Consider the following 112,371-nt stretch of genomic DNA (forward strand, 5'->3'; position numbering starts at 1 on the left):
TTTTTGATGTCATGTTAGTTCATAATAGTATATTTTTAAAGTGTAAAATACAATTTTATTTTATTGAAGCAGTAATTCCCATCTGAAAGATCAATTAAATTTTGTTAATATTCTCCAAAACTTTAGATTCGCAGATTTCCATATAGTTTTGAGCAATCAAATCCCCTTGACATTCATCTATGTGCCCTCCTCAGTCCTGTCATTTAACTTCTGGATGACATGCTCCTTAAGTCTTGTTAGCTCAGCTATTGGTTTCACTACTTTCTAAGGTTTTCTTTCTTTCTTTCTTTTGTAAAATTACTAGGACACCTGTGCTTAATGATTTACATTCCAGAGCCAACCATATTCTTTAATTCCTGGTTGGAGCAGAGGTCTTTGTCAAGCCACAGAACTCTCCTCTGAAACCTCACAAATGTAAGCAGGCCAAAGCATGATATTTGGGCACTAACAGATCCCAGTACAGGATTACATTTGCTGGGGCTTTGCACCTGAACTACTTGCCCACATTCAGCCTGTCAGCTCATACCGGTGTGTACTTTATTCACAATAACCTGGCCTCAGCTGCTGGCTAGATGCCTTGGAGCCAATTAAATGACAAGAAAGATTATTTAAAGGACTGAGATGTAGCTTATTAGGTCACTCCTTTATTCTGTAAAGACCATTTGATCACAATATTCTGGAGTTCTCAGAACCTGCTTTGGGTTTGGAGGCAATTCTATTTGCAAATCATGGTGTTAAATTATTGTTGTTGCTCTGTGTGTGTGTGTGTGTGTGTGTGTGTGTGTGTGTGTGTGTTGGGGGAGATACTGAGGCAGAATTTCATACCAAAACTGTCCTTGAATTCCTGATCTCCTGTCTCTACGTCCCAAATGCTGAGATCACAGGTGTTTTGTCCAAGGGAGTAAAGGCTAAGACAGGATCTTCTGGAGTCTGTGCTAGCCTGCCTGGAACTGTGCCTCTTTGTACTGGATGACAAGCGATGTTTTGTGTGCTCGCATAAACTCTGCTTTACTCCAATGATATCAATAATCATTTATTTATTTCTTATTAAAGCTTTAATATGAAGAACTTGCAAAAAAAAAAAAAAAAAAAAACCACAAGTGAAATTAACCAGATCCAAAGTCTACACATGCCAACAAACTTCTGTATAGTTAGAATAGCCATTTTGAAATTATGGACCTTCATATTGGATTTTATCCTTTTAAATACATTTTTATGCATTTACATTTTGTGATAGAGTCAAAACTAGAAAAACAACTAGCTTTATGTCCTCTTTCATGACTCACATGCCCATAATTTTTAGTCTTTTCTTATCACCTGCCATTCATCCTTTCTTGTTTTCCTGTCTACATGTTATAGTATACCCACATGGCCATGTTTACATGGATACATATATGCATATACTGTATGCTATGAGCCACATGGGGAATACAGTTTTTTCTGAGATTTTATGATTTTGCTTAAATTATATATTCTAACCCCTTCCGTTTTCTCTTTTTGTTTTGTTTATTGTTTTTAGAGACAGGGTTTCTTTGTTACACAGAGCCCTGACTGTTCTGAGCTCTCTTTGTAGACCAGGCTGGCCTTGACATCATAGAGATCCACCTGCCTCTACCTCCTGAGTGCTGGGATTAAGCCCTTCCATTTCCTTAAAATTTTTCATTTAATTTTCATTTTCTTTCTTTTTTGTTTTTTTTGAGACAGGGTTTCTTTGCGTAGCCTTGGCTGTCCTGGACTGGCTTTGTATACTAGGCTGGCCTCAAACTTAAAGATCCACCTACCTCTGCTTCCCTGAATGCTGGAATTAAAAGGCATGCACCACTGTGCTTGGCTTTATTTCATTTTTAGAGCTGTATAGTATTCCATTCTATATGTGTCAGCTTTTCATTATTCATTCGCCTGTTGATAAACAACTTGGTTTCCTTGCTTAGTGAGTAAAGCAGCAATAAACATGTGGGTGCAAATGTCTGTTGGTAGGGTATAGAGGTCTCCAGGTGTATTTCCAGGAGTGAAATTGTGGGGTCACTTTCAGTTTTTTGGAAGAATCTCCAAGCTGATTTCCACAATGGCCTTATTAATTTGCAGTTTGCACCACACCAGCACTGAGGAAAAGTTCCTCTCCTCTCATCCTTGCCAACATTTGTTGTCAGATGTTTGGATGATATTCTGACTGGGGTAAGATGGTATCATAATGTAATTTTAATTGGCTTTTCTCTGATGTTGAACACTTTCTTTTCTAACATTTATTTTTTTTAGTGCTTTGTTTTCGTGCACACCAGAAGAGGGAATCAGATTCCATTACAGATGGTTATGAGGCACCATGTTGTTGCTGGGAATTGAACTCAGAACCCCCCCTCCTTTTTAAAAAAGATTTATTTATTATGTATACAGTGTTTTGCGTGCATGTATGACTGCAAACCAGAAGAGGGCACCAGATCTTTATCACTATAGCTCCATAGTATAATTTGAGGCCAAGTATTATAATTCTCCTGCCAGTGTTCTTATTCCTTAGGATTGCTTTGCCTATTCATTTTTCCCCCCTGGGTTTTCAAGACAGAGTTTCTCTGTGTAACTGTGGCTGTTTTGGACTCACTTTGTAGACCAGGCTGGCCTTGAACTCACAGAGATCCGCCTGCCTCTGCCTCCTGAGTGCTGGGATCATAGGCGTGTTCCACCATGCCCCACTGTACATTAAATCTTGAACTCAAGACATCAAAACTCGTGTTGAATCTGTATGTTAATTTTGGTAGTACAGCCATTTTCACAATACTAATTTTAACCAACCTAGGAGCATGGAAGGTCTCTCTATAACTTTCTCTAATAAAGATCAGGGAAATTGATGAAATAGAGATGAAGGATTTTAAACAATCACACTTCCTCTGTTATAATTTTAAAAATACCGACATATAACAGCAGCTGGTACTTCCTTGGAGGTAATGGGGTGGGGCGCTTCCAGAAATAACAGAACAATAAATAAAGCACAGGGTTCTGAAACAGTTTACTAATTTCTTTCACGTTTTAGATACTAATTACTGGTACATTAAAACGAGTATGAGCCAAAGTAAAATGTAGCACACGGGGTATAGGACGAGATGAAACTTTCTCACTTTGTTCCAAGCTAAAGGGACTTATTCCAACTTCAGTGCTTCTCTGGAGGAAAAGATTAAGTTTAAATAACATGCTCAGGAAAACTAGCAATAACTGAAGATACATAATTAGCACAAGGGTTTCTACCCGACTGCGGGCTTTTGAGTGGAATAGCCCAAAACAGAGAGTACAGGCTTTCCCACAACTTAAAGATCATCAGAACATCCGAAGTGAAAGTGTTTGCCCATACACAAACAAAGCGGACTAACTATGTAGACAATTTGTAGCCTCAGAGAACAAGTGTTTGGAAACAAAGTCTAAGCACTTACGGATGCTCTTTTGAGAAGCTCGGAAAACTCATTCCCGACCCTGCCTAAAACCCATGGAAACCTCAATACATATGGACGTTACTGCTTTCATTAGTTTTTACTCCTTGCCGCTTAACACAAGTGGAGGAGTCTTCCACTTCGAATTTTACGGTCCTCCTCCCTCAAGACATTTTATCTAGTACCCCAGCTTGTACCCTAAAGGGGGCCCGTCTGATTAGCAAGAAGGGCTGAAGCGCGGGATGGCCCGGCCTGAGGGCGGACACAGACTGGCAGGACCAGGGTCTCAGTCCAGCGAGAGGACACTGCCAGACTCCGCGAGCCCCGACCGCCCCCGGGCCGATCCGACAGAAAGGTCTTTAAACTGCTTTACGAAACTGCATTACACTTCGCTTGTAATGGGAGCCATCGGGAAGCTGCGGGAGGAAAACGGGTGCAAGGAGGCGGCCGGTCTGGGCGAAGTAGCGAGACTCTGCCTCGAAATAGTGAGAAAATCACAAACGGGAGGGAGAAACTTAACTCCTGAAACCAAAATCACGCCAGCAATTGCTGGAGGAAGCTCAACTACTGCGGGCCACCGAAGTCGGAAGTGGGTCCTCCCCTTTCTTAGACGCACCGGAAATTGGGGCTTGCGCGGAGTATTTCCCGCCCACTTCCCAAGGCCGGCCTAGCTCACAGCTTCCCAGAATTTGCCTGCTTGCCACAACTACTTTCTATCTGCTCTGAGAACCTGCTCCTGCGGCGTCATTCCTCAAGCTTCACGTTGAAGGGCCGCGTGACCTCCGAGAGCGTACTTCGACGCTACAGATGCAGGCGCCTAAAAGGTGCCCCTGAGAGATGACGTATAATCTGCGCGCCTACTAGGGGAGGGCCTGCCTCCGCTTCCATTGGGTTTCCAGGCCGGTCTGTCCTGCACGCACGTGTGTTGCTGAATGGAGCTGGTCGCTGGCAGCTACGAGCAGGTCCTGTTTGGGTTCAGAGTGCACCGTGAGCCCGCGACGAGTGGCGACCGGGAGGTGAGATACCGCGAGCCTCGGGATGTGGAGGACGGGCCCCGGAGGTGGGCTGGTCCCTCCCGGGCAGACACTGATGCTCCTCCTGTTTATTGCTGGGTCTTCGTGGATAATTAGTGGAGGGCGTCCGAGGGAAACGGAAGGGCTCATGCCGGTATTCCTTGCCCTGTAGAGGCTGAGGCAGGAGGATAGTGAGCTCAAAGTTTGTGTAGAAATATCCTGCTTTTTTTCAGAATGAGATAATAACCACTTGTCTCACAGTAGATAAAATTATAAACGGAAACCTAAAAAAAAAAAGTTGATCTCAATGGGGAGGGTAGATGAATGGTTGTCAGAGATTGAGGCCAGGGAAGGGAAGTGGATGGTTAATGCTTGTAGAAGTGCAGTTGGGTGGGAGGAATGACTGCTCATATATATATATTTGCCTAGTAAAGTAACTATAATTTACAACAGTTAATTGTATATTTTAAAGTAATTACTAGAGAATATTCGGAATATTGTTAACTCTCAAATATGGAACATGGTTGAGGGAATAGGTCCTTTTTTCAGATCTGATCTATGTATACATTGAACTGTCACATTGTGCTCCATAAATTATGCAATTATATGCTAATTAAGAAGGAAAAACACTAAAGCATTCTCAAGTCTTGAAAAAGCTGACATTTTTAACTCACACAAAAACGAGGTGCATTCATTTAAGCTGACAGTTACTGAAGCTGTTCAAGGTGTGATGTGAAAATAGCTTTGCCTTTTACAGAGTTTCTGCCCAGAGTAACAAACTGCAACAGCTGGATTGGGATCAAGGTAGTGATACAAATTCACTATTTATGGTGAATTTACTGTGGGCAAGTTGAAAAGGTGCCACAGGTGTGGCTCCTGCTGTTGTAACCTTCTTGGTTGAAGGGCTGGTGGACAAGAGAGAGAAAAATACATGGAGGTAAAGTGTAGTGCAGTATTACATTTATTTTTGTTAGGTGTGAAAATAAGATACAGATAATTGGCAACATGGTAGTCAAACAGTAAAACAGAGCCAGACACAGGACTAGAGATGTGATCTCCCAGTAGGGCGGTGGTGGACCCTGCCCTTAATCCCAGCACTAGGGAAGTAGAGGCAGGAGGATCTGTGAGTTCAAGGCCAGCCAGGACTACACAGAGAAATGCTGTCTCGTAAAACAAAAAACAAAACAAAACAAAAAAAGAGACCTCCTAATACTCAAATGATTATTTCTGGAAAAGTTTTACTTCCCACCTACAAACTTGTTTTGTTGAGCTTCCTTAGTGTGTGTGTGTGTGTGTGTGTGTGTGTGTCTGTGGTTGTTGTTACTTGTTTGTTTTTTGTTTTGTAGTATACTCATTCCAAATTCAAGCAACCTTGAGACACAAATAGCCATTCTCACTTATAGACAAACAATTGGGAGGTTTCTGGTAGGGCAAGAGACTGCTCAAGGCCACCTGGTTTACTGATACAACTATCTGGGCCCCTAGGGTGTTTCCTGGGCTTCTGTTGTTAACATTACCAGGGGTTGCTTCAAAATCCAGCCAGTAGCCAACAGAACCAATCACAAGTAATGCTTTGACACAAAGCTGTATATCAGGCGGCTCACATCTGTACTCAGTACACTGAGGCAGGAGGATTGAGGGTTTAAAATTTAAGCCAGCTATGGTGGCACATGCTTTTAATTCCAGCACTTGGGAGCAGAGGGTGGCAGATCTTAGTGAGTCCCATGACAGCCATAGCTACAAAGTGTGACCCTGTCTCAGAAATAAAAGAAAAGAAAAGGTGTATGTAAAATTTGTGTAGGTTACACAGTGACTTTAAGACCAGCCTGGGATACTTAGGGAGAACTTGTCCAAAACAAAGAAACTTAGAAAGAGAAATAAAGCCACATGCCTCAGGTACATTGTGTCTTGACTCAAAGGAAGCCTGTTGCCCCTGACTGATGGATGGACCGTCTGCTGCTGCAGTTCTTTAGGACGTGACACGTAGTGATTGACTTTAGGCATCTGTAAAGAACCTTGTTTTAAGTTTTGTTTTTCTCTCTTCCTTAGCTTGTTTGGCTAACATTCCCCACATAGCTCCTTTAATTTGAAGAGTACTGTTAGTGTGTGTGTGTGTGTGTGTGTGTGTGTGTGTGTGTGTGTGTGTGTGTGTGCTTTGCTGTTCTATGTGCTCATTCAATCACATTACTCAATAAAAAGTGATATAGCAATGAGCATCTGGTCCTCGAGACTCGTTGTTAGCAGCTCTCAGATCTTGTAGGACTAATGAGGATGTACCCATACGGCTCTGTTTCTTCCTTATAGGGCTTATCATATGTTTATCTCGTTAACTTGTTCTGTATCTCTTTCCTTGGAGTGGACGTTCTGTTTTAATACAGACCTCTTCGTTTATTGTCATTTCTACTCGTACTGGTATCAAGCATATATATTAGAATAGTTATGTAGATATAGATGAGAGAAAGTGGGCAGTTATTGGACTAATTCACATACAAAGTCGAACGTTTGAATGAATTACTGATTTGGCCGTCTGTATGTAAGCCAGCATGGCTGGGATCTGGAGGCATGCTACTGACGTTCCTTCTCCTTCCTACACTCTTTATCTGCGTTTCGGTCGCTTTTTGTCTTAATCTGTGTTACTACATAGATTTTCTCCATTTGCGGGATCCACTGGTTGATTTTTATGGCCTGTGGGACTATATTTTAAGAGAACTGTGGTGTGACTGGTGTTGATCATATGCTACATTCTTCCTCAGACATGGACTCCTGTGGCTGACTTCACTCACCATGCCCACACTGCCTCCTTGTCTGCGGTGGCAGCAAACAGTCGCTTTGTAGTCACTGGGAGCAAAGATGAAACGATTCACATTTATGACATGAAAAAGAAGATAGAGCACGGGGCTCTGGTGCACCACAGTGGTAAGTCTGTCTGCTCTGTTGCTGTGAAGAGACACCATGATCAAAGCAGCTCTTATAGAAGACAGCATTTAGTTGGGGCTGGCTTAGAGTTACAGAGGCTTAGTCAATTGTCATCACGGCAAAAGGGAGAGAGAGAGTATGTATGTATGTATGTATGTATGTATGCATGCATGTATGTATGTGGGTGGGGGCAGAGGCGGTCCCTGTCCCTGCAGGCTTTCTGACTGGCAAGAAACAGTCCATGAAGAGACAAGAATGAAATTCAGTTTAGCATGTAGGTAACTGGTGCTGGGCCAAAACACTCTGAAAGAAGTTTTTTGATAACAGTTTACTCAGCCCAATGAGCACAACAAAGCCTAACACATATTTACATTGGAGCTGCCTACAAAGTACACATGGCTTCTTCCATAAGGCGGGTTCTGTTGACCTAGAAACAGTGCTCAAGGTAAGGGTCTAGGGAGAGTGACTGAAGTAAACTTAATGCGCGGTTGGGGGGTGGGAGGGGGCGGCGGGGGGCGGGTCAGGATTGGCCTGGTCCTGAGAACATAGAAGGCATTTAGGCTGCTGTAAAGTACAAGGGTTGCCTCTCACAAGGATAAATTTTATGGCTAGAAACAATACTCCAGGTTTTGGGTTGGAGGGAAGTCTGGGATAAACAAACAGTATTCTGGAGGATACACCAGAGCCTGGCTCAGCAGGTAGCAAAGGATTACCATGTTGTAAGCTGCATTTCCTCAGCATTCCAGAAGAACAACCAGCTATTTTCTCCCTTAGTAGAGAGAAGCCATGTGCTTAGTTTTGCCTGGCTTCTCAGTGCTTGTCTGTGTGCACAAGGACCTTTTGCCCTTTAAATGGAGCAGTAGCGGGAGCTTTTCATCCTGTGCTGCAGGCAGAGAGAGGGAGAGAGAGAGACAGACAGACAGACAGACACACCAGGCCTTGTGTGGGCTTTGAAACTTCTAACTCCTGGTGACACACATCTTCCAACCAGGCCACACCTCCTAATCCTGATTCTTGCCAAACAGCTCTACTCTCTGTTGACTACGCATTCAAATATATGAAGGGGTGGGGGAGCGTTCTTACTTAAACCACTCCAGAGTTGTAGCCATTAAGATGCTGGGCGGTGTTAACCCTTTATAGTTGACTTCACATAGTTAGACTGTTTGGTGCAGGGCTCTACTGTGTGCAGGATCGGATGGGAGACAGAGAGCTTGTCTCAGTGAGGGTGTTATCACTGTAAAGAGACACCATGACTACCACAGCTCTTACAAACATTTAATTGGGGCTGGCTTACAGTTCAGAGGTTTAGTCCATTATCGTCACGGCAGGAAGCATGGGGCATGCAGGCAACATGGTGCTGGAGAGGGAGCTCCGGAGTTCTACACCCGGATCAGTAGGCAGCAGGAAGAGAGAGTGACTCTCGGCCTGGCTTAAGGACTTGAAACCTCAAAGCCCACCCCCCAGTGACACTTCTTCCAACAAGGCCACACCTCCTAATTATGTCACTCCCTATAAGCCTATGGGGGCCATTTTCATTCAAACCACCACAGAAATGAAGAGGAAGAAGATGTTCCTTGTCCTTAGGTTGCTATCCTGGTCCTATAAGGCAGGGAGGTAGACAGGCTTTGCTGTAGTGAGTCATACACCCACAGCCTGCCGCAGAGGACTGTAGGTGTGCCATTGTAAAATACAGAGAAAGAAAAGTCACTGAATCTGAGGCCAAGGAGGTATAATTGTACACCCCTAGCTGGGTTTTCCGTACCTGTACAAATTTGCCGTGTAGAGGCAGGCCAAGGGGACGGAAAGATGTAACTGATTTTTTAAATTGCATTTTTCATGCAGCAGAGATGAAGGTAAAGGCAGAGGTGGGCTCAGAATTAGTTCAGTTTGTACTTAGCTTGAGGAACTTAACCAGAGCTTCTCCCATAGACAAAGGCAGATGAAAACAGGACCCTGGCTTCCCCTTCAGTGTCAGAGGGGTTACCCTCTGAGTGGTGTTGTTAAGTTGAAATAGTAGGTTCTGTTTCTAGCACAGTCCTCAGCATCCTTGCCAAGCTAGCCTTGAGTAACCAAAACATACAAGGCACCACACATTCAACAGTTAGAAAGGACTGAGGTGGCGTGGATGAGAGCCGAGTTCCTGCTATCTTCCTTGCCTCTGTAAGTCCTGGTCTTTTCAAATAGTGGGTAGTAGATACGGCCTTGCCTAGGGAGCAGGTGGAGTCGTGGGCAGAAGGGCGGGGTGTGAGGAAGCAGAATTGCTGGAGAGAGGATGTTACTGAGCAGGAGGTGGATAGATGGAAGTAGTGACAAAGTGCAAAGGACAAAATGGTGTTTGGCTTGTGTGACAGTCACTCAGCTCTGCAAAAGCAGTGTGTGTTCTAGTGACCGGGTGCTGTTCAGAAGCACCGTGGTTATAAAACCAGACCTCTAGCTGGTTCACACAGATTTGAGAGGCGTCGCAGAGGTGAAGGTCAGGAAGAGGAAATCTTGGAAAGCAAGAATTCAGTTGGTAGCGGGAAGTGAAGGTTCCCAAGTGATCAAAATGATTCAGGAAAATTTGTTAACCAATGAACTGGAAAAGTAACATTCTATAGCATTGTAATACATTCTGATGGCAGTAAATTAGAAAAACGTAGACATAAAGTACAATGTTGCCTCGGTGATGATGGGGGCAGGGGTGGGGTATGTTGCTCAGAACTTAGAAAGTAGGAGCCACGGCTCAGTGTGCTGGACTTAAAGCTGCATTCTCTTTTTCATTGTTGCTTTTTAATTTTGTTTTTTCAAGACATGGTTTCTCTGTGTAGCCCTGGCTGTCCTGGAACTCCCTCCGTAGACCTGAGTGCTGGGATGGAAGCCATGTGCTGCCACCACCTAGCTTAAAGCTGCTGCTTTATTCTGGGATTATAGCTCAGTGGTAAGGCCTTTGCTTATCATGTACAGAGGCTCTGAGCTTAATCTCCCTAAGATAACAAAACAAATGAAAACTGTTAGTTTTCATATGAATATGTTGAATTCTTCACCTAAAACTATGACTCAGTAGTACCATGGTGTTGGGTTTCTCTACTTTTGTGGTACTAGGGCTTGAACATGGATCTTGTGTGTGCTAGGCACAGCCACTTGCAAAATACGTTGATCCTCCTGCTTTTCCAACTAGAAATGGAATTCATGTTGAGAGTGGATATAATTTTGCCTGCCTTGCTTTTTCACAGGCACAGTGACTTGCCTGAAATTCTATGGCAGCCGGCACTTACTCAGTGGAGCAGAAGATGGACTCATCTGTGTCTGGGATGCAAAGAAATGGGAGTGCCTCAAATCCATTAAAGCTCACAAGTGAGTCTGCTTGTCCCTAGTGGCGTTCTTGCTGTGCCACACAAGCCCAGGCCTAACTGTCAGTTTCCTTTTAGAGGACATGTGACCTTCCTTTCTATCCACCCATCTGGCAAGTTGGCTCTGTCTGTTGGCACTGATAAGACGTTAAGGTGAGTTATGACTTCCCAAGGGTATCTTTACTAATGTTTCTGTCACTCAGCAATAGCAAAATAGAAAGTTAGTGAATTATTTCATAATGATCGTGTAAAAATGATCCATATTGGCCAGGCAAGGTGGTGCATGCCTTTAACCCCAGTACTCTGTGAATTTGAGGCCAGCCTGGTCTACATAGCAAGTTCCAGGCTGAGACACTGTCCAGAAGGAGGAGAGTGGTCCTGAAGAGGAATGTCGTAGGATGTGAAAATGTCATGGATAACAACGTGTTTAAAGGTGCAGGAATGGGCTGAGTGTTAATCATGCTTGAAGGAAAACACTTATTGACGAATTGCTACAGAGTAACTCACAGGTGCCTTAAATACACAGTATGTAGTGAGGTTGCCCATTTGGAGGCCTGGTACGCTTGGTTTTGGCTTAGTGACAAGATGATCATGTTGTAAACAAACCTCCTGTTTTACAGAACATGGAATCTTGTAGAGGGAAGATCAGCTTTCATAAAAAATATAAAACAAAGTGAGTATTTTGTACATTATACAATTAACTAGCTAGATTATGAGTGTATGCAGACACAATTTTTATATACTTATTATTTTATGTGTATGGATGTTTTGCTTGCATGTATGTCTGTGTACTGCTTGGATCCGTAGAACCTTGGAGGCCAAAAGATGACATCAGGTCCCCTGGAACTCGAGTTACAGATGTTTGTGAAGCTGCCATGTGGATGCTGGGAACCAGTGCTCTGACCTGCTGAGCCATCTCTCCAGCCCCATTCCCTTTTTTTTTTTTTTTTTTAAGATGTCTATTTTTATTTTATGCTTATGAGTGTTTTGCTTGCATGTAGGTATGTGGATGTGTGTGCATGGTGTTGTTAGAAGCCAGAAGAGGGTGTCAGATCCCCTGAACTGGAGCTAGGAAAGGTTGTGGAAAGCCACCATGTGGGTATTGGGACAAGAACCTGGGTCTCCTGCAGGAGTAGGAAGATCTGCTAACTGCTGAGTCATTTCTCCAGCCCATGCTTACACATTTCTATGTACACGTATGTACATGTTTATTTCCCAGTAGATGGATGGTAGTGGCCTCTGAGAACAAATGTTTCAGGTTACTATTCCCCCCACCCCCCATTAGATCTGGGTTCTGCCACACACCATCTTTATAACCTTCAGTTATCTACAATTTAACATATGAAGTATATATTTGGGATATATTGTGAGGTTGTTGCCTGGTTTTATGATCTCACCTTTAGAGGTCGTTATTAGACAGGGTAGGGCTGTTAAAACAGAGTCTCATATATGTGGCTTCAAACTTGCTATGAAACTGAGGTGGCCTTGAACTCCTGAATTCTCCTTTCTGCACCTCTCAAGTGCTGAGCTTACAGGCAAGCCCCCCATGCCCAGCAAGATGAGAACATTTTTGCCTTACAGATGCTCACATCGTGGAATGGTCCCCCAGTGGAGACAAGTACGTAGTCGTTGTGCTGAATAAAGTGGATGTCTACCAGCTGGACACGGCGTCTGTGAGTGGCACCATCACAAATGGGAAGAGGATCTCTTCCGTTACATTTCTTTCAGTAAGTTCCAGAAAGCAGGGCTGGGAGTTTTGAGGTGTCAGAATCCCTGAGGACATTCTGGGTATTGTTTTTCTCTCTCTTAGGACTCTGTCATTGCAGTGGCTGGAGATGAAGAAGTTGTAAGGTTTTTTGACTGTGATTCCCTAGTGTGCCTCTGTGAATTTAAAGCTCATGAAAACAGGTATTTTCATTTTTAAGCAATCTGTGTATATAGTCTTACTGAATGCTAACAGAATAATTTAATAAATGTGTGTGTGTGTGTGTGTGTGTGTGTGTGTGTGTGTGTGTGTGTGTGAGAGAGAGAGAGAGAGAGAGAGAGAGAGAGAGAGATGTGGAGAACAAGGGTAATCAGATATGTTACAAGTATATGATACCTGGCATCTAAGGAGATGATGCAAATGCTATTTATTCCCTGGACTTCATAATGCAGGAGGAGTGACGTGACTGCTGCCACTAGTTGTTTTGCACTTTACAGTAACTATTACATTTGAATATCAAACATAAGCAAAAGATAAACAGTGCTGAGCTTTGTCCCTAACTACTACAGTTCCTGTTCCTAATTCTGGTGCCCATTCCCCCAGCCCTCCTCCTCCCTGGCCCTCCCCGGCCCTCCCCGGCCCCAGCCAGCTACTTTTCAGCCATAAGAAAAATGAAATCATTATTGAGCGCCATTGCCAAGTGCTTGCTGTGTAGAAGGAAGGGGCAGATAGTGAGTCTCAGATTAAGTTGATCATTCATTTGGATCATTCTGCACTTAAGAGAGCTCTCCCAAATCCAGGCCAGCCAATGCCGAATGTGCCTGAGTTTTTTCAGTATAATTTTCAGAAAGGTAATATACAGCATTTTTCTCCAGTGTGGGCCACCGGCCATGGTTCAAGTAAGTCTTAGTTCTTATTTTCTGGGAGTGATTGTTTTGAGAAACTTGTCTTTGTAAACAATCAGTTCTTTAGCCGGTGTACAGGCAGTGAGATCCTTTCCACTAGTATTAGGAAGTAAACTCATTTTAGGAAAGCTGTTTCAAATGTATTCCTGACAGTGCTACTTGACCATTCTCTTTCAGTGATGAGCAAAGCAGACAGGAGCATGTGCCCCGTGGCTCACACTTTAGTAAGGCAGTGGCAGACAGGAGTCTGTGCCCGTGGCTCACACTTTAATAAGGCAGTGGCAGACAGGAGCCTGTGCCCCGTGGCTCACACTTTAGTAAGGCAGTGGCAGACAGGAGCCTGTGCCCGTGGCTCACACTTTAATAAGGCAGTGGCAGACAGGAGCCTGTGCCCCGTGGCTCACACTTTAGTAAGGCAGTGGCAGACAGGAGCCTGTGCCCCGTGGCTCACACTTTAGTAAGGCAGTGGCAGTTTGGCAGATGTTCTATCTGCGCTTCATTCCCGGCCTGTTTTGTTACTTAGAGAAAACTTGAAAGGCTAACAGGCCAGTTTAAGGAGCCTGTTCACAAAGCCACCACTAGCTTAGCATTTGTCACCTCAGGACCAGTCTGCGCCCCATTTTTATCCCCAGGCATGTCCTCTGTGGTGTTTTAATTACTATTTTCTAATGATTTGTGTATGTGTATGGGGTGGGGTGTTTGGAGGTCTGAAGAAAACTGTGGTATTGACTCTTTCCTTCCACATTCACATGCGTTCTAGAGATTGAACTCAGGCCATCAGGCAGACACTTTCACCCACTGAGCCATTGTGCCAGTCCCATCAGTGTTTTTTAACATAAAATTACAGTTTTGTGGGTTCTTAGGCCTGGAAGTAGCATGGTTTACTTCCATTTGAATCATTTATCCAGCAGAAATGGAGGAGAGTGGTCTGTTGGGCAATGGCCATAATCCAGAAACAAAAAGGCAGCTTAGACTCAGGTGGTGGGTGCCGAGGAGCTGGGGAAGCCCACTCCTCTCTTCCCCTTCTGGAGCCTGTAGTGAGCACCTTCCTTTCTGGGTGTGCAATTGCTTGAGTTCACAGGCTTCGCCTTGCACAGCCTTACCTCCTAGATGCTGGACCTAGGTCACCTGAGCATTTGTAATTGTCGCCTGAGTTTTTCCTTTAGATATGACACTTTTATCCCATAATTTGGCCTGAAAATAACTAACTCACTGTTCATTGGGACTATTCAGCATTTGTTATGTCTTAAGCTACTGTTTTTTGAACACTTGGATAACACTTGAAACATTGATAAAGCAAGAGACTGTCGTAGTTTTATGTTATCAACCCTTTGGAAGAAATGATCTCCAGCATTAATTTCTACCCTAGGGTAAAAGACATGTTCAGTTTTGAAATTCCAGACCACCATGTTCTTGTCACTGCGTCAAACGATGGCTTCATCAAAATGTGGACGCTTAAGCAGGATAAGGTCAGTGTCAACACACTGCAATGCAAGCTTGACTATATTATTTATTGTATAATTATGTCATAATATAATAATACTATTAAAGTATTACTTTAAGGTAACAGTGTTTAAGATCCTTAAGCTTTTAAATTATCTTCCATTTATAATCTGTGTGGGGAGTTTTAACGTTAGGGTTAGCACAGAGCTGCCTGGTGCTTTAAATCTAGTCTTATAGTCTCAGCTCAGTAGTATTTATTCTCAGCTCAGCAGATGTGGTTTGTTGAACGTCTGTTTGACAGTTTGTGTCCTTAGAATGGTATAATTTTGGATACCTTGAAGAAGTTGGCTGTGAGCACCCTAGTCAAATCAACTATAAACCATGGTACCTGTGAGTACCATCATCTTATGCTCAGGAATATACAGGTTTGCATCGCCTGACAGAAGGGCTATGTTCTGAAAGATGCATTGCTGGGTGATCTCATCAGTGCACTCACACAAACTCTGGTGGAACATCTTACTGTGTATGGTGACATGTAGTAGGGTACACTCATTCTTGTACTGACTGAAACATTCTTTTGTGGTAAGTAATGGTATAATAAAATGTCAATTAAGATTATTTGGTTATGGAAAAAGAAGCAGTTATCCAAAAATTCCTCTGGGTTAAGTATACATTTTTCCCCCTTCTGTTTTAGAAAGCTCCCCCATCTTTGCTGTGTGAGGTGAATACTGGTGCCAGGCTGACGTGTCTTGGAGTGTGGTTGGACACAGCAACAAATGAAAAAGCGAGCCTTCCTCCAGCAACAGAGCCCTCCTCTGGTAAATTAAGTCGATCATTTAAAAGACTGAGCAGTCTGTCCCTTCCTGAGTTGTTGAAGAGTCCAGATAACTTAACCTGAGAAAGAGAAACAGTCCTTAACACATTGTCTCTTGTGTTTTAGAACAACCTAAAACGATCAAAAAGGAATCTGGTGGTGTAATTCAGGAAGGAGAAACAACAGAACCTAACTCAAAGAAATCTGATTTAACTGGTGATAGCAAGAAGCCAACAAAAGGAAACAGCCTAGCATCAGCCAGGAAGAGGAAAATGACAAACGTGTCAGAAAAGAAGAGAAAAAGAAAAATGTAACCATGTGGCAAGTCCCAGATGTCCCCTCCCCAGGAGGATGTCTGTTTGACAGAATTCTCCTTTTCAAATATTATACTTAATTTTCCCATGTGAGAACAAAAAAATATTTCTCCTTATGGAGAAAATGTGCAGCTTAAAAAAGAACCACTTTTAGGTGGTGCTGTTTTGTTAAATGGTAAAATTTTTTTGGCAGATGGCATTTTATTATATATTGTAGAATATAGCAATACTAATGTGTACTTTTTACTGTGCAAAGCAAGTAAAGATATGAAAATCTGTATTTAAAATAATACAGTTTTTTAACATTTATTTGGTGATGCTTGGTAAAGCCCAGGGCATTGTATGCTGGCAAACTCTGCCTTTACACCCCCAGCCCCCTGCTCCATGCACAGACTGTTAGCAAGTCTCTACCAGAAGTGGATGAAGGGAATTTTCCAGATAATTCTACTTCTAAGCAGTGAATGACAAGCAAATTTAAGATCAAGAAAACACCACTTGTAGTTTTTTTTATCTTTCAGAGCATCAAAAATACCTACCAAAGCTAGTCTTAACCAATCTCACCTTATTTCCTTGTTACCATGTTGACTCAGTCACCATAACCCTCTGGGCCTTGACTGGTGTAGGATACTGATGTGTCAGAGTGTGACTGTCTTAGAACAAGCATAGCACACTTAATGACAGTGACCTGTTATTACCCCTGTCATAGCAAGGATAAATTTTTGTCAAGTGATAGTGTACACCTTTAAAGAAGCACTTAGGAGGAGAAACACTCAGGAAGCAGAGGCAGGCAGATAGATCTGAGTTCAAAGCTAGCCTGCTCTACAGAGCAAGTCCTAGGACAGCCAGAGCTACAAACATACATAAATAAAAAACAGCAGTTTTAATAAATGTCAACTGCCAGAATGTCTTGAGGTATTAAAGGATGGGAAGCCCCAAGGGTATAGTGTGAGTAGAAATCAAAAGATAAAAATCTAGCTGGGGCTGGAGAGATGTCTCAGAGGTTAAGACCATTGCCTACTTTTCCAAAGGTTTTGAGTTCAATTCCCAGCAACCACATGGTAGATGACAACCATCTATAATGTGATCTGGTGTTCTCTTCTGGTGTGCAGGCATACATGTAGGCAGAATATTGTATAAATAATAAATCTTTTAGAAAAAGTACCTGGGATATGGTGATGCATGCTTGTAATCCCAGCACATGGGGAGGCAGAAGCAGGCAATCTCTGTGTTTGAGGCCAGCCTGGTCTACAAAGCGAGTCTGGGACAACCATAGCTACACTGAAAAACCCTGTCTCAAAAACCAAAAAACTAAAGAAAAAAATCTGGGCCAGCAAGATGGGTTGGTGGTTGGTTGAGTGTACTTGCTACCAAGCCCAAAGACCTGAATTCAACTCCTGAAGTCCACAGTTGGAAGAAAAAACTGACTGCCATAAGTTGTATCCTAACAAGTGAGCTCCCTCTCCCATCCCCACCTACACACAAAGTTAAATCTATGATAGCGCTTGATTTTCCTATAAAAGGTAATCTGGCTTTGAAAGGAGTTATATGTAAACTTAGGTGAGACGGGCAGGGGTAAGGTGGGGGGAACTCGGGGCATCCTAGTAATCCTGGCACTCAGGATGCAGAAAGAGGTCCAGGAATTCAAGGTATTTGGGACGACCTGAGACCTTGTCCAAAGAACCAGAAGTTAAAAACTGGGGCTTTAATAATAATAATAATAATAATAATTAATAATTAATAATAATAGAAGATGCTGTTGGAATCTCCACATTGCCCAAGCGTTTGCAACAATTCTGTGACTTGATTGCACTTGGAGCCATTACCATTTTCCTAGTGCCTACAGAAGTGAGCTGTATCTCCCACCTAGTCCTAGTTTATTTAGGGGATCCTTTTGTTCCAGGTATCTGGGAATCTTGGTGTCCTCAGCCACAGTTGTATCCATAGCGGCAAAGAGCTGTGGACAACTGAGAAAGCACAGGTAAAGGAAGTTTATAAGGCTGTTATAAATAGCAGTCTAGCTGGTATGTGCTTCAGGAGGCTGAGGCTAGGGCATCACTTAAGCCCAGGAGTCCTAGGCCAGTCTGGGCAATACAGACCCCCACCCCCCACCTCAATCTTAGGAGATAGGAAAAATAGTAAATAGAAGGTGTGTTAAGCATAAATAGGAATAAATAGTCCAAGATATGCAATATTCATAGACACAAAATTTATACGAGACATCCAAACACAAAGTATGATACACTACACAGGAGATGAAATACATTATATGATTTCTGGCATCACAAGCCTCCAGTTAGGGCATGCACCTTAACTCCAGGTGTCCTCTCCAAGACCCATGTACTCCAAGGGTCAGGAGGTACAGTGCATCTCTGATGAGTGTGTGTGATTCTGTCTATCTACGGTACTATCTAGTCCAGGCTGCCACCTTCTTCATGAGCTCAGCTGTGCCTGCTTGTAAAAGATTACCCAGTGGGCTTGTTGATTGTTCACCTTCCCTTATAAAAGGAGAGGGTCACGGAACGTCCCTACCAGCTGTTCCATCCAGTTTCATGCGTTCTGCCCTAATGGCATATGACCTGGGGGAGAGTTTATAGATTGAGACAGACTAGGAAGTGAGCTTTATCCTACACAGCCAAGAGGAAGCCATCATTCGTGCCAGTGTGACTACTTTAAGGCCACTCACACTCCAGCCTGTAGCTTATTAAGGTAAGGAACCTTAATAAACTCAGTGGCTCCTCAGGGTGAACTTGGGTTTGCAGTTGAGACCTTATGAGGAGTAAACGTTGCTTAGTGCCCCACCCCCCAGAGCAAAAATTTATTGAACTAGATTGGCTCAGTGTTTAAATGTCTCCACTTAAGATCTATCTTTGGCACAAAGGCTGATGACAGATGTGGGGTTATGGGTCACAACACTGCATAAACGCTGAGTAACTCCGACAAGTGGCTGGCACCCTCTTCTGATGGCTCTTATCACATTTTCCCTGTTTGAAACTGAGTTTATATTAGGCGTCTCAAATCCCAACCGCCCCCCCCCCCCCGCCCTGCTTGTGCTGGGGACCTAACTGAGAGCCTGTACTCTACAAAGCTAAACTTTCAACCCCTTTATTCCAGATCTTTCTTCTACTTGGCTTAGGGAACTTCCCCTTGGATACCACAGTTTGCTACAAGACAGTAGTTTGTGCCAAAATAAGGAATGCTTGTTCAGGTAACTGGGTTGATCTTGCTTTCCAGGCTAGGAATGTAAGTGTTGAAATGTCTGCTTCGATGTTTCCACAGAAGCCGATTTTCACACACAAAGTTGTACTCCTTGGTGCTAGACTTGGCTCCTCCCCTATGCTCTTCCATTAAATCAACAGCCACACATTGTTTACCAGGTGTGCCTGTCATCAGCCCAGATTCTGGGGCTAATAGGAAAAACGTGATCCCTTCCCAAAAGGTAAAGGCTTTGTGATAAATGGATGTTTTCAATGCAATGATGGGGGTGGGGGTGGGGGTGGGGAGTGGGGTGGGTTGTAGATCCATCCATCTAAGAGATGAAGGAGAGTTTTCAGACTATAAGAATGGCATTTCCAGCAGAGAGAGCAGTGATGAAAGACCCTTAGCTAGAAGGAGTAAGATCTAACCTCGAACTCACAAAGGAAATGTGAGCAGGTGGAATTATAAAAAGAAACAGGTTTGTCTGACTAAGGTCAATGCTATCCAGAAGAGAATTTGGAGAGTGGAGGAAGGTGAAAGGTAAGACACACTACATCAACCCACAGCTTAACTACATCTAACCCACAGCCTCAAACTACATTAATAAAGAGAAAAACAAAACAAAGGACCCTCCCCTTAGACTCCACATTCCTGTACGGCGACGGCACTTGTAGAGGACGCATCCTGCTCCGTTTTTGGAACCATCCAGCCAAGGAATAGAGTTGTTGCTGCTGCTGCTGCTCAAGCCTAGGACTTTGCCTGTTTCCTGTTGCTCTTCCTCTTCCCTCCCGTAATCTCTATAGCAATTGTAGGGACAGTGTGAAGGATTTTCTTCCTTCTTTGGTATCCTGGGTATTTTTCCATAACATAGTTGCTGTCTATGCTACTACTGTTGGCTCAAGGAATACATCCCAAGGGCTTTCATCCCGTGGCATTTATGCAAATGAAAACATTAGATGTAAAAGTTTGATTTAATAACAGAGACCATTGTCATCTAGTCCGGGCATCTAGTCTGCTTTTGCGTGTTCTCTTGACATTTTTCTTTGCTAAACCACCCCTCCATCTTATCCACCCAATGGCGGCTTATGTGCCAGGCACTGAGCCTCTCTCGCTCACAGGCTCCAGTATCCTCTGGCCTCAGGCTCACTAGCAGTCACCCGGGAACGCCCCCTTCCCTTGATAACTCCAAACCCCGCCCTTGATGACGCCCAGTCTCTGCCCTTAGACTCCCCCCAACCCCCGCGTCGGTCCAAGCCCCGCCCTTCTCGCAAGGGACGCTGCGCGCGCATTGACGTCTGCAGACCGGGCTCCTGACCTCGGTTCTCCGCCCGGTGCCCTCGTCCTTCCGCGCAGGCTTCCGGACTCCCGTTCTGGTGTTGGGTGTGTTCTTACTTTGCAGATTTTGCCACTCGGGAGTTGTTCTGCGCGCGGCCGCCTTCTGTGCGGTGCTCTCCCGTGCGCTCTCTGCTGAGCTCGCATCACCGGCCCGGCTACCCGCCTCTAAAACGTTCTGAAACTCGGCGGTTCCGGGAGTGGGAACCTAAACGCGCGAGCGCTGCTTCCCCGCTCGGGAGAGCTTTTCTGTGAGAGAGCGGGAGTTACTTTGCAGGGGGGTAGCGTCCAGTGCAACTGTGACTCGGGTTCCCGGGCATTTTCTAATCCGTCCCTCTCAATGTAACAGGAGCTGAGGGTCGGAGTCAAAGGTTTCTAAAAGTTTGCAAGTTGAGTATTGAGGACATTTGAGAAAAAACAGCACTCATCCTGACCGTAGGAGACTGAGACGCGTTGAGGCGTAGGCCATTATGTTTCCGATTTAGCAACGAGCTAACTGGTGAGGCAGCTCTTACTATACACGGAAGGGCTTTGCTTCTTACCCAGACCTTTACCGGACTGCAGAGCTTGGGCGACCAGAGGCTGTGTGTGCAAGGGCCTGTTGTGTCCACACCCAGAGCTGTGTACCTTGAACTCATTTCTGACTGCTAGAGGCCTGCCTGCCTGTTCTTAACTGCCCTGCCGCCTCCTCCACAGGTGCAGGCCTGGTGTGGTCTCCCAAGTGACCGAACAATGCAGAAAGACAGTGGCCAGCTGTAAGTGCCCAATGCATAGGAAAAGAATCACCTGGAGCTTCTAAAGCCAGAGCACGTGACCGGTGCCTTGAGCCTGGCACCGCCTGGGGGGCAGCTTGGGTTGTGTTATGATTCCTGGACTGGGGCCTGGATTTGAATCCAGTTCTGCCCCTGGCTAGTTCTGTGACTAGGGCTGTCACCCCACTGCTGTTTCTTTTCTTTACGGTGATAGGATTTACTGGAAATGACAACCTTTTTGTCCTGGCTAATGATTTTAAAAATTGTATTTTCCTTATTTATGTGGATGCGCTTGTGCCGTGCCTCATGCGTAGGGGTCAGAGGACAATTTTCAGGAGTTGATTTTTCTCCTTCCACTGTGTGGATCCCTTAATGTAATCGAACCCAGGTTGCCAGCCTTGGAGGTACATCGTTACCAGTTCTGAGCATCACACTGGCCTCCATCCAGAGACTTTGTGGTTTGCGTTTTAAACTCGACTGGCACTGGCTTCTTCTCCATGTTGTCATTTCAGGGTACCTCTACATTATTTTGGCTTCGGCTACGCAGCCCTGGTTGCTACCGGTGGGATTATTGGCTATGCAAAAGCAGGTAAACCTTTCTGTTACTTGAAAAATTGTCACCTTAGTCCAGTGAAATGTGGGTTCCCAGGGTCCTCGAAGCTGGATTTTGCTTGGCTCAGGTTTGCTTTAGGCCCCCTGAGTGCAGCCTTCATTGGCAGGCTCCTGGCTCTTCCTGCACTGGCCTCTGGTTATCTGGCTGAGCTAAGCCAGGCATCTTTTTTTTTTTTTTTTCCTCTCCCTCTTTACATACAGATAGGCAGGGGTGATAGTGGCTGGTTATCAACCATTGCCATACAGACCCCAACGTATCATCTGTCAGCGCCTCAAGTAGGAAACCTCTTGTCTCCATTCACTCTGTGTTGTCTGTTTAACACCTCTACCAGGGCCTTGTGGAGGCCTGACGAGCACTGTACCGAGTCACAGCTCCTAAAGGAGGGAGGGCTGGGTGGTAATACCTGGTCTTCTCTGGTAGACTCCCCAGACTCCCCCATGCCAGGAACCCTGTGGCTGTAAGCCTTGTGAAGACAACCTCTCTGCGGGGGAGGGGATTCTTGTGGAGTCCATATGTAATGTCTGGCATGACAACACAGGTGCCACCTCTGTTTGCTTCTCTCCAGGTAGCGTGCCGTCTCTGGCTGCTGGACTCTTCTTCGGGGGCCTGGCAGGCCTGGGTGCTTACCAGCTGTCTCAGGATCCCAGGAATGTGTGGGTTTTCCTCGGTAGGTTTGCATTAGGCTCCACAGCTGTGTTCTGCTTGGCTTTGAGACTGTCGGGCGGGTGTGGCTCCCCCCCTCACCCCCCCTCTCTCTTTGGTTTTTCGAGACAGGGTCTCTGTGTAGCCTTGGCTGTCCTGGACTCGCTTTGTAGACCAAGCTGCCCTCAAACTCACAGCAATCCGCCTGCCTCTGCCTCCCGAGTGCTGGAATTAAAGGTGTGCGTCACCACACCCAGCTGGCTTTCTCTATAGGTGGGTTTCGACATGGCGAACCCTGGGTTGTTTCCCTTGTATATACAGAGTAACGGAAATGTCTCATACAGGGTGGATTCAGTCTTCCCCGTGAGATTTGTTTTAAACTGGATAAGACAGTGTGCATTAACTGTTGAGGCTTCATACTGAAAGACAGCCTACCTGAAACTTAGAGAAATCTCACACATCCCATGAGGCCTCTTGAGTCCATCTAACCTTTTCTCCATTTGGGACAGCTTTCCTCTTTCACAATTAATTGTATAAGACACAGACAGACAGACCTTGCCTTGGGGAACATGCAAGCTCACTGGCAAGTCAGGTAATGTGACTCTGGAGCTTATGGATAAGGGCCCTGGGTGTGGCCTGGGAAGGAAGGAGAAAGAGGAGATGACTTTTTATCATGGTGATTTTTGACACATCTGTCTTGGTCTCCACACCCATGCTAGCCATTGCCAGGGGTGTGGCACCCACAGTGTAAGAACACATGCATGGTGTCCCAAAGAGCATCACAGAGTGGGCTCCACACAGCATCAGTAGGGTAGGGAGGGCAGCCAGCTGCGGGAGATCCGAGGAAGGAGGATGCACTGGGTTCTCAGTTGTTCTGAACAGCATCTTTATCCCTGCTTTGGAGTGGCTCACAGACCACGTCTGCCTCTCTGGTCCCAGCGTTCTGCTCTCCTCAGGTGATCACAGGAGTACTTGAGAAAAACAGCCACCACCAATCAGTGTCTCCCTGACAGCCTTCAGCGGCCAGGCCATCCCTTCTTCCGCTTCCCTCTTCTTCCAAGGCAGCTCCTCTACCAGGCCTTGGACTCCTGAACTGTGAACTGTTCATCATTAATTTATGTCCCCCTGTAGGATCCCTACAGAGAAACTTCACATGTAAACCACTTTTTCTCATTTAGAAGAGGAAGGACCTCTGAGCCCATTCCCTCTTCAGTCCCTGGCTTTTTCCTTCCCTTTCAGAAGCCTCTCTAAAAACCCACGTACACGTCTCCTCATTTCTTCCTCTCTCACACATCGTGGGAGCCACTGACAGTCTCTTATTTTTGTCCTCTGACCATGGAATGCTTCCTTTCGGTCTCTTAGGGACCTCTGTGTATCTGTATAAAACACGCTGCTTTTCAGGCTCTATTTTATGTGGCCAGAGTCTCTTCTCAACACAGGTGACTATGATCCTCCGTGTCTCGCACACCCTCATATACTGGCTCCTCCACTTAGACCGTGCTCTGGCTTCAGAGACTGCCTAAGTCTTTGCTTCCTTAGTTAACTAGTTACGTCATGTGTATAGCATTTATTGTAGCACAAGGTAGACTTTGTGTGTGATTCTTTAAGCTGGCTTGCATCTTGAGGCTCGAAACACTGGAAGCCCAGAGTGTATTTATTCTTGAGTGCAGTCAGCCTCTAGCTTAGAACACACAGTCCACATTTTTCTGTCAAAACACTTGGCATTCGCCATGTAAGATAAAGAAATTGTATGTTATTCTTTGAGAAAGTGAAAACATTTGTGGCTGGAGGGAGCCTGAGTTTTGCAGAAGAGTGAAAATGAGGCCAGAGAGGGACGGTGGCTTGGGGTGATAAGTTACCTCATCATCACTGTGATAAAGTGAAGTACCTGACAGTGTCGCTCCTGGTTCCAGAGAGCTGTGACAATAGAAGGCACAGTGGTGGAAGGGGCCCAGGCCTTTGTGGGAAGGTTTGAGGGGGCCAGGAAACAGATTAGAAACCTGAGGTGACATAGCCTTCGAAGCCTCACTTTAGTGATTTGCTTCTGTCCACTCCAAAGACTCCAAAATAGTGCCCTAAGATGAGAACCAATCACTTGAGACATCAGCCTCTGGGGACAATCCAGAGTCATCCATAGTGAGAGTTGGACGGCCTTACTTGTCCAGCATTTGTCCTTAGACCTGAGTCTTGTGGGAAGCAATGCCGCTTAGCCACGTCCCCTCCCCATTATAGGGTGGAGTGGTACTTCCCTGCTTGCAGGATGTAATGACTGATTCTTAACCTTTTCAGCTACATCTGGGACCTTGGCTGGCATTATGGGGATGAGATTCTACAACTCTGGGAAATTTATGCCCGCAGGCTTGATCGCAGGGGCCAGGTATGTACATTTCTCTTTACTCAGTCTTTAGGTTTTTGCTCAAGACGTTTTTTGTTTTTTTTGGTTTTTTTTTTAAATTTTTATTTATTTATTTAATGTATATGAGTGCTCTTTTTGCTTGTACACCTACATGCCAGAAGAGGGGATCAGATCATATTATAGATGGTTGTGAGCCACCATATGGTTGCTGGGAATCAAACTCAGGGCCTCTGGAAGAGCAGTTAGTGCTCTTAACCTCTGAGCCATCTCTCCAGCTCCTGCTCAAGACGGTTGATACCATCAGAAATGTGCTCCCTTCAGTGTGCGTGGTCCTAGACTTCAACTCCCAGTTTTAGGTTGTGCACAAGTAGCAAAGGCTGCAGAAGCCTCTGCAGTTGATTTAGTGCTTAAGTATGTTCGTTCATTGTACGCAACCTTGAATTTGCTCTGTGGAGTGTCTAGACTCCCCTAGGTTACATTGTCACAGGCTCTTGTGTGTGGCTGTGTGAAACTGTACATGTTGGTTCCCTATTTCTCACTTGAGTACCCTTTATTGAAAGTTTTGCCAAAAGGAATTTTTTTTTTTTTTTTTTTTTTTTTTTTTTTTTACTGAATCCCATTTTCTGATTTTAATTGTAAAACCAAAACCAAACTGTCTTAAACTGACCAGTTCTTAAGTATAATAACCACCTTCTGGAGAAAGGAGAACTAAGAAACAAAACAAAAGTCTCAGAGAAGTAGATGCCTGCTAACCTGTGGCTGCAGTTTGCTCTGGATCAGAGGCTTTTATACTAGAAACAAAACTGTCGAGTAGACTAAGGTCACTACCACTGAACCGGGAGGCAGAGACCTGCCCTCAGTTGGTCCTGTGGCCTCTAAGGTGTTGGTCTCTCTTAATCGCATTTCCTCAGCCCTTCCAAGTTATTGGCATTGGGCTAGGGGTTCCATGTGCCACAGTACGACTTGGCGTGGTTTTTCTGTGCCTTCTGGGGGAGAATGTTTTCTTCTAGACTGTTCTGCTTTAGTACTTCTCCTCACACACAGTTGTGAAGGACCTGCAGGCTTTGTTTCTTTAAAAAAAAAAAAAATTGTTATATCCTTTTTTCCAATGACTTGTTTTTCTCTTTGAACAGTTTGCTGATGGTTGCCAAACTTGGAATCAGCATGCTGAGTTCACGCCATTCGTAGTAGCCTTGTCCCTGCACGGGCTCGTGAGGAGTTGAAACACCAAACCTCCACGTCTCCATGTTGGATGAGTGCTGCATATGTCCACACCCTGACATTTTACAGAAATGTACACTGAGCACGCTAAGGTGAAGATGAGCTGTTCCTGTGGTAACTGTTCTGAGGTGGCAGGTGTCTAACCCAAGAGCTAACCCTGCCTTCGTGCAGTTTCCTTCTTGTATTATGATGTCTCTCCTTTTTGTACTTGTAGATAAGGGGTAAAATGTTGGGCGTCAGCAGTGGGGGCAGAGCCGCACGGCCTGCCCAGAAGTGTGTGAAATCTCTCGCTGACATGTGGGATGTGGGATCCTTTGCATAGGTCTGCTATGACACAGTGAAAATAAAGTTTGCTACTAACGTTTCTCTCGTCCGTTTTTGTCAGAGGGATCTGGGATGTGGCCTGAGTTGTGGTACCAGGACAGTGCAGAGCCGTGAGGAGATTCTGTGAACATCATACCCGGGCATTTCCCATATGCAGTGACTAAGGGGGGCTACTGTTTGGCTGTGCCATGCCTGGAGGCTTGTGTTAAAGGTGATTTGTGAACCACCTAGGTGTAATGAGGCGTGGGCTAGAATGCCAGTTCCTTGATGCAGAAGCAGGAGGATCCACAGCTCAGGGTCCCCTGCAGTTTTGTAAGTTGGAAGCTAACCTGTGCTACATGAAACCCTGTCTCAGAACACTAAAACCAAAATAAAGACGCGCATACAAAACCCTTTGAGAATTTCTAAGATGGGACCGTGTAATAAAGACGGGGACTTAACATCACGTCTCTGCTTAAGTGTCTTGAAAGCGGGCTTAGTGTCTTTAAATACAACTTCTGGTCCAAGTGCTAGGATTATAGATGTGCCTCCATCCAGTTCATCCTTAGATACAAATTTTGAATGTCTACATCATGTTTTTAACATAGGACATATCGTGACATGCATGTCTTTTTTTTTTTTTTTTTTTTTAAGGCAGGATCTTGCTGTATACCCTAGAGTGGTCTCAAACTCAAAACTCCTCATCTTCCTGTGCTGGTATTATACGTATGCACAACTGCCCAGGACGTAGCATTCTTGAATTACAGTGCCCAGAATTCCGTGCAGCTGACCAGGGCACTGTATTCGGGACTGCATGTCTCCATAATGGAGCACTGACTCGTTTTCTCATCTGAGGCCCCAGGTCTTTTTCCGTGTCCTGCTGTGGAGTGTTTGCACACACTTCAATTAGATCTGAAGTGATGCTATAGCTCCTTGTCGTCATGGTTACCTTCCATGTGTAGTTGTACCAAACCCACGGCGTAAATAATAGTACTAATTAAAAAACAAAACAACCATTTGCAGTTGAGTGGGGTCTGTGGTGTGGCTTCATTCTTTAGAGAATCTGACTTTGGTGGTTTATTTATTTTGAGATGTGGTTATGCCATATTGTCCAGGCTGGTCGTGTACAGTTAAGCTCAAGTACTCCTCCTGCCTCAGCCTCCCAAGTACCTGGGACTACAAGTGTGTGCCACCATTCCCAGTTTGAATATCGTTTGTGGGACATGTACGTATGAGACAAACCTTAGCTAGACATGGATGCTCCTTGCTTGCTTACGTTCATCTTGCTTTCTTGCTCTTTTTTTTTTTTTTTTTTAAGCAGTGATGACCATCAAGCCCAGAGCCTCACCCACGTTAGGCAAGTGTTCTACAACTCGTCCATGTCCACCACCCAGCCTAGAGTCACAGAGCAGCGGGTCCATACCTGCAGGACTGTGAGCCAGACCACCCTGCTATGTTGGTCTTGCAAAGAAAAAGAAACGAGGTAGAGAAGACACTATTTTTGATCACTTTCGTGGTGCTGGTGTTGGGTCCAGAGCCTCGTGCATGCCACGCAAACACTGCCACTGAGCTGTACCCAGTCCTGTTTAACTGATTCTGAAGGAGGGCCTTGCTAAGGGCCTGGGCTGGCTTTGCATTTGTTTTATGTCTCAGACAGGACTTGAACTTGTGATTTCCCTTGCTCAAATACGGAATTAATGAAGATGTCCTTTAGTATGTGACAACAAAATACGATTCAGAGATTAAATTTAAAAAAGCTATGGAGCTAAAACAAATGTAGGAACTTTAAATGCATGATTGCTAAGTGTATATAGCCAATCTGAAAAAATGACATATTCTGTGATTCCAGCTATGTGTCATTCTATAAATAGAACTTAAGACATTAAATACAGATCCTAGGGGCTGGGAATGTGGCTTTGTGGGACAGTACTTGCTTAGCATGGGTTCTGCCCAGTGTAGGAGGGGAAAGAGGAAGAGGGGAAGAGGAGGGAGGGAGGAAGAGAGGGAAGGAGAAAGAGGTATTACAGCAGTGCAAGATGCTGGTAATAGGGAAAGTTGGGGGAAATGAAACTGCCACAAAGCAACTAAACAGTATCCCCTGCAAAGGACCCATGCCCTGCCAGAGTCACCTGCATATGTATTTACTGCTGCTATACTTAATGGCAGCGAGGAAATGAAACCAGCTTAGATATCCATCAGCAGATGAATGGATAATGAAAATATGCTGCATCTATAAAATGGAAAATCATCCAGCTATAACAAAAAATGAAATGAAATGTGCAAGAAAATAGATGAATCCAGAAAGTAGAGTATCAAGCAAGGTGGCCCAAACACAGGCTAAAACCGCGTTCTTCCTCTGATGTTGCTCCTAGCCTGTGATGTGGACGTGTGTGTGCAGAAAGGATAAGGATTGTAAAGTCTACAGACCACGAGAGGAGACCAAGAGTTAGTTGATGAGGAAGGAGAGTGGACAGGACACATGGGACATGACAGGGAAAGGGACGGGAAGATCAGCAAAGGGGTATGTGTAGGGATGGGGGAAGAGGAGCGCCATAAAGACACAGTGTTAAAAAATGTCGTCATAGTATCGAAAACATTGGATGCTGAGTAAAGACAGAAAAGAAGGAAAAAGAAAAACCACCACAACAAAATGGACCACAGAATACAAAGTTTAATAATAGAAAAAACACACTAGTTAACCATATATCTATTCAGAGTCCATGTTTCTCAGAAACACCAAGGAATTTTTATTAGCTTTGAGACAATAAAATTGTACAAATACATATAACCAACAAGACTAGGATAAATTACTTTCAAGTTGAACATTTTAAACATGTAGAATATGAACAGCTAGCTATATCTTCTATACAAAAATATATGATTTGATAATGTGCCTCTGGGCAGTGCCCACAAAACGATGCCAACTGTACCAGCATCTATTACACAGCCATAAATACATAAAAATTATCAGCAGGCAATAACATTATTCTTTCAAAAGAATATACAGTACTAACCATGCCCAGCCCAGCAAGCGGCAGATTTAAAGTAGTCCTAACTTCAAAATGTCTATTAAAAAATTTTAGCAATAAAACTAAGAACAGTGAACTACTTGAAACTCTGCCATGGCAACTGTGTTTGCCCTGTGGCTCGAACGTGAAGGTCAGAGCCTAGTCAGTGGCCTGCAGCAGCAAGATTCTGCCTGGGGATCAGCTGGCACACTTCACCTTTGTGTCAGGTAGGAAGACACGGAAACAGGAGTTGGGAGAGTCAGATGGACAAGCATCAGGAACAAGAACAAGAACATTCTTAAGGATGGGATGTCAAGGGAGCCCTGGTGTGGTTAATGTGGAATGCACCAGGCTACGGAGTCTGATGGTCCTTGTGAGTTCACAGTTTGATCAAGATCCGACAACAGTGTTAAAATCAGACTGGCATCCTCTGATAGAGGCTGGAGAGAAGTTTATTTCTAAGAAAGAGACCTCACTAAGATGTGCCTGGCCACTCATCTGTTTCAAATGGAGAAATCTGAAAGGTAGTTACCATTGTTCTGATGTTGCCCAAGTGGGAGAGCAGAGCTTCAGGCAAGCCAGCCCAGAAACTCAGCCCCAGGGGCCTACCTCACCACTGTGAAAAGTGAGCAGAGGCCGGTCGGTCCCTTCAGGGTTCCAGAACCTCAATAGTGTAGACTAATATGCAGCGGGCAGGAGTGAAGCCTCGGGCACTCCCCAGAGTCAGTCTCTACAAGCCTATGCACTCATCTAGTAATTTGTAGATCAAATACTTGATACTTTGGCAAATAGTTTATTCAATACTCTGAAAAGTCCCGCTCAAAAGTCTCTTCATGGTGCTGCAGCGGCACTGCCTGGAGATGCCGCACTGCATTTCCAGGAAAGGAAGGACACGGGAGCTGATGTCTGCTCTGTGAGGGACCCACGGCTCGGTGTTTCTTGTGGAATTCGGTAGAAATAGACTCTGTAGACATCTCCCAGGATCAAGGGGCTTGGTTGTCCTCTGTGGAGCAATGCTTCAGGGCTTCCACGTCTCCTACCGGTGGCCTCCGTACTTAGCCACCCAGTCTGTCCTCCCGTGCACCGAGGGGACTGGCTGTGTGCGGTTCACAATATTGAGATTTTTTGCTGTGGGATGGTATGTTCGTCCTGAAATCTGACCTCGTCCAGCTTTTGTGCTCCAAGTATATTCTGAAAGAAATCAGAATTTCATTTATTTAATGATCAAATTCAAAATAAAGCAATTCATCTTCATTTTGTAGGGAAGTTTGGATTTATCTCTGAAAGCTGTGGAGCAAACTTGAAGGTTTATATTTAGTTCAGATTCGGTGTGTTTCCATCTTTTGAGGCAAGTGGCTCACACTGGTCTGGGACTCACTATGTAGCCCAGGCTGGCCTCAGTCAGGGCCAGTTATTCTTTACTCACCCAGTGCTGGTTACAGGTGCTCACCAGCATGCTGATAGAAGCAAGACCTCTAGTGGAGTGTTATGTGGACATTTACTAGAATTTTCCATGGGGTAAGAGCCAGCATTTCTGATTTGTCATTAAGATGCTGCGGCTCTTAGTTAGATAGCTAACTGGGAATAAAATGACCAAGAGACATCTTTGGTGCCTTAGTCAGTGAGTGGCTCTCTGTGGTGACTAATCTCACATGTGGCCACATCCTGAATAACATTCAAACATGCTATATACTAAAGACATACTTGGAACTGTGTGGGACTCTGGCTTCATGAAGCTGTACATATGAAGATCTATAGTCTCTTTTCACAAGTGAAAATGTGCTTTCTAGAACTTAGATTTCTCTTTAAAATTTTTTTTTTGAGGTACGACTGTATAACTCAGGCTGGCCTGGAACTTGCTATGAAGACCAGGCTATCCTGGAACTCCCAGAGATCTACCTGCCTCTACCTCCTGAGTCCTGGGATCAAAGGTGTGCGTCATCACATCTGGCTCTCTACCTTTCCTTTTCTTCTTTTCGTTTCTCTTCTTTTTTCTCCCTCCCACCCCTTCTCTTTTTTTAGTACTAGGAACAGAAACCAGGTATTGTGCACCTAGACAGGAGCTCTGACAATGAACCTCACAAGCTTCATCTTTTTCTCGGAAAGACCTTGAGTGATAACTCAAACCCTTAAAGAGTAATCTTTTAAATCAAAAGATTTGCTTTTGTTTTATGTGTATGAAGGTTTTGCTTGCTGCATATGTGTGTGTGTACCATGTATGTGCAATGCCCACAGAGGGCAGAAGAGGGCGTCAGAATGCCTGGAACCCAAGTTACTGGTGGCTGTACGCCCTGTGTGGGTGATGGGAACTGAACTTGCGTCGTCTTCAAGAGCAACAAGTTCTCTTAACCAAGTAGCCACTTCTCCAGCTGCACTTGGTATTTTTGAAAGGAGCCCAAACCTTTAATAACAAGGTTTATTTTATTCATGTATTTGACTATATAAAGATTTGTGAGAGAGCCTAGTCCAGTGTTAGTGGGTTATTATCAATGATTTGAGAGAGATCTAAAATCTATTTAACATTTGATATCTGAAAAAGCTGAAATTGCTTAACTATCACCAATGATAAAGGACTAAGTCATTATCAAGGAAACTAGTGTCTTCTATGGTCCCTCCTCACTTCATCCTGAGAGCCAGGCTTCACAGGGAGCCCCTGTGAGGAAGGTACCAGGCTTTGCATTGGGCTCTATCTAGCTTTTCACACTGTACTGCGACTGATGCTCTTGGACTAAAATAAACTCAGCATCAATGCTGAGATGCACCTGGCCATTTTGTGCCATCCACAGTATACAGTGTTCGCTGGTCTGGCTTCCCAGCCTTTCTTATGCTTCACTGTGATGTTGAGAGTGAAGGAGGAAACCACGTGAGCTGTGGTCCACAGGTACTGACACTTATATGAGCAAAGCCTCAGGTAAGATTGGCATCCTGACTGCTATACTGAGAGCATTTGGGGCTAGGGAGAGGGGAGAGCACATGTCTGGCAGGCCATTTCCTACTGCCCTTACTGGCTGCCTAACACAGGGCAGGGCTATCTATATGTCTAGAAGGCACAGTGAAGGCACTGTGTTTTCTAGGAATAGCCAGTTAGCTGTAACTGTTGGAATATGAAAATCTCAGGCAGTGAGCTCACACAGGTGACCTTGGGTCCAAATGGATCCATGAGTGGACTACAAGAGCCTGTGGAGGGACCGTGGGAGAGGAGGCTCGGAGAGGTTGAGGATGCATGTTTTAATTGTCTAAGACCCTGGAGGCTCAGGAAACTGAATCATGCACCCTTCCCAGAGGCCATCTGAGCAAAACATAGTTGCTGGTGCGAGAAACTAGTCCTATAGCTGCCTACAAGCTGTGCAGGAGACCCAGTGGTACAGCTTCTGTGGCTTGTCCCCCATGACTGGGATGGGCCTTTCAACAGTCCAGATGCCAGGCTTACCCCAATTAACTCACCAAGCTCGACTTGGATGTAATCATTTCCTGGATCCGCAGCTGCCCTCTCTATCTAGGGTGAATGAAATAGACTGCTCAGGAAAGTCACCCAGCAGTGGCCCTGTGGTTTCTCTGGGGGGCGGGGGTGCTGTTTACATAAGCCAGGCCCCCTGGTCTTGTTACTTTTGAGGCAGGGGATGAGGAAGTATTAGGGGCTTTGAAATGAGAGGTTAAATGGGAGGGTGCGAAGGCGGTAGGGCAGAGAGAGGCCTGTGAGAGGACAGGAAGAGTCTCCTAGCATAGTAATAGTAAACGGTAGCAACCTGGTTGTCTGTCTTGTGGGACACTGGAAGGCAGTGTTTTCCTAATGGGGTCATGCACCACTTGAGGGTGAGCAATGTTTACTTCTTTTTTTTTTGCCTCTCCTCCTATCACCACGTGAAGGGAAATCTGATAAGCAGAGTAAATGAAGAGATGAAGAGTTAGGAGACAAGTTTACTTAAAAAATGAAAGCAGGACTGCGCATGCTAATCTCACAGAGCTGAGACAAAGACCTTTAGTAGATTTTTATATATAAGCAGGCCTACTCTCAGTTTCTGAAAGTGACAACCCAGATAGCGAAATACTTCTAAATAGCATGTTTTTTTTGTTTTTAATATTAAAAGTGGATGTTTGGTCATGGTCTAAAACTTTTGAGGCTCCCTAAAAACCAGTTGTATACAATTGTGTGTACTTGCTCACATGGGTGTATACTTTTTCAGAAGAAAGACATTGGAACAACCATTTTTTTTTAAATGTACCTTTTAAGCAGCGTACTGTGGTAACAGGTAAAAGTGACATGTTGCCCCTGCATTGTCCCTTTTCAGCTGCCATAGTTGTCCTATAAAAGGCAAGCAAATCTAACCAGGCATCTCATTGTAAGATCCTGGTTGGACAGAGGGAAAGCATTTTGGACTTACAAATAACAAGGAATCCTAAAGCAAACTTTTGGTCATTTGCCTTTCTGTTTGCTTTAGATGCTTCAATAAAGATATATTAAATTAAAATAACTTAGAGAAAGTTCATCATCAACTCTGGGAAGCTCTCTCTGTGTATCTGTCTTACTTCATAGCCCGCCCAGGCCTAGGCTTTCTGTTCCTCCTGCCTCAGCTTCCAACAGACTGGAATTTTAAACAAATACCACTATGCCTGCCTTGCCGCCCATAATTTTGGGAGCACACCTCTGCGTGTGGTTTTCATGCCCTGTGCTGTTAGAGCCCGAGCCGACCCCAGTTCACCGTTACATCAGAGGTGGGGAGAATAGCTGTCCTGCCATCTGACATTGCTTCTTAACAAAAGCCAGGTGGGAGAAACTGCCATGCGTCCCAGCCACCAAGATGGCGCTGCAGGGTAACTCACAAGTAAACCACATTTGTTATGATTTCACTTTATGCTGAAGAATACATCCCACACATCTCACTGTAGAGTAAGGCAGGCTCTTAGAGGAGCAGCGTGGTGTGTGTCTTTCCTGGCTCTCTGGTTGTGTGGCCTCCGGTAACATTGCCAGATGTTGGCTTCCTTATCCAGGAAGGAGAGCCACCATCACTGGGGCAACTGTGAGCACGGGGCAGAAGCCAACCACACTGTTCACTCTAGAAAGTTCTTGAAAGCACTAGATGGACAAACTATATTTTTGTTACAGCCCGTCTCGTGTCACTCTCATGTCACTCAGGCAGCTCCTGCTGTGTCCTGTTGTGACTCGCTGCTGCTCATGTAGTCACTCCCCAGGGTAGTGTGGACACTTCTGGCTTTTCTGCCTCACCAGTGTCCCCTCTCTGCACTTCTGTGCCTCCCTCTTTCATGGTCCACCTCTCTCATAGGGCTGTGCCTTCCTTTCTCAATGTTGATATTCCTTGAGGTCTGCTCTGGGGCCAAGCACCAGGCAGAAACCACTGTGGGAGGGGAGACTGTTAACAATGTGAGACTAACTTATGAGTCTTCATGAAAGGAAACAGACCTTATAGTCTTAAAGGGAAAGCCTCTTCTCGTAAGGAATCTCAGACCATATCAGGAGACTTCTCTTACCCGAAGCCGTCGCACCAAGAGGTGCCAAGTGGATCCTCTGGCCAGCTGATCCCACTTCTTTCTTGAGAAAGGAAGGCACGTATTTCATCTGCTCGTAAGTGTAGCTCCCAAGGTTTCCTGCTGATGCATTGGGAGTTTCGGTCAGAAGGAGGCCTTTAAGGTGCTGTTGAGTGACTTTGAATACTACCCTCTTACTTTGAAATGCTATTCTATGAGCCACTGTGTTCTAGGCACGATGTGTCCCTGGTCACAGACACTCTCACTCGGTTCCCTGGACAGCTCAGCAGCACTGTTTTCATACCTCAGTGGTTCTGGGAGAGGGAATGACTCGCCTGAGTTCCCAAGCCAGGATCTGAACTCTGAACATACTAGGCTTTTTGATGACACCAGTTCTTAGTGTCTGTGTGTGTGTGTGTGTGTGTGTGTGTGTGTGTGTGTGTGTGTGCGCGCGCGTGCGCGCGCGTGTGCTACAAGAGCACGCATTCTGTCCTAGGAGACCTCTGTGCTTTTTCATACTTATCTAGCTGCCATAAGCAAACATTTATATGTAGGAAAGCTCTTTTATAGAATCTGGCAGTCAATAAACGCTCGTCACTGTCAGTTAGCAAAGATCAGTCTGAAGGCAGCACAGGATGGGTTGGTGGGGGTTTAAAGGCAGAACCCAGTCATGAGGTCACTGCTATTTTGGAAATGAGAGATTCGGGTTGGAAGCAAGCAGTCATACGTGTCTGGAGAAGATGGGGTGGAGCCTCTGTTTGTCACCTAGGAGACTGGGTGGCAAGCTTTGGACCGCATAGGAGAAGAATCAGCTTTGGGGAAGGAGGGGTAGGAGATATTCAGGTCAGGATGAGGAAGTTGGTTGGCTTGGATATGAGTGATGTTCAGAATTGCTGATCCTGCAGCCCTGGCTTGGAGGAGACAGTGCAGAAGGACCAAGGTTGGGCCCCACAAGGAACATCAGCACCAAGAAAGGAAGACACAGAGCTCTGTGAGGAGGAAGAGCGTGAAAGAGGTGGGCACAGAAGTGCACCAAAGGAATGGCTAGAGAGAAAGAGAGACTGATGTGCTTATCTCTGCCCTGGGGATGTGGCTACCTAAGCAGCAGCAAGGCAGCAGGAGCTGCAGCAGTGACAGGAGACAGGCTGTGACAAACCACAGGGAACAGGGATGGGAGGGATAAGAAGGGGTGGGAAGGGGGTTCACTCCAAGCCAGCCTCCCTTTTCATGGGTTAGTTAGAGTGCACAGGGCTCTCTGCACATCCTGAGAGATTCAAAGAGTTAGTCAGTGGACAGTTAGGGATGAAGCGTGCTTTCCACAGGTTCCTTCTCTCTCCTGCGACTGAGCACAAATGCTTGCTCCCAAAGCAACGAAGGCCAAAGCAGTTTTCCTCATTGGACCCTGGAGGATCCAGACAAGGAGGCATCTTGGGACTGTTACATCTGTGCAACTTTTACAGTAATGTATATCTGCAAGTACAGTGGTCTATGCTGACTGGACCTCTCATGCCCAGTACTCACTTTGAATCACTAGTCCATCTTGGTATTTCAAAAGGCTGGCCTGAAACTATTTAGCTGAGGATGACCTTGAACTTCTGATCCTCCTGCTTCTACTGCCCTGAGTGCTGGGATGACAGGTGTGCGCCACCACACCTGGCTTACACAGTGCGGGGACTTGAACCTGTAGCTCCATGTACACTAGACAAGCTGAGCTACAGGTCCAGCCTCAAAAGTCTCGGAAGGAAGCACAAAGCCGTGGTCCCATCCAGTAGGCACTTCAGAGTGTGCCCCTTGTTCACTTTCTCTTCTCCATGGCAAATGCAATAACTGCTGTTTGACAGAAGCACTAGGCGTAGCTATGAAATGAGAGCTAAGTAAATAGTATTTCTTCCATCCCATAGATGGAGAAACTGGCTTATAAGTAGCTGAAAATAAAAACAGCTGCAAAATGGAACCATGGCAGATACTAGGAGCCATTGACTAGACAGCTACGTATACAAGGCTGTCTTGTTGCCAAAAGACTTTATACTAAGAATAAAAGAAACTGGCAATTAAGCCAAAATTTTTTGGCTTATCGCTTGAAGTGCTTGTTTGCCACAGAGTTTGCTGGACGTTGGCTGCTGGCTTCAGCTGCGGCAACCACTAACGTCAGTCCCCCAGGGAATCCACCATTGCCGTTAACATTGTCTGTCTTTTCAATGATTATGAGTGTGTAAGAAATAAGCATCAGATTTTTTTTTCAAGATCCTGAAAATATTGATCACAAAGCAAGAAACTATTATTTACTTTCACTAGAATTATCTTTGTGATTTCTAGAAGATTCTGTAGCTAATTTATGGCATGATTAGGAAGATAGACATAAAAGTTTTGAAAGGAGGGAAGGAAGAAAGACGCTCTGGGCAGCATGGAAGGCTGCTTTTCCTGCCAGCCCTGACCTGACTTGGAGGCAGGGCACCCTGGCCTTCTGTGAGAGGATGGGGCTGAGACTGAGAAAAGAACCCGTGAGTCACGAAGTCAACTCCTTCATAGTGCCCAGACGTTACCTTGTGGGTCCTCCAGCTGCTCAGGAGACTTTTCGGAGCATGACAGCTTTTCAATCGGCTTAATTATGCTTTCTTCTAAAAGAAGGTTGGTGAGAGAAAGAGCCGCAAGGAGAGTGTTAAAGGAGAGCAGAGGGAAAATGAGTTAGATGGTTAGCGGAAAGATCCAGAAAGAGCTCTACAATGAGAAATGCCTCCATGTGCTGTTGCAGCATCCCTGTCATGCTGACTGTAGGCTACATCATCAAAGCTATGGCACCGTCAGTTGAACCAGTCTGTATAACTCGCAGCCTCTGGGAATATCATTTTCAAATAGCTGAGATAAAATAAGTGGATTATAGAGGTGTAGTCTGGTGTTCTGGCCTTGCTTAAAAGGCAAGTTGAGTTCTCAGAGGGTCTGAAGAACTTGTAAGAAGTCTATAAACTAAAGTTACCCCCAAACTCAAAACGCAAAACACATCTGTGACTCGATGATGCAGGATGACTGACGAGAACTCACAGATTCTGTAGGGCTAGAATGGTACAATCCAGAGCCAGTGATCTCTGTCTCTTTTTAGTCTATTTAAAAGTCATTTATTGCCGACCTCCAGTGTCTGACCTAACATCCTTTGAATTTAACAAAACCCATAAAATGTAAAATGTGTTATCAGATCATATGTCATGGATAGCATGCAAGGACTATTGCAGAAGTGTCCCCCACCTCCCGACACACACACACACACACACACACACACACACATATACACACACACTGTGGTCCCACCAATGTATTTGGAAAATGCCTTGAATTGTGAATTTCTTCTGTAGTTGATAAAATCTCATGTGCCCACTTTTAGCTTGGAGTGTGTTACGCGGGGCAACCTGAATCCCCAGCATGGCTACTCACATGTTGTTCAAGAATGAACTACCTCTTACGGCCTTTGAAGTAAGAGATGGGTTTTATGTGAACAAGTCCAAGGTGTTGATGTGACATCAGAGAGCTCTGGGTTGCTCATGTGCTGTAACCACCATCAGACGTATCAACCCAATACTACTGATAGTTTTTCGAGGCAGGGTTTCTCTGTGTAGCCCTGGCTGTCCTAGACTCTCTTTGTAGATCAGGCTGGCCTCAAACTCACAGAGATGCCTGCCTCTGCCTCCCGAGTGCTGGAATTACCCGGCCTTACTACTACTTACATTTTAAAGAACTCAATACTCAACACACTTTTAAGTTGATATCTAAAACTTTTCATCATCATCATAACATTATAAAACAAATTTTATATTTCTTTAAGATGGAATCTAAACATCACAATGAGTGAAAGTCTGTCAGCACTGATGGGAGAGCATATAAGCTAGCACCTTCTCACAAGTGATAATTTCACATTCATCCCTTGCCCCTGCGCCATACTTTTGCTTCCAAAGGTTTTATCCAACTGGAACGTTAGGCTTAAAAGTATAAACCCAACACTTAAAAATTATGTATGTCAGGAAAAATGTAGATTTATGTAATCATAACAAGTATGTTTTCCAATATTTTTACATTATAATGAATCATTGTATATTGCTAATAAAAAGGCAAATATTCTATATTTTGATTACTAGGCATGGAAGGTAAGTATTGCTGGGAGCACAGTCTAATGGGCTGAGCCCTTTCCTGTTGCCTCTGTGCCAGTGAGTGTTACAAGAGCAAGCGAGGCTCAGCCACAGCACTCTTGCCTTGTCTTGAATTTCATGTTTGCAGGCAGAAGCCTGGGGAAACCCTGGTGTGACTACTTTGCTGAGAATCTTTTTGTTACTATTCTCTGCACTACAGCGTTGTGGACCACACTTCCGTAGCGATCTGTGACAACCCTTCATATTCACTATGAGCAGTTCAGTGAGGCTCCTCGACGTTGGGGGTGAGGTAACACAGTCTCTGTGTGTAGCTGAGGCTGGCCTCAAACACCAGCTCTTCCCAGCAGCCACCTGGCTTTCACAAGGATTAGCTCCTCAGTCACGAGGCTTACCCCCTTTCTCAACCAGTCCCTTTGACTGGCACCTTGGACAAGTTTGTGTTTAGGGTCAGTTTGTTGAGTGTGAAGTCTTTCCTGTTTGGGGATTGGGAGAACGGAAGGGAGGCTCCCTAAGAAGGCGGAGCCACTCAGGAAGGACCCCAGGTGGGAGATGAGGGGCTGACATACTGAAAATATCTGTGCTCAAGAATTATTCAGATAATTTTGTGTGCCCCTTCTCTCCTAGGGTCACATGGATCTCCACCGGATGCTGATGCCTGTGGATATTTGCAACCAAACATCAGCCATTGATGTGTGACAGGAATCTGTTACCTGCATTATTCCTCTTGAAAGTAAGGTCCGGCCCCATGGATCCCAAGGACTTAGGAAACAGTTGATTATTCCAAGCGTGTGAGTTTAGGTCCTTGCCACCGGCTACCAAAGACACGTTCTTGGGATTCACACCTGAGAAGAACAAAGCAGTAAAGGGTGGACGTGATCCTGAGGGAAAATGTATGTTTAAACACAGTCTAGACATCCTGTGCATAGAAGGCTAGGGAGAAGTGTAGGTTAACACGCGTAGCCAGTGTTTACAACCTTTAGTGAACTCTGACATGACTCTGAGCCCTCAGCACAACCCTGGAAGACTGACAGCACACACCTCACCTCCTGTAATGTAAGTAGCAACAAACACCTAATCTTCCCGCAAAACACCCCATAAAAACCAAGCACACATGTTTTCCTGCAAAACCATGGTGGCTCCACGTCTCTCACAGGCCACTGGTGAATAGTTGGCATAGCAGGGGAGAAAGATCTGATATGAAGACACAGCAGATGCCTACAGCCTGTCACTGTCTGGGGCCGAAAGGGCGCTGAAGATGAACTTGAGAGGAGGGTAGCTTTAATTACATTTTTGTTTTTGTTTTTGTTTTTTAGGCTGAAACGCCAGTTCCATCTCAGGTTTTGGTTCTAGTGGTCAAAGGGAGCCTTTTCAACTGGTTTATCTAAAAGGTCTGAACATGTCCTGAACTTGTTTACTTTTGACTGATGACTCAGCTCTGAGCAGCTGACAGCTTTACATGGTCCAGGCCCGCGGGCCACATGCCGGCCATGTTACTAGCCAATGCTCATCTCTGATGGAGTTAGAACAGTCCATGGTAGCCAGGGCATCTCCAATCATGTGCTGACTTCCTTAGGAAGACTTCTTGTGTGTGAAACATAGTGTTTCTTTTGAAACTGAAACTCCGGAGCTTGGAGAGTCCATTACTGGTTCCCTGAGGCAGCACTGGTTGAGTAAATAGCTTCTAGTGGAACACTTACAGATGGAGTTACAACAACACAGTGATCTGACAAAGAAGATGCAGGGCATAAAAGGGGAGGGGACCATTTGAAGAAAAGGACAGGGCTGGCAGGGTGGGGTGGCATTGGCAGTGACAAGGAAAGGGTAGGAAGAAGCAAGTCTGAGCAAGGCCAGCTTTGGACATGTGTGAAAATGGCATAATTAAACCCATTTTTTTTTACTCTAATCAAAAAAAAAGAGATTAAAAGGGAATGTGCAGTAGATTACAAGTTCTTGTATTAAGAAGATTACTCCAAAGGAAGTGTGGGCCCCAACAGCTGCGGGTAAAAAGCTAGTGGTGATGGGGTTCACCTGTAACCCCAGCACTAAAAGGTGGCTGTAGGAAGGTCCAGAGCCTCACTAGCTAGACAGCCAACATGTGAGTTCAGGCTCTGTATCTCCAAAAGTAAGATAGAGAATGAGAGAAGATGACAGAGATGTTGGCCACTACCACCCGCACTGACTGACTTCTTAAAACATCATCCAGGCAAGAAAACATCGTGTAATGATACATAGTGTGTCAGTGTGTCTTCCCCTAGGCTTGCCTATCAGCAGGACCCACCCTCCCCACCACGCCCACAGCACACGCACGTCTCTGCTGATGCTGCTGTGCACACTCACAATGACACCTTGGCCAGCCTCTTCCTCTATCTGCACCTCTGGCCCATTCTCCCCAGCAGCCAGAGGAAGCTTGTGAATAAATACACGCAGCTTATCATTTAGAAAACATTGCTTTAGTTTACATTTTATAAAAACTTGGAGTGAGGGTGCCCACTTTAATAAAATTGAGCATGTACTAAATACATGCACAGCTTTGATCAGGTTTGGGGGAAGCAGACTGGTCATGGTCATGGCAACAGGCACAGCTGCTTTCTCCTTCCCTGGCGCCCTCTTTTCAGAGATACCAGGGCACTTTACTCTGCCTGAGCAATACTCTGATTAACATCAGACATTTTTTGTTGTCTTAAACTAGGGTATCAGATAGCATGGGGGTGGGGCAGGGGCAGGGGTGCTGGAATTCTTAGTCCTCCTGCTCCTCCCTTCTGAGTACTGGGGATTAAGTGGTAAATTTTCCCTACTTACCTGGAAGGTATCTTGATTGTTTCAAATAGTATTGCTTAGCTGTTGAAGCAGTTGACAGGTTTGTGTCAGATTTTAAGGAAACAGCTGCATGTAAATTCCTATTTTCCCCCTTCGTGTGCTTGGAGCCTGGGGGTCCTGACTCTGGAAACCTTGAAAGTCAACACAAAGCACCAATCACAGCAAGAAGACCAATAGCCCCGCCCCATCTCCTTCAGGGATGATTACGAGATTCCTTGATGCAGAGCCATGAGTCCCTTTGTTGTTGGGATTGCTAACTGATTACTTCCACCGTATCTCCACCAGTCCTGGGAGTCGGTCCTGACAGCACACAGCATGTGGCATAACCTCTGTAGAGGTTTATGGGTGTGTAATCTAATTCTCCTCTTCTGGAATTGCTGCAGTCATGGATTCATGTTGGAAGACCAGACAGCAGCCATAGCCATCGCTGTCTGCCACGGAAGTCATTTCTATCTAAGAAGGGCGGCACCCTGGCTGCCCACTCTGGGGTAGCTCTAGGCAGCGGTGTTTTATTGGGGAAGGGTCACATCTCTGGCTTCTCTCCCTTCCCTTCATTCCACTGTAGTTTTACTACTCTACCCACCTCTTTCCTATGGAACTGAGCTCAGGCTCCTGTACACAGAAGCCAAGCGTTGAACACTGAGCTACACCTCCAGCCCCTTTTCATTTGGAGAAGAGATGTCCCTGAGTTGCCAGGTTGGCCTTAAACTTGCAGTTGTTATCCTCTGTGCCATATGGAGGCGTTCTCTCCTCTCCCCACTCCCGTGTGTGTGTGTGTGTGTGTGTGTGTGTGTGTGTGTCTGTCTGTCTGTCTGTGTATATGTGTGTGAAGATGTGGCTTTTTGAACTCACTATTTGGGTAAGTGGCCTTGAAGTCCCAACCCAGATCCCCTTGTCCCACTTCCCAAGTGCTGGAATTACAGGTATGTGTCATCATGCCTGGATTTATTTATTTAATTTATTTATTTATTGGGCCCGTGGTTTTGTGGGCTGGGCTTTTGTTGTTTCTTTTTTGAGACCAGGTATCAACTGTATTATCCAGGATGGTTTTGAACTGTTGTGTCTTTCCTCCTCAGATTCCAGGTGTCAGCAAAGTATCCTATGGGTTTTCTCCTTAGGAGGAGGAGGCATGAGGAGCTGCCCATGCTGAGCTTCTCAGTTCCTCCTTTGTTTAGCATCTCAGCATTATATCTGAGGACCACATAAGAACTAGGGTAGCCAAGCAGTATGGCTCCTGCCTAATGAGACTGAATGAGGTCCTTCCCAAGCTCAAGTGCTGTAGCGAAGAGAACGTAGCTTTGTGTGTGATGCTCTGCATTCTGCACCCAGAAACGTGAGCTCCAGGTGGGAACAGTGATGGTCACAATTCACAAGAGAGAGCTGGGTGTGGCTCATGTGTGCCTGTGGTCTCAGGAGACACAGTAGGAGGCCCACAGTGTAAGACTGCCTGGGCACGATAGCTAGACTCTACCTAAAAAACAAACACCAACCAACCAAAAACCCAAACCATATGAGCAATATGAAGGCCAAATAAGTACTTTGCCCTACACACACACACGCGCGCACACACACACACACACACACACACACACACACACACACACACAAAGCCACACACCACTAATTTATTACTGTGAGAAGTCAAGATTTTTAACTTTCGGGAGCTATTCATAAAGATTTCTGAGTTTTGGGGCTGGAGAGATGGCTCAGAGGTTAGGGGCACTGACTGCTCCTCCAGAGGTCCTGAGTTCAATTCCCAGACAACATGGTGGCTCACAACCATCTATAATGTGATCTGATGCCCTCTTCTGGCCTACAGGTGTACATGCAGGCAGAGCACTGTATACATAATAAGTAAATAGATTTCTGAGTTCTGTAGAAGAAAGTATTAATCTTTGTCATTGTATTTAATAGGAGAGATAAAGTCAGTGTGCAGTAAAATACATTTCCCCAGTGAATGTGCAATCTTACCGAAATGGAGACTCCTTCTTCTTCTTTTCCTTGAAGGCACCCATGCTTGGCTTCTTGGAATGGGAGGCTCCAAAGTCGCTGTCCTCAAGGTCCTCACAGCTGTCCCCAGACTTGAAGACTGTCTGACCCCATCGTCTCCGGGCTCCTTTAAGGCCCAGTGTGCTGACTGGCTTCTGTGGTGAAAAACAAAATCCGCCACTAAAGTCTTTTTTTTTTTTTTTTTTTTTAAAAAATTTATTTATTTAAGTAACTTATTCAGGTTACATCTCAGTTGTTATCCTCTCACTTGTATCTTCCTATTCCCCTCTCCCTCCTTCTTTCACCCTATTCCCCTCCCCTAGGTCTGTGACAGAAGGGGACCTCCTCCCCCACCATATGATCAGAGCCTATCAGGTCTCATCCTGGTAGCCTGCTTACTCTTCCTCTGAGTGCCACCAGGCCTCCCCACCAAGGCGAAGCACCACTAAAGTCTTAAATCATCTAAGATTTGCATGAGCAATTATATCAGACAGTAAGTTCTCAAGGATCCTTCCCTTTACAACTAGGTGTTACTCAATGACAGGGCATGTTCTGAGAAGCGCAGCCATAGGCGACTGTCATCATGTGGACATCACAGAATGTACTTACAGGAACTTAGATGCTCTAGCCTAGCCTACCAGTGCAGCTTTTTTTTTTTGTTCATAAGCAACAAATGAGTTCCACATGCTATTTATTGAATACTGTCAGTAACTGTAGGGAGATGGTTAATGCTTGTGTATCTAAATATGTTAACGTAGACAAGGTACTGTAAGGAGGCTAGGGATATAGCTTAGTGGTAGAGCACATAGGTAACATGCACAAGGGCCTAGAACCAACCTGGCACCCTGATGCTTCTTTGCCCAACCCCACAAATTGAGAAAAAGGCAGCAGGAACTTGAAGGAGCTAGCTGCACCCACAGTCAAGAAGCAGAAAGTGACAAAATACATGTGCACCTCCAGGCTGCTCAGCTTGCCATCCTGTTTTTTGTTTGCTTGCTTTTGGGTTTTTCTTTCTTTCTTTCATTCTTTTTTCCATCTCTGTTTTTTAATATAGCACAGGACTCAGAACCAAGGAATGGCCCACTTAGTTTTAGCCTGTCTCATAGCCTGGCTCTTCCCACATCATGGAATGTAAGATAATTCCCAAAGATCTACCTGGGCCTGCCAGATCTAGGCAGTCCCTCACTGAGACTCTCATCCCAAGTGAGCCTAGATTATGCATGTTGGACTGACAGTTAAAACTGACCATTACTGGGTAGTTGAGGTCCAAGGTTCTGCGGGGGCCTTTCATAGATGAAAGAATCTAGAAAACTGAGACTTCGATGTGAGCCTTCCTGACCTGCTGAAGGACATGAGGTGGGCGTGTCCCTGTGTCGTTCATGCTGCCCTCTCTAAAATGCAGGTGGCACCTTCTGGCCAATGCATAAAAGCCCCCCTCCCACACACGCATCGCTGAGGGGATGGCACTGGAAGACAGAGACAGCCCGGTGTCTTTGACCCCTTGCTCTCGAGGTGGAGCCAGAGCCAGACAGTCGCATTCCTTGACAAGGTCCCAGTGCTCTGGGTGGACCACCATGAGCTTCTTGTTATGTGAGAAAATATTATATTGTTCAAGCCACAGCAGCAGGCTTCTGGCTTTACTCACTGAGTGTAACTCCAGTGGACACAGAAAGGGAAAGGGCTGCTATGACTTTAAAATGTAGGGCCTCTGAGATGGGTGGGGCAATCTGAGGTGGGTGGGGCGAGCTGGGTGTCAAGTCACTTACTGACAATCCAGGGACTGCAGGGTAGAAACAGAGAATGGATTCCCAAGGGTCCTCCTGAGTGCCCCTCCCCAAGAAATGCACATGCACCAAAGTTTTAAATTTTATGTCTAATTGTCGTAGCTTAGTGTCCTTATTAACAGGAATAAGGAACAAGGACGTTGTGGCTTCAGACAGACAGACTGGGTGGTTTCCAATAAACTGATAAAGTGGTATGGGCCGTGTGAACTGAAAAATGCAAAATTTCTTCAAAATAAGGAACGGAGCTTGGACAGAACGGCTCACTAGAGCACAGAGCTGCTGACACCTGGATGGGTGACAGCAGGAAATGATGCTTGACAGCCTCCAGACTGTTACTTTGTTGGGAGGAACACTTTCGAAACCAAACAGAATTAAAAGACAAAGCTCTGGATGCAGGGAGTTAGCAGATGACACTCAGCTGACTGTCATTTAGTGTGATGCTAAATGCTGCCCCCTGCCAGGCTATGCCAGTAAAGACAGGGTGATAGTGCATATTTGGGAAGACTGGAAAGTGACAGATACAAGCAATGCCTTTAAGGTAGAAAGTAAATGTTTGCAAGCCCTGCCAACACTTTGTCATTGAATGAGGGCAGAAATTCTAGGAAACTGGTGGGCCATATAAGCCACCACTTTTTTTCCACAGAGCTGTGATTCCATCTGATGTGGTAGGAAGTGCATGCACGCGAGCATTAATCAAACTGATGTCAAAAGTTTTCACGATCGACAATGAAATAATCAGAGGCCAATAAAATTGGGTCAGTATATGCTAGTAATTTAATGAGTGATCAGCACATTGATGCCAATCTAGAAGGTTCTAGTTGCTGTCCACCCTGCTTTTCTGTTCATCATGAAGATACAGGAGAAGAAACAGATGACTAAACAAATCCACAGATGTCAGGACTGTTGGATCAGGAGAGAAAAACCGGTGTTGAAGAGGTGACATGAGACCTTTAACCCTTTAAACCCTAGAAAAGGAATATGCAAGCGGAAGTTCACAATGTGTGATATGCAGAAATATTTCATGGATGGACCGTCCATCCCAGCTGTGGACTATGTGAGCTATATAGAGATGAAAGGGTAGGGATTAGGTCCTGTAACTTGGTGAGTACACCCAGAGGCCAAACAGTGCACAGTTCTTATGAACTGCTCAGTAAACATGAACTTTCCTTCCTTTCCTCTCAGTGTGCACCAGCACCCAGTGGCCTTTGGAATGGGGAAGAGGAAATGCCACCTTCCATGGCCTGAGTGGCCCTCCACTCTTGGAAGGTTGGAAGACATTCATCCTGCTTGACCTTCCATGGTATGTACGAGCAGCTTCTTTCTGACTGGCAGGCAAAATGAGGAGGGACTAATGGGCCTGCAGAACAAGAGTCATCATCTGCAGAGCATGTGAGGGAGTTGGGGACAGTTTATCTGGTGGCAGATCATACAAGTGCTGATTTCAAATACCTGCGAGGCAGCCTTTTTGGAAGAATGACTCCTGTTACACACTAGAGAGCCACACTGTCCCTTCTGTTACACACAAGAGCGCCACACTGTCCCTTCTGTTACACACTAGACAGCAACACTCTCCCTTCTGTTACACACTAGAGAGCCACACTCTCCTTTCTGTTACACACTAGACAGCAACACTCTCCCTTCTGTTACACACTAGAGAGCCACACTCTTCCTTCTGTTACACACTAGAGAGCCACACTCTTCCTTCTGTTACACACTAGAGAGCCACACTGTCCCTTCTGTTACACACTAGAGAGCCACACTGTCCCTTCTGTTACACACTAGAGAGCCACACTGTCCCTTCTGTTACACACTAGAGAGTCACACTGTCCCTTCTGTTACACACTAGAGAGCCACACTGTCCCTTCTGTTACACACTAGAGAGCCACACTGTCCCTTCTGTTACACACTAGAGAGCCACACTGTCCCTTCTGTTACACACTAGAGAGCCACACTGTCCCTTCTGTTACACACTAGAGAGCCACACTCTTCCTTCTGGTACACACTAGAGAGCCACACTGTCCCTTCTGTTACACACTAGAGAGCCACACTGTCCCTTCTGTTACACACTAGAGAGCCACACTGTCCCTTCTGTTACACACTAGAGAGCCACACTGTCCCTTCTGTTACACACTAGAGAGCCACACTCTTCCTTCTGTTACACACTAGAGAGCCACACTGTCCCTTCTGTTACACACTAGAGAGCCACACTGTCCCTTCTGTTACACACTAGAGAGCCACACTGTCCTTCTGTTACACACTAGAGAGCCACACTGTCCCTTCTGTTACACACTAGAAAGCCACACTGTCCCTTCTGTTACACACTAGAAAGCCACACTGTCCCTTCTGTTACACACTAGAAAGCCACACTCTCCCTTCTCTCTAATATTCAGAGCAGGATGGAGACTCTTCTGGACCCTGAAGGCTACTCATTTTTCCAGAAAATATTAAAATTAGACCCATGGTCGGCACCCTCTTGATTCTGGAGTTACACTGATAAGCAAAACAGGCATATTTCTAATGTCACCCAGCCTGTACTCTAATAGAAAGGGAAAATGCTATATAACACAAAAAACAGAAATTAGCAGTATGTTAGGACTCGTTTGGTATTAGTGGGAGGGTGGTGAGGGCTCATGCAAAGATGGTGAGAGCTGTTGGGGATTTATCAGGAACTAGATACAATGTTTGAAAAAAAATCTGGGTGGGAAGAGGGCCACTACCAACAGTCACCCTGAAAACATGAGCATTCAAGTAATGTGCAGCCTGCACAGGTTGTATTTATGTATTTGGGAACACACATACATGCCAATAATTAAAGAAAAAGTCATGCTTTTGAAAGAGACTACGGGATGGTTTGGCGGGAAGGAGAGGAAGGAAAAAATAATATAATCATATAATATCAAAAAATTTAAATTATATATAGATATATTACATTTTAAATTATATTAAAATAATGTTTTTTAAAACCTTCCAGTCTGTGTTTGTTATCAGTGAATAACAGTGTGAAATCCATAGGAAAATCCTTACTACTTAGGATCAGTACTCCAAGAGTGCCCAGTACTTCTGTGAATTCTTAAAAGATGCCTGCACCATATGAACGTTATTCCTTTATTCTGGAGGTTTCTCCTCACCATCTTAAAATATTACCTCATCTCTTGCTAAACCTCAACCAAGGAAAGCAGGGCCTTTGACCCAGAACCAGTGCCACCTACGCTCCATTGTTAGAAGGGCGCTGACAATCTACCTTGTGGTTCCTGGCCGCTTCCTGCCCAAACTGCACTAGGCTGCGCCATTCTTGGCTACTCACCATTGGCATGGTTTTGATGATACTTGGAAACATTGTCTGTGGTGGCTTCTGGGGACCCTGCTGCTTTGGAGGCGGCTGGATGGCTGGGTTCTGTGGTGGCTGGATGGCCTGCAGTGGTTGGTGGCCTTGTTTTGGCTGGGGTTGCCCAACAGGATGATCAATTATGTTTGGCAAAAGTTTATGATCCCGTTCAGAGGATGGCGGCTTTGGCTCCAGTGGCTGCAGCTGCTTGTGTAAAGTCTGTTTTGCATCCAGGTGGTGTACAGAAGAGCCCAATACCTGACCGACTTGAAAATATGGGTGTTTCAATGCCTGGAAAAGCGTGGAAATGTCATATCACATTAATGTAGCTAACCAGAATGTTTCCAGGTTTAAATTGTATGTATCCTTAATATAGGGCAAATCGCTCACTATTTATTAGCAATGGTTTTCCTGGTGGGAGTTCTGGGTATTGAACCTGGGGCCTCACACATGCTAACCATGAACTCTACATTAACAAAGACCCAGCAGAGAGGATCTCTGTAGGAAATACCAGGATAGGTAATGCGGAGAACTGAGGCCAGAAGACAGACTTCCCAGGAGGAAGCACAGAGCTAAATCCACCTATGTGCATTCCTTGGATTTTGTCTAATCCCTTTTTAAAAAAAAAATTAAATTTTTAAATAAACTGCTAACTTATAATACTGCTGTAGGCAAGGTGAATTGAGACTTTTTCTCTAGCCAAAGTATAAATAACTCCAAGTGGGCTCAAGGGATTGAACTCAGGACATCAGCAAGTACCCTAAGCCACTGGGCCATCTCTCTGTCCCCTCTGGACGTCAACAAAGACTACCCTGTGGGCCTTCTTGCTAGTACCTCTTTCATAGCCACAGTTTTCTCATCATGGTACCAAGTATTTATATAAGCTGTTGTTTTTAATGGCTTAGGTTCTGAGTAGATACGCACAGTCTCTTGTGATTTATTCCTATGCCAGGACTGTTGCTGCAGTGAGTTTTACTATCTCACAGGGCAGCTGCACCCTAGCCCTCTTCCCCAATTACCTGTTCATGTTCAAATATGCCTGGTCTTTAGAAAACACATACACTAAAAATTTTTAAGTGGGGGAGTAATTTTCAAATGGAATTTATATTAAATTTAAGCAATAACATTTATCATCTTTGTTAATTTAGCCATTGGCTAACAAAGGGATAGTATTTTAAAGACCAAGAGATTTGTGGTACAAAGTGCCTCAATGCTGCCCTCTTGTGGTTCACAGGCTAAACTCTGGTACTGCAGTCCAATTTGCTGATGTATCTACCCAGGGAACAAGAATCCTGCCCCTCAAGCAAAGAAGTCCTCTGTGCATCACCCAAAAGAGACATGTGCCTGACAGGCAGGCCACACCCAGAATTATCGTGAGTGGTTGCTTTCTTCCTGGCTGATTGAGACCACATGAGACCATGCAGTGGCTCCATTTGCAGGAGGCCTTGCTATCGCTTTGTTGCATATAGTGGGCATGGAGACAGGGTTTCCCTATGTTACCTTGGCTGTCCTAGGCTCGCTTTGTAGACTAGGCTGGCCTTGAACTCACAGCAATCCGCCTGCCTCTGCCTCTCGAGTGCTGGGATTAAAGGCGTGTGCCATCACGCCCGGCTGTTTTTTTTAGCACTTATTGATCTTAGTGAAACATTGGTTGATAATTGATGCTTTTGTAAAATTCCAAAACTTTACAAATTTAGAGGTTGGAGAGATGGCACTGGTGGCTCTTGTAGAAGACCTGGGTTTGGTTCCCAGTTCCTACATGGTGGCACACAGTCACCTATAGTTCCAGTTCCAGGGGATCCAATGTCATCTATTGGCCTCGTGAGTTCTGCACACACGTGGTGCACATCCATATACTTAAGCACACACACACACATGCACATAAAATAAGTAATTTTTTAAAAACCCTCCCTCCCTGGGAGAGCTGCCTCACCTGGCTCGCAGTTGGTCGTTTCTTTGGGTCCCAGTTCAACATTTCTGTCATAAGCTGAATAGCCTCGCTACTGGCATTGGGAATGAGAGTTTTCAGGTTTATAGGAACGCACTGGGGAAAGCGGAAATTCATGGAGGATGCAAGCTGGTGTCCTTCTGGCCAGTCACTCTGTTCAAGGATATACATAAAGAGAAAGGTGGGGTTTGTAATTGATGTATATAACAACACAGGAGTGACAAAGAAACCATGTGTGAAAGCTGTAATGCTTGAGTCTTATAAATAAATGTTCAAATAAAATACCAGATGCCTTGTAGAAAGAACATGGACCTGAGAGAGGGTGAAAATGAAAAAGTGTATCTATAAATGTCAAAATGTGAAACTCCTGGTTTTTAGTCTCAATGGCACCTTGGTGACTGTGACTGAATAGACAAGGACAAAAGCTTTACAAAGAGGCTGCTTCCCATGAAGACCCCACTACACATCAGAGCGAGTCCAGCATTAGAGCACTGGTGGGAGGGAAATGCAATCAGCTTCTGCCTTAGCAGCTCATTCACCTGTCAACTAGAAGGCCAGTGCGGGCATAATCAGGCTGCACTTACACAGTCAGACTTTATCATTGCATCTTAGAAGGTAAGGTCTACCCCAAAGGCAATAGCCATGGAGAGGTACTCAGAATTCAGTAGAATACCATAGCAGAGACAGAAGTGGAAGACAGAAAAAGGCTAAAAGAAAATAAGGTTTGGGTTCTAGTGGCTAGTGAATGGGGGATGGGCAGTCACAGAGCAAGCAGGGAAGTCTTAGTGGCCTGTTCTGGAGTCACAAACAGCAGCTCAAACTTAAGGTCTCAGCAGACTCTACCCTTATGTTTTTTTTTTTAATATATATTTACTGTATTTGAGTGCTTTATCTGCCAAAGAGGGCATCAAATAACATTATAGGTGGTTGTGAGCCACCATGTGGTTGCTGGGAATTGAACTCAGGACCTCTGGAAGAGCAGGCAGTACTCTTAACCTCTAAGCCATCTCTCCAGCCCATCCCCTTATGTTTTTTTAAGGGAAAGCAAATACCTTTTCCTCCTTCAAATCTGGGGTTCTGACTTCTTTCAATCCTATTGCTCCCCAATAAAATAATAAAGTTTGTAAGAAACCATTAAAGTATAAAGCCATTTGAAACTGAAAATATTACACACCTCTGCTAGTGTAAGAAATAATCAGAAGTCACACACACACACACACACACACACACACACACACACACAAGCGAAGTAGCAAGTGAGGAGTACTCAAAGGTCACGATTACTTAGGGACTAGAGTACTTACTTTCTTGGGAGTCCCTAACACTTGGCAAATTTTAAAGATTTCATCAACCTCACTCGTCCCTGGGAAAAGCGGTCTAAATGTGTATAGCTCGGCCATTATACTTCCCACAGCCCACACATCAATGGGTGAGCTGTACACGGAAGATCTCAGTAAAACTTCAGGAGCACGGTACCTGTGGGAACAGAAAGCAGTACAGGTAATGCCACAAGTGGATGGACAGCAGGAGGCAACTGTCTGCTCCTAGCTTCCAGCAAGGCCCAAGGACAAAGTGCCTTCTGTGTGGCAGGGACTCTGGGCATGACATCTATTTCCTGACCACAGTTAGTTAGGGTGCTACAGAGGTAGAGGAGATGTTTGTGTGGCTTGAGGTAGGTCTTCAAACAGATAATCAGGAGGGCAGGTACTTTCTGAAATGTTCAGAAAGAGCCATGGGCAAAAGTGATCAGGTGTGTATGTGTCAACACACAGGTTAAGAAAGGAAAGATGGATTGTCCTTGATAGTGGACTTTTCCTATTTTTCCTTTTGTAAATCACACTGAAAATGCCTATACTGTTGCTACACTTCCTCACATAGATAACACTATTTTGAATCTATAAGAGCAGAGGCAAGTGGTAGGCACCTCTGGCCCCCAATCCCCGCTCATCTCCTTCTGCACAGCAGCTGTCTTCCTGAGTCTGGCTGCATCATTTAACATGGTCTCCAGTCCAATCCATTTTCCTAAATTTGACACAATTTCATTCTTCCTCTGTCTTTTTTCTTCCAGAGACAGGGTTTCTCTGTGTAGACCTGGCTGGCCTCAAACTCACAGAGATCTACACGTCTCTGTCTTCCAAGTGCTGGGATTAAGGGTGTGCGCCACTACTGCTTTCATTCTTTTCAACACTATCATGTTCATGCAGTTTCTTTGTGCATTCACTGACTTTTCAAATGCATACTAACGCTGCCTGGGACGTTGGTGTGTTCCGGTCTGCACTGTGTCAGCAATGGTGGCCCCTTGTGGTAGACAGCAAATGCCAATGCGTATTTTGTGTATAGTCGTCATTAGCTTCTCTTGATGGACAGAAAAGTACCAGTTTTTGTTTTTCTTACTAAAGTTACAGTTTGTTGGTTTTTGGAGACTGTTGTTGATAGGATATTTCCTTCAAAATAATTCCTTCAGAAAGCATTTTTCATAATGTCAAGGCTGTTACAAGGTACTACAACTTGAGGTGGCACACGACCTTAATCTCAGCATTCGGGAGGCAGAAGTAGGCAGATCTCTGCGTTTGAGGCCAGCCAGGTCTACACAGCGAGTTCCAGGACAGCCAAGGCCACAGAGAGAAACCCCGTCTCAGAATATTTAATATATGTATCAACATTCTTTCCTTCCTCACTGACCCCAACTTCTTGACTCCTCTCCACACATTATTTTGTTTATAATGGCCATATGATATATGTACACACTTGATTTTGCAAATATGTACACAGGAAAATGCACAGAAACTCACAAGCACAGCTTGATAAATTTCCCACAAATAGAATGCACTCATAGGTCTGACAATGAGGCAAGAAATGCATGCTACTGGTATCCCTGAAGACTCATGCAATCACTTTTTTGACGTAAACTCACAGCCTTCCCTGGCTTTGCACTTGAAGCAAATGGCACAGTCAGCAGCAGCTCTTTCGTTCTGTGGCCCTTTGCTCTCCGTGTTAACTCTGTATGTCACTGTTAGACTGTCCAGTTCTCCTTCCCTTGGGTGGAATGCCCGTGTTGGTGGGCAACAGGGACTGTGACGTCGGTTTTGGTAACTCATACTATTTAACTTATTTGTGTCTTGGCTGTCATACAGACATCGTGGAGCAGAGAGTCCTCCTCTGTTTTGTTTGTGGCCATGTGGTCCTAGTGCCTACAGTAATATTTAGCACACAGTAGGTGTTCAGTGTTATCTGTTGAATGACTGAGTGAAATCTTTCTTTCTCTTGTTTCATTGGAGTAGCCATGAGCCAATTCTTTCCTCTCTGTAAAGAATATGAAATCTATGTATTTAGTCTTAAATATCCAATGTGGACACTCTAGAAAGAGAATTAACTATTCAACATAGGAGAGCTTTGACATAAGTGTTACCATCTGGTAGACACGTAGTCAGTGTATGGTGGCTGTGATCTTAATTCTCTTGCAAGTCCAAAATCAGCAATTTTCACCAGCTCGGGACCCATACAAAGCAAGTTTTCAGGTTTCATGTCCCTGTGAAAAAAGCCTGTGCAAACAAGAGAGGAAAAGTGCACTAAATCATCGTGTCCGTTATCACCATCACATGGTGCTTTGCTTTATATGCATATACCTGAGCCCTCCCCTTAGCAACACGGGGTAAAGGAGGAAACGCTTTCTGCGGCAGAAGGGCTGTGGGAACTTGCTTTCAGAATAATTTAGGAAAGGTGCATATGACATACAAGAGCATTAAAAAATAACTGCCCATTTGACTTATACTTTTAATTAGTGACTTCAGTAGGTACATATGAGGGATAGATACTGACGCCTTTTTAGCTATCTCCTCGCATTTTTATGTCTTATGGAGTTTGGATGTATTGTTCTCACTACTGTGGTGGTGAGGAGGTGGTACAGCTGACTCAGCATTAGTCAGCGTAGTTGGTCTTGTTACCTCGGTTACACTGCAGCTCAGCACAAGACTCCCCGAGTTTAATCACATATTTGAAAAGGTTGTGGACAAGAGAGCTCCACACATTTTAACTAATCTCATTTACTTAACAGTTCACTTTCCCCTGGTGGCTAAGTCTTTGAAAAAAGCCAATAATGAAAATGCTCATTATTACCGACTCAATATATAAAATAGATGGTCAGTTACAGAGGCTAGTGGGCAGCTCAGAGGGAATAGGGCAGGACAGGGAGACCATGAGGGCTGTCCCTGCAGGTCAGCTTTAAGGAGGGTCTCCCTAAGGCAGGCTCAGGCCTTGGGTTCTGAAGACGCCATTAGGGAGATGAGCTGTGGGTAGCAGCAAAGGCATTCCGTGGAGGTTTGAGAGCTGGCTCTCTGTCAATATTGCCTACTTAGCTTCCAAGTGCAGCAATACCATGACACAAACCTATAAACCTTTTTGACTACACACCCAAATGTTCGGTGATTCTAAACAGACACTCAATAATAGCAAATGTATTAAATGTCTGAGCTAATAATTATCTTAGTTTAATGGACATACAAAATCACATAAGTTAAATTAAATGAATAAGAGATTCCACCTTCAATCCCACTCAGAGAATAGAAGTAACTAAATGTTAATGCTAAGGACAACTATAAAACACTACACACAGGCACTACACATTACTTAAGTCCCTGTGAGTAGCCATGTTTTTTGTCTTTTTTGTTTTGTTTTATTTTGAGACAGGTTCTTTTTCTGTGTAGCCTTGGTTTTATAGACCAAGCTGGCCTCGAACTCACAGCAATCTGTCAGGCCTACTTCCCCAGTGCTGGGATTAAAGGTGTGCGCCACCACACCAGGCAAGTAGCCATGTTTGATCAAAGGCTTCTAATCTTTTCCGTAGTAAGTTTAGAGGGAAGACTGTCATTGAGAGAACAGAAAGGGAGCAAGTCCTCAGGGCAAGCCTGGTCTAAAAAGCATCCCCCCACACGAAGAAAAAAAAAATCACAGCTCCATTCTGTCCAAACAGAACAGACCATGCTGAAAAACAAAATTAGCCACAATCTGGAATCACAACACAAAACTACCGCACCACCCAGGGTTTCTCTGTACTGAGTATCAAATGAAACTGGTTACTTTTGACTTATGTCTAAAAAGAGAATTCTTTCCATAGCCTGCCAACACCCTCACAAGAGAGACTTTCTTTTTTTTAAGTTTCTATGAGTTTGGAGGAGAGGTGAGAGGCTCTGATTATCAGACTTCTAAAATATCTTCTATAGATAATAGACATCTATGTACAATTAAAATATAATGTTTAGATGACAAAGTCAGGCATAACTTAGGAGAAGGCAGGTTATTCCTATGTGTGGCCTTGATAGTTCTCCATGGAAACAGGGAAGTGAGAATATGAAGAAGCGTACCGTGTTTATGGATGAATGCCAGCCCCTGCAGGATTTGATACATAATATTTCTGATGACTGACTCGGGGAACAGCTTGTTTCTGGAAGAAATGAATGGTCTGTTAACCACCCAAAAATGAACAAGGCTGATACTCCTGTTGCCTTGTAGCCTCTACGAATACAACTGTAATGCTAAATTTCACTTAAAATGTGAATATAGTGATTTTTGTTGCAATGTTTCAGAAAACCTCAAATCCAACAGCATATGTCTTATACAGATATTCAAGAATTAAAATCTAAATAGCCCAAATAAGAGCCAAATACCGTGGGAAAACTACCAGTGTCAATAGACAAGTATGAAGGCTCTGAGAGTTAGGACCTGCACGTTTTGAGTCCTTGTTGATTAGAGATAGGGTCTTGCTGTAAAGCTTAGGCTGGCTTTGAACTTACTATCCCCTTTCTCAACCTCCCCAGTGTTGGGATCACAAGCTTGTATCACTACATCTTACCATGCTTCAGTTTACTACTGCATATTGGTACCATCCAACAAAAACGCAGTTAAGAGCTACACATGAGAGCCACGTTTAATTTTTTTTTAGCAGTTACATTTAACAAAAAGCAAACAAAACATGAAACATGAAACTTAAAATTTGATTTTGACTACCAAAAATGCATAAATTGTATAATATATAAAAATATGTATATAATGTGATATTTCCATGTATGTATATGCTACATAATGTTGAAATAGGGATAAATATTTATGTTTCACACTTATCATTTTGTTATGGTAAAAAGTTCAAAAATCCTTTCTTCTACATTTCAAACTATACAATTTATAATTCTTACCTACAGCCATCTATTATTACACCATAGAAACTGCAGAACTTTTCACTTCTTAGCATCCATTTATTGGTCTTTCTTCCATCTCTACCTTTCCACTTAGTTTAAAAGGTGAGGTTATTTCAACAGTGGTCAACACAAAGCTGCGTTGCCATCACCGTTATTCTTAGTATCATGAGAGATGGTCTTATGTAGCCCAGGCTAGCCTTAAAGATGCTACATAGCTGAAGATGGCTCTGTCTTCTGGCCCTCCTTCCTCCATGTCCCCAGGGCTGGGATTACACGTGTAACTCTACCGTGCCTGGCTAGTATATACTAAGTTTTCAAAACTTGATGTATAATTTATTTTGCATTATAGTACAGTTCAATGTAATCACTTTAAGGGCTTGGAAGTCACATGAGACCAGTGGCTACTACCTTAGATGTGGTATTTACACAAAGTCGGTGGTAAGGCCTCAATGAAGATTAAATTAAGGGTGCAAGAATAAATTTGTCAGGTCACCAACTAAAATGACCAATAACTGAATACTAAAGTGAGAATTCCCTTCTGGCTGGTAACATTAAGTGCTATCTCTCTTATATCTCTCCTGAATGGCTTCATCAGATCCCTTGTTGGGGGGCAGGGTGGGTGTATGCAGGTGTGCATTTACTTGTAGAGGTCAGAGGTCAGTGTTGGGTGCCTCGCTCCCCCATGCTGGGCTGACAGCCATCCTCCTGGCTGTTCTGGGTGGTCCCCTGGATCAGAACTCAGAGCTCATGCTTGCCCAGCTGAGCTGTTTCCCCAGCTCCTCTCTCCTCTTTTCTTGAAAGTTACTTTATTCCTTTCATCATTTATTTACAACTCATTCACAGGATGCTTGAAAGGACAATGAAGGCAAGTCCTCATTTTTGCCTGCAGCCAGCTTTACTCCTGAGCATAAGACTACAGATTCCCTCATTCAAAAGGGGACGGGTGGTTGGAAGGCTCTGTGATGTCTTTATGTTGGCTGCTAAGGAATCGCAGTGGGCCAAGTGGAGTGGTAGCTATGCCGTACCTGGTTCTTCAATGCCACATGCTACCCTTTGGTGACATAACAGTATTGATTCATTTAAATCTGCCTCTGAGTTATAAATCATCATCATGCCATTAAGTATGATGGACTGAAAGGATCCAAGGAACTCATGGGACAAAATGACAGGGGAATATGGGTCCCAAAAAACGAAGACATACCTGTCTTTCATTAGCTGATAGAGGTTTTCTTTCATATATTCAAATATAAAATAAAGATGGTCATTTTCTCTTATAACTTCTTTTAGCTTAATCACATTGGCATGATTGAGTTTCTTCAGGGACTGTAAAACAGGGCAGCAACACAGTTCTTCAAGCTGATTTGTAGCAGTCGTGGGGCCTTACTCGGGCTGCTTAGTTACCGCAGGCAATTGTCCATTTGTTTTAGAGTCATTAATAAATCACAAGTTAATAGCTACACTAATTTAAGGCAAACATTAAATGACTTACGCAAGGAGTACTGAGTGAAAAGGGCGACCAAGTCAACAATGGCTGCCTCGAATTTTAGCTGCCACTTTCCCTCTTCATCTTCTAAAGCGGCTCTACCCTCGCTTTCTGACTTGCCCGCATCAGAAACCAGGCACAGTATCCAAACACTCTCCCCCGTCACAGAGCATAAAACGCAAGAAAACGGGGTGCCCTGCTTTAAAAGGTTGCGTTTCCTTAAAGCATGTGACTTTCAAAGTCATCTTTAAATAGCGGAAGGCCTGGTGGTTTTGTGTTTCCCACTAAAATGGTAGCGAGGAGCAGTGGGAAGGACTACAAGAGTGTAAAGGAAAGGGGTGGATACAGTTATGTTTTGGATGCATTTGGAAGAGTCTAAAACAGCGGTTCTCAACCTATGGGTCACGACCCCTTTGGGGGAGTTGCAGATCAGATATTTACGTTATGATTCCTAGCAGTAGCAAAATTACAGTTATGAAGTAGCAAAGAGGTAAATTTTATGGTTGGGGGGTCACAACAACGTGAGGAGCTGCATTAAAGGGTCGCAGCATTGGGGAGGTTGAGGACAGTCTTCACTGCTTCCTCCGATATGGTGTATGCTGGGGCTTGACCTCTTTACCTTAACTTCTCGCAAGTTCATACACTCATCCCAAGAATAGAACTTTCTCTTCATCCTGAAACAAACGAGGGGACAATTAGTGCTCAGAACTGAAGGTTCCAAGAAACGAAATGTCGTCACTTCTGGTGTTCTTGATTATGGCTTCTCTTTGGGCAGCACTCTTCCTCCCCAGAAGGAAATCCCCTCCTTCCTGCACCACCTCCTGGTGCCATGTCTGGCCCGCCGCTGTGCTTCAGCACAGGCATGTGGCCCTGGAACTTTCCTTTCTGAGAAAGTTCTTAACCTTGTTTAAGTCAGTTTGTGATTTTTCTTTTAAACTGATTTTTCCCCCTTGCATGTTTCCTTCCTTTCTGCAACTCAAAAGATAAACACAAACACTATATACTTCAGAGGTGGGGTAGGGTGAGAATGGCAAAGTCTGGTAGCAAATTCAGTGAAAGAGTTGACCTGACAACTTTTACATTATTGCTTCAGCTTTGGGTAAGAGGCCATAAGATAATTTAAACCAGGAAAAGAAACAAAAACAAAACAAAACCACAAGGTACTCAAACTTGAAAAGAGAATTCTTTCCATTTTCTTTTTTTTTCTTCCTTGTGGGGTTGGGGTTGGGAGCTGACGTCAGCACCTTTTTCTCACTTGCTCTTTACTTACCCTCTCCCAATTAGAGACCGCAGGGCTGTTTAGCACACTAAAGTCATTCTACTACATATACAACAAATAGGTTATGTTTTTATGTGAATGGATTTTTTTTTGTCACCAAAAGGAACAGGAGACAAGAACAACTATGTGCTAGGCATGGAAGTATACACCAGCACGCAGAGGTAGAGGCGGGCGGGGGGGGGGGGGTGGAGGGGGCAGAGACGGGGGCGGGGGGGGGGGGGGGCGGAAGCAGAGGCAGGGCGGAAGCAGAGGCGGGGGTTGGGTGGAGGCAGAGGCAGGCAGATCTCTGAGTTTGAGGCCAGCCGGGTCTACATAGTGAGTTCCAGACAGCCAGGGCTACATAGTAAGCCCTTGTCTCAAAACAAAACAACCCTCCCTCCAACCAAACCACCCAACTATACCCGTGCCAGTATGTAGTAGTCTGACTCTGGGATGGCTCGTCTTCATTGTCAACTTGACTGGGTTTAGAATTGCCAAGGAGACAGTGTTCCTTGTGTGGGTGTATGGATGTGTTTCTTGAAGGGTTTAATTGAAGAGGGGGAGAAGCATCTTGAATGTGGGTGATCGCAACCTACAGGCTGGGATCCTGGGAAAAGTGATTGGATTCATCTCGCTCTGCTTCATAACTGCTGAGGCAATATGACCAGCCTGCCACCATGCTTTCTTCCTTTTTACAGCCACGAGGCAAAGATAAGCCTGTCCTCCTTTAGCTGCCGTTGCTGAGTATTTTGACACAATCTCCTATTGATGATTTATAGGTCACCGGGAAGCTCAGAGGTACTTGATTTAAGTGGGCTAATTCCTATAATGCAGGGCCTCATAAGGTTATAGTGCACATGTGCGAAATCAGGCGAGGAAGTGACGGCTAGAGGGAGGTCAACATGTGGGCTGTGGAACTGCACGGCCTAGGTACAAATCCTTGCTTGGCTGCTCATAGACATACGGCCTTGGATGGCCTCTCTGTGGCTCGAATGCCTTCTCATTAAAGTCTGTACTACAGAGTTTAATGAAAACTTCGGTATTCTTATTTTTACGAATTATTTTTGACCCATCATGAGACATGAAGGGTGTCACCGTTATTATTTTAACAGTATCTTTATGGAACCAGAAATTCATTCAGAGTCATTCAGGCCCTATAAGGAAGCTTATGAAATAGCTTGATGAAATTCAAAACCTACCAAAGGTACTTTACAGTGTGATGGGTTTCTAGAAAGTTGTTGCTTTCCAAAAGATAAATCTACCATAATGGCTTTAAAGTAAAAAAATCAATTCAAATAAAGCCATATACAAAAACTAGTTTAATAAAATGATTATGCTCATTCCAAAGTACACATATGAGATGCCGATTCTTTAAAAATCAATCTCAGAATTTTCCAAGTATTTTATCTTGGGACTGGTGAGATGGCACGGTGGGGAAATTGCTGCCAAGCCTTGTGACTTGAATTAAGAGTCCTTTGGACCCATGTAGTAGGAGCAAAGAATTGACTCCTGCAAGCTGCCCACTGACATCCACCTGCACAGAGTGGTATGCAATAATAATAAATGTAATATATATATATATATATATATATATATATATATATATATATATATATATATATATATTATCTGATCTTTATATCTCAGGTAAAAACATACTCAAGGTAATTTTTATAATTCAGTAGATACTATAACTTAGCTGAATTGTACCATCTTCACTCTTCTTTTCAGCAGTCACTACCCATCAACCACACTTCCCTAAGGGGACACCCTCCTGACAGTAGATTGCTCTGCCCTTCTTCCTGGCCCATTCTAAAGGTCCACAAGTCCTTCCAGGGGATTCATGACTTTAGGCTCCTTCCCCTCCTCTGCCCCACTTCCTCTCATTGCTCTCAACTACTCAGCTCTCAGATTCCCTAGAAAGGGCCTTGCTGGTTGAGCACCTAAAAATAATAACAGCACTAATAACTCATGAAGCTCATGCTCTATGGCATGGCTCTCAACCTGTGGGCCACAACCTCTTTGGGTATGGAATGCCCCTTTCACAGGGGCTGCCTAAGACCATCTGCATATCAGATGTTTACATTACTATTCATAATAGTAGCAAGATTACAGTTCTAAAGTAGCAAGAAAAAATAATTTGGTGGTTGGGGGGTCACCACAACATGAGGAACTGTGTTAAAGGGTTGCAACGTTAGGAAGCCTGAGAACCGCTGCTCCATGGTGAGCCTCCTATGACAGTCTGCTGGCATTAGCCCCTGCTCCGGTGACCAACCTTTCATCACCAACCCCATCGTCCCCCGTCCCCGCCCCTTATGTTGTGACCTGAGATTTGTAAAATGTGTCTGTCTTGTTTTCATTTTGTCATGAACACACATAGTAACTACATAGTAAGAGTGCAACAATTAACTGTGTTACATGAATTTTTCTTGTGTTTGTGAGCAGGTGTGTGTGTGTGTGTGTGTGCATAGCGGCCTGTATACTATGTAGCTGAGGATGACCTGGAATTTCTGATCCTTCTACCTCCACCTCCTAAGTGCTCAGATTATAGATGTGTGCCGCCACACCCACTTTGTATATTAGAGATGGAACCCAGGGCCTTGGGTGTGCTGGGCAAGCATTCTACCAACGGAGCTACGTCCCCAGCAGATGCAACAGAGACTTTCACTATGTGAGAAAAATAAGTCCCTAGGTAAGTTACTTTGCTTAAGCTTTTAGTATGTTATTTGCCAAGCCGCATTTCTAAGTTTTGTCTTACGGTTCCTTCTCCTCCCTCAGTGTATCTGACTCCTTCCAGTATGTGCCATCTCGTGTTTCTAAGCCTTTACTTAGTCTCTCATGTGAAACCAGTCACTGGGGTTTTTTCCTCCCTAAAAGGAATAATCAACGTGTCCCATTAAAACAAAAATATGATAACCTTCTGTGATAGCACAACACCCAGTCCCCCTTGCTCATCTTCAGCCCACAGCTCCAAAGGCCATGATCATGAAGAGATTGTGTGAATGCGTCTGTCTGTGCACGCTAACACGTTTCTCCCAGGAACAACTGTCCACATGCATGTGTGGGTGCAGACAGTTTCCTGTTGTTTTCTCTGACCCTCCCAGCTGTTTCTTCTGTTCTGTCTCACTGAGCCGTTGGGAGCTCTGGCGAAACGCAGATCAGGAAGAATGGCAGTGGGTATTTGGCATGAAAGGCGACTTTCCTGGCCCTGCTTCTGCCGTTTTCCATTATCATGGTAAGTTACACAAGTTTCGTTAGGTAAGGGGAGTTTCTTTTCATTCCCGTTTGCTAAGTAGGACTTTTAAAAAATGCCAAAGCCAGGTGCCATGGCACATGTCTGTAATCCCAGCATCTGGGAGGCAAAGGCAGGTAGATCGCTGTGAGTTCAAGGCCAGCCTGATCTACAAAGCAAGTCCAGGACAGCCAAGGCTACACAGAGAGACCCTGTCTTGAAAAACCAAAAATAAAATAAAATTTAAAAATAAATTTTGAAAATGTGGAACAGGCACAAAATTTCCCTAGGCTGACATTTATGAGACATTATGCACTTTTTGGTAACAGTGGCCAGTTGAGATATATTATAAAACAATGCCATTGTATATGTAATGTTTCAGATCAGGACATTTAAAAGTACCTTAGTGCATTTATCCTTAGATTTTCATTCTTTAGTGGAGTCTGTCTCCGGATCTAACCTGGGGAAAGCCAGCTGCAATGTCATGAGCATGCTTGGGTCACCCTTTGAAGAGGCCCAGGTAGAGAGGAATGCGGACTGTTGTCCACAGTCAGCACTGGCGGAGACTCCCCGTTTTGAGTCAGGCTGTGCCCATGTCAGCATTCATGTGTTAAAAAGTCCTACGCTCAGGATTTTTATATCTGTGCAGCAATATTTCCGGAAGTCAAGTTAAAGTGAGGTCGTAGGCTGGCCCTAATATGACTGGCATCCTTACAACATGCAGGAGGGAGGACTGGACTGAGACATGCAGAGAGAAAAGATAGTGGTCGGCAAGCCCGGCAGAGAGGCCAGAGCAGATCCCTTCCTTACAGCCTGTAGAGGGCTGCACCTCTGCCAATGCCTTAGGTGTGGGGAATTTTAGGATCCAGAACTTTATGAAAACACACTTGTCATTTGAAGCTGGGTGTGGAGGCACACTCCTGTAGCGTGCCCGGTGGGAGGTAGAAGCAAGAAAATGAATTCAAGTTCTGCATAGTGAGTTCAAGACTAACAGGGAACAAAAGAATGAACGAGTGAGTGAATGAATGGTTATCGAAGCCTCCAAGTGTGCGGAATTTTGTGGAATGGAAATACATAGCTCATTATGGGATGCATTGTTTCCTCATTCCCAAATTCCCACGCAGAAGTCCTAATCCCTCAAATTGTGACTGTATTAGAACTATGGCTTTAGTTTTATTTGTTTGAGTTATTTGCTGTTGTTACTGTTTTTGACACAGGGTTTTCCTATGTAGCCCAGCCTAGCTTTGAACTCACAATTCATGCCTAGCATGTAACATGCAGTGGGATCTTCAAGAGAGGACCTAACCTGGACATCCATGTCTGAGAGAAGGACATGACACTTACAAAGAGGAAGAGCATCCACACGAGAGAGAGAGAGAGAGAGAGAGAGAGAGAGAGAGAGAGAGAGACAGACAGACAGACAGACAGACAGACAGACAGACAGACACAGAGACAGACAGACAGACACAGAGAGAGACAGAGGCACAGAGAGACAGATACACAGAGAGACAGATACACAGAGAGAGAGACAGATAGAGAAGAACATGACACATACAAAGAGGAGGAGCATCACACATGAGAGACAGACACAGACACAGAGAGACACAGAGAGACAGAAGAAGACGACACACATCCAAGGGAAGAGCATATAGACACAGAGACACACACACACAGACACACACACACACACACACACACACACACACACACACACACACACACACAGAGACAAGCATGGCCCACACAGAAGGAAGAGCATATAGACAGAAACAACCCGCTGTAGGCAACAGAGAGAAGCATCAGAGGTCAGCTCTGCTGAGACCCTGAACTCAGATTTACTGTCTTCAGAAATAAATGGCTGTTTAACCCACAGGCTGCCCGGCAGCCGTCTCAGACTGAACAAGTGAACCACACTGAGAGACAATCCTCCAGCCCCAGCCAAACTTTTGACAACGACGGTTGTGATTCACTTCTGAGCTTCCGCACGAAACTCCAAGGCAGAACCACTCAGCACCCACCCGTTAATCCCTGATGCTCCAGGTAGTGTGGACTAGGAAATCTTAACCTCATCTCAAACTATCAAACTTCAGCAGGTTTTGTTATGCAGCAATACATATAATAAATCAAACAGGACATAAGAGTTGATTCCACTTCTACTCAGGAAAATAGCATGTCCCTTTCAGAATTCAACTTGACAAGTCCAGCATTACTTTGAAGCCAATTGTTTTAAAGAAACAGTAAGGTCTAGTCTGCTCCCCAGGTCTAACCTTGAGAAACATGCGGAGCTCCACCTTATTGGTTTATTAATGTAATTCAGACTTTCCCTTCATGTAAATATATTCCCTTTTGGTAACTTTATTTTTTTCTAGAACAGTGTCCCTCATCAGTCCAACCACCTTGTGGTCTGGACTGACCCTCTCTCCCTGGTGCTGCGGGTTCTCAAGCAAGCAAAGGAAAACACAAACGCCCCAGAGTTACACAAACGCCACAGTGCGGCGCACACACCTCTTGATTGCCACCAGCTCCCCAGATTCATTGCTCTTGCCCATGAGCACACTCCCGTACGTGCCGTCCCCCAACTGTCTCATGGTTGTGTATCGGTTCATCTTGGGAAAAGGGAATGCCGCAGGGGCTGTTGATGGAGATATCTTCCTACTTATTTCTTTGTGGTCCTTTTCCTTCTCGCTGCTACACTGCTGACAGGGTCGTCATTGTTAAATATGGTTCTTCCTCCAGATCGCTCAGGCTCAGAAGATACAGCAATAAGGAATCTGGCAAAGAGACACTGCATCCATTCTTATGGACACCCTGTGAAAAACCAAACCAAAAGTGTTTTCATTACAGAGTCCCTGCAATGCACTTACCACGACCCTAGATGCAGAAAAATTAGAGCTGATATAAAGGCCATACGGGTCATTTGTGCAGTGTGGAAGGAAGTCCACACACAACAGACTCGCAGGCAGCTTGACACCCTCCCGTCCCTGCACTGGGCGGTCTTCCATGATTGTTCAAGGTGGACTTAATGCTTTCTGTGGTTCTCTAAAATACATTCTTTGAAGCAATTCTTGAATTATGCAATTTACCATGCTAAATTTAAATTGTATTATTTATTTAAAAATTCTCAGTGGGCCACAACTGTACAAACTGGTCAAGGTAAATGTAAAACAAGCTATAGAGAAAATAGTAAGATAAAGAAATTTCTTACTTAATTTAAATAATATGCCACTCTCTTTTACATTAACCCAAGAAAAGTCTAAGTCTAATCATGAATGGATTCATACGAAGAAATAAGAAATACAAGCCCTATTGCATTGCGGACATGTGAGGCAGGCAAGCATAGGGGACAGTTTAGCCTGGGTCTATTTGGCTTCAGGCTGTGCACACGCACCCCTCTTGCACTAATGCACTCGGCAGCCAAGTTTCTTTACTTGCACACACTATGCACACACATCCCTTTCCAAATAATGCAGCTAGCATAGTCAGAAGCCCCCTGAGTGCTCACCTGCGCCAGGACACATGTACGCCCATTCTAAACAACAGTGTAGGTTTCTCCACCCCTAGTAAGGATCAAATTTAAGTTTCTATTTAACTATATTCCCAGCATATATTTCACACCAAGACTAGTAGGGCCGAGGTGGCCTGAAGTGGTGTGCGTGCGCAGTGAGGTAAAACTATGTCCTCATGTGAACTTTTAGGGCAAACCCACTGTTCACCATCTTATGTCTATGCATGTGATTAAAGAAGAACCACTATGGAGAGGGTCAGGTACAATACACAAGCCAATCCACCAGTCAAAATTGAGAATCACACAAATGCTGCCCCTTGGTAACCAGCTTCTCCTTCTCTTGAGCCCGAACCAATTTGAGCACTGTCACTCACGCGGCCACTGTCCCCTGACCATGACGGTGGCTCCCTTTCTAAGCTGTGCTCTTGCTTCACTCTCAGCGAAGTGATCTTGCTATGTTTGCACATCGGTGTGAGCCCTTACATTCAATTCACTGGATAGAAAGCAAAGAGCCAAGAAATACCCAACCAAGACCCCAACCACAAACAGCATCTGCATGTGCATGTATGAGCAAGAATACGTATCCATTTGGGAATATATGTCATCCCATTTGATTGGATTTAAGAGACACACCTGTAAAATGGTAGAAAGCTGGATCTCACTGTCTTATTGAGTCTGAGGCAGAGGACTGAGGATTAGGGCTGGAGATGCAGCTCAGATGTCAGAGTGCATGCCTAGCACACACAGAGCCCTGGGCTGGTTTTCCAGTACCAGCTGATGGCCGGTGCCCGGAACACCAGCACTCAGGGAACGGAAACAAGGATCAGAAGCTCAAGGTTATTCTCCACTATACAGCAAGTTCCAGGACAGTCTCCAACATGGGAGACTCCTTCTCCCAACAAACAAGAAAAAAGAGGACTAAGGCTTGACTTTCCATCTGGCTTCCAAACGCCTGCAAAATGATTTGGAAAACTTTTGATGGACTGGAACTCAATCCATGTAACTAAAAGAAGAGCAATCAGCCCTTAAAATGCCACGAGACTATGAGTATATACACTTAAAATTATTTATTATGGGCCTAAAATATGACAGTACGTACGGTGATTGCTGCCAAGCCTAATGACGTGAATTCAATCCCTGGGACTCGGGACTCAAGACCCAAATTAGTGGAAAGAGAGAAATGATTCCTACAAGGTCTCAGCCTCCCTCCTTTTCCCCTCCCTCTCCCTCCCTCCCTTTATTACCCCCCCCCCCCACACACCCCACACACTACACTACACTGAAACTATTCATGGTACAGGACATTGAACCCAGGGCCTTGTGTGTGCTAGGCAAAAACTACAACTGATCTCCACACTCAGCCTTGAATATGCATTTTCAGACTTTGATCAGCTTTGTAATTATTATAGCACATACTCTCTTGCAACTGAGAGCAGGACAAACCAACTAAAACAAAAAAGCTTGGCTAAATTGCTGCTTTTCTTCAAGGTCACAATTACTCTGTCCTAATGACACATGTGACTGGTGCTAAAATGACAAGAGTAAGGTAAATGAATGACCCATGTCATCCTGTTGTAGTGTCTTGATGCTCCCACATTCTCTGATCAGTGATACCAGGATGAGCTTGGCAGTGGATGGGCGACCCCAGTGCTCATCCTCAGGAGACCAGCTCTACTGAACCACTGACACAGCGGGCCAAAGTAGACCCCATCAACAGAAACCCCTGCTCACTTCCTTGCACAAAACAAACAAACAAAAAAAACAAAAACAAAAAAAAAAACAAAACAAAAAAACAACCCAGGAAACTTTCTGGAAAGGAAAGGAACTAATTATTTGAGATTTTCTATCTTCCAGGTATTCACGTCACAGAAATGAAGCTCTGAGTTCCCTCAAAGTCATTACATCTTTCATGGATGACAAGTGTTTTCCTCTAAATGACTGCTAATCTGCATTGAAACTAATATGGTCTGTGCCTTAACCAGGGACTAGAATAAACACATCAGGAGAGTCCAGTTCTGCACTTCCTGTACAGAATCGGAGAGTCCTTCCTTTACTGGCCACACTCTATGTGGCAGAAGAGTATGCCCACTCCTTGGCCCTACTTGATTATGTGACTTGTTCTGGCCAACAAACTATGAACAGAGGCAATGTGGTCAGGAATGTGACATGTCCCAGCAGGGTCCTGGGATAAGAAGATAATCAGAACAACAACAGTGACAGCGGTGGGGCGAAGCGCAGCTAGTCAGGGATGGGAGAGAGAAACAGAGCTTGGCGGTTGCATCATTTGTCACCAGAGCAATGGTGACAACAAATAATCCAGGATCACTATTGCCTTTTACTCCTCTGATAAAAAGGTCACATAATTAATAGATGGGCGAATACAGTAGTGTGGAAGCACTGCCCTTCCGGGAAACACATCATAATGATGATAAACATGAAATGTGCGCATACATCAAGAACAGAGCGACTGGGGAAGCAGTGCAAAGCCAAGAAACATGGAGACCAGGTAAGCACAGCATTACCAGTTCCCAGTTATTTCAGCTTTTTATTGCTAAAACTTACTATGTAGATCAGGCTAGCCTCAAACGTATGGGCAACCTTCTTGCCTATGCCTCCAGACCTGGGATTACAGGTGTCCAGTGCCAAGCCCAACTATTAGGACTTTGCTGGAAATGACCGTATGCTTTCCATGGCTAACTTTCCAGAGCTCTATAATGCAGGCAGGGCAGTTGATAAGTCCAAAAAGCTTGAGGACCTTGCCCCAGAGCACAGGGAAAGCCGACCGAAGAACCATAGGTCCCCCCACTAACCATGTACAAGACCCTGAACGAGGTGTCTGCACCAAACTCACAGAGCACTAAGGCCACAGGCTCACCTGTTCCAAGTCGTTTACCCCACTTTACAGTCCCAGTGCTCCCTGCAAACACACGCGCTGGATGCACACACACAGACCTCTTTTTTGAAGCATCTAAGGTTAATGTACATGTATTATAGCTCCGGACACCACACTTCGGTGAGTCCTATTCGAATGCTCTCTGCTGATTCAATCATGGCCTGTAACAGTGCCTCCTCCCCTCCCCAGCACAGCATCCCGGGTATGCCACTTATTGCATTTAGTGGTCATGTGCCTATAGAGCTGTCAAGTGGCCAATTTGAAATAGTCCACAAAGTAACCACTTTCAGACGTGTGGTGACTGTACTTGAGTTTTTCATTAGAATAACTGGAATTTACTTCTAAATATTATTTGAAAAAATAAATTCAGAAGATGAGTTGCTTTATATCATCTTTTTTTTTTAATTTCAAAAATATAGAAATATATTAAAAAACAATCCAAGAGGCAGAGTGTAGCCCCAGACCAGGTGCTCTCCTAAGAATGCGCAGGACCAGAAGTGACTTCAGTTTTAAATGTTTTGGGACTTTGGAAAATTAATTTACATATACATACATGTTGAAGACACTTAAGCATGGGACCCAATCCTAACCCTGAATCCACACATGTTTTGCTTGCTCCTTTGCCATGTGGTCTGAAGGTAACTTTATAGGACCTCTTAGTGAGCTTGGGGCTTGAGTGTGACCTGTCACGGGAAGTAAGGTGTACAATTTTCCACTTCTGGGGTTACAGCACAACACAAAAATGTTAGGTTTTGCGACATGATGGACTTCCTGTTTCTGGATTAGTTGCTCAATTTATATTTATTAGGCAGTCAAGTGAGAGCAGAGCTGACATACATAAGTCTAACAAAAGTTCATCAACGCGTATGTGAAACTCTTGAAAGAGTATGTTTTTCAGACATTTTCATATTAAAAAAATATGTCACTGATGCCTTCAAATAGCTTCTTCGTGTACCTGTAGACAAATATGTGGAATGTATAAAGAGCAAAACAGACCAAGAATGGAAGGACCTTGTGTCATTCAGCTCCTACTGTTACAAATGATTTTACACACATTTATTTTTAAATCTCCATTTCTCCAGAGCTCTGTGGGCTTCAGAGACCTGAATGCATTTGGACGGTTCTGGCAGACTCTTGGACTCTGGTAGGTCTTAGTTTTATAACTGTAATTGGACAAACCGAGGCACCGTACACTAACTAACTGGACATTATGCAGCAGGGGCACTCACTAGTGTCCTCTGTTCTACTTTCATTCTGCATTGCAAGGAACTGTTTTTCAAAACGTGTCTCTTGATCATTCTTGGCGTTTGGCTATTTCTCATTGTGCTGGAGACTTTATGCTTAGCCCCCATGTAGCACCATTACAGGACAGCTTGCTTTCAAATGTCCCTTACAGTTCGGCCTTCATTCCTGGATCACTTACCTCCTTCCGTACTACTTTCGCCTTCGCGAGGGAAAACTCAAGAGATGCTTCGGGCATGCAGTTAGTGAGGCCCTACAAGCTGTCAGTGTCCCCCAGGCTCCCCCAAACAGGCTGTGGGAGCCTTCTCAGCATTCATGCAACACTCACGCCCCAGCAAAGCCACACAGCTCGGCTCCTTGTCTTCAGGAATGTATCTGTGAGGCTTTTAGATCTCGGGGAGTGTCCATGGACATGGTTCCCCTCAGCTAAGGAGCATTTCCTCCAAAAACACGGAAACAGGCTGTGTAACTCCATGGTAGGACTTTGCATTTGTAAGACCCCATTAGGGTTCCTTCATCTTCCTCAGCTTAGGCCTAGGTAGAGGGTCTTAAGGAATGCCAGCAAGTGGCTTTAGGTTTGCCTGAAAAAAAATGAGATTTTTTCCTAACTGGTCTTTATGCTATACACAGACACCAATCAAGATATTAAGGTATCAATGTAGAAAAAAATTACTGTAGGATCTACATTTAAAGTGTAGATTTTAAAAGATTTATTTGTATATCTTATGCATATGAGTGTTTTGTCTGCATGTACATCTGCACACCAGAAGAAGGCATCAGATCCTGTGGGTACAGTTATAGACGCTGTGGACCGCCATATAGATACTAGGATTTGAACTCAGGACCTCTGGAAGAGCAGCCAGTGCTCTTAACTGCAGAGCCATCTCTGCAGCCCAATGGCTCTTAACTGAAATGTATTTTTCTCAATTTCCCTTCTGCTGCAGGAGCAAACACAACTCTGGAGGGTGTTTTGGGGGATGCCTGTGCTGTTTGGTGCCATGTGATCTGGTTTAGCACCCCACAGGCTAACGTGCATTTGTTTCCATACCAGTTACTTTTGCCGTTGATCTCAGCACTTCAGATTGCTACCCTGTCTTCCCAGCTACCCCTGTGCGGTCTTTTGAGGAAATCAGTTCTTAGAGAGAGGTTTATTGATCTTTTATGGCTAAGTAACAGCAGAGAGCATTTATTTAGGCAGCATTCCTCTTGTTAGTAAGAATGTAAAGCAAACACACAGGGAATTAAACGAACAGCTTATGATCAACCAGAGAATCTAGGATGGAGTCAGTCTGATACTCAAGTTAGGCTTGAAAATCTTTCGTTTCTGAGGTGATATCCAACTTAAAATCTCTACTCTTTGGCTATACGGTTGCCGTACTTCATAAGTAAACCATCTACTTTGTTCCAAGACTACACCGCCTCCGTACCATAGCTCAACCATAAGGCTCCTAGCCCAATTCTTCTCCTTGAAATATCAACATACAGCAGTGGGCCTCAGGCTGGCTGTCGGTCAACAGGGTCCTGTGGCTGGCAATGTACAGGGGCCCGTGGCTGTGAGTGGACAGGGGTCTGTGGCTGTGAATGGACAGGGGCCTGTGACTGTGAGTGGACAGGGGCCTGGGCTGTGAGTGGACAGGGGCCTGTGACTATCAGTGGACAGGGGCCTGGGCTGTCAGTAGACAGGGGCATGTGGTAGCAGCCACTATCTACCCTGAAACTTGGGACTGTACCTGGATCATCCTGATTTCTGGAAAGATACTAAAAAGGTCCTTGAAGCAGTAAAGAAAAAGAAAGTTTGAGACACTAGGACCTAGAAGGGTAAAGCAGAAAAAGCCTACATGAATACTGTAATTCTGAGCTGGAGAGACGGCTCAGTGGTCAAAAGCACTTGATCTTGCAGAGGACTTAGGTTTGATTCCCAGTACCCACATATCAGCTTACAACTTGAGTTACAGGATGCATTCAACACACAGACATGCATGCTAGCAATCACTCATATGCATAAGGTAAAATATGCAAACCTTAAAAATAAGTTTTGAAATGGAATTCTGAGGTATCCTGGTGTGGGGACTATAGAAACGGCTTGACGAGTAAGGAAAACACGGGAACCTGAGTCTGGACACCCAGCACCCACCAAGAAACCTGGGTGTGGTCATGTGTCTGTCACCCCATGGCAAAGAAGCAGAGACAGGAGGGACTCCTGGTGCATGCCTGCTGCCAGCCTAGTCCAGATTCAGTCGAGAGAGACCCTGTCTGATGTTGAGAGCAAGAAAGCAGGGCACCTGGCCTTCTCTTCTCTGGCCTCTGCATGCACACTGCACGCACAGATAAAATGGTGTGATGACTGCATCCTTTAACTCTGTTATTGTCCTGATAACAGTTGATGGGGCACAAAGCACGGAGAGGACCAGAGGAAAGGGTCATGGAGGTGGTCCTGAGAAGGGACTCACTGCTTTAGAAGTCACTAGAAAAGGGGATACCGGTGAGCAAAGATGCAGGGGAGAGCGTTGGCTTAGGAGCGGTATCCAGGAGGGAGAAGCAGAAGGCGAGAAGGTGCCTGAAGAAGCAGCAAAACCTTGTGTCCACTTCACAGCCTGGAAGATGAGCTGACCGGTCCTCACCCTCCCACAATTGAGACATCAGCCACCATCCTCACCACCTTGAAGTGGAGGGCCACCCTGCACACCTGTGCCCAGTACTCACAGTCAGTGATGACTGTCTGCATTGCTCTGGAAGCTGGACCATTTTTGACAAGGCTACTCTAGAAACTTCATCTTTTAGGCCAAACTTACCAACCTCTGAATAAATAGTGGGAACAAAAATTCTCCTTCGAGGCCACTAATAGAAAAGGCTATACTTATATTTAAGGACCAGTCAACGGGGATCATAGCCAAGCCCTGTGGTGTCTGGATGAAGTGAAGATTATACGATTGGATATTTAAAAGGTCAGATCCATGAGCATCTGAGAATCTATAACTTACTTCCCTCTGTGGGTACAGCAGGCTTGGGTCCTACGCTTCCTAACAAAGGCTTCTCCTGAGCCACATTAACTGTAAAACAGCTCTTCCGGGTTGGAAGGTATTTCCTGTTCCTTCTACTCTCTGAAGATACAGAGGCAATGACTCAATAGAAGGCAACATTGGTGGTGTGTGTGTAGGCCACAGATCACCCTTCGGTGTCCTTCAGGGTGCTGCCCACCTTGTTGTTTTGAGACAGGATCACTCACTGGTTCGGGGCTTGCCAGTTTGCCTAGACTACATGACCACTAAGGTTCATCTGCCCTTGCCTTTGAAGCTAAAAGTGTGTGTGTGTCGCCATGTCTTTATGGGTTTTGCATGGGTCTTTTTTTCTCCCCATATGAATTCTGGAGACTGAACTTAGGTCCTCATGCTTATGTGGTGTGGGGTAAGCACTTTTGCATTTCCTGAAGGTAGAAGTCAGTATTCCCACACACCTCCTCACTGACCATGTATCCACAACCACTTTTCCCGCCTTTTCCCGTCGTAGCACAGTGAGAGACCCTGAGCTGATCACTACTCAAAAAGCAGTGTATCTCCCCTAAGAAAAAGCACCACCACTACCCATGGACCTCAATCTCACGTACAGTCACGGCTGCTGTAAATCTATGAATGTAACACAATTGTTAAGGACTCGGAACTGTCAACAGTTCAGCCGCAGCACTCACTGACACTCATGCAGGTTAAACAAATACTCCGTGCTGACCTTAAAAAGCACAATCATTTAGAGTCTCAACCATAGGACCTTAGTAAACATCCAGTCTCTCTTATTTGCTTTGATCAAACTGCACAGTTGCTGATGAAATGCACAGTTACTGTAAATTCTCAACTAGCTAATAAGGGATTTAAAGAAGATTAAGAAGGATTAGCATGGAGGGCAGATGGAGGACAAACTGTGTCCGACAGTCGCCCAACAGATAAGGCCTGGCTGTGTCTGAGAAGAACACACCCTCAAAAGGTTCTAAGGCCGTCATTAACTTTGTAGACAAACAGGTAGCATTTTAAGAATTGCCATATTTACAGAAATCAAAAGAGAGATTACTGCAATGGGGAGAGGTGGGAAGATTCCCTCCCTCCTTTCTTCCCTCCCTCCCTCCGTCCTCCACCCCTCTCCAGACTGGACCTTATGTAGCCCAGACTGGCCTTGAGGTGGGTTAGTAGCTCATGACAGATCTGAGTTCTTGGTCTCCCTGCCTTCATCTTCTAAGTGTTAGGACAGACTGGGCCACCACAGCAGGCTGGAAAAGATTCTGCCTCACGTTGTAAAACCACAAAGTCAGAAGTGTGCTAGCATTCACAAATTGTGTAAAAATTAATTAATGAAGCCGCAGCAGGGAGAGGCCTAAGAACAAGCTCTGTGGAGAGGTTAGGTGGCCTTCCTCTGGGAAGAGTCTCGCTACCCCACTGCCCATAGGCTGAAAGTAGCTTCTGTTACTTTTACTCATTAGTGGTTTTTCTGATCTTTACCATTACAACAAATGACATAGTGACAACTGACGACATTGCAGTGGCATAAATTCCTTTTCCTGTGCTCTAAAGCTGTGCCTAAATTAAAGGCCCTAAATTAAGGTGCACTCTGATCCTTCGGAGCTAACTCTCCAGGAGCACATGTCATGCGTGGGGTTGGGAACAGGGGATTCTGACCCTGGAGGAAGGAAGTTTCTTGTGCTTGGAGACGACAACTAGGTCGCCCCTCTGTTCACCTGTGTGCAACCTGGAACGCGCCAAGGAGGGCTGGAGTTGGACCTTCTTTTTCTCCTCCCTCCATTTCCACTTTATGAGATCCGAACTCAGTTCCGCTTCCCTCCCGCCCCCAACCCGATCCAGTCCCTCGCGCTTCACTCCTAAAATTAGTTTCCATGCACCCGACCACCCCGAGGATGTGAAGGGGACCCAGGACACCTGCTCTGGCTAGCTGTCCCTCAGCAGAGGTGTTGAGGGAGGACAGCGCCAAGTCCTGGAGAGCCCTAGGGAGCCTGGGAAACTCTGGGGGAGGCCGGGAGGCCCTGGGGAGCCTCGGCGCCCCCGGGAGCCCTCGGAGCCCTGGGGACCTCAGGGAGCCTGGGGAGTCAGGCCCCTGCCCACATCTTCTCGCCACCTGGCCCACCGTTCCGCCCGCCCCAGGACCCTCCTCCCGCCAGCCAGCCCGTACCGGTGTCCAGGTCCCGCCTCCTGGCGGAGAGTGGCCCTGGCTGGTCGGGGCGCCGAGGCAACATGCCGGGCGACTTCGAAGCTCAGGTTGGGCTGGGTCCCGCAGCCTGCTCGGGATTACCCGCCGGCGCCCGCAGTTTACCTTGTTCGCTCCCTTGTGAAGCTCCGTGTGTGTTTCGTATCCTAGGAAACAGTCAGGGCGCGCCAGCCAGCGCCGCTTGCCTGCTCTCGCCACGCCCACGGAGGGTGGGGTCGATTTGACACGACACGCCCATCACTGCAAGCCCCGCCTCCTCAGAGGCGGGATTAAGGCTAATCTGTTCTGTTGTTTTTTGTTGTTGTTTGTTTCGGTTTTTGTTTTGGTTGCTTTTCTATGATACTTTTTTAATTAAATATTTTTAATATGCATTTATATTATTGCACATATATACAATAAACTACCTTCAGCAAGAAGAGCCATGAAACAATCAGGAATTATATATATGTTACATTCATAGTGTTTTGGCTATTTGTATTTTGCAGCCTTAAAGAAAACGTCTTTTCTATCTTGGTGAGTCTAATTCTGATTGTAAATCAATATCTATCATATCTCATCATTATCAACTTAAAACATCTACCTAGACCTAACAATACCTTAACCCCTAAACAACTAAGCTTAATTGCAAAATCAAATTATCTGGTTTTCAACCCCATCAGAGACTTGGGAAGGAATAGAATTGATTACCTGAGTATACGGGGAGTGCAGGTTAACAGCTTCCCAAATGAAAAGGTAACAGAGACAGTTTGCTGCCTGAACAGTCACCCAAAACTTTCTATAATGTTGAAGCATCATCTTCAGCCATCTGGCCCAATATATCTGACAGATGTATTTGTGAGGGAGGAACTACTGAGGACTTGCTTACCCTGTCTTGGGTTTGGCTGTCGACTAGGCCTGCATCCTTGCTTGCCCGTTTTTAGGCAGAATCTGTCTGTGGTAGAAACAAGGATGTTTTGCCCAGTGGCTGGTTTGCCATATTTGAAGCCATCTCCCTAAGGAGGTTCTTTGATGTTCATCATTAGGTTGCTTTTAAAAAAATGAGTAATAATGCTCATTTATTCTTGAAACATTTTTCATTGTACAATGGTCACCTTGAAAATGTGCATATTTACATAATTCATGTCATATTTACATAATTCATCTCTATAGGAGTGACTTTGTAGATATTATTTTGTTGACCTTCACAATGTGTAAGAAAAGTGATGCAAGTTAGAGCACTGCATAGTGAGCTTGGATACATAGGACTTGGCACAGTGGGTGTGTGCTAGGTCCCTTTGTTCCATTGGCACAAAGGAGCAATACTTCACGCACCACAAACAAACCCTACATGGCTACAGGTTAAGAACTAGACTTACAATAATATGCAAATCAAGACAGGAACTAACACACAAATATCAGATACTTTAAAACTGAATAGATGACAGCTGGGCAGTGGTGGCGCACAACTCCAATCCCAGCACTCAGGAGGCAGAGGCAGTCAGATGGCTGTGAGTTCGAGGCCAGCCTGGTCTACAAAGGGAGTCCAGGACAACCAAGGCTACACAGAGAAACCCTGTATTGAAAAAAAAATTGAATAGGTTACTCATCAAATACTGTAGAATAAACTAAGTCTATTTTAAAAGGGAAATGTTTACTCCTATATGAAATAATTTGTACAGCTTGTATATGAGCTTGTACATATGAGTTCTGCATATGAAGCATTCATTATTAGCTAGGGCAAGAAAATAAATGCACTGAGGACAGAAGAGGAAGAAACAGTGGAGAGATTCATGAAAATACAGTGTGTGAGCATGTAAGACAGTGAGGACATGGAGAGCTGAAGAGAACAATAAGAAAATTAGGCAATATTCACAAAGAGAGAGTTGACTCTGAAAATCAATTTCTTTCTTTCTTTCTTTCCTTTTTTTTTTTTTTTTTTTTTTCCTTAGACAAGGTTTCTCTGTGTAGCCTTGGCTGTCCTGGACTCGCTTTGTAGACCAGGTTGGCCTTGAACTCACAGAGATCTGCTTGCCTCTGCCTTCCAGAGTGCTGGGATTACTGGCACTGCACCCAGCTAAAAATCAATTTCTTTTTAAACCCTCTTTCCTTCCCCTTTCTCCTTCCAGACCCTTCCATATAAGCCTCCTACTCTCTTTCAAATTCATGGCATCTTTTTTTTTTCATTAATTGTTGTTACATACATATATGTATACATACATATGAATATTTCTAAATATAACCTGCCAAGTCTGTATAATGTAACTTGTATGTATGCTCTCAGGGCTGACTATTTGGTATTGGATAACAATAGGTTTCCTCTCCTTTGGGGAAGACCACTTGCCAGATTCAGCATCCTTTTGTTGCCTCCAGTTCTTTGTGTAGGGTTGAGCCTCGTGATCTTCCCCTTCCTTCCCCCCCCACCCCTTCCCCCTGACCGCCCCCCACCCAAGTCACTTTGGCACGTCTGTTGTTGTTGTCCTTGTTCAGCTCACGTTTAGGCAGTCGTGTTGCTGAGTCTTTATGGGTGTAGCTTCTGACGTTACTAGGAGACACATCCTCACAGCAAACTCTAGCGCTCTGGCTCTTACAGTCTCTCCACCCCCTCTTCTGCAATGTTCCCCGAGCCTTGGGTGCTGGAGTTGTTTTGTGGATGTGTCCGCTGGAACCGGGCTCTACAACTTCTTGTTTGAATGGTTGTGGTTTTCTATAATTGTCTTGTCTGTTACAAAGAGAAGTTTCCTTGGTAAGGGGTGAGGACTTGCCTGGAGCTCACCATGTAGCCCAGGCTGGCCCCAAAAGGAGAGTCCTGATTGCCTTTTCCAGTCACATTACAAGAATTTGGATGGCTTGCCCTTCTTTTTGGTTTTCCTCGGATTCATTCTGTAAAGTCTTGATTCATTACATCTGGTCCTCAGGCTGCACAGCCTGGAAAAGACCTTGTGCTTGCTGGGTGCTTGTGATATATAGACTACCTTGGATGCTCTTGCATCTCAGCTCATTATATTGGTCAATTTCTTGGGTCTGTTTTCCTCCCATGAGGCTTCTAAGTCTGTTCTCATTTATGCATTAAGAGAATTAGACAGTGGTGCAGTACAACTAAGGACACGAAAGTGTGACAAAGTGAGTAAATAGCAACTAATGTAGAGCAAGAGAAAGTGACACTGGTGTCACTGAAAAAAAAAAAAAAAAAAGCCAACGGAGCCCTGAGTCAGAAGCAGGGTAGAAGCAGTGATGGGCTCATTTGTGGATAACTGGCTAGGTACCAGGCTGAGACCTTGCCACTGGGAATGGGGTCAAGGTAGATAGTAAAGACCCCATCCCAGCTTATAGTGAAGCAGACAGTTGAATTAAAAGGATATTGGGCAGGCGTGGTGGCACATACCTTTAATCCCAGGTTTGAATTAATCAAATTCAGGAGTTTGAAGCAATAAGATTGAAAGTTCTAGGCTAGGCTGGGCTACACACTGTCGTAAGCCCGGTAAGGCGATGTAAGACAATAATTGCAGCATTGGGGAGGTAGAGGCTGGAGGGTCAAGAATTCAAGGCCAGCCTAAGCTACATAATGAATTTCAAGATGAGCCTGGGATACATGAATGAGATCATCAATAAAATAAAACAAAATACCCTTCAATAAAAACAAAACAAGAACCAACCCAAAACCCACAAAACAAAACAAAAAACAAAACCAAAAAATAAAACAAAACAAGAAACAGTCTAGTTAGATCAGAAAGGTCTTGCTAGGGAGGAAGCCTAATTCCTATCAGGAATCAGATGTGAACCAGTAAATGTCTCAGCGTGATGTTCAGATTTGCATCTCATCAAGGTGAGCAATCATAGAAGAGGATGATGCGGGACTGAGTGGTACGTCTGGAGACAATAAGAGGAGAAAGAGGCCACTGAAACAGAATTGGAAGGAAGGGTGGACTCCAGAGATAGCAGAGAGGCTGGGAAGAAGACCCAGCACTCCGAGACTTAGGAGTTGAAACAGACGACTGGAGGCTAGTGGTCCTCACAGCCAAGCATCAGACTTCCTTAGTTCATGGTTCCCGATGTGCTCACAGAAACCTAGAGATGGAATTAAATTAGTGCTAGCTCCTCACAAGGCAAATTATCCAGGAACTCTGAACAGTCTCCTTGGATTGGTGGAAAGGCTCTCACAGCACATTGTTGCCACTGGCTGGCCCCGTGGAGACACCGAGGTGGCTAATTCTCCTAAGTTGATACAGAGCCAACAGATCACCACAAGACTCTGAGAAGGGTTCCCAGTAATTTAATGAACTGATCTTATTGATACCTGGATCTGTTGGTATATTCCTGTAATCCCAGAACTCTGGAGGCTGACACAGGACGGTCTTGAGTTTAAGGCTAGCCTGGGTTACATAATAAGTTCAATGACAGCATGAGGTAAGATCCAGTTTAAAAACAACAAGGTGGGTGCACAGTGAGAAGGGGAGTTGGTAAATACGATCAATACACACACACACACACACACACACACACATACACACAGTGTCATTTTAAAAGAACAAACCAACAAAATATATCCAAACAACTCACTTCAAATACTTAAATGAAAGACCCGAGATGGACTAAGATGCTTCAGGAAGAATGAATGAACTGAACCATGGTCAAGTGATCTGCAATACACCAGTGAACTTGTACCCCCCCTCAGAGTGATGGTGCACGCCTGTAGTTGCAGCTGCCAGCTGTCAGGAAGACCAAAGGATCTCAAGCTGAAAACTTGCCTGGAACTCACTCTGAAGCCGCTCACCCTACACCCCGCCCTCTTCTTACTTTTCACTTTGAAGCATGCACAATATTGGTTGTTGCAATACTGAAAACCACAGACACATCCTCAAAATATAATATAGAATGAGTTGGAAAAGCTTTTTATTTTTATTTTGAGACTGGGTGGGATGTAGTCCAGGCTGGCCTGGAACTGACTGTGTAGAAGGCTGGACTTGAACTGCTGATCTTCCTGCCCCTGAGCACCCAGTTTAGAAAGAGGAAAGGCTGATTTCCACTAACTCTTTCTGAGGGTGCACTCTATGGTCACATGATCCACTGTGCTGGGGTAGTATAAACTGTGAGAGTACACAATGGAAGCGCTGTTTAGCCTTGGCACTGGGGAAGGAGAGAGAGAGAGAGAGAGAGAGACAGACAGACAGACAGACAGAGAGACAGAGAGAAAAACAGAGACAGACACAGAGACAGAGACACAGAGAAACAGAGAGAGAGAGACAGAGAGAAAACAGAGATAGAAGAGACAGAGACACAGACACACAGAGAGACAGACAGACAGACAGACAGACACACACACACACACACACACACACACACACACACACACACAGAAACTTTCTCCCACTGGACCTCTCTTTCTAAAGCTTCCAGTAGTGACACCGGGCTCCAGTCCTCTATGTGTGTGTGTGTGTGCACATGTGTGTGTACGTGTACATGTAAGTGCAGGTGCACTTGCCCTTATACATTCAAGGCCAACAGAGGATACCAGGTGCCCTGCTTAATCAGTCTCTTAGTTGTTCCCTGTAGGTGAGGTCTGTCACTGAACAGGGAGTTATGCTGGTGGCCAGCAATCCTGTCTCCACCTTCCACAGCACCGGGGTTACAGGCACATGTGGCCACATCTGGCATTTTATGTGGGGGGTCTAAGGATTTGAACTAGGTACCTGGAGCTTTAACAGCAAGAGCTCTCTCCCTGTGCTATTGCCTCAGCACTCCAGGGGGTCCAAACTTTTAAAGAGGACCTGAACCGTGTAACATGACCCCACCTCACTACAATTACGGCGTTTTTTATATTTCCTTTACTTTTTGTTCAAGCTAAATGTCAGTTTTAAGAAAACTGGGCAGTCTTACTTAAATGTTATATCACAGGTGGCCACAAGGTAGCACTGTTCTACAAGGTCTCTCTCTCTCTCTCTCTCTCTCTGGAAAAGATACACAAATTTATTTGTAGAGAGGTTTTTCTTAATTTATTTTTTGATTTATTGAAGATGTCATATATGAATACAGTAAATTTGCATTATTTCTATCCCTTCTTCTCCTTCCTCAAATTACTGCCTTGTTACCCCAAAATCCCTCTCAATTCATGACCTCTTTTTCTATAATTATTTTTATTTTATATATTTTTGATACAGTGTCTCACTTTGTAATTCAGGCTGTCCTGGAACTCATGAAATAGCCCAAGATGATCTCAAATCGTAGCAATATGTTTGCCTCAGTGCACAGAGTGCTGGGACTACAGGTGTGAGCCATCATGCAGGGCTGGGTATTTGCTTTCCTTTTTCCTTCTTTAATTGAAAATGGATTTTCCCCTCATATAATATATCCTGATTACAGTTCCCCCTTTCTCCACTCTTCCCATATTTCTGCACCTTCTTTTCCACCCAGATCCACTCTCTTTCTGCCTCTCACTAGAAAACAAACATGGTTCTAAGGCATAATAATAAAATAATGTAAAATATGATATAATCAGATAAATCAGAAACTAACACATCAGAATTGGACAAAACAAACAAATAGAAGGAAAAGAACATGAGAGGGCACACAAATCAGAGACCCATTTGTTTGCACACTCAGGCATCCCATAAAAAATGCTAACCCGGAAGCCATAATATATATGCAGAGGACCTGGCGCACAATGGTGCAGGCCCTGTGCTTGCTGCTTCAGTCTCTGTGAGTTCATATGAGCTTTGCCCAGTTGATTTAGAGGGTCTTGTTTTCTTGGTGTGCTCCATGCCCTCTGATTTTTACACTCTTTCTGCCTCCTCTTCTGCAGGGTTCACAGAGCCCTGAGGGGAGGGAGTTGGTGTGGACATCCCATTTAGGGCAAAGTGTTCCAAGGTCTCTCGGTCATTTCATATTGTCCAGCTGTGGCTCTCTGTATTCAGTCCCATCTATTGAGGAGGAATCTTCTTTGATGATGGTTGGGCAAGGCACTGATGTATGACAGAATGTCACTAGAAGTCATTTTATTGATACTTAAAAAAACCAAACAAACAGGTAAGTAGTATTTTGTTTTACCCTGAGTCCCTGGACTATCAAACCTAGGTTCTTGGTCACCCAAGCAGTGTTCACTATGGGTTCTCTCTAGTGGAGTGGGCCTTAAGTGAAATCAGATACTGGTTGGTTACTTGCACAAAATTTGTGCCACCATTGCACAAGCATATCTTGTGAGCAGGAAACCATTTTAGATCAGAGAGTTGGTGTCTGGGTTGGTGTTTACATGTCTCTTTTGGTAGCATGCATAGTACCTTCCTGTACCAAAGATGCTAGCACATAGTGAGGGAAGGCTTTGTGTGGGCACCAGCTCTACTTCTCCTTGTTCAATGAGTTGTGTAGGTGTTGTTTTCAGCAATGGGGCCTTGCCCTCAGTTCACAAAGAGCAACCTCTGGTCTTGGCAACAGCCTGGGTTGCTTGAGGATTCCCTGGGACTCCTTTGGCCAACAACACAATTAGATGTGACCCAATCCCAGCACCCTTTATAATGAACAATGTATGAAACAACCAAACTTTTCTTTAAGGTCTTCTAACTTGCTTGCATTATTGGAGTGTCGAAGTCAAGCTTCGATATGGTCGGGGGAAAACTGAGAAGGTGGATGTAAGTAGAGTCGGCAAATGGGGGCAAAGTGCTCCTGGCGTCTGGGGTTGGGTACTCACCCAACGGTAGCCTTCATTTATAGCATCAGGCGATTTGATTCTTTAGGGGCCAGAACTTTAACCACTGGTGAAAAACTGTCAGGATGTGGTGACAAGAGATGTCCAGGTGGGCGTCTCCTCCATTATTTGTCAGTTTCATCTAGCTCACCTTCATGTGTATATGTGTTTTGGAAGCTTATACTCTATTAGGTTTCCATACCACACCTCAAATGGCTTTTAATTTTAGCTATTTCTCCCCGTAGTCCCTCCCTGGTTCTCCCCCCCCTCCCCGTTCACTGCCTCCTCCTGTTCAGCCTCCCAATCTGGCCTCCTCCCATCCTTCCCTATCTATACTGTTTCCCTTTCCCAACAAGATCTATCTCTTCTCCCTAGTCCCTTACACTATACATAACCTCTGTGGTTCTACAGATGACAGCTTGGTTATCATGGAGTTATTAGCTAATATTCACATATAAGCAAATAATACCATATTTGTCTTTCTGAGCCTGAGATACCTCACTCAGGATGACTTTTCTAGTTCCATCCATTTACCTGTGAAAATTATTTTCTTTTCTTTAATGACCAACTAATATCCCATTGTGTAAATGTACCACACTTTCTTTATTTGTTCATATGTTGAGGGCTATCTCAGTTGTTTCCAATTGCTGGCTATTGTGCATGCAGCAGTAATAAACATGGTTGAGCAAGTGTCTCTGTGGCAGGACAAAGCGTCCTTTGGGTATGTGCCCAAGGGTGGTACAGCTGGATCTTGGGGTAGATTGTTTCCCATCTTCCTGAGGAACTACCACACTGATTTTTATAGTGACTGTACAAATTTGCACTCCCACCAGCAATGGAGGAGGGTATTCTTTGTTCCACATCCTGGCCAGTCTGACCTTTCAGTTGTGTTATTGATTTTAGCCATTCTGACAGATGTAAGATGAAATTTCAAAGCAGTCTTGATTTGCACTTCCCTGATGGCTAAGAATGTTGAACATTGCTGTGTTTCTCGGCCATTTGAGTTTCTTCTTTTGAGAATTCTGTTTAGATTTGTGCCCCATTTTAAAGTTGGGCCATTTGTTCTCTCGATGTCTAGTTTCCTGAGTTCTTTATATGTTTTAGATATCAGTCCTCTTTCAAATGTGTAGTAAGTAGAAATCTTTTCCCATTCTGTAGGCTGCCTCTTTGTTTGAATGTTGATGTCCTTTGCTATACAGAAGCTTCTCAGTTTCTCAAGGTCCCATTTATTATTTGTTATCTTAGTGCCTGTGCTAATGGTGTTCTGTTTAGAAAGTCTTTTTCTGTGCCAATGGGTCCAAGGCTGTTTCCCACTTCTCTCCTGTCAGGTTCAGTGTATCTGGTTTTATGTTGAGGTCTTTGATCTACTTGGAGTTTAGTTTTGTGCAGGGCAATAAGTATGGATCTACTTGGATGTTTCTACATGCAGACATCCAGTTTGACCAGCACTACTTGTTTAAGAATTTTTAATAAAAAATCAGATATCCATAGGTGTACTCATTTATGTCTGGGTCTTCAATTTGATTTCATTGATCAATGTATCTGGTTTTTTTGCCAATATTATTTTATTACTATAGCTTTATATTAAAATTTGAAATTGGGGGTGGCAATATTTCCAGCAGTTCTTTTATTATTCAGGATTGTTTTAACTATCCAGTTTTGTTTTGGTGTGTGCGCGTGTGCATGCGTGTGTGTATTTCTGTATGAAGCTGAAAATTGTCTTTTCAAGATCTGTGAAGAATTTTGTTGCAGTTTTGATAGGGATTGCATTGAACCAGTAGATTGTTTTTAGTACCATGGCTATTTTTACTATGCTAATCTTACTGATCATGAGCATGGAAGATCTTTCCATCATCTGATACCTTCTTCAAATTCTTAAAATTTATATCATGCAAGTCTTTCAATTGCTTGATTACAGTTACCCCCAAGGTATTTTATATTATTTGAAACAATTGTGAAAGGTATTGTTTCCCTGATTTTTTTCTCAGTCCTTCTGTCATTTTTACAAAGGAAGGCTAATGGTTTTTGTGAATTAATTTTGTATCCAGCTACTTTGCTGAAAATTTTATCAGCTGTAGGAGTTTCCCAGGGCAGTTTTTAGGGTCATTTATGTACTATTATATCATGTGAAAATAATGACACTTTGAGTTCTTCCTTTCCAATTGTCATCCCACTTTCTGTTGTCTCAGTGCTCTAGCTAAGCCTTCAAGTACTATATTGATGAGGTAAGGAGTGATTGGACAGCTTTGTCTTCTTTCTGATTATAGTGGAATTGCTTTGTATTTCACTCCATTTAAGTTGATGTTGGCTGCAAATTGCCTTTATTATGTTGAGGTATGTCCCTTGTATCCCTAAACTCTCCAGGACTTTTATTATGAAAGGGTGTTGGATTTTGTCAAAGACCTCTTCTGCATCTAATGAGATGATTGTGTGGTTTTTGCCTTTCAGTTTGTTTATATGGTGGATTTATAGATTTACATATGTTGAGTCCCTGTATCTCTAGGATGAAGCCTATTTGATCATGGTATAGGATCTTTTAGATGTGTTCTTAGATTTGGTTTGCAAGTATTTTATGAGAACTTTTGCATTTATTTTCAAAAGGGGGAAATGTCTTGTAATTCTTTGTTGGGTATTTATGTGGTGTAGGTATCAGAGTAACTGTGGCCTCATAAAATGAATAGGCAATGTCCCTTCTGTTTTATTTTGTAGAATAATTTGAGGAGTATTGGCATTGATCATTCTTTGAAGGTCCGGTAGAATTCTATGCTAAAACTGTAGGTCCCAGATCTTTGTATTTTTTAATTTTAATTTTTAAAAATTTGGCCTTGAAGACTTTTTTATGACTGCTTATACTTCTTTTTAAATTTATTTTTACCTTATGTATGTTGGTGTTTTGCCTGTATGTACATCTGTGTGAGGGTGTCAGATTTTGGAGCTACAGACAGTTGTGAGCTGCCATGTGGGTGCCGGGAACTGAGTCCAGCAGTCAGTGCTTTGAACCACCGAGCCAACTCTGCAGCCTTGACTGTTTATATTTCACTACAGGTTGTATGTTTGTTTAAATTGCTTATCTGATCTCAATTTAACTTTGTAAGTGATATATATTGAGAAAATTATCCATTTCTTTTAGAGTTTTCAATTCAGTGGAGTACAGGTTTTTGTTTTTAAAGTATATCCTTAAGATTCTCTTGATTTCCCCATTGTCAGCCCCCCTTTTTATTTTTAATTTTGTTAATTTGGATATTCTCTCTCTACCTTTTAGTTAATTTGGATAAGTGTTTGCCAATCTTACTGATTTTTCTCAAAAAGGGGGGGAATTCATTGTATTGATTCTTTGTATTGTTTTGTTTGTTTCTACTTTATTGATTTCAGCCCTGAGTTTGATTTTTTTTATGTCATTTCTTTTTGCTTCATTCCTTTGCTCCTTTATTCCTTCATTCGGTCCTTCTTTCCTTCTTTTCTTTCTTTTTTGTTGTTTGAGAGCTTTTGATGTGGTATTTAGTTACTAGTATTAGCTCCAATTTTTAAAAATTGTAGTCACTTACTTCCCTCTTAGAACTGCATTCATTGTGTCCTCATAAGTTTGAATATATTGTATATTTATTTTCATTCAATTCCAGAAAATCTTCAATTTCTTAATTTCTGTTGTGACCCATTTTTCATTTAGAAGTGAGTTGTTCAGTTTGCATAAGTTGTAGGTTTTCTGTTGATCTTATTGTTGTTGGTGTCCAGTTTCAATCTGTGGTGGTCAGATAGGTGTTATTTCACTTTTCTTGTACTTGTTGATATTTGCTTTGTGTCTATGTATGTGGTCAGTTTGGGAGAAAATTTCATGAGGTCCTGAGAAGAAGGTATATTCTGTTGTGTTCAGATGAACTGTTCTGTAGATATCTGTTCAGTCCATTTGGCTTACGGTATCAGTGAGCACCAGCATTTCTCTGTTTAGTTTTTGTCTGGATGACAAAAACTATTGGCAAGAGGTGGACACTGAAGTCTCCCACTCTCAGTGTGTGAGGGTCAGTATGTGATTTAAGCTATAGTGGTGTTTCTTTTATGAACTTGAGTGCAAATGGGTTTGGTGCATAGAGGTAAAGAGTTGCCATGCCCTTTTGTGAATTTTTCCTTCGATGAGTATGTAGTGTCCTTCCCCATCCCTTCTGATTAGTTTTGGTTTGAAGTCTATTTTGTCAGATATTAAAATGGCTACACTAGCTTGATTCTCAGGTTCATTTTATTGGAATATATTTTTTAAACCCTGAGATGATTTGTCCTTGAAGTTAAAGTGTGTTTCTTGGATGCCTCAGAAGCATAGATCCTGTTTTTATATCCGTTCTGTCTTTTTATGGAATTGAGACCATTGATATTGAGAGATATTAATGAGCATAAGAATTTGTTACTTCTTGATATTTTGTTATTGTTGTGTGCTATGTGCATGTGTGTTTCCCCTCTTTTGATTGGTCAGTCTGGGATTATTTATCCTTGTGTTTTCTCAAGTACATTTTAGCCTCTTTAGGTTGGAGATTTTCTGCTTGCACCTTCTGTAGGGATGGATTTTCAGATAAATATTGCTTAAACTTGGTGTTTTGAGATTGTAAGTTTTGCTGGGTATAGTAGTCTGAGTCGGCCTCTGTAATCTCTTAGAGTCTGTAGTCCATCTGTCCACCTGGCATTTAGAGTCTTCATTGAAAAGTCAGGTGTGATTCTAGTATATGTTACTTGGTCTTTTTCCCTTGCAGCTTTTAATATTCTTTCTTTGTTGTATGTATTTAGTGTTTTAACTATTATGTGAGAAGGGGATTTTCTTTTCTTGTCCAGTCTATTTGGTGTTCTGTATGCTTCTTGTACCTTGATAGGCATCTCCTTCTTAGGTTAGGGAACTTTTCTTCTGTGACTTTGTTGAAACTATTTTCTGTGCCTTTGACTTGGGCTTCTTCTTCCTATTATTTTTAGATTTGGTCTTTTTATAGTGTCTCATATTTCCTGGATGTTTTGTGGCACACATTTTTAGATTTAACATCTTCTTTGACCATTTCTTCTATCATGTCCTCGGTGACTGGGTTTATCTCTTCTGTCTCTTCTATTCTGTTGGTGAAGCTTGCCTCTGAGGTTCCTAAATTTTTTCATTTCCAGATTTCCCTGAATTTGGGCTTTCTTTTTTTGATTCTGTTTCCAATTTCAGGTCTTGACCTGTTTACAATTTCCCTCCACTGTTTCTTTGTGTTTCCATAGATTTCTAAGAGATTTATACACTTCCTCTTTAAGGACTTCTATCGTGCTCATAACCACTATTTTAAGGTCTTTGTCTTGTGCCTCAGCTATGTTGCAATTCTCAGCGTGTGCTGTGGTAGGGTTGCTGGGCTCTAGTGGAGACACATATCCTGCCTGTTAATAATTGTGTTTCTCTTAACTTGCATCTAGGCATCTGGGTTTGGTAATATTGTGATTCTAGGTGCTGATATCTGGTCTTGTCTTTGTTGGGTGGGTGTTTTGTTCTTTGGTTTCTGTTGTCTTCTCTAGTTCTTAGGAGAGGGTGGTGGCTATGTGTTTCCTGGTAGGAAATTCTGGGACCCTGCCAGGTGTGACCAATGGGGGTTCTAGGTAAAATGTGCTTCTAGGTATTGGGAGCTGACACTGTGGAATGGGGATAGTCTTGGAGAAAGGTTCTGAGGGCGTCTACAGAAGGGAAGAAAGCAGGGTGTTCCACTGAGATCTGCTTAGGCTGCTAGTGGAGTATGGAGAGTGGAGAGAGGCCACAGAAGCTGGTCTGCTGCAGAGCTGGGGAAGGGGCTGGCCTGGATTTGGAGGAATGGAGGGAGAGGTGAAGATCTGCAGTCAGCCCACCTGCTTCCCTGGCTGGTGTGGTCTGTGGGTTCCCAGGAAGTGCCTGCTAGAGTTGGGGGATGGGATGAAGCAATGAGGGCAGGAGGACCATTTGGAGAAGGAGATCCATGCGATCCACTCAGAAGGGGTCGGGAGGCCGAAGCTGGTGGTCTGCTCAGAGCTGGGGGTGAGACTGCGGGACTGGACTTGGAGGAGAGGAGAAAAGCTGAAGATCTGTAGTCAGCTTGCCTCTTTCCCTGGCTGGAGTGATGACATTCTTTTCTGAAAACCATTTGCAATAATCACCTGTCTTATTAAGAAAATTAATGATCTAATATTTTATGATGTCCTTGCTCAGGAATAAATTTCCCTTACATTATTAATGAAAATGAATCATTTGTGATAGGTGTAATATAGAATAATTAAGTAGATATGAAACTATTAATGCCCAGTAAGTGACTTTTCTACTAGTCTGTTTTACTTTAGTTGATAAACAATATATAACCATAGAATAGAAAAAACTCAAGTAAACTATATATCTCCTTACTGCTGATTTTGGTATGTGTCATTAACATATTTTTGTTAAAATTTTAAAAAATTAAAATATAATTATCTTACTTTCCCTCTTTCTGTTTCCTCCCTTTGACCCCTCCCATGACCCCACACCCTCTTAAATTGATTATTACATATATATATATATATATATATATATATATATATATATATATATATATATAATTTGTATATATAGATACATGCATATGTAAATATAACCTGCTGAGTCCATCAGTGTGTCTTATGATTTTCAGTCTGACTATCTTGTATTGGATAGGCAGTTAGGCGATTCATCCCAAGGGGAAGGTACTTCCTCTCTCAGCAGACATTAGTTGCCTGTAGTTCTTGGTTAGGAATGGAAATCCATGAGATTTCCTCATGCCTTGTGAGCTATCACCTCTACCTTCTGAAAGCTGGGAATATAGGCATGCATCCCACAGCCCACTCCCAAAGTGGTGTGCAAATGGGTAATGAGCAGCTCAGGGGAAATGGCACTGGTAGCACCTCAAACACTTACCATGTCCTTATGCTGTACTCATTTAAAACTTTTAAGTAAGCCTTAAATCTCAAGAGAAGTTTTATATTTATAGAAAATTACCAAGATAGTGTGCCACTGTGAATATCTTAACATTTCCGTGGCACACTTGTCATGACTAATTAATATTGATACATCAGTTAAAGACCATATTTTCTGTTTCTCTTTTTTTCATTTTGTTTACCTCCCCCATCTCTGTCTCTGTCTCCGTCTCTGTCTGTCTGTTTCTCTCCCATATGTGTTTGTGTATGTCAGAGGACAATTTTCAGGAGTTGGTCTCTTTCTCCACTACTTGTGTCTTAAGGACAGAACTCGGGTCATCAGGCTTGGTGGCAAGCATCTTTACTGCTGAGCTATCTGCCTGGCCACATATTTTCTTTCTTTTGTTTCTTAAACAAACAGATAAACAAAATGTATGCACTTATTGTGCAGGGGTGAGGGAGTGCATATGTGTGCCGTGTGTTCTTGTGAAGGTTAGAGCACATCATTTGAAGGTCACTTTTCTTCTTCTGCTATGTGAGTCTGAGCATCAAATTCAGGTCACCCATCAGCCGTGGTGGCAGACTCACTCACCTATTGAGCTACCTTGCTGGCCCAAATTACAGCCCATAGTGTTTATCTTATTATGTTCTTTTCCTGGTCCAGAATCTCATCAAGAATGTACATTGTATTGAGCTGGTGTGTGTGCAAATTCTTCAAAATATTTAAAACAGAGATACATCACTTGCTTTAGTAACTCAATTTTTTTTGCATATATTTAAAACACCTGATCACAATTTTGCGCAGCCTCCCAGGGACGTTCTCTGCAGTTTTCTTCACAGCAGCTTGCTTATCTGACTGTCTACAAGGAAAAAAGCAGCACAGACAGCACGGGTTAGTGCTTTTCCAGCCTCACAAAAGAAAATCCAGCTGCATGCTATACATGAAGGACTCCTGCTAATAAATTAAGGCAGCCACAGATGAACCAACGCCAAGAGATCCCACCATGACAAACTATCTAACATCCATAGAAAGCAGAAAGAATGATGTTGCCAAGTCATGAGGGACATGAGGGATGAGAAGTTCTTACTTGATAGAAAGTTAAAAAAAAAAAAAAAAAAAAAAAGCAAACCTTTCCCAAAGGACCTCTAAACAAGTCATTTTATTTCCTCTTGTAAGTAGGGTTTTCACTGGAGCTACAATAAGTTGATTTTTACTGGTGTTCATGCTTGCTGAATTTGACAAGATCAGGAATGACTGTTAACAACATCTGGGCTGAGTGGCATTGTAGCACTGGGACCCTCCACACCTATCCCACGCTGTTCCCAGGGGCTGTAGCATCAGAGTAGGTCCTTATTTAGAAGATCAAAAGACAGCAAACCCCAAACACCTCGTTAGAACAGACAAAAATATCTCTAAGGGACACTCCTGCAATCTCAAAAGCCCCAGGGGAGGGGTGGGAACCCGAGACTTGACCTGTCAGCGGCAGGTGCATGACTGTCCAGCTCACCTCATTCCTCCCACGGATCACTCCTGGGGTTGTCTTCCTTGGGAGGAAGTAATAAATTATATCATCTCAAGTATGTGGCTTCTGTCAAAACGACTCTGTGAAACTGATCGTTATCAATATGTTTCTAGGGCCACTGATTTTGTTTATAGTTTTGTTCATTGACTTAGAAAGTTTTACAGTAACATGATATTCAGTCACTGCCCCAAATGAATTTCAAGGGCCCTTAAGTACAATTTAAAATCTACTCAAAAGACACAGTGAAACAAAGGGATGGATAAAATCCAACTTTACATCCCTAGCCTGTTCAATTTCTTAAAGTGAGCAATTCTTGAGCTAGGTCACAATGAGACTTTTGGTAGGTACGCTTTGAATGAAACATCCCCGGAAATCTATGCAGCTCTTTTTCAGCATGGAAGGTGACTGTGGCCTTCATATTAAAAGAAGTCTTTGCATAAGCTTTCTGGCATGGCTTTTGTAGAACACCATTCTGAGGTTTTAGAGGTCTCTAATATTTAAGTACATTTACAGTCTTTTATGGAAGAACGTTTATTGTATTAACACTACCAGTTATAAGCTGGGCATGGTGGCACATGCCTTTAATTCCAGCACTCAGGAGGCAAAGGTAGATGGATCTCTGTGAGTTCGAGGCCAGCCTGGTATACAAAGTGAGTCCAGGACAGCCAAGTATACACAGAGAAACCCTGTCTCGAAAAACAAACAAAAAACCCACTATCGGTTATATACATTAAAATTTAATTTGTCAGGCATATCAGAATTCTCATGCATTCATGTGGAACAGGATTGAAGGACTTTAGACTACCCACCGCACTAGACTCAATTAACTGGCAGGGGAATCATGAGGCTATTGTTTTAATCTGGGAAACCCAAAGAATTCACATTTTAAAAAATTGAAATAAAAAAATATGAGATTCCAGATCTTGGGTGCAGGCTTTGCTGTGTTTTTATAATTGTGTGCCCAAGTCACCACAGCCTTGGCTATTATGCAGACTGACTGTCCATAGTTCCCCGAAGCCCTTGGAGTCATCAGCATCCAGGTACTTACCTTCTGCCCATGGAAACACACTGTATAATCTCACAAAAACTGACTCATGGGGTCTGTGCCCTTTCATGTCTTATGGCTTTTCCTCAGCACATGATGTTTGAAGATGACCTGCATCGCTGCAGAGAGCTCACTCTTGAAATCATTTGACTTGTATGAATTCCATGGTCCAAATTGCCAGCCTTGGTTTAGTCACCCTCTTGTCGATCCATGTTTGGTTAGTACAGAGCTGCCATGGTAATCCCTTATGTATTTTGTGGAAACACATTTTTAATTGTCTGGGGTATCTGTGGAATTGGTGTGTCAAAATGGGGATGGGTTGAATGGTCTGTTTCAGATAGCAGCTATGTTGTGGGGTGACTCTGCCAGTTGTGCTCAGGAGTCCAAATCCTCCTTCACTCTGCCAATAGTAACCATTGTCCATTACATCGAGTTAGCCATTCTACCAGCTATAAAAACCTCAGTGTTAATATACATTTTTCACATTCGAGGACATTTCTTTCAGTCTGCTGTTGACCTGTCCCATGGTGGGGTTTGTTTTTTGTTTGTTTTCATTTCAGATGTTCAGTTTTCAGTTCCAGCCTTCTTTGTTTTGGCTTTGGGTTGTACACATCTAGGGGAATACAGCATGGCAGTTGGGTTCATTTATACACAGTGTAATAGCTGAGTCAGGGTAACTGGTTACCCAGGTCCTTATACATTCCTTGTGCTGGGAGCTCTTGGACTCCCTTTGCAAAGCATAGGTTAAATTGTTGACAAGTGTGCTTGCCCCGCCATGCTGTACATCCCCAGAGCCATTTCCTCCAGAGAACTGCACTGAAGTGCTATAACCAGATCCCTTTTATTTTTTCTCTTTCCACCCTCCTCAGCCTCTAGAGACTACACGCTCTACTTCTATGAGAACAGGGTTTTAAGCTTCTACCTGTAAGATCATGATGTTTTTTTGTTTTCCTGTGCCTTATGTCACTTAACATAATTCCACTGCATTCTATCCAATTTGCCACAAATTACAGGGTTTTGTGGCTAAGTAATACTCTAAAAGTATGTTTCCACATTTTCAAGATCTATTTCTCTTAACGATGGACACCTCAGTCTGATCCTGCATTTTAACTGCCGTGAGTACCACTGCAGCAAAGAGGAATTGGACTCCTATCTGACATTAATTTCCTTTTGTTATAATAGGGGTTTTATTATAGTAAGCTTTTTAAGGATCCCCAACACTGTTTTCCATAAGGGCAATGATAATTTATGTTCCACTATACATGATATATGGAAATAATGAAACGTATATATTATAATTTATAATTATCATTATATAATGTAGTTATATAGTGATAATTATACACAATGATATCACAATAAATGCATATAATAAATATATACATATATTATATATACATATTACTTCTTTTTCTTTGCATCTGGCCCACATTTCTTTTTGTTGTTGTTTGTAGGCACTATTTTTAAACTATTTTATTTTCCTGTAGTTTCTCTATATCTCTTTCTCCCTTCTCCACTTTAATCCCTTCCAACACCCCAACACCAGGTAGGAGAGAAAGAAAGTCAGTGGGGAGAAGGGATGTGGTTCTCTTTGGCTACTTCCTGCTATTTAGGGTTGTCAAGTTTCTTGGGGACAAGTCCAATCTTCATTTCAGGACATCTCCGACTTCTTGTCACACTGCCTCAACAGCAGCCAGGAGCAGTAGGGGGGAGCACCGGCGTTCTTCTTTCTTGGAATCACCCCGCCCCTTGTCTCTCTCTGGACCCTGGCATTTATCCCCTCTCCAGAGTCCTCAGAATTAAACTAACTACAGCTGGCAAAGACCACACCTTTCTCAGAGCCACAGGAGGCATATAGTCCGTTGCTGTGGATGATTCCATATTCCACACCTGGGATTAAAACTGAGAAACCAAAACTTCCATACCAGTTGTTGCTGCTGTTTTGGTTACAGTCATTCCACCCAAGGTGGGAGGAAATCTCACTGTAGTTTTCAGTTTCTTTTTCTGATGCTGAACAATTTCTTTGTTTGTTTGTTTACACACTGGCCACCTTTCTGTCTGCTTTTGAGAAATGTTTATTCATATCAGTTGACTATCTTTAATCAGATCGGCACTGCCCTCCCTCCCCTCGTTGAGTTGTCAGAATGCTTAGGCTGTTTGGACATCTCTCCCTTGTCAAAGGATACGTTGCAGAGCTACTCTGCCAACTGTTTCTGGCCTCCATTGCTGATGTCTTCCCTGCAGGAGCCTTCTCCTTTGGGCTAATTATCTCCATCTGCGTTTGCTCTTGTCACTTGTGCTTTTATGAAACCCATTGCCTGTTGTGACTTCTGGCTCAGTCTGGGCCTTTAATGTTATATCGCTTCCCACTCAGATCCCTGCATCTTTAGTTTCTATGACAATGGATTTTTTTTTTTCAGTCTTTGAGTATTTTGAACAGTTGTTGCAAAGTTCTTGTTAGTCCCAACATCTGTGACATCTTGGATTATTTTATTTATTTATTTATTTATTTTTGGATTATTTTCTATTGGCACACTGTCCTTGTAATCTTGAGCTATTTTTCTACTTATGTACGTGTCTAGAAATGTCTTACATGTGTGCTCTGTATATGAATAACTTGCTGAAGTCTCTTTTACCTCACCCCCTTCTATATTGGAACTGAACGCACATGCTGGGTAAGTAAGTGCTATATCGCAAGTCCAATGTTCTATCTTTTAAGGGAAGCTGGTTTTTGTTTTAAGCAGTCGTTTTCACTGCTGGTGACTCATGTCAAACACGTGGATGTGTGTTATTATCATTTTGTTTTGAGGTAAGGTCTCACCATGTAATAATACAGGCTAGGTTCAAACCTGCGATCCTGGAACACACATGGTTCCCACCCTCAACAGAAGCTCAAGCTCCGCAGCCATTTCCTGAATCGCCGTCTTTCAGATGCCCCTCTCTATGTTCATCTCTGTTTTCATAAGCTCCTTAAAATGTCCACATCAGCTCAGATGTAGCAGGCAATGGCCTTTTTTAAAAGACCCGTAAAGCACAAACTAAAAAAAAAAACAAAAAAAACAAAGGGGTTTATCTTCAGATAATCACATTTTTAGTTGTTAATCCTGTTTTGTTTTGTCTTGAGACAGGTCTTGCTACGGAGCCATGGCTAGCCTGGCCCTGTCTAAATAGACCAGGCTGCCCTCACATCCTGAGGTCAGAGCCTGAGCTAATCCACCTGGTGCAGCCAGTGGTTAAGTCTCATAGGTATTTTTTTTTCAGTTCCCGTTGTAAGGCAGAGTGTTTGCCAGTTTGCTTTGAAAGTATCAGCATCTTTCTTATCAAGACAGGCAGAACATACTTCAGGGACACCACGATGATGATGACGACGACTGTCCAGACAGCCTGACCTGGCAGCTCCATGCTTCCTTGAGACAGCACCTTTTTAATCTAATTGAAGATAAGCAATCGTGAAGGTGCTATCACTCAGCCTTCTCAGAACCTCCGACTGATAATACTTTGCAAGCATATTGTGGATTAAGAACCTTTCAGCATCCCGCTCCTCTGCCATTACGAACATCTATTCTCTGGAGACTGTAAGGCAGAATAAGCCCTTCCTTAAGTTGGTTTGTGCCCACGTCCTGCTTTACTCCTCTCCCTCGAGTCCCAGCCCGTACACACTGGGGTGATGCCAGGGCCTGGGGTGGTCTGAACTTGTATTTCCACATGGGCTGATCTCTATGCTTCTTCTTCCTTCTTTCTCTATTTCTTTGGTTGTTTTTTAATAATTATTTTTTTATTTTTGTGCATTGATTTTTTTTTTTTTTTTTGCCTGCATGTATATCTGAGTGAGGGTGTTAGATCTTGGAGTTACAGGCAGTTTTGAGCTGCCACGTGGTTGCTGGGGGTCAAACCCTGGTCCACTGGAAGAGCAATCAGTACTCTTAATCACTGAGCTATCTCTCCAGCCCCTGCTTATTTGTTTTTTAATGACAAAGTCTCACTGCACAGCCCTGGCTAGCCTAACATTCACTCTGTGACCAGGCTGACCTTGAGCTTGGTGGGGAGACCCTCTTCCTCTGCCTTTCAAGTGCTGAGCTTATGCCACCACACCTGACCCAAGGGCTCTTTCATATTGCTACAACAGAATGCTGCAGGCGGGATAATGTCTAAAAAGAAAGCGATTTCTCATGGTTCTGGTGACAAGTTCTGTGACAAGAAGCTGGCACCCGTCCAGGGCCTTCTTCTTGCTAGGGCAGAAAGCCTGAGGGTGAGAGACAGCAAGACAGAGCTGTGCTTGCTTCTACAACAAATCCGCTATTGTGATAAGGACAGGAAACCAGTCCTGAGGCCCCGCCCTCGGTATCTGGTTGGCTTGCAATTGTCTCACCTCTCAGCAATGTCACACCAGGGGACATACTCAAGTCACTGTTTTCTTCCCTAGCACTTATCACCGCGTGCCACCTATGTATTTTCTGGTTGACAATTGTTTGCTGCACTGGCAGTCTTTATAAGCAGGATGTCAGCTCAGCAGGCATTGGATCTGCTCCTTTGCTGTTATAGTTCCAGCACTAAGGGATGTCTAGCATGAAGCAGGGCCTCCAGACAGGCTGTTGGATTAACTGTGCAAAGCACTTTCAAGCTGGACACAGCATTCCAAGAGTGTAATCCAAGCTGCTAGGGACACCAAGGCAGGAAAATGACAAGATTTAAGGCCAGCCTGGGCTATCTGGGGAATCCAAGGCTAGTCTAGGTAATTTAGTCAGACTTGTAGCAAAAGAGTAATAAGCCAGGCATGGTGTGGCACATGCCTTTAATCTCAGCATTTGGGAGTCAGAGGAAGGAGGATTTCTGTGAGTTTGAGGGCCAGCCTGGTCCACAGAGCCACTTTCAGGCCAGCTAGGACTACATAGTGAAATCCCATCAAAGGATGGATGGATGGATGGATGGATAGATAGATAGGTAAAGGGTTGAAGATGCAGCTTAGTCAGCATCAGAAAGGTGAAGTGGCTTTGGCAAAGATTTCCATATTTTATTTATAATAATTCCATGGGTGGGGTGCTCACTGGTCATTCTGCTGATAGGGGAACCACACACAAGGTGATTCTAGGACAACCTAGGTCACATAGTTAGCCTCAGAGACAATCCAAAAAAACACATGATCCTGGGTTCAGAGATCTCTGTGTCATTACCTTTCAGTACCCCAAGGCTGAGTGTGGCCTCCAGAAAACACACACAGACACCAAGAGGAGGGTGTTCAGGCAAATTTGTTTTTATTGCCTCTGGAGTGCTGGGATTAAAGTTGTGGGCATACCACACCCCAGCAGCCTTTTTGTCAGGTATTTAGTTACCTCGAGAAAAATAAGAAATACAATGTGACAGACAGTTACAATTTAGTTGGCCTTATGTAGATTATCCTTGCTAACATGGGTGAGCTGTATCCAATCACTTTAGGGACTTCAGAGCAAATGTTGATGTTTGCGAGAGAAGAGAACCTGTCCCAAGATTGCAGCATCAGATCCTGAGTGTTTCTTGTCTGCCAGCCTGCCCTCTAGATTTCAGTCTCACTAGCCTCACAGTCATATGAGCCAATGACTTAAAAGGCAAAAAAACCAAAAAAACAAAAAAACAAAAAAAACAAAAAACCACCCTTTATTTAAAGACACACATGTGCACATATATGTGCATGTAGATGTTCACTTTGGGATGGACTTATGCCCTGACAGCTCTCATCTAATGTTGTATATGTGTTGACAACAACTTTCCTGGGCACCCTAGATTAGCAATACACTAGAGGAAAGTAAGTCACCCACAGGTGGGTTTAACGGGAGCGGAAGCATAGGTTGCTTCTCAGAGTAACACAAACTGGTTCCCGGGCACATCAGGAGTGCAGGAAAAGATCACATTCAAAATCAGAGCTCTGATTCCTAGTGAGTTCCATTGTTTGCACACCACTGTAAAGTGCAAAGGCTGCGAGCTGGAGATCATCTGGCATGTGTGCGTTTGCATGCATACATGTGTCTCCAGAGACCACCCACCAATACGGACCCTTCCTAAATGCTGCACTTTCTGGTCTGAGCTGTCCAGGGTCCTCTAGTTCATTGAGTGGTAGGAGGGGGAGGCTCTGATGGGTCCGATGCCAGAGTTACTTAGGGGGAAACTACCTGGCAGAACATTATTACTCCAGCCGTTTGGTCATGCGTGTCTTGATTGAGTGTTGAGTTGTCCTTCACAGTGGGATAGCCCACCACAGCAAACCTCCAATCAAAACTGGAGAATTTGCCCTTTGTATTAGTGGACAGCTATATATTCGAATGAGTTTTTTACTTAATTTAAAATTTCCCTCAGGAAATATTCAAAAAGTCATTGGTAACTGTGGGAGTTCCAAGTTGTTTACGTCTGTATTTTGTTTGGTTATTTACCTTTTGGACGTATTTTTGGACATATTCTTTAGATATATTTACCCTTTTGAGAACAACTTGGAATCCACATTTCTAGCTCAAAAAACACTCAAATCATACTGTAAGCTGGCAGTGTAAATTACCAGCTAGCAAGCACTTTTAATCTACAATCTATGACAAATTCCTGAGAATCACCTTGAAATGAGTTTTCCTGGCATCTGCAGAAACTGACACAGGTCACTGGGAACATCCATTATGCTGTCATCGCATGCTTCTCCCTTGGTTCAGTGAATGCCTGGTGTAGCATTTCACAGACTCAAGGCAAGTTGTCCTCATCAGAGACGTGGATCTCCAGGTGTCCTGGCCGCAGCAGACTTGAGGAACAGGAACACTGGTAGCCACCAAATAACCAGCAACAGAGTTAAGAACTACCAAACTCACCAGACGGGTTAGTAAACATAAACTCTTCCATAGATTAACTTTGTGAGTTATCAATTCTCTTTTATTCATATAGATTAATTTCGGTTTTGTCAGCCTAGAAACCAAAAGGCTACACTAGTTAACTTGTGTGTAAATCAGTTGACGATTTCAACATGTTCGTATAGTGAGTTGTGTCTTACCAACTGGTTACAGGTCTGAACTTCTTCCTGAGTGACTCATGAAACACAGACACTATCTGGTGGAAATTGATATTTGAAACGCCACCTACAGTAAGTGCCACAGGCTCATCCTCCTGCCTCTGCCTCCAGAGTGCTGGGGTTACAGAGGTATGTTGACACAAAACCACAGCTCTTTAGAGGAAATAAGAGATAATTTATTATGGAACTAAATATAAGTGGCCATGGAGCAGGGAACATGGATTCAGACTCACCCCCCCAATAATATGTTCAAAGCAGGATCATTAAGTTTTTATAATAAGAGAACAAAAGAACTCATAAATCAAGGTATTTGAAAAATACATTTGTGGAAATACCAGGTAGGCAGGTTTTATATATAGTAAGGCAGGAAAATATCTTTATGGGCCTAAAATGCTACTTGGTGATGCTCTCAGCTTTGGGGCCAGTGGAAACTCAGGGTCAGCTTGGATTTCCCAGGAGGATCCACTTAATCTTAGGTAGTAAACAGCGAGTAAGAGGGTACACTCACAGGTCTGCATTCAGACCTGCAACATCCCAGCTCGCAGCATCACAGAAGTTCTCACCTGCCAATCGCCACCGTGGAATCCTTAATGTAGGTGAGGTTTGGCTTTTCGCTGGGAGCCTCAGTTCACAGGTGTCATGGTACCCCTGGCTATGGAGGGTTCCTCTTGATTTACAGATTTATCGTTTGATCTATGGAAAATCCTGCAGGGTGTAACAGAGCACTTGCTGCGTGTCACACATTTCTCTCCGGGTTTCCACTCTGAAGCTGCTTAGACAAGCTCTTGATGCTGCTTGTGTGTGGATGTGTAAAATTCCCTAACAGTCCAAAACTAAAAGGCTAAGAGTGAGAATAGGATCCTCAGCCTGGAGGCTAAGGGAAGTCAGGCCAGTGCATGGTCGCCCTCCAGCTAGTTTATTTGTTCCTGTGTGGGACTCAAACTCCTAATAGCTGATGTGGTATGGCGGGTTTGAAACCGTGTGCAAACTTCCAGCACTTATTTCCAACTGGAAATTTCCTCAGCATGCCCTTATGCTCACTCCAGTCTTGTGGCCTGTATATCACACACACACACACACACACACACACACACACACACTGAATCATCAAAACAATTGGTAGTTGCCCTTAAGCACGTATGTTTTGTGTGCACGCCATTATCACGGTGTGTGTGCCCTAGAATCCTTCTAAAAGTCCTCATTGTCAAAGCTGAAGGGCTGCCCTGTCCTATCCAAGAAACCCATCACAGAGCTCACTCCAGACAGACACACATCCCACACCTCCGCCCCATCTGCCCTAGGGGGTTCTGTCTCATGAGGAAAAGCCACAGTGGGTCTGGTGGCAGAGTGGCAATCGCCAGGGACTTTCACAGGGGCTCTCCCTGAAGGAGAGGCTGCCTGGATGACTCCATCGGGAGGGTCTAAGGCTTGTGGGTAGATGGGGACTGTGAGGTTTTCAGAAGCGTAGGTGCAGCTGGCAAGGCTGCTAACCTCCTGTATGCTGTCATCGTGTTTCAGAGCAGGGTGCGGGTAAGCCTGGTAAGCCACCGTGGTGGTGATCACCGTCTGCAGGGCCTGAGTGCCTGCTGGTGGTGCTGGCAGGTACCTGCAGGGCAGCTCTGAGTTGTAATAAGGGCGTGCGGTCAGAGCTTGGCATTGCCCATAGTCAACCCTCTCCTCAAGGCCGGGTTTCCCATGCGTAGGTTTCCAACCATGATATTTAGCTGTGAAATCCAAGCTTCTCTCATAGCTGCCATATGAGCTGACATTATATTGAACTGAGTTCAGATGGACCCAGTCTGTATCATTGTGCATACTGGAGGACTCTTTATATAGGCTGGGGTATGGATTTGAACCTGTAACCCCACGACCTGCCAATTCATAGCTCCAAGGTGGTCTGGGCAAATAGATACTTGGATTTGAGTATTTCTGAAAGGGCAGCATTAGATCTCCTTGAAAGGTGGCTAGGTCACAGGGAACTCTGTGAACATCAGAGTTTGGGATAGGAAGGCAGGACTGCCCTGTAGTGGGGAAGCTGGTATCAGCAGTCATATCAAACAATTCCATGGGTTCCAGGGCAGGCATGCCATTGAGGTGTCCACCGCTGTCCTGAGGGCTTCCTGCCTACGAAGAAGTCACAAGTACAAACATATGACACACAACACATACCATAACATATAATATGTAAATGATGTGATCATCTTGACTCACAGTAACAACCAACGACATAAATAAAATACACCAGTGTAATGAACCGTGCCCTGCTAAGGTTTGCAGTTTGGGCCTGGGGTCCAGAGATTACTGATGGATGCGCTGAAGGAGGAAGGTCCCCAGTAGCCAGGCAGAGTGGGTCTGAGAAGCTGATGTACCAATTCTCCTCCATGTGCTTCTAATAGTGGAGGCCTGGGAGCCACTTAGACCTGCCTTCAAACCCTGTGCTGGCCCTCCCAACTGAACAGCTGTATTGTTTTCTTTGGACCAAGGATCAGCATCTTAAGCACAGGGTTTAGTTGTAGCTCTTCAGAGGGTTTCTGTAGCCCTGGAATGCATGAACGCATATCAGCACTTGGCGTGTGGAAGGGCTTGAATTATGTCAGGGTATCCTCTGCTTATGCTCTCTGCCTGCTTGGCCTGTTTTGGTGGGGAATGAAACTTTGATCATGTTGCCAAAGGAAAACCTGTCTGTTCCTTCATAAACTCTGATGCTAGTGCTTGGATCTTGAATGTCCCCCAATGGTTCCTGTGCTTTAGGCTTGGTCCCCAGTATGATACCATCAAGGAGATGGTGGATTCTTTTTTTCCCTTTTGGTGTTTCTGAGACAGGGTTTCTTTGTGTATCCCTGGCTGTCCTGGAACTCCCTCTGGAGAACAGGCTGGCCTCAAGCTCTCCTGCCTCTGTCTCCCAGGTGCAGCAAACATCCTAACGTCATCACCTCTAGAGAACATTTACCTATTTTAAAGAAGGGATTAGAGCCCTGAACTAACTATGACATTTGCTAGATATATGTAATTTTCATATGAAATTAAACCTTTGCTATTGGTACGTGGCATCTATCTTTCAGTCAGCTGTCAGTGTGCCATGTAAGTGAACACAGAGATCTCAGTGGTGTCAGCCATTACCTCAGGCTCTCCTGATCTCCTTTTCTGGGGTTGGTAGAAAGAGGCCATCTGTCTCTTGAGGGCACTTCTTCTGCCTTCTGTTTCTGACTTACTTTCTGGTCTGGGGTGATCATGAACTCCTTTGGCCTGTGTTAATGAAGAAATTGAATTGTCTATCAGTTTCTCTAGAAAAAAAAGCCAAGTGTGCTGGGAGCTGGTCCAAACTGGGTTGTGTCTTTCTTAGACTGCAAAGTTTTTGTTGTAGTTGTTGTTGTTTTGTTTTTGGTTTTTTTACTGTTCTTTAAAATAACAAAGAGTTATTCAAAGTAAAATAGCATCAATAGCAGACATCTTAGCTGTGTGTGATAGTTCATGCCTGTTATCCCAATATTTAACAGACTGAGGTAGGAGGGACAGAGTATGTATGAGACCCTCCTGGCCTACAGTGTTAGTTCTGGGCTATCCTGGGCTACATATCAGCACCCTGTTTTCTAAGGGAAAAAAAAAAAGACAACAAGGACAACAGATATCTTAAAAGGTAACTTGCAACCCAAATATTCTCTCAAACAAATGTAACTGGGTTCATATATCTGGCCCTTAAAGAACACACTGAACCATCTAAGGTGGCACACAGCTGTGATTCCAGCACTCAGCAGACTAAAGCAGGAGGATCATGAGTTCAAGGCCAGCTTGGGCTACCTAGCAAGTTCCAGGTGAGACTGGGTTGTGCACCAGACTCTGTCTGGGGAAACAACAAAATCTTGCCAAACAGCTTAGCCCTTGATTCCTAGGAATCAGAGAGCTTACAGGGAATCTAAGCTTTAATTTCCAGGGCAGGTGGCAGGCAGTTTGTTCCATGTTGTATGACAGAAGTACTTAGTACAAATGATGTTCTGACCCTCTGTCCTGGCTGGTTTGGTGTGTCAACTTGACACAAGCTGGCGTCATCATAGAGAGAGAAAGGAGTCTCAGTTTAGGAAATGCCTCCATGAGATCTAGCTGTAGGGCTAGAGTGACCAATGAGTGACCAATGGCAGAGGGTGGTTCCATCCCTAGGTTGGAGGTCCTGGATTCTACAGGAAAGCAGGCAGAGGAAGCCTGGGGAAACAAGTCAGTTAGCAGCACCCCTCCATGGCCTCTGCATCAGCTCCTGCCTCTAGGTTCCAGCCCTACTTGAGTTCCTGTCCTGACTTCCTTTGGTGATGAACAGCAATGTGGAAGGATAGGCCAAATAAATCTTTTCCTCCCCAACTTGCTTTTTGGCCATGGTGTTTCATCACAGCAATAGTAGCCCTGATTAAGATGGTCACTTACCTGAAAAAATATCGCGTTGCCATCAAGTCGCCAGAAGTTGGTGACAGGGTACCCGCTGTGCCCTCGGCAAGGGACCAGCTCCAAAGCTGAATGGCAGTTGGGACAAGCTTTCTCTGCAAACCCCAGAGAGAGAAATGTTAAGCTCAACCTGCAGCCCAGAACCTTCTAAGGGGACCTCAGCTGGGAACAGAGAACCCGGGCACCAAAGCCACCCTCCCATAACTGTCGCTATCCTGCCCTCACTCTGCTGTTTCAGCCGGGCCTTGTCGCAGATGGCTGGCCTCAGCTGCAGGTGCGAGCCATCCTGCAGGGCGCAGGCGCGTGCGCACACCACCACGCCCAGGCAAGACTTCTTGAGGATGTGGCCATTGTGGTTGTTGGTGTTGCGCATGGCCCAGCCGCTCAGGTGGCGCTGAGCCTTCTTCTCCTGGCTGCTGTAGATGAAGCGCACATAGCCGTCAGGCCACTCTCGGAAATGGTCAAAGTGGGTTGGTTCCTGGGAAAAGATGGCAGACAGAATAGGGTTTTACATTACGGAGCCCGAATCATAGGCACCCCGCCTTTAACTTCCTCCATGCACTGGAAGATAAAACAGGACTTATTTTTTTTAATAGCTCCAGACAAGCCCAAATTATTCTAGTATACAATATCAATTGTCAGCCACATGCTTAATGGGTCCTAAATAATGCATGTCTATAAGGTATTGATGTTTATAAGGTTTCTAAGTGGCATTTGCATATTTATTATAACTAGCCATCACATTATAGTGGGACAACTGTCAGGCCTGTCTTATAGAATAGGTCAAGGAGATCAGAGAGGTCAAGAGACTTGTCAGAGTTCACACAGCTACCAGGGCCTGGCTATAGGTTATGTTTGACCTGTAGTTGACCCTAGATGCTGGGATGGCTCCTTGTGGCTGACATTCTACTGCTTGGTGTGTTTAGATGATGAAAAGATTTTTAGGTCTTCTGAGCGCTATGACGGAAAGTGGTCAGAATGCTTTCCCACTGAAATGCAATTTAACTGGTGGATATCTTCTGATCAGTACTTTTTCTTTTGGCTCTTAGCGCTCTATCCCAAACCTGCCTATCATGCCAGCCATGACCCCAGTTACAACAAAACTGAGAGGTAGTAAGCTTCTCTCTACACTCCTGCCTTAGCTCTGGGAGCTTGAAAAGGCACTGTGAGGAGGGCCTAATCTTCATCCTAAATTGTGAGCTTTGGGAACTGGGGCCTACGGCTAACATTGCACTACTTGCCTCCACCTCAGCAACATGGGATTCCTCGACAAAGAACCAGAGCTTGGAATACTCTGTCAGACTGAGCATTGATGTAGCACCCACAGCTGGGGGTCTTTGCCTCATGCTTCATTTAAAAGATAACAAATGCCATTTTCCATATAATTTCAACATAGATGACCCTTTAGTGGGGTTTTGTTTTTGTTTTTGGCAAGCTAGCCTGTGCCCCAGGCTGGCCTCACTATGTAGCTAGAGATGACCTTGAACTTTTGTATCTTTCTACCTCCACACCTTGGGTGTTAGGGTTATTGGAGCCTGTGTGTGTCACCTCCCCCCCTCCTCCGGCTTTTTCCAAGTACTGGAAGATTAAAAACACATGTTAATCCCTGAATTTCACAGCTCAGCATTAAAGTCACACACACACACACACACACACACACACACACACACACACACGATGTCAAAATATAAAATAAACATTCTGTTTCATTGGAAAGCTCTTCTTCGGATCTACAGACAACTCACTCTGTCTAAACAATGGTCTGAATCTACATGGAGGACCAAAATCTCCAAGATGGAGAAAGTGCTTCAGGTTAATCTCTTCCAGGAAAAAGGCCTCAGAGCACATTACAAAGGTGAGTTAAAAGATAAGGCTGGAGGGACTATTTTTACATTTTTCTCCCAATGCACTAAATTGAATGCAATTTGGGGACATTTTATCATTTGCATAATCTCAGATCATGGAAAGCAAGGCAAAATTAAAATATTTTCAGCTGACCTGCTGCTGTGAAAATAAAAGCTTTCACCTCTTTGCCTCCATTCAGCATTTGAAAGATTTATTTTATGCTTGTTTCTAATTGTGTGTGTGCATCTTTGTGTATGTGTGGGGTATGTGTACCTGAAATTAGGTTTCATCTGGTCTAATATGGTAACACACACACACACACACACACACACACACACACACACACACACGATACAAGGATACAAGATGACATGTGTCTGAGTAGAACTTGAGGTTGTTATCTTGTTTCATCATCTGATGACAGGACAGCAGCTTGAGGCTAACAAAAATTCGAGGACTCTCTCAAGGTTGCATAACCAGTTTAAGTCACTCACCCAGTTAGTCAGAAGGGTTAAAATGATAGGTTTCTCCTGTGTGTGTGTGTGTGTGTGTGTGTGTGTGTGTGTGTGTGAGAGAGAGAGAGAGAGAGAGAGAGAGAGAGAGAGAGAGAAAGAGAGAGAGGGAGAGAGACAGAGACAGAGACAGAGAGAGACAGAGACAGAGATGAGAGACAGACAGAGGAGAGAGAGCAAGAGACAGAGAGAAACAGACAGACAGAGACAGAGAGATTGTTTTGTTATTGCTCTTTATGTCTCAGTGTGCCTGTCCCATCTCACATGTTAGATGTGCCCCTCATTAAGAACCAGACTCCCTGAACCAGTGAGGTGGCTTAGCAGGTAGAGGCATGGCCTTGCAAACCTGACCATCTGAGTTAAAATTTAAATCCCACGGAAGAAAGAGAGAACTGACTCATGAAAGCCGTCCTTTGACCTCCACACATCACCATGGCATGCACATGCCTCTACACACATGTGTAAACATATGATACACACAATGAAAAATGAGAGCAGATTCCCCAAAAAGAAAAACAATTCTAAATTACCAGGATCTGGTTTCTCGTGTGTGTGTGTGTGTGTGTGTGTGTGTGTGTGTGTGTGACAGACAGAGATAGACAGACAGACAGAGACAGACAGACAGAGGAGAGAGAGAGAGAGAGACAGAGAGCAAGATCCTCTTTATTTGGATCTGATTCTTTTTCAATGGGGACTTTCGTTGACAGAAGTCAGCAGCGATGGGACATGCATGCTGTGGTCTAGTTTAGAACAGTTGTCCTGTGAGATGCTAAAGGAGGCAAGCTGAACACAAGCAAAGAGAGTAAAACTCCCCACACACATGTGCATCAAACCTGCTGAACTCAGCCAGAGGCTGCACACCTTGCTCTCACATTTCTCATCTCTGAGTATTGCCTGGCACAGCACAGAAGCCAAATACAGGCAACTTTCAAACACTTGAACCAAGACTTTACTGGAGGCTCACCTTCACAGCTGCTAGGAAAGCAAATCTTCTCAGGCCCTAAGTGTGCATGTGTGCACATGAACAACAGACACACACACACACATGCACACATGCACATATGCACACATTCACAGGACTGACTTTAAAGCCGTTAGCATCAATCCAAACATAAGTTGCCTGGTTCATTTTCTGTACTTGCCTCTGATAATGAAAAACAAATTTACCCTGAAAGGATGATTATTCCACTGCTAGGGAAGTGAGTGTGGAACAAGGGTGGTTTCGGTATCCTGACTGTGGCGTCTTCTCATGCACGTGATGGAGCACTTTCCATAAGTCACTCCAGTCTGGACATTTCTGTGAGATTCCAGTCACCTCCTAGAGTCTGGCTTGGCCATGTGAGAACCAGTGCGTCTTACTTTGGCTTAGATTCTCTTGAACTTCAAATGAGCTAGTAAGGAGTGAGGCTTTCTGTTGTTCTGTTTTGCAATGAGGTTTTGTTAAGTAGCCCAAACTGGCCTTGAATTTGCAGCAGTTTTCCTGCCTCAGCATCCAAGAAAAAGAGACTCAGTTTTTGCCTTGGTTAAGAGAATGGAGAAAGAATGACTAAGGAACAGAAGTCTGCATTTCTGCTGCTTTAAGTGTGTTTCGGAGAAGCACAAGTAAATCACTTTAAAAAGACACATCTCTAACCTGAACTATGCTTTCTGTAGAGTCCAACTTTCCTCCTTGTGCATGTGCATGTGTGTGTCTCAGCATGAATCCATTTGCAGGTTTCCCCTTCGGCTGGACGATGCCATGTTTTACCTTCAGTGCAGCGTCTTCCTCACCTGAGGCATCTGAGGATCATTGATGTCCCACGTGAGTTTCATCCCATAGGAAAGCACAGGGTCTGCATCCTGCGTGGTGTCTGCTGGCATCTGCAGGGGCTTCTGGTATTCAATGACCAGGGTCCTGAAAGAGAAAGGAAAACAAGGAGTGCACAGGGTGGCTTGTCTCTAAAAAATGAGAAGTAAGGTTAGAGAGGTGAATGAAAGGAGGAGGAGAAAGAGGAGGAGGGAGGAGAGAGGGAGGAGAGAGACACACATACAGAGATAGACACAGAGACAAGAGGAGGGAGAAAGTCAGACAGACAGACAGACACACACAGACAGACACACACACACACACACACACACACACACACACACACACGGGGTGGGGGTGGCCTTGGTGGGTGCCCTGTCCTAGGCTGCGGTGCTGAAATGTCTCCCTCCGAACATTGGCATCTTTAAGCAGATTTGTACAGACCCGTCCAGCCGCCTCTTGCTGGGTTACCTCTCCAGCACCTGACCTGTCAGTTGCCAGCAGGCTTCTCCACCTAGCAGGAGGCAGGAAGGCAGGGAGGGAGGGGATGGTTAAAGTGAGCCGCAGAGGGAAAGGAAACTGAAGCTAAGCAGTTGGCCCTGGGAACAGGTAGGGCTCTTTCATTTATATCGAAACCCCAAACCAGTTGTTTGTCAACCTCTCTGTAGGCTCTGGAGAGGCCTTGAGTTGAGGCTGTGGAAGCAAAGCTTTCCAGCAGTCTCCCCAGAGCTAGACCTAGTGTGGGAAAAGTGAGCGAGATTGGAGGGCCAGCAGCAGGCACCTCCAGCCTTGGAGCTAGCCTCCTTGGTGCTCTGGGTTCTTGGAGTAGTCCGAAGCTGTCCCCAAGTCTGAGGTCTCTGGTTTGGTCGGAGCGTCAGCCTGGCATTCCAGTAAGTTCTCAAGCTTATGCGCACACCACAGGCTGGCACAGACCTGACCACGGGGAATATTCCTGAGAAGTGAATCTGGAGGTTGGGGCCAGATGACCCTGGGATAGATGGAAAGGGAGAGAGAAAATAAATTGCAACTAGAGCTATGAATCCAAAGAATTTTCTCCCTCTCTAAGCGCCCTTCTTCTCCCCTCTCCTCATTCCTTTATCCTCATCTCCCCTCCCGCCTCAGCATGCATAGTTAAAGAGAGACCAGTTGCCACCCACAAGAACACCCATGCCAAAGCAGACCCTATTGCTATTGCGATTGTCACTACCATCCCAAAGAGATATCACCTTTCTTCTCAGCAGCTTTGGAGGATCAGAGGACCCTGTCTAGAAGGCTGAGAGCTTACGCAACTGAGGTGATCTCTGTCTTTCACGGGTCTCTCTTTGACAGCATAGGCACCCGGAACACTCAACATAAGAAAGCCACAAGTGTGGTCCCTGCAGTGCTGGCCCTGGGCCCTGGGTGAAGGCGGCCTTCCAGAATCTCTTCCCCTGCACCTGCTTTGCAGCTGGCGCCCTTCCATTGTCAGTCTTAGCTAAAATAAATAAATACACAAGTAAGTAAATAGATAGCGAATAAGTAAATAAAAACAAACGAGTAGATTCCACAGTGCAGGTCACTGTTAGAGGAAGTGTTCCCAACTCGGGTCTACTTTGGCACTCTGATCAGCATCTTAGACCCAAGCAGGACAGCGTAGTTCCCGCTAGCGCCTTCTGCGGGAGTAAGCCAGCTTCGCTGCAAACCTGCGCCAAAGCTGGTACGGTTTTCCACCGGGGTTTCTTCTATGCAACAACTCCAGGAAAGAGAGATCGGATCCTGCAAACTCTGGGCTCTAACACCCAATCGAGGGCTTGCTTCGGAAAATCAGCTCAAGAGAAAGTCGGGTTTCACAGCACCCGACCACTCTGTTAGGACCAGAGGTGAGAAGAGACCGGGGTCGGGGATGGGGTGGGTGGCAGCGGGAGCGGTTCTTGCACTTTCTTCCTGTAGCACAAAGCTGGATTGATTCTTATTCTAAATACGAAAAGTCCCAGCAGATGAGAGCGATTTGTCAATCTTCTGAACATCTAACCAAAGTTCTCTAAAAAAAAAAAAAAAAAAAAAAAGGGTCACCATTGGAGTGTAGTTGGGGACAAGAATGTGTCTCCGTTTTCTGCTGAGCAGTCCTCATGTTACTGACTGCCAAGGTCTAGCCTACTTCTGCCATTCAGTGTTTTGGTTTGGTTTGGTTTGGTTTGGTTTGGTTTTAGTTTTTAGTTCATGTGTCTCTCAAAATTAAGTTTTTAAAAATAAATTTAAGCCTCATTAAAAATGACAGCTTATGGCAATTTATGCTTTTTTTAATTTGTTTTTTTACTGCATTAAAAATACAGCTTCAAAACCAGCCATTTAACATGACCTCTGAAAATGTATGACGCTCAATTTGTGGCCGTCCTGCAAGCATTATTCGACTGTTTCCCATCTCTATGCTTCTGAAAGATTCCTAGAGGCAGTCCTTCAAAAAGACAAGCAATGAGCCACGAGCCACCTTAATAGGTAGAAGAAGCATTTGCTGAACAGGCCTAACGATCTGTGTTGGAGCCCACAGAAGGCAGCGGGGAGGGACTCCTGGATGTTGGTGCTCTCACCTCCACAGAAAAGGTACTTTATAAATTAAAGGCAGATAAATTTGTTTGGGAGGGGAGAGCAAACAGCCCCTTCAACATACTGAACCAGGGTGATAGCGCAAGCCTCTAACCTCAGTAACTGGGAGAAAAATGGAGGAGGACCATTCAGGCCATAAAGGTTTTTAGTTTGTGAAGAATTAAAACACACACTTCAGTTTGTTCTGTAATTGTGTGTGGGTAAAATGTTAGTTTTTTCTTTTAAAGCTAATCAAAATGAAAATACAAGTAAGTTATGATGTATTGATGTCTATCTTGTTGCTTTTAATAACTTCTGAAGGTTGGAACACATTGCCACTGTAGGGTTTGGAAGTATATAATTTCTTCCAAATTCTGAAAATGATGTTTTCTGTCTATGATTTTAAAAATATTAATTTTATTCTCTAAGTGAAGTCGATTTAGGTTGGATTTTGATCCCGTTTGGGTTTTAGAGGTGGTGCTCTAGTGCCAATGTTGCTATTTGCATTAACTTGAGATACTCAGCATTTGTGTCTGTCACATTCTTGATCACTATTTAATGTGCAAAAATCTGTTAATTTGAGGAAGGAGCAAGCCTCTGAATTTGCAAGGTTTCGGTTTAAATAGGTGAAGTAATTAGGGTGTATTGAGATGAGGTGTTTTAAGGAGATGATATGTTCAGTACTGTTTAGATAAACTTCCAAGTTGCAAATTCGGGCTTACTAACAGGGATTGTAGTTGTACATAATATGCTTTTTGTTCATGTAGGCAAAAGTCTTCTTTCTGTAAATAGCACAGCAGAAAAAAAACATGTCTGGCTGTAATACAAATCAGGTTTTCTACAAGGGATGGAGGGGGCACCCCCCTCTCTGTGTCTGTCTCTCTCTCTCTCTCTGTCTCTCTCTCTCTCTGTCTCTCTCTCTCTCTCTCTCTCTCTCTCTCTGTGTGTGTGTGTGTGTGTGTGTGTGTGTGTGCACTGCACACATGCCACAGTGCTAAATGGAAATCAGAGCGAAGTTACAGGAACACTTTCTCTTTCCATTCCTTCTCTCCACCATCCTGATCCTGAGGCTCAGGTCTCCAGGCTTTATGGCAAGTTGAACTATCTCTTTAGCCCTGTTTACCACCCCCCCCCCCCATGGGTTCATGTATTTAGTCTCTACAAAAAGCAGCCTGCCCTTAGGATATACACAGTTAGGTTAAACGAAGTGTCTGGAAACTAAGCTATTTTAAAAAAAGTCCTTCTGGCTCAAGTCTGTAATCACTGTACCCTGGGACTCTGAGGCAAAAAGTCAGCCTGGGCTACATAGTGAGACTCAGAAAATAAATATGATCCTTC

At 44.2% G+C, this 112,371-nt stretch overlaps 4 protein-coding genes across 5 annotated transcripts; 2 read left to right on the top strand and 2 right to left on the bottom strand.

Annotated features, from left to right (window-relative positions):
• The first annotated feature begins 4,029 nt into the window (after nucleotides 1-4,029).
• Nucleotides 4,030-16,139, top strand: Pak1ip1 (PAK1 interacting protein 1). Its single transcript, XM_051170341.1, has 10 exons — nucleotides 4,030-4,429; nucleotides 7,180-7,342; nucleotides 10,555-10,675; nucleotides 10,750-10,824; nucleotides 11,292-11,344; nucleotides 12,253-12,398; nucleotides 12,482-12,579; nucleotides 14,651-14,750; nucleotides 15,419-15,542; nucleotides 15,665-16,139. Exons 1-10 carry the CDS (start codon nucleotides 4,346-4,348, stop codon nucleotides 15,850-15,852), a joined length of 1,152 nt encoding a protein of 383 aa, XP_051026298.1. The 5' UTR covers nucleotides 4,030-4,345; the 3' UTR covers nucleotides 15,853-16,139.
• Nucleotides 16,140-20,296: 4,157 nt separating this feature from the next.
• Nucleotides 20,297-26,327, top strand: LOC127210653 (transmembrane protein 14C). 2 transcript variants are annotated; one of them, XM_051170363.1, is made up of 6 exons: nucleotides 20,297-20,427; nucleotides 21,076-21,134; nucleotides 21,644-21,720; nucleotides 22,310-22,411; nucleotides 24,676-24,763; nucleotides 25,876-26,327. In XM_051170363.1, the coding sequence occupies exons 2-6, from the start codon at nucleotides 21,112-21,114 to the stop codon at nucleotides 25,928-25,930; spliced, it is 345 nt and encodes a 114-aa protein (XP_051026320.1). In that variant the 5' UTR covers nucleotides 20,297-20,427; nucleotides 21,076-21,111; the 3' UTR covers nucleotides 25,931-26,327. The 2 variants fall into 2 exon arrangements, with proteins under 2 accessions (XP_051026320.1, XP_051026327.1); XM_051170370.1 differs by lacking the exon at nucleotides 20,297-20,427 and adding an exon at nucleotides 20,447-20,630.
• Nucleotides 26,328-29,613: 3,286 nt separating this feature from the next.
• Nucleotides 29,614-75,907, bottom strand: Mak (male germ cell associated kinase). The gene is made up of 15 exons (XM_051170385.1): nucleotides 75,731-75,907; nucleotides 65,427-65,729; nucleotides 59,051-59,105; nucleotides 58,150-58,271; nucleotides 56,118-56,197; nucleotides 54,167-54,299; nucleotides 52,062-52,233; nucleotides 50,743-50,910; nucleotides 48,789-49,100; nucleotides 43,683-43,855; nucleotides 41,694-41,842; nucleotides 39,605-39,736; nucleotides 37,302-37,376; nucleotides 34,762-34,878; nucleotides 29,614-30,465 (listed from the first exon to the last, which is right to left on the bottom strand). Exons 2-15 carry the CDS (start codon nucleotides 65,525-65,527, stop codon nucleotides 30,311-30,313), a joined length of 1,944 nt encoding a protein of 647 aa, XP_051026342.1. The 5' UTR covers nucleotides 65,528-65,729; nucleotides 75,731-75,907; the 3' UTR covers nucleotides 29,614-30,310.
• A 25,178-nt stretch (nucleotides 75,908-101,085) lies between these two features.
• Nucleotides 101,086-108,545, bottom strand: Gcm2 (glial cells missing transcription factor 2). The gene is made up of 5 exons (XM_051170304.1): nucleotides 108,456-108,545; nucleotides 104,554-104,806; nucleotides 104,311-104,423; nucleotides 103,018-103,143; nucleotides 101,086-102,021 (listed from the first exon to the last, which is right to left on the bottom strand). The coding sequence occupies exons 1-5, from the start codon at nucleotides 108,543-108,545 to the stop codon at nucleotides 101,086-101,088; spliced, it is 1,518 nt and encodes a 505-aa protein (XP_051026261.1).
• Between the last annotated feature and the right edge of the window lie 3,826 nt (nucleotides 108,546-112,371).

Source organism: Acomys russatus, chromosome 3, assembly GCF_903995435.1.
Source record: "Acomys russatus chromosome 3, mAcoRus1.1, whole genome shotgun sequence".
Taxonomy (NCBI): Eukaryota; Metazoa; Chordata; class Mammalia; order Rodentia; family Muridae; genus Acomys; species Acomys russatus.

Bases quoted from the DNA above. Each gene is read 5' to 3' on its own strand.
- LOC127210653 (XM_051170363.1), top strand. From the start codon at position 21,112: ATGCAGAAAGACAGTGGCCAGCT. The intron at 21,135-21,643 runs GTAAGTGCCCAA...TTGTCATTTCAG, and splicing joins CAGAAAGACAGTGGCCAGCT to GGTACCTCTACATTATTTTG. The intron at 21,721-22,309 runs GTAAACCTTTCT...GCTTCTCTCCAG, and splicing joins TATTGGCTATGCAAAAGCAG to GTAGCGTGCCGTCTCTGGCT.
- Gcm2 (XM_051170304.1), bottom strand. From the start codon at position 108,545: ATGCCAGCAGACACCACGCAGGATGCAGACCCTGTGCTTTCCTATGGG. The intron at 103,144-104,310 runs GTAAGTGACCAT...TCATTAACACAG, and splicing joins GCAACGCGATATTTTTTCAG to GCCAAAGGAGTTCATGATCA. The intron at 102,022-103,017 runs GTAATGGCTGAC...ACTTCTTCGTAG, and splicing joins GGAGATCAGGAGAGCCTGAG to GCAGGAAGCCCTCAGGACAG.
- Mak (XM_051170385.1), bottom strand. From the start codon at position 65,527: ATGAACCGATACACAACCATGAGACAGTTGGGGGACGGCACGTACGGG. The intron at 58,272-59,050 runs GTAAAGAGGTCA...CCTGTTTTACAG, and splicing joins TGAACTTGCGAGAAGTTAAG to TCCCTGAAGAAACTCAATCA. The intron at 34,879-37,301 runs GTAACGTCTGGG...ATGCATCAGCAG, and splicing joins GCAGCTGGAGGACCCACAAG to GAAACCTTGGGAGCTACACT.
- Pak1ip1 (XM_051170341.1), top strand. From the start codon at position 4,346: ATGGAGCTGGTCGCTGGCAGCTACGAGCAGGTCCTGTTTGGGTTCAGA. The intron at 4,430-7,179 runs GTGAGATACCGC...ATTCTTCCTCAG, and splicing joins CGACGAGTGGCGACCGGGAG to ACATGGACTCCTGTGGCTGA. The intron at 12,580-14,650 runs GTATTTTCATTT...TTTCTACCCTAG, and splicing joins TTTAAAGCTCATGAAAACAG to GGTAAAAGACATGTTCAGTT.